Consider the following 144,179-nt stretch of genomic DNA (forward strand, 5'->3'; position numbering starts at 1 on the left):
ATTCGCGGAATCTTTTCTTCTGTAGCAGTTGCTACACTTGCCAAGGTCTAAACGCGTGACGACTGCTGCACATAAATATTTGTGACTTCGCCGAAGATAAAAAATATTTACGTTTTTATACCGTGGAAAATGCAGAAAGGGTAGTGATTACGGCTAAATGTTTGTAGAAGGGCGTGGATGGAAAATGCGTTTCGAAAATATGGTCAAATCTATTAATAAAGTTCTTACGTTTTGCATCCTAAAACCATGATCTCATTATGTGGCACGCCATGCGGGGGGACGTCTGAATAATTTCGACTATCTGAAGTTCATTAACGTGCACTTACTGCATTAAACAAGGACTTTTCTTTTATCCCACTTACCAATTCGCCATATAGTTTTCAGCTGTTAATATATTTATTGACAAATAGATTGTAAAGCTCTGACGTGAGTTCAGGATTTGCTTAAGCGCCACCGAAAGGCATCGCTGGCAGCGACAACCAATCCTATAATGAGTGAAAGCAATGCAAAAAGGCCAACCAACCAAGGACCCAATTGCAGTCATATCATTGTGAAATGTCATGATGGAAGCAGGAACTTCAGATCGACAAGCGATCCAACATGCACGAGATCACGAGCCGAAACACCTAATCCACTAGAACAGTCTTGTCTAGCGTGCCGCGGAGGCAGCGACAAGGCGACCTAAGCGAGTTGACTCGTCAGTTCCAACCGTCGAGCCAGACGCGAGGAGCCGGAATCAGCAAGCTAATGCGCCAAGTAATAGAAAAGCTCTAACCAAACAATTCAGCAAACAATTTCTGGTTAGCCCTTAGACGGCAATTGCTCGGTGTGCGAGTGGTCGTCGTTCAAGAACGAGCTCTGAGCCATGCATCTGCCTCACCAGGCTATACTCTCGTCGTCGTAGCTTACGGGCCACCACCTATCTATGATTCGGCTTTGATCAGTCTGCAGTCGTTTCAAACAACCAAGTGCCTCATCTGCCACAAGCCAAAGACTGAAAGTACCAGCACAAGCCTACTAACCTCCCTCCGCTCACCAACATAAGTAAAGAAGCGATCTTCCGCAATAAAATGCTCGCGCATTTGAAACGACTAATGTACCCTTGAGATCAATACACTGTCGAAGGACCAATCGCAAATGTATGTGTAGCTTTGGTATCAAGGAATACCGTGAGTGATATGTGCGCAGTGCAGCCACACAACCAACACGTTGTCGGTGTGGCAAACAATAATCGTAACTCTGGCCCCTCACGAGTTCTTATCAACCTCAACAACGCATTACTGCCGTGCAGGTCTTGTCCATTGCTTCTCGCCCGCGACTTCAAAACTTCAGCAAAGAACGCTGATTTGCTGAAAGATATTATTCAATCATTGTTGCTGCAACTCGTCACCCACCGCGATGTTTGTAATCTCATCTAGATGAACGTAAAACGCGCAGAGTTCTAAAAGAGCAATTTAACCCGAGATATTTACACGTCACAACTCCTTTTACCGATCTCATGACCTCCATCAATACAAGAACGAGATAAATGCAAACTAAAAACATTTCTACAAAGCAGCATTACAAAGTATTGTTTCGCCTCACACAACAGCTTCCCCTTAAATGATTACGTTACACACTCGTAACCATGCTGAACTTTTTAAAGCTTTGTGATTGCTTTAGTATCATCATCATAAGCATCAGCAGCCTATTTTTATTTCTGATGCAGAATGAAAGCCTCTCCGGGCAATTGAACGTTACAGTTTTTATATTGATATTCAGCCTTACCCTTATACTTACTTGATTTGGGTCCGCAATCATTTCTTGTAATTCATCCCCAGTGTTGCTGAACAGGTCAAGGTCGTCTGCAAACCGAAGCGTTGAGCCTCACTCCTTAGGCTTACTAGCTTGACTTCATCTTCTAAGCATACCGTAAATAGCATTGAAGAAATTTTCTCTCGTTGCCTGTTCCGTATTTGATATGTAATATTTTACTTTATCGTGGGATAAACAAACAAGCTATAGAAACACTGCAGAAATTTCTCAAGAAATTACGTATGCCTTCTATAGTCGTTGATTACTCAATGCCTTCATGTCTGCCAGTGTGCCTAATGAATCAATTGCCTTTTCATAATTGATGAAAGCCATCTAGAGAGGTCGATTGAACTCCTAAGATTTCTCTATTACTTGATCGATGACATTGTAAAATACATTTGCGAAGCCAGCCTCTTGCCTTAGTAGATTGCAGTAAAAGGTGGCCCTCACTTTCTTGAATATTGTCTGGATGAATAGTTTATACGTCACTGAAACCAAGTTGGTTTGGCTTATCATTCTTCAATTCTTTAATGTTTCTGTTCTTATGGCTTATTATTATGCTGGCATTCTTCCGCTCTCTGGTATACTTGACGTCGTGATGTCTTACCTATAAAGGGGAGCAAGCATTTCAATCATATCTTCTCTAAGTTTGAACAAAGTGACTGTTTGACATTCTGCCATTTTTATGCAGGCTATTTCTTCAAAAACCCTTCCAACTACATCCCTAGTTGTCGAAGGAGCTTCTGCCAGTGACGTTTACGGGTGCTGGGTGCTGAACTAGTCACTGTAGAATTCTTCTGTTCGCTTTGTTATAGCATCGAAATTTCTGGTAAAACTACCCTGCTTATCGTTTACAGCACACACCTGAACCAGTTCTATGCCAAGCTATAGCATACAGTGCCGTAAAGGCAAAGTTTTATTGAACTGTAATTTGGGTATTGTCTTCGACAGGAAATGGTCGGGAATGTAGCAGCAGCTTGGCTATTTGTGAAGTGCAATTGCAACCTGCCTTTGCTGTGAATGCAAAGGCGATGAACCATAATTTATGTTTCATATCGTTGTGATCAAGCATTCACAGAGTTTAGGAATAGTGCGTAACATTGGCATTGGAAGACACATAAATGCCCCTTATTTCTTAGCCCACTCCCTTGGTCGTAGTGGTTCCGCCGAATAGTAGCCACCTCCGCTCCATCCCTTGCGTTCTCTATCTTTTTTGAAAGCCTTAGTTATTGAAGGCCCTTGTCCTAGCAAAATTTGTTTCCGCAACGCTGGTTGAAAATAATCGGTGGAAAATCCTTGGAAACGTTGGAAAATCGATGTCAAGAGAAGCTCTTGCTAATGCTTACGCCCATGGCGAAGTAAATGGTACCAACAAATAACGCTGATTCAATAAGCATTGCTTGCATAAAATGAAGTAATGAAGAGCTCCATGCTTATGAAGGCCTCACAACTCCATGTGGAGAAAGAGTGATGACAGACAAATGAGAAGAGAATGTAGTGACGATTTCTGAATGAAGACGATGTGTCTGTGTGACAGCTACAAATTAAACAAAGATGACAGAATGACTTCATCGGAAGGATGGCCATCCAAACAAGACATCGGAATAAGGACAGATGCACGAGAATGCCGGCCTGCCGAAGACTGCGTGACTACGAAAGCGTTGACATATTTTGCCACAAATCTGTCTGGATATGTTTTAAAAGTTTCCCTTGGACATACAGCACCTCTGAATGAAACTTTTTAACGAGTTCATTTAACGTCATTGATTTTGCAGAGAAGATATCTGATGCGCCCATGCAATAATTCTGTATCCATATAAATATAGTTGCGTGCTGTCTGTTTGAAAGATGAAAATTAGTTTAGCTTACAGGACATTTTACAGGGCGCTGTCATTGAGGGTTTTTACTGGTGTCGCGCGCTCTAGGGACAGCGTGCTGCGTCGTTTCTTCTACACTTGTGACGACAATACCCAAGGCGATGGCCTATCGCCACCACTAAGGAGTAGGATCCCGCTCGTGGGCTACGCTCACGAATGTTTTGGAGGTCTCTGACTGAGGTGAGGACTTAGAGCTCGCAGCCCTTGGGGCTTACTGATTATTTTTAAAGGATGAATCAGCACTAGCTGGTTCCACTAAGGGGGCGGGTGGCCCTGTCGCCCATTCACTGTGAGGCGCCTGAACGGCCACCTATGGATAACTGCTATAAGCGTCATCTTTGAAACGTGGCGGTGACTTGCTCCATCATGATTGGTCTACTTATTTATTGCCATTAGGAAGATTAGCACGGTGTAAAATATACACACAGGTTACAGTAGGTTCTGTGCAACATATTGCAAAGTCGAAATTACAAGTTAGAACCAATAAAATAAGAGTGCGCAAACGAAACACACTTCAGTATCGTGTACAGGACGCCAAAGAACATTTATTACTCTAAATGTGTTGTAGCGGGTGGCAGAGTGACGTAGACGATCTAAGAGCACCTACCGCACTGTTTTATTTGAGTGACAGCGCACTATATATATAGGCTGCTTGCCTATGACGTAACATAAAAAGAACGAATCATGTTTGACACGTGTGGCACAGCACTCCATATCAAAATGCGATACAAATAATGATTTTGAGGGTTGTAGAGCTTCAGTGCTAAAAACTCCTGTCACTGACAATTTCCGGAACAAAATATTTGAAACAGTTGCCATGGGTTCAACAAAGCGTTATAGCTCGTGAATTTTTTTTGTGTCTCTTTCCCTCGTGTTTGGCAGGTTTACGCCATTAGCAAACTTTTTGGAATGGTTGATTATACTTCTATTCGTCAACAGATTTTATTTTGTTTACAAATGAATCGCACAGTCACCTGTGTACAACTTTATCTTTATACCTGTGTGCTCCACAATGCCATTTATAAATACAGAAAATAAAAGTGGGCCACGAAGTGAGCCCTCAAGCACGCCAAAAGCAACCTCTGATTCATCAGAGGCATGTTAGTTGAATATTACGCACTGATAACGGTCATTAAGATAGCATGATAACCAGGTTTATAAGCCTTGGGTTTTAAATACCTATTCTAAGTTAGCAATCTTTCACAGAAACCTTGTCGAAGGTCGTGGAAAAATCCCTAAGTATTGCATCGCCTGGGGTCCAATCATGTATTCACGAAATCATGCATGGTCTCAACTAACTGCGTAGACCCGCCGCGGTTGCTTAGTGGCTGTAATGCTGGGTTGCTATGCACGAGGTCACGGGATGGAATCGCAGCCACGGCAGTCGCATTTAAATGGGGGTAAAATGGAAATACACCCGTGTACTAAGATTTAGGCGACCGTTACAGAAACGTAGGTGGTCCAAGTTTCCGGAGTCCCCAACTACGGTGGTGCCTCATAATCCAATCGTGGTTTCCGGAAGTAAAACCCCATTACTTAAGACTAACTGCGTAGAGATATATGAACAGTAACTGAACCCGTCTTGATGTTCCGTCAGTGAATTCTATTTTTCTAGGTCCTCGAGGATATGTTGATTTATTATATGTTCCAGTATTTTACTTACTGTTGATATCAGAGAGACCGCACAGTAATTGTTTGCAAGTTCCTTTTTTTCTACTGTTACAAACGGCTTAACTCTGATGGTTCCCGAATCATCGGGTACTAGAACCTCCTGCGGTGACCGTGAAAATAAAAGATACAAATATTCTTAAGCTCATTCGGAATATATCCCACGTTTGTGGGGTATACGATTTGTTTCTACATTTATATACATATACATTTACGCAAGTTTTTGTATTTTTCTTGTAGTGCGGAATCTGTTATCTGTCTACTATTTTCCTAACTGGCAATAAATGTCCAACATCAAGCTCTCTGAGCAATTCTTCAAATTTTATTATTTGTGGTCTCCGTAAACTTCTGCCACCAACCCTCCAACTCTACTGTTCTCGACTCTTTTTCCAGCAAACGACCGAAAATTATTGTGAGATTGCCCTCTGCCCTGTTCCTTCCGAGAATGAGTCTCTTTGAACGAAATTTTTCGTGGACCCTAACCTGATCACTTCCTTTTAATTTTTGCACGAGGGAAAAAGCAGAGAGTACGCGGGGTGCCCACCGTTGCAGTTCGCGCAACGCGGCGTGTTACCGCAGTGTTAGGCAGGATGTTCGTGCGGAGGACATTTTATAAATGGGAGACGGCCTTGGCAACACAACGAGCCCTGGTCCAATAGTTTCCATTGAGAGCATTGGTGTGAATCAGAAATATATTGTCACGTGATAAACACGATGAAGAAAGCAAATCTGTGAATGGCGAGCGTAGGGTTGGATTCGGCGAACTCATGCCTACAGAAGCAAGTTACACTCAAAGCACCGCAATAGCGGTGAAGACGCTCGGCGGTCATCGAAATCTGATTACCGGGTCAAGCGCGTCCGCTTTTATATATCAGACATCGAAGGTCCCCGAGTAATCGCTGATGCCGGCGTGTCTTCGAGAAAGTTCTACGCCATTCGCGTTGCGCATAAACTTTATCAGATTACTAAAGGTTCGGTGACAACAGACGGTGGATGGAACTAACGATAACATTCCAGAAACTTACGATACATGCAGGCGCATCCTGCGTTGATCGACATGTTAGACGATGAAACGCGGTCACCCAATAAACAAGTACACATGTTCACATGAACGGACGTGTATTTTCATACAAGCAGTTTCAATATATTAAGCTAGTGTGCTAGTGCAAAATGTGGAAATGAGATGTTGATTCGGATTTTCATGTCGTCCTGTCAGATCTTGAATCTATGCGCGTTCATTACATGTTTTTCTTTGTAGTCCTCCAAGGGATCCATTTCAGTAAATTATATTAGGTCCCGTTCTGATCCTATTTCCCGCGTAATGTTTATTGAGAAATGCGGGCTTATCGGAGAGGGTGCTACCAAGAAAAGTAGGTTTTGACAGTTTTTCGCATTGTAGTTTGTCACGGATTTTAAGGAGGTCACCAACGACCACTTTTGTGACGTTATATACGGGACTCAGAGCGTTGGTGGGGTATTTTGCAGCAACAAAAGGGATAGAGCCTTGGCGTAATTTTCAGGGGATCCACAATGAATTACGTTAAATCGTGGAAATATTTTTTTTGGTCTGGATTAAGAAACTGAGAAATTCATCGGTGCGCCTTCGTTTTAAAAGAGTGTGATCAGATAGATCGAGCCATAAGTTTGAGAAATAAAGGCGTATGCAATTTCGTAGGTATGCTAGCCGCTCACCACAGACACCAATTAGGGCAAATGTCAAAATCCTGCAGATATAAAGCCAGCCGACACCAAGTTTATATAGCCACTAGAGCGTTATTTGATATAACCTAGGTTGCCTATCCAACAAAGGTAACACTCGCTGCCTGGAAGATACGAATCGTCAAAGAAGAGCATAGAAGATAAAAAGGAACAAAAGTAAGAGTGAAAGACGAAGATCTTAAAGCAGGACCGCGAAAGTCAATTACTAATTTTTCCCTGACTGGCCAGTCCGATGGTGCCGTCTACGTGAAACTGAGGTCAAAAAGCTGTATTGCCTCCGCCGTTGGGCTTTAGAGGTCCGGACAAACTGCATTGGCTCAGCCTCCGGTATACTCTCCCCCCCCTTTTTTTTTATATGGCTGAGTCAGAAATTGTTCAACGTCAGAGTGTATAGGCGCCATGGGCTCGTACGTGTGTTGTCGCAACAAAAACGTTTCGAAAGAAAAAGAAGAAAACCAAACTTCCTCAATGGGAGAGAAATATGAACATTTCGCTTCGTGTAGTTGCAAATAATATAAAATTGCGAACCTATGGTGCGCTCCGACTTGGCATTTATTTGAAACACTTGAAGAACCAACTGCTTTCCCCAGGTTTTAACAATTGTGGTGGATGTGCTGTTCCATTTAGTCCAGTTTCGACTACGAGGAAAGCGCGTACATATGCAAGTCAATATGAATAAAAGGATTAATATTAAAACGGCAGAACGCATGAGCGCTATAACGTAAAACTATCCCAAACTTTTCTATTCCAATTCTACAATCAGCCCACGAAGATTGGTGAAAAACCTTTTTAACCTGTCTGTCACGCGACGTCCCGAAAACCGTGATAGCTCCCCATCTGATATGGCGTGTACACACTGATTATGCATGACTTGACCGAACAAAAGAAAATAGTTATTTCTGATTCGGTGCCTTTTCGGCATTTGCCCTCGGCTATTGGTCAAAATTTTTCGGGCTGCACCCACTTCCCCTGCCTGTTATGCGACGTCACAAAACCGCAATAACTCACCGCGTGGAAGTGACGTCTACGCCTTAAAGATGCATTAATATGCCGTACAAAACAGAATTTTTTTCTGCCTAGCCGCATGCTGCCCCGTTCCGAAAGGAATCAAAGATGGCTGTCACCGATCGCTCAGGCACTGGAGACTCGCACCTGCCCGAGAGCATGCGTTTATTTGCTTTTATAAGCATAATAAAACTTTTTTTTGCATGGCTGTGTAACGTTTTTGAGCACTGTCGACACGTTCACGACCTCGTTCTGCGAACTCTTCTTTGTTGAAGATCCATTTCAGCGTCATTCTTAAGCTTCCGTTGCATACCGCCGCGATTTTCGACCAGGCATCCCAGGCTAAGTAAGGGAAAGCGGACGAATAACACACGCCGGCGCCACCCTCTTGATACGGTTATCAATTTTCAGTGCAGTGGCTCGGCCCCATCAAATCCCTCTCCACTTGATCGTGCTCCTCGCCTCTTGTCAGCCAATTAGATAACACAAGCCGTTCAGTATAGGCAATGTTATTCGTTTTTCAAGCAAAAAAAAGTGACCTCCTATGAACAAGGAGAGCGTTTCATTGGCCTGATAAGACAAATCTGCTGGTGACCGCACGATGCTTGTGTCGGCGGTTACGCAACTTTGACGTCAGGAGATTGGAATAAAAACATATTGGAATAGTTTTACGTTATAGGGCCCCATGTCAACGAAAGGCAAGTGACACTGAGGATGCTAAAATACTAATAAGCTATACAGATTGAATAATTTGCATATATTAGACAAAGTTTGTTGACTCGCTACAGGTTTAAATGTAAAAAGTCGGGTGAGTACGTAAGCTTTCAGCGGATATTAAATTGGCAGGTTATTGGTGAGGTGCACCAACGAGATCATGAATTCGGTTTCACAATGTGTAATTTTCTTTCGTTTTCTTGCATGACAGGTGTCTTTCGGCTATCCAGTTTCTCCAAAAATATTATCATAACGGAGTTAGCTTAAAGTATTATATCAAGTATTTAAAATGGGCATCATGCAACACATTCTTTCTTTTTTGCAGAAGCAATCGATGATGTTGGCCAATGTCAGTAAATAACCTGAAGAAAGAAATGAACGGGTGAAAGAAAGCGAGAGAATAAACGAACCGATGAACGTTTTCTCTGAGTTCCACTACGCACTATATGAACAGTGCGACACAGCTGCTTACTCTAAAGGAAATGTGGTTGATTGCTAACTTCTTCCCTTTCTATGCTCTTGCACTGGCAATGTTGCCAGACCGCTGGTTTGTAGTACACAATGCTTGGCTGCTACCGGTGCATCTTCGTTTCTTGTTGCATTATCGGGTCGATCCTCGAGGATTGTAGCACATTCTGTTTAGTTGTATGTGGCCATATTTTCAGCATTGGCTAAATTTCATGTCGCTTCGGTTGATGTGACCTCGACACTTGTTTTACTATATATTCGCATCAGGCTTGGAAGCTCCTTTGCAGATTTTGAGGCAGTCTGCTCCCCCTACCAGTAAAAATGTAGTCGTCTGCTCCTTCACAAGATGTGTAGATTGTGTGCTAGGTGCCCTCCTTTCTAGACTTTAGAAGGTAATGACTCATGCTGGAAACGTTGCCCCCGACTGGTACATGGGGGACTTGCCTGCCTCTTGCTACGTCCATTGGATATGCGCTCACTCACGGCAGCTGCTGAACCGGTTTGAGCGGCTGTCCGTTTTCCTCAGGCCCTAGTAATTCTTTCGGAGTTATTTGCCATTCTCTGCTTTGAGAGTGTAGGATCTGGGAGCTACAATACTGCGAACTCGAGCTTTGATATCACTTTTGTTGGCGGTATTGATGCGAATGACTTCTACCGGGTGATGAAGTGGGAGCTGCTGCTACTTGAGCACAAACTCGTTGCATCCCTGAGGCCTCTTTTTCTGCTGGACGTAGCTGTCATAGGCACCAGAGAGCGGCGTTCTGATGCGGTGGCCCTATGAGGTACTGCGAAGCCGAGCCACACTCTAATTCAACCGAGCTAGCCAAAATGCGCTATCGGATAGCCCCACTATTTTAGCGCTGTTTATATGCTTTGCACACGCTTTTTGGCGAGCCTATTGGACTAGGAACATCAGGTGCTAAAATCGGTGTGGTGAAAATTATACTGCACTGGGAAATCTATCACCTCTATCGCAGTAGACTTGGGACCTCAATTTGTGCATAGCTGTATGGCTATGCCGAAGCAAGCAGAGGTGAGCTACATTTTGCTTAGGGCTTTTTTAAGATGGCGTATTTTGCAGCACATTCACGTCGGGAAACTTTGTACAGGTATTTCATACTACACGACAATGTTTCCCAACATGCTCACACAGGTCCACTCCTACTTTCTGTCCTATGACTACTCAGGTGTGTGTCTCATGAGCAAGGGTTCTGTTGGTTTCTTGAATGTATACTTTTGGCAAGGCGCAAATTGTTTACAATTTTTTTTACACTAACGCCAATCCAGGGCCAGTAAATTAACGTTCATTCTCTTGCCTTGCAATCATCTACGCCTAGGTGCCCAAGATAGAGCCTGCCCAGCATTCCTTCATATAAATCGCAACGAATGACAACTTTAGCTCCCTTCAACAACGAGTGACTCCTTTCTTTGTTTTTTTTTTCATTCTCCGTCGATAAGCTTTGGTGCTGCAGATTTGCCGTGTTATCAGAGCATACCTACTTTCAGTTTATGACAGCACTATGAGCGCACAGCCCTTAAGTTGTCGCTTTGTACCATTTTGTGGAAAAAATGCAAAGCACAAAAAATGCATCACTTCACAGTTTCATCAGAACGAATGATTGAAGCTAGCGAGCACTGGGGCTTCCATTAGATTGCCTTTTTTCAGGTGGGACGAGCCAGGCTCATGTGGTTGAAGCTACCAAGTTGCTTAGTACGCCCTTCTAGGTTCGTCAGGCACTTGCCGATGTAATTGACAGCGCAAAGTGTACAATGGACTTCTTTTTTTTAATTTGGTGCTTGTCACTGGGCTTTGTATAGAAGCAATCCGTGTTTAATTTAATACTTTCAGCGCTTAGTTTATTTTCTTCTAAAATAATTCCTGCGATGAAGCAATGCCGAACAATCCCAAAAACCGTTAGCGTTCTAATGGATCACTAAATCTTCAAACGTGCGACGACTTATCGTCTAGCGGCATTTGGTGAGATCCGCTCTAGGAGGCTACTGTGCCAAAAGGCTTCGCCTCTACTAGCTCGCTTTCAATTCCTTTCCTGCGTGTCGTTAAACGTACTCCCGTTTGAAAGCTTGCCACACTTTCTATGAGTTTATTCAAATCCTAAATACGTGAAATTTGCTGCTGCCGTCCAGCGTGCTATAATATTTCGCTTCAGCAAGCTATCTTTCAATTTCTTCGAATACAACTTCGGACACCATGTATAGGAATATCGCCTCAAAATCGGTAGCTCCAAAGAAACTGCTCTTTATTAGCTACCTCCGACCTGCAGACGCCCCTGTACCGTCGCAGATGCGAGACTGCTGGCTTGCAGCGTGTCATGCTTGGCTTCTGCCGGTGTAGCAACCATCGACAACAACAGACCTCCAACGACCGACGAATCCCGAAAACGTTGGAAACAGCCAAAGAAAGGTACCTGAATTAAAGGTAACATTACCTTCCACAGTGATGCCTTGACTTTTTCCATCCTTGCGGAATTATGCCAATACAGTACTCCTAATATTTCTAAGACACAATAAATTCGGTGTGATGGCGCCTTGTTAGTGAGCTTATAAATCTTGCAGGTGAGCAATTCGTCTAATCATACTGCAGCATATAACTGAAAATTGCAGATAGGTATTTGTTATGTTATAATTATCCATGGCACACTTCTTGCATGTTCGTGCATTGGATACAGCGACACATAAACTGCAATTTAACGCAATGGGTGATATTGTGCGGATTAGCTGTCATTAGCTGCGCGGATTAGCTAGGCATCTTTGCCCGTGACTCCACTTGTTCAATTCAAGGGACGTTAGAAATGTGACGTGCTCAAATTATCAGTAGGTATTATATAGGTAACAGTCAAAACAGTTATATTGAGATAGCAGTTAAGCCAACGCTTTGCCATAAAAGCAGCAACATGACAGCACTATGCGGTACGTTCTCACATAGCGATTGCGAAATTTAAAAGAATTTGTTGTAAGGCGTCTCGCGGCAATATTGAGCCACGTTTGCCCTTGTTTAAAGAGAACTCATCCTGACAAAACATTTCTATGACAAGGAAATGGGGACCACCCTATGAAGAATGTGTTTTAATATCTGGACGTTTCTGGTTTAACCCGGGGCGATAAATCAATTAGAGAACTCTCGTATTTATGTACATTTTCATGCATTCTATGGGCGTCCCTGCGTCCTCGATCAACTAAAGAGGCGCCTAGCTTACGTTTGATGACTGTTAAGGGCCAGGTAATGTGTTATATGTGTCAGCGAAATGCAAAGTGCAGGGGTTCATTCATGCATTTCAAATAAATTGCGTATGAAAATGCTGCACAGAGCTATGAGCCTCCTTTACTACCGGCACAGGGTTTGGCTCGTTGCCCTGACATGACTACAAGTGCTAAAAAGATCAAATTTTGCGAACATGAGGGGAAAGGTACGGCAAATGTCTGTGTGAAGGGAAATGCGTTTGTATCAGCTGAAGCTATTTGAAGAAATCGTAATCAAGTGCTGGAAAGTGTAGTGCAGCCACATTCAGCAGTTCCTGTGAATATTTGATTAGTTATTTTATTGATTGATTTATTTACCCTCAAGACCTTTCAGTGTTAGAGAGGGCACTAGGTTATACAAGAAATAGGGTGGAAATATAATACGAGCTTATACACAATATTTGCTCATTGCATAATGTCAGCTGAAAGTTTGATAAATAGAGTAACGATGTCATAATATAAGTAAAAATTAAAAAAAATCTTAGTGCCCTTCCACTCTGTGAAGAAAGATGACCAGCGAAGCTGTGTATGTGGGTCCCTTAATAGCTTACTGCACCTCTGCCGCCGGTCGGCCCGGCATTGCACTATCTTCGGGATCGCCCTTGTGTAGGGATTGCTTAACGCCTGCTTCACCTCCTCCGCGGGTCGGCCCGACAATGTACTATCTTCGGTATCGGCCCACGTATGGGGAGGGCTTAATGCCTGCTTCACCTCCTCCGAGGCTCGGGCCGCTATTGCAATAACTTCGGGAACGACCCACGCATGGGGAGCGCTTAACGCCTGCTGCACCTCCTCCGCGGGTCTGGCCGGGATTGCACTATCTCCAGGATCGCCCACGTATGGGGAGTTTTTTGCTTAAGGCACGAAAATTTCCTTGGACGGTAGAGGTATACAGCTTCGCTGCAAAACAAACAGTATTTCGTACAAATGCTTGCTGTTATACAGTGTTAGCTAGTGCTTTTCGAAACGTTTCATTGTTATTAGTGGAAACAATATCATAGGGAAGTTCCTTCCAGTCTTCTGACGTAAGTGCTAAAAAGGAATGTAAAAGAAATATTTCGTGTTACATGCACCACTTGTAATTTTATGCTGATGGTCAGTACGGTAAGATAAGTAAGATGTTCTCGACATGAATTTACAACAACGAGTAGGGTGGTGACACAGCTTATGAAAAAATGCATGGCGAGAAATCCTTCGACGTGTTGCCAGTGGATGAAGACCCCGAGATAACGCCGCGCCGCACCAAGTGTAGTGGAAATGAGGGTCATCTAAAATGCATAGCGTGCCTGAATTGTTCGTTCAAGACAAAATTGAAACGTGACAAGTAATTACTTAGCCATTCTTGTTTTTATACTATTAATGCGTTATACGAGGTCTTTATAAAGCTTCCCCAGTGTTAACCTTAACCTTAACCTTAAATAACCTTAATCAAATGATGCCCGTCTGACGAAGACTAGTACACTCAGCAAAACCACGGTAAAATTCTTATGAAAAAAGAACGTTGAAAATGCAAGATCATTTGGCAGTTCAAATTCGAGCTACAGCATGCAGCAGGGAGATGTTTAGCGAACACTCACCCCATTTGAGTATTTCCTATAAACGCTACAGAATATACACAATAGTACACCCAGCACAGTACACCCAGACTAACACCACGACTCTCTCGTCGAGGTTGCATGAGGCTCTGCGGAGCTCCGCCCTCGACGACCAAACCTGGGCGACCCAGCACGCCCGCGATGCGGCGGCGAGGCAAGCCCTCGACGTCCCTTCGTGGGAGGCTTAGGCCCGGCCATCATAAAGTGCTGGTTCTAGAATAAAAGTTTATTCCTCCTCCTCCTCCTCCTAAAACTTGACAACATATTTAGATAGCAATTTTAAAACTCAGCAACTGCCCCTTGGTGCATGAAACGCACCTGTAATTATAGCGACGCCAACGACGTCTATAACACCTGCCCAAACTCAGCTATGCCCCTGTGGTGCATCAGGGGACAGCGCCACCTAGGCCCTGCGTGCCTACAGGGTCTACTAGAAGCAGCCCTCGGGTGGATCCTCCCACCCCCTTTGTGGTGGCAGCCAGCGCTGCCCAATCACTTTCAAAGACTCCGGAGATTATGTTCTCGCAGGGCTTTTAGAGGAAGCTATAGCTCATCTCTCCTATCTGCCACTATTGTGGTGCTATCTAAGTACGCATAAAAGGAGAATTCGCTTTGTTCGGGAGACACTTCCCCAAATTTGGAGAGGTTTGTTGCATTTAAAAGAAAAAACAACTTAAACCCTAGTTACTCTTGGTTTCGAATTTTCAATTTAGGTCGTCAATTTTTTTATTAAGAAGGAGCATAATTTAAAAAAATTTAGACAGCGATACAATCAAGTTTACAACTCCAACCAAGCAATGAAAAGCGTTATCATAATTATGTGAATTGCATATAATAGTGAATCTAGAGCGGGCGAAATTGATATATGTTATCGATGAATCTCAAAAACTTAGTAATACAGAAATATAACTTTTGCAGAACGCTTGTACACACGTAGCAAATTCCCATAACACATAAAAAGACATGCCAAATTTGTCCGATTTCAATGACCTAATCGATGCCGTTTACAGAACCGTAATATGAGTTCTTGATGCAGAGCTATTAATTTAAGAAACTTCGTGCTTCTATTTTTTTTTTCAAACGTTCGAATTCTTGAAAATGTTTTTACAAAATTCAGCTCCTAAATCAAAATTCCGCTTCCGACAGTCGCTATAATTTAACTTTCTATCTCAATTGCAACAGTTTCATTAAAATTGGTCCACGGGTTATCTCATAAAAACGTTTTTGCTTTCTAGATCCATTTTAATAGGCCGCGTCGGAGTTGGTGCCGAGCTTAACCTTCGTCTTAAGGCAACGCGAACATCAACGTCTGACGCATATGCATCATCGCCAATCGCTCCGACCTCACACAGCAATGCAGGTCGACACCAAAACACCAGCGTCATTGACACTGAAGGACCAGCGCTCTCTCGAGTACGCAAAGAGGGATAAACTCTCAGTATCCGCTCCAAAAAAGAACAGGTAAACGTCAGGTTACCGTTCTTATCTATAGTTAATTTTTAAACATTTGCCACCAATAATTTGCATTTAAGGATCAAGCTCTGTTTAAATATTCTTCGGTGCCTTTTGTTTACAAGAAACTAATATTGGCCCTAAAAACCAGTATTTTTAAGAGGTTTTCACGTCTTTTGTAAGGACCTAGAAAATAGCAGCCGACTGTCTAGAGGAGCTGCCGTGTTCGTTAAAGGCGGCCCTCCCACCCGAGAAGTTAGACTGAGTACTCCTTTTGAAGCGGTTGCAGGGCCTATTATTGTACACACCATCCAAAGAAATTGTAAATGTGAAAGGACTTGAAAAGCTGATTGAGCAGCCACCAGACCCTTTTATGCTTGTAGGGGATATTAAAGCACATTTTTTTATTTGGGGATGTGAGAAAACTGACCAATCACGACAACTCACAGAAATTTTATTCTAACAACATATGTTTTTTTTTATTCAAGAGCGCCTACTTATTTTTCAGCTACATCACGTAACTTTAGCTCTCTTGATTTAGCTCTATGTTCACCTTCTTTCTTCATTAATTTTAACTGGGAAGCGTTGGACAATCCATACAGCAGTGACCACGTGCCTGCCATAATGAAAGTGGCACCAACTTTACCCATCATCACTTGCAGGCCACGTCGTTGGAAAATCCAACTGGAAGACTGACCGCTCTGGCCGCTAGTCATTGCAGCAGCCAAACTTGAAGAACATTTTTTAGCCCATCTAGTTGTCGATGAGATTAATGAAACAGTTAATAATTGCATAATCAAGGCACCTGAAAGAGCTATACCCCAATCTACTGGAGAACATCGAAAGAAACTTAATCCGTGGTAGACAAAGGAATGTACCGTAGCAAAAAAAGGACAATAGTATAACACCTTGGGCAATCTTTGTAGATACCCAACTTACTGAAACCTTGTTAACTTTAAACAGAAATAAAGCCCACGCAAGTTACCTTCACAGGCAAGCCGAAAGACACTCTTGGCAGAAATCTGTTTTCGCAAATAATATTTTAGTCACCTCCAAATGGATGTGGGCACAGGTAAAGAAATTCCAAGGGAATTACTCATCCTATACGATTGTCTTATTTTCAAGTGCTGGTAGACAAACAACACTTGAAAAACAAGCAAACATTTTGGGGGAACACTTCTACAGAGTATCTAGTTCAGGCAACTACACGAAAACGTTTCTGACATACAAAAACTGTGCTGAAATATAGAGATTACCAACAACAGGCGCATCTGATCAACCCTACAATGATCCCCTCACCCTCCCAAAATTAACTAACATACTCTCTGCTGGAAAGAAAACTGCAGTTCACATGGACGGCATCCACTACATCGTGCTTGCTCACCTGCCAGAATCCTCAATAAAGCATTACTAAAATTTTTTACCAAGATCTGGGAAACTGACGAAATGTCAAAAACATGGGAAAATGCCATAGTTGTACCTTTTCTAAAATCACAAGAACGCCCAACATCTGCCAGCAGCTAACATCCCATTGGTCTCACCCGTTGTTTGGAAACGTCGTTCTATTGTGTTGTGAACAACGGACTAAATATTACCCTCGAAACAGAAAAGTCCTTAAACATGCTTAAATGTGGTTATAAAAGAGTTGTTAATAAAGGGAAAATGAGACATCCATCCAATCGAAAACTCGAAGCAAAGGCACTAGTTTGACGTCAAACTCCTGCCTTTGCTTCGAGTTGCGATAAATTCGACTTCGCCCTGCCATATGCTAGCCGCCTGGTTGGCTCAGATGGTAGAGCGGCTGCCCCGAAATGGCGGTGGTCCCGGATTCAAGTCCCAGACTACGAAGAATTTTTCTTCAACCACGAGACTTTTCTTTCGAGGAACTCATATGGGTTTCCTTTGTAGCAATTGCTAGGATTGGGTGGATGATCTCATTTTGCTTTTATTACTTACTTCCCTCCACCTTGTTGGTTTCCGTAGAACGATTACGTCAAAAAGAGTTGTTATACAACTGATCGCCTCGTCTGATTAGAACATGTAATACGCAGTGCCTATTTGCACAAACAACATTGCCTAGGTATCTTTTTCGACATGGCGAAAGTATATGACACCAAATGGAGATCCGACATTTTGAGGCAGTTGGCAGACTTGGGGATTTGGGGCAAAATGCTAAAGTGCCCTTGTGACTTTATGTCCCATCGAACATGCCAGATACGTCTCGACAGGGTACTGTCACGTGTACTCTCCCAGGAAAACGGTGTGTCTCAGGGGCGTGTTTTAAGTACAACACTGTTTTTAGTTAAATAAACTAAAGAGAATGCTCCTGCCGAGCTTTTAGGGGTCATATTCGACAAAAAAATTTAATTTTCTTACACACTTTATTGACCAAAAGGTTCAAACAAATAAGGCACTGAATGTCCTAAATGTGATGTCGCGGAAACACTGGGGCTCTGACCGTAAATGCCTCCTACGTATTGTTCTTTCGTACGCAGAAAACTGAACTATGGATGCATAGGATAGAGTTCACCCCGACAATCGTACGTTAACCCGTTAGATCCCGCGCATAATAAAGGACTACGCTTAGCAACCGGTGCCTATAGGACTTCGCCCGGTCCCAGTGTGTATTCAGATAGCAACGGGCCGCCTTTAGATCGCAGAAGCGCTCAACTCATATTGACATACGTTGTAAGAGTGCGCTCATCGCCCCACCATATTTTTCATAACGTTATCACGCACAGCGACAAACAAGTACACTACATAGACAATGAGCACGTGCTGGTGGGAGAGTTGCTTATACATGATTACAACGAAGGCGCCAAATAAAACAATGGACGAAGGAAGGAGACACGAGACAACCACGTAGGCGCACTTCACGTAGGTCATGTCTTGGTTTGATGTGTGCCAAGGTAAACGCAGGTCATCGAGAAAATAAACAGATGTGCGCAAAAAACATGGGCAGAAGCATGTCGAATGTGTAAAGAAAGTAGTTTATTCGGTTTCCTTGTCGTGTGGTTCATCATATGTGGGCCAAACGAGCAGATGTCTGAATGTTAGATTGCATGAGCATCGATATAAGATGGAAAACCAGTTCTCCGGTCACATAAGTGCGCATTGTAAGGCTCACAAGTGCATCCGAGATAGTGATAGAACCTGTGTTTTGAACAGAGCTGATGATCAACTGACAAGGGAGATATCGGAAGCGCTTGACATCAAAAAGCGTGGTGATGATTGCATCAGTGAAGCCTCAGTTTCCCTTTCGACAAAGGAACTGGTGTATCTTGGGAGCGGCACTTAGAAGTTATTCCGTATTGTGGTGTGCTTGTGCGATGCAGATGACGGCCCTGTTTCTTTTTCTTGTTCTGATCCTTGAGAGCAGGTATTGATTCCTGTGTCAAGAAATGAAACGCTCAGTTTTTAGTGCGCCTAGTGGTTGTCTCGTGTCTCCTTCCTTCGTCCGTTGTTTTATTTGGCGCTTTCGTTGAAATCATACATAAACAAGCCAAACTCAATAGGGCCACTCATACTTATATTTGAAGAAAAATGTATTGAATGCATAATTCCTTCTGAAAAACATTTTGTCATGCAAAGGCCAGCTAGAATAGCTCCTTGCATCGATTTCACGAAATATTTAGATTTTTCATGGACGCATGTGAAAAAGACCGTATACGCCTCGTGAACATATACTACATCAATTTCGCACAGTGCAATACACGTACGCCATTTATACAGAATTTTATACCGAGGTCACTACCTGTTCTAAGTAGATGTATTCGCTTACCAATTCCAGTGCCTCGCTACCTATCGTAAACTGCTGTACTCTTCCGCCACTGTTACACATTACTTTAGTTTTCTTCATATTAATTTTTACACCCACCCTTCTGCTTTGCCTCTCCAGGTCAGTGAGCTTGCATTGCAATTGGTCCCCTGAGTTACTAAGCAAGGAAATATCATCAGTGAATCGCAAGTTACTAAGGCATTGCCCGTTAACTCTTATTCCCAATTCCTCCTAATCCTGGTCTCTGAATGCCTCCTGTAAACACGCTGTGAGTAGCATTGGAGAGATCGCGTCTCCCTGCCTGACGCCTTTCTTTATTGGCATTTTTTTGCTTTCTTTATGGAGGACAAGGGTGGCTGTGGAGCCGCTATAGATATCTTTCAGTGTCTTCACATAAGGCTCGTCTACACCTTGATTCCGTAATGCCTCCATGACTGCTGAGGCTTACTGAGGTGGTTAGCTTATTGCTGTGAAATTCTGGGCCTTTTATTTGGATAGAAAAAAGAAAGCAAGTACCAGTTAGTTGTGCTATAACATCCGCTACTGAGAACCCTGCTTTAAGCAAAAAAAAAAAAAGACGCAGAAATCAAAATGAAGTAAGCTCGCCCGCGTTAAATCATAAGCTAAATATATAAAGACCGCTCATACTGTATCGCCTTAGGACGAGAGAGCAAATACTGAATGCACCATAATATGTAATCGACCATAGAGCATGTCCTCCCCACAGCTGTGAAAACTTTCGTTCGTACGATTCGTGCTTATAGCCACTTGCAGCGAACCGCCGTACGCGACGTTGTGTTTAATATTACACAACACAATAACTTCATGAAACATGGCGGGAAAGTACATACATTTTCTTATAGTTGTGCGACAGCAATTTGGTGTAGTGCTGTATTCAGGAACAATTATTCGCTACTGGCGCATAGCGCAGTTCCAAACATGAAAAGTGCAAATAGAGTCAAAATTATTGAGCACGACACCAGTGCGCAGCTTACAGGTAACTCACATAAAGATTCATTTCGCGGAAGGAAGAAAACGCCACAATGCTCAATAGCACGTTGCTTGTTGGTTGTTTCTTTCAGAAATCACGCTTACGCATGTGCTTGGAAGGTCTTCTCGCGTCCCTGAATGAGCCACAACATAGAATTAGCGTATAAGGGACAAAAAGTATTTAAATTACTAGCCTAACACCTTTTTGTAACCTAACCTTTCAACCGACCTAACTCAGCTTCTTTGTTCCGACCATGCCACCCCAGCGATGGCGATGGACTTCCCTGCCTCGCTTTGAACCACCAGAAAATGTGTGCTCTTATAAGACAAAGCTGCGCTATAGTGTCCTAATGCAGCACCTTCGTTTTGAGCCCTGATGAACCATGCATATTGCTATTCAATGCGTGTGCTAAGTAGTGGTAAAGGCTATTGAATGGCAACAATACATTTCGTCTCAGTGCCTAGATGTAGTAGGCACCTGTGCGCGCTCCCTTCTTGCGAGATGGCACATACGAGTAGTTAACCACATGGAAATGGTTAAAAGATAACCATACAATACGGATGACAAAAATACGTCTTTTTTCCCTGCTACGCGTTACATTTCGCTATTTGCCGATATAAAAGCGGCGGGCTCAAAAGCAGTATATATAGGGCCTTTCACCTAACTTGAGCCAAACATTAAAAACATGCAAGTGCCACGTAGCTGCACCGAACCAGGGTAATGTTGTTTGCCGCCGCTTGGAGACAATCAGAATATTCTTTTCGTTCTGCCTAATTAGTTATTAGGTCATTAGTAAATAATCAACTGCTCGATTGTTATAATTCAATCAAAAGTGTCAATGAGCAAATTGTAGAACGGCATGAGAAACTTCCGACAGAGCTTTCTGTTGCTCAAAACGTGCTACATAAAAGTGTTTTTCCGAGCATAAATGTACCTCGCGTATACATGCAAAGTGAGCTTACACGCACAGAAATAGTGCTGTCGTAACGGTAGCATTCTGTCGAGACGTCCAGAAGTTGAGAAGTCGCCATAGAAACGTTCAGTCACGACGAGAGTTTTGATGTCGCAACAGAAACGTTCTGTAGCGACAAGACTTCTGAAGTTCCACCAGCTTCTTATCGCGACAGCGATTCGGAAGCCACAACAGGAACGATAACAAGTACTTTCTCTCGTGGCGTTAGAAATCGCAGCGACATAATTTCTTACGTGTCATTAGAAGCGTTTTCCATCACAAAGCTTTAAAATCCCAAGGCCGTTTCAGATCGCGGGTCCACCACGCACTTTTCTCTTACGAGGTATTCAATTGTGCCTTCTCAGAATCCGCCACTGTTGATTTCACGGACGCCGGTAATAAAGTCAACGTAGCCAATTGTTATTTTGCCGTGAGGACGAGGCAACCGCCATCACCCTATCGGTTCCTCAATATCGGCCGCTGATCGAAGTCATCGCCTCTGCGGCAACAACTGCGTATCCAATTTGTTTTGATTTGGAAGATTTGACACACACGCTTGTGCGCTTCCACGTCCTGTCACGCTGACAAATTAATCAATTACATGAGCTTTTGCCTAGCGGAAAATAAGTTTCGTGTTGTTCCATGAAGCTGCGTGAACACATGTCTCGCTTGGGTACAGGAGAGACACAGGCGCTACCTACAGGCTATTTGCTGGCGCTACCTATTCTGGCACAGGCATTACCGTCAGAAACCGGTACGCTGTCTAAATTAGCACTTATCCTCGATTGTTTATGTAGCTATTTTCGACTGAACATAAACATTATACGCCCAATCTAAAGGGCAAAGAGCGAGAGAGTGCTGTCGAAACTAGCTGTAACAAACCTTACCGCGTCCCCGGTCACCGTTGTCGATTTCTTACTTTCTCAACTAATATGGATCTCGTGAAGCAAAATAGATGTTCTAGCACATCACGTGGTACTTGGTGATGATAACACTTTTGCTCTTCTACCGAGGCGCCAGTTGACATGGCGGAGTGAAAGTGCACCTTCGCTCTCAACGTACAAATGTAAACACCAGCGTATACAGATTCTTACTTTAATATAGTTTAATGTTGGGATAGTTGGTATTCTGGCACGAGAACCATCTTGAAGTCGCGCAGTCATTAGTTCGCCTCTTTGTTCGCCTTCCTTTCTGTTGTGCGGTCCTGTTGAGCGCAATATCAAAATGGTACCTGTTTCATATTCATAATGATGACATGTTTAAAATGTACCACAATGTACAACCGCGTTGAGCGAAGGATCGACCGAAAGGCCTAAACGTTTGTACCCACAAAAGTGCATTTCGTCAGATGACTGCGAAACTTAAACATCTTTATGATGGATTAGATATTCAACCGGACTGGTACGCCATTTTGTTGATGTGCCTATCCTTACCACCCTTCTAAAATGGAACAAACTTTTCCACCCAAAGTATGAACGCTGCCTTTTCTGTGTGTTACTGTCATTGTGCGCTTCATTCTGTGGCTCTGCAGAACTAGTGAATGTTTAGTCAAGTTGCATGCTAGTGTAATAAATACCATGCAAGAAAAAAAAGGCGCGGCGCAGTGGCAATATGCTGAGCTCAGAAGCGTTAGGCCATAAGTTCCAACCAGATTTATAGACTTTTTCGTCTGTTACTTCTTACTTTCTTGCGCTAAGAAATTTATATAGACCTAAAGAGCTCTGTTGATTTTTTATATAAACATTGATCAAGAACTACAGAACAACAGACCACAGGATCTGAAGCAATATACGTCGAAGAACAGACGTCAGACAACAAAAAGTCCTAAAATATGACTGAAATTTTTCGTTTTATTCTTCAACTGGGAAGCAAGGTGGCCTGATAAAGCATCTGATATATATTGGCATGGCGACGTCTGTGTTAGCGCGAAATCGGTATCTCTATATTCAGGCAAGTTACGTAATTTTCGAATGTGTGATAACCTGCAGTTACCAGTTGTATAGGATAAACTGGGGTTTTCTGTTTTCTGCGGTTGGTGGGGAGGGAGGAGGGGTTGCCCTTCCCACATTTGTATTTGATATGCAAAAAACACTGGTTGTTAGTCCGCGCTATGTCGGTTTTCTGCACTATACGTTCCGCATTTTGCGTTGTTCGATTCCCGCCAGCGTATCACTACTTGGTGCTGCGCTGGTCAATTCACACTAATAACAGTCTAAAGACATGCAAAAAAAATGAAAGTTAATAGAGGCGACATGCACACCACCTTCGTGTACCACGACTGGCCGCCGGTGACTAAGGGGTACTGTGAATTCGCAGTGATCTCCGACGCTGAGTGCAAACACCAAGGAGATATTTTTCTTCGCACTGTGAGGCGTCTGTCTCAATTACAACGGTTATTCGCAAATTCACTATAAATTATAGTGTAGTATACCAGTTATTATTTCATAAGTACTTTGCATTATTCGGGTAGGTGTCTTCCATACATAATCTATAGGTGACAGAAAGCTGAGGTAGTTGGCAAGGATTCAATGTGCAAAAAGAAATGAGGTGTGCAGACAGGACACAACAGTATAGAAGTGGACAACACGAACGCCAACTATCAACTCAAGAGTAGAGAAGTGAAAAACACGAACGCCGACTATCAACTGCGCAGATGAGTTTTGTGTCTTCTTTCTTTTTTCGCCTCAGTGCTCCCTTCAGTTGATAGTCGGCGTTCGTGTTGTCCACTTCTCTACTCTTGTGTCCTGTCTGAACGCCTCACTTCTTTTTTGCATAATGAATCTATAGGTGCTCTCGCACATCCTTATAGGTGGTGCAACGCAGATCCACACTTTTAAGGGACTAAGCATACTTTTTGCCAACCCCAACTTAAGGTCTATGAAACAGAGGCAGGGGTACTCAAAAAATAAATCATGTTGGGAAATGAATCTCCATTGGTATTTTCTAAGTGGCACTTCATGCACATTCAAGAATGTTGGTATTGTGAGGAAATGAAATCCGCATAAACTTGAGAGCCATCTTACGTCTTGGTACAACACAATATTGACTAGATGTTTTAGTAATCCATGGCAAGTTCGTCAGGTTCCCGATGAACAAAAAGCCGGGCATAATTTAAAAGCTGGCGCAAAGGTAAATATTACACCTAAGAATTACAGATACACTGTTCAGATGAATAAAAGAGTCCCCGCTCTGCATCCCCCATCGCCTAGATATAGGGTACAAAGGCAGACTGCATTTACGCCTTAGTATGACTGATTGTGAATCAGTAATAACTGAAATCAGAAATTCAAGATTCAATTCTGGTAAAAAAAGCACCGTATTGGTCTGCATCTGCCAATCACCGAGCTCTAGTTTAAACACGTTTTGCTGTTCTCTAGATAACATTTTGCATACTGTTTCGAATGGAAATGAAAGCACAGTTACCAGGGGAAAAATATCAATCTTCTGGATGGGAATGCCCTTACAGCAAAGAATACATTAGTATCTGTCATCGATATGGTATCGAGTCAATGTTACAACTTCCGACTCGATACGTCTCTAACTCGAGTATTCTCATCGATCACGCGTTAACAAACTTGTTTTATGCCCTTGAGGCCTTTATCGTACGAAGTAATATAACTGACCACGTTTCAATTGTAATCCGTTTTCCACGTCTTAATGACGCCTTTGAAACTCTGTACAGAAAATTTAAATTTGACAAAGAATATTTCGTAGAGCTAGTTACCAGTTCAGATTGCTCACACGTAACATCAATAAATGGTGCTGAAGCTTCTTACACCGCATTATCTGACATTATTAAAGCTTGTATATCTTCAGTAACATCGGTAGTTAAGCGCCGGGAACATGTTGCCTCCCCTTCAATCCTTCGCTTTAACCAGGATTGTCGAAGAGCATGTGCAAGGAAGCAAACGTGTATCGGAAATGCAAAAATCGATAATTGAACCAAGCTTCAGTACAAAAAAATTTGCACCTTACTGACATACCCATTTCCAAAAGTGAAGAAAACCTTTTTAAGAAAATGTAATAAATCAAACTGGGTACGACTCCCGAAAGCAATGGCAGATGGTAAACGCGTTTCTGAATCAGAATCCTACTAGGAGTAGCATAATAAAAATTCAGGAAAAAGACTGCTTACTTACAAACCCCAAAGATCCACCAATCTCTCAAGCTTCGGTACAAAAAAATTTGCACCTTCCTAACATACCCACTTCAAAAAAGGGAAGAAAACGTTGAACGAAAATGTAATCAATCAAACTGGGAACGACTCCCGAAAGCAATGGCAGATGCTAAATGCGTTTCTGAATAAGAACACTACTAGGAGTAGTATAATGAAAATTCAAGAAGAGGACTGCTTACTTACAAACCCTAAAGATATTGCACGCGCATTCAGCAACTTTTTTGCTACTGTGCCTGGTTTTCCTCGCTGTAATCACACTCGCATGTCGCGCTTGTCACAACAATCGTTTTATCTCTTCCCAACTACACCCAATGAAGTTCGCGTAGCCATTATGAATCTTAAAAATTGCAGTCCTGCATTCGATTCTATATGGTCGTATCATATCAAGGAAATTGTTGACAGCATATGTCAAGCTTTCATTCACGTTGTCAACTTAATCTTTAAAACTTCCGTTTTCTCTAGTGACATGAAAATACGAAAATTATTCCTGTGTATAAAAAAGGATACGTCACCTTATTAGCAAATTACAAGCCAATATTAATGTTGCCGTGTTTTAGTAAAGCAGTAGAAATAATAATAGAGCAGCGCCTCTCTAACTACTTGGACTAGTTCCAACTATTAATACCAGAGAAGTTTCGTTTTCTTCCTGGATATTCGACTAACCTAGCTTTAATCACCCTCACTGACAAGACAAAAGCGGAAATTGATGGGGGCAGCTTCGTAGGATCTCACTTTATCAATTACTCGAAAGCATTCCATTCCCTTAATCACGACATTTTCTTTAATAAGCGCATATGGCATAACAGGTCCATCTTCAGTGCTACTGCGGAGTTATTTGCACGACAGACAGCAACAGGTTTGCATTTCAGGAGTACTGCCTGACCTAAAAGTAATTAACGCTGGTGTTCCACAGGGGTCCCAACTCGCTCACCTCTAGTCTCTTATATTCTTTGCTGATTTCCCGAGTTGTCTGAATTCCATAGAATGTCATCTGTACGCGGACGACACCACTGTTTACACCTCACAAACCAACATGCGTACAATAACTGGGCGTTTAAATAATGAACTACATAATATCAGTACTTGGTGAAAAAAAGATATGTTGCTCATTAACCCTCAGAAAACAAAGTTTGTGTTTTTGTAGTTCACGCACTAAACCTAGACCTAACCTTCCATCACTGTACATAGCGTCTCAACTAATATTACCATGTAATGAGTGCTCATATTTAGGTGTTCCATTAGACTCCGTTTTAAAACTTATTTTGCATGTCAGCTTTGTAAAAAAGAAAACTGCTTATGGTGCATTCTGCAAGAAGGTGGGGCATTCAGACAGGACAGAAGAGAAGAAAAGGGACATCATAAACACCGACTATCAACTGAAGGGAGCACTGAGGCTAAAAGAAGAAAGAAGACGCAAAACTCATCTGCGCATACTCTGGAATGGTATCACCATGTGTCAGTCGAGTACATGTGCCGGTCTACGGGAGAGATAGCTGTTAAGACACTTAATATCTTCCTCATGTAAAGTAATCGAAGGCTGCCTCACGCACACACTTCCACCAATATAGATATGCCATACCTCTACCATAAGACGCATATCTTCATTCTTGTGCCTGTACAACATAGTGCATTCACCTAACTCTGGCGTGCAGTTACAATCTTGGCAATGTAGCGAAAGATTAGAAGGCGATCCACCGGTTAGCGACCTTTTATGTTCTATTGGCCTCTGATTGATACACCGCCCCGTTTGTCCTACGTAGAACTGGCCACAGCTAAAGGAAACTTTATAAACCACACTCATACGACAGTCAGTAAAACTGTTGTTTTCATTGTGCTTCACAGTACAAATCTTCTTTTTGGCCTTTTACCTGCTCTTTCTTCCTATGCACGGCAGCGCATATTTTACCTAGCTTATTGGGAGCAGTCAAAGCAATATTAACATCATATCTACTTGCAACTCTTTTAAGCCTGTACGATACTGAATGAATGTACAGAATAGCCAATACTCTTTTTCGATATTACTGCTTTCTGTAATCACGTCCGTCCCCCTCAAAATCGACTTCTTTAGGCGTTCAGCCACAGCGGCCACTCCTACGCTAGGATAGCCTGCTTCTGATAGACACCGGACCTGTGCATTACAACTCGCGCTCATTTTGTGCCTGCAGGATCTGGTGAGAAAAGACTTAAGGCACGACACGGCAATTACGTTTTTTACTAGTTTGGAATGCTTGGATTGAAAATTTAACAACCCCTTCGAAGATCTTGGGGAGTACTGCCAACAAACGGGAGTTTTGTTCGAAGACAAAGGAAATGTCTAGAAACTGAATTACGCGAAGCTGAGAAAATTCCTTGGTAAACTTTGATGCACCTCCATAACGTTTGTATTGCTCACTTACTGAGGTAGCAGCGGAATCTAATTCTTTCCTATTGCAGAAAATTAGGTAATCATCAACGTAACGAAATATCTTGATAACGCAATAAACTAAGGCTTTCTCTAAGCATCTGTCCACCTTACTCAAATAAATATCGCTAAGAATAGTGGCAACTTTTGAGCCAATACAAATTCATGATTTCTGCAGAAACACAAAATCTCTCCACCCCATCAGCGTCGACATTAAATTCATTAAAAGAATTTCTAGAGAAGCTCTCGCGGAAACATCACCTCTGTCAATGAAAGCCGACTCTCGCACTAGTTCTTTAAGGCACTCATTTACGGAATTTAGCAACTCGTTATGCGGCAAGGAGTAATACAGGTATCTGATAACCATACTAAAACCTGTACAATCACCAGGAATTTCCTCTCAAATACTGAACTCGTTCCTGAGAATTACGCAAGCGAAAAGGGTCTGAAGGAACTAGTGAAGCTAAGCCGTTCTGTTGGTAACTAGCGACACAGACCTGTCACGTCCCTTTCTCTGGAACTATAGCACGAAAAGTAATTTGTTGCTTATGGGTCTTCGCCAAGAAAAACAGTTCTAAGGTAAGGCATTTCGTTTTCTTGACATTAGAGACAACCCTATAAAGATTATGTCTTGACCGCAGGTCAACCACACGGTACTTAACAGCCTAAGGCTTGAGGTTTACTAGCTGTAAATTGTTTTCTATGGCTCAAATCGCTTTTTCAGAAAACATGTCATCTGGCCTAATTACAAAATAACCTTCCTTGTCAGATATTACTGGTCTAAGTTAGTGCTCCGCAAGGAAAGTAACTAATGGTCAGAAATAGTAATACGTCTTAAAATGAGAATTTGATTGTTTATAGCTTGCAATGCAATCTTAAATACAGCGCGAGCGTTCTTCTTCCGGGACGAACCTGGTTATGCAGAGCGGTTTGCATAAACGTCAAATAGTTTCATGATAGGCTTGAAACAGTGCTTAGGACCTAAAGCAAGGGTTTTCTATGAGTATAACTTACGATGGCGTCTCCAAGAAGCAGTACGTTATTTTACGGTGCATTATTAGAAAGCCGTTTTATCTTACTTTGTTGAACATCAGGAAGTTTCGTCCTCCACAGGAAGTCCGCGCGTTGCTCGGCTAACCTGTTTCAATTGGCGAAAAGGCGGTTCCAATGACGACCGTCTCCTAGGGCCTCGCAACGGAACTTTAAACACTCCTGGTAGAACCTAACTTGGCGCCATGATTCAGCGGAAAAAATAGCTCCAATCCGCCTGGCATATCCAGTTGATGGTTGAAGGAAGCGGCACATCATTTGCACTTCCAATGGAACTACACGATTGCGAGTAAACCACGACATGGTTCTAGCACGGAACATACATATGGAAATTAAGGAAGCTAACGAAGCAGGATTAGGCAGATAAATAGGGGAACATGGAATAGGGCTCAGAGTACAAGAAATGAAGCTTAGAATGACAGAAAGCTGAACTACTTAGTAAGGATTCATTAGGCAAAAAGGTGAGGCGTGCAGACAGGACACAAGAGAACGGAAGGGACAACACGAACGCCGACTATCAGCTGAAGAGAGCACTGAGGCTTAAGCTATGTGGTCGATATGCACAAATAATTGCAGTCTCTCACTTCGGGACCTCCTTCTGCATATTAACATCTTGTAATTTTTCTAATCATCCCAATAAAACCGATTCTGATTCTGACACCCAATGCAGCTGAGGCAACCATTGTAGAGTTGACCCAAACACTTTGCTGGCTCCACTTGAAGTATAGTCGTTATAAGGTAACTGGATTGCTAACAGAAATATGTTGCCAAGAAGTGTATACATCATTACTGAGAAAAAACAATATCGAACAATTAAACATCAAAAGACAGAGGAGTATTACCTAATAGGGATTCTATGGCCCACATGTTGCTTTGTAATTGACTACACAGTTAATACTTAAAAAATTAAGGCGAGTGTGCCAAATTGAACATAATCGTCTCCATTCCAGTAGTCCGGGGCTTAGTATAAGTCTTCTTCGCGCATAAATTACACCAGACAGTGGTGCAGAATTGTTTCAATCAAGTTAAACAAATTTAGGGTTAGCGCACAAGGTGTAATGTTATCTGTTGCACGCTTTTCCTATTCCTTTTTCTGGGAAATAGATGTATATGATAAAATTTTTACCCAGATAGAATTTGAGGAAAATTCAATTAGTACTTAAGAAAGCTTCTTAATCAGGAAATGTCCTAAATAAATATGTTAAAATAGCAGATGTTAAACTAACAAAGCCGGATTCTCAGTCCGGTAGTCGTTCCGCATCTCAGCCAAGTCTAACATAGTTATACACTATAAAATCGCAAGGTGTGCTTCGTAGTCTGTAAATTGTCCTTTTCACTTGTTTGATGTTCTCTCAGTACTTGCGATTTAGCTGAGAACCCAAGTCAAAGTATCTTTTATGGTTAACTTAGTGATTAGTTCGCGCAGTTTAACTAACCAACTTTTAAGATATCCCTTCATGGAGAAGTCGATCGAGGAATATTTTAATAGCTGATTTTCGTCATAATAACCGCCCTGGCTTTAAACTTAGTGGGGATCGCAAATAGCGCGCGCATTTTTGAAGAAGTAACATGGCGCTAGGCATTCATGCCGCGACGCTAGTGCCCTCAGGTATGCTTCGAATGAATGATTGTGGCTGCACACAAACGGATTACTAACAGCAGGCCTAAAGCAATATGTCTGGTTTGGAGACGATCGTCTCGACTTCCAGAGGTATTTTTTTCAGTAAAAGCGAACAATGATTTGTAGCAATGGGGGATACGCTAAATAACGCATTGCAAATTGAGAAGCGCTGTGAGCGTTTCTGATACTGACTCACTGAGTAAAGGACAAGCAGATATCGGCGGTCGATGGCGAAGCATCAGAGACGACTAGTGCGGCCATCGCCTATCCTTATTGCTTGTGGCTTATTCATACACTCATTCTTCGTGGCATCGATCACTCGTTGGCAGCACATTTGAGTGTACAAAAGTTGCTGCACTTAAGCACTTAGCCACACAGTAGTTCTCAAAGTCTTGAGCACTTTCCTTGCAACCCAGAAAATTTTAAACCACCAAAACTAGTATACCCTAAATAAGTTATTTAGAAATTCTAACACGTTTTTTTTACATATACATACATATATATATACATTACATATATTTTACATATAACATAACACCTTAAAGTTGGTTACTTAATTATTTTCATTCATATCAACTTTTATTAGATATACTTGTGAGTTGCTGAAAAGGACAGCGAACAACACCAATAGAATTATATCTCCTAGTAAACATGCGGAATTTTTAACACTTGACACAAGTTAGCTGGAACAACCTATATCGCACCTTTCCTGTGCTAGAGCAAATGTCAGCGCCCGACGTTTCAGAATGATTAAGGTCAAATTCCGATGAGCTCAAAGTATATTCGCCTTGCGAGATTTATGACGTTTGTCGGTAAATAACACATGATCGGTCGATCTATGCGTCTGGTAGTACTATTCGACATCCCAGGGGGTTTTAGCACATCTATACATATATATGCGCTACTCCTTGCGCACTGGCACAGTTGGTTTATACGAAGATTTTGAGGCGCACATTAGTGTCACCGTAATGGATATTCTGCTGCCTGCCGTTATAATCCACATCTTAATTGGTAGCCTTTACGGCTACGAGAAGACACAGACTGCGGGTAGAGGAACCTTGGGAGAACTTATCCAAGTAAGATAAATTTTCAATATAAGTGAGCTTTTAGTGACATGTCTAAGAACAGCTACTTTGCCGATATTTCCAAATTATTTACTTGTGCGTTTAACAGTTCGGGTTGTTACAATTTCGGGTGCACTGAAAGGCGAATATTATTGTCGCTATCATCATGATGTAGTCACGGCGAGAAGACGAAGTAGTCCATTAAGAGAAAAATTATCAGTATTGAAATACTGGGCGAACTAGCGCCAAGGAAGGCAAGCAACATTAAATTGACAACAGTAGCGAACAAGGCTCACTGGACATCAATGGTAAATACACGATTACCTGGTCCACTGTAGGTAAAGGTGGATGCATGCCTGACGGTAGTACAGTGATTGCTTCAAAATTGTAAATTACTGTTCGCATTACGTATGCCATGTCATGAAATGCACCCGTATTGTTATTCAATTGGCGACAACGTCTGCGAGGGTATTGAGTAGAGACAGCGCCTTTTCGACGCGAGTGATAGCATGGAAACACCCACAAAACGGTGAAAGTTGTCACCAATAAAGTGTAAGAAATCTCACTTGGTCAGTGCTTTGATAGAGTTAGTAACTGTAATATATATCGGCGGATTTTGGCTGATTATTAAAGGTTGAAGACACTTAGGTAACAGACACCAATTGCATCAACCTCTATTTGTGGGGAAATAAGAGGGAATATGAAGTAATATAAACCACACCTGGGACTTTCATTTTCTGCAGCGCAAGCATGCAGGTGGGGTTATTGGAACAGTTCTCTTTCTTTTTCGCCGTATGCCGAGAATGAGAGGGTGACGCTGTGGGTGCCGCAGTGGCCTGAAGAAACGGCAACCGCTTTATAATGACGAAGAAGAAGAAGAAGTTTATTTACCACATAAATAAACTGATGTATACAAAGCGGTGGGGATGGCAGGATAAAAGCTGCATTGTGGCAGCTTGACTAGTCCCACCTCCCCGAGGACGATGACTATACGGCAGTCGCAGTCGTCGGTGCAGCGGACACAGCAAAACCAAGATTCGAGCTACGAACTCCTGTCGCAGAAAAAAAAGAAATGTGAGAGCTATCGCTTTATTTGTCGAACTCCGCCAGAGGCGGGGCGCCATTTCGGTGTTGGTACGGATTGACCACTAATAGGTGCTGGTATACCTCAGAAACAAAACATGCGTACCTATCGTTTGTGCTTCAATAGACCTCGCAATGCATGTTTACCCCACGGACCCGGTTGTACGTGCTTATTCAGGTAGTTTTCCTACGTGAAACATCATTCAATTCTCTTTATGCGGGCGTTTGCTAAAAGTGCATCGGAGAAATTATTTTGTATTATTATCGGTTGTGTCTTTTCAACCATACTGTCCATGCATTTTAATTTAGTATCGTTTTGGGGAGGAAGAACACTTTTATCATTCATGGGTCGCGTGCACGCAAAACGTCATTGTCACGCTGGGCATGACGACGTCCATTGAATTTAGTCCATGACTTTGCGTTCACTGACACATAGCTCGGCAGTAGGTTCGCCAACCATAGTGGAAGTGGTGGCATCTGTAAGAGCTCACTCAGCCACAGTAGGCGTTTTACATAAAGTAAAACCTTCTCATTAGAAAGCATGATACCAACATGTGCACCATGCTTTACAGAAATTTCACGCTTGCACACCTTATACTCCAGTATACTAATACGTCAGATAATGTTGTACAGCCTCAAACAGCCTCCGCATTTTTTTATCCAAGTCCACTTTTGCGTATTGAGGTCCAAACCCAAACACGCTAGCCGGGCTTGTTGCACCACGTAACATCGTCAAACATTGTGCAATCGGCTGCCGGTCGTGTGCTGGGCGTTGATACGCAGGTGGAGGAGCTGTCGGCCGTTTTTGACACGCTCAATAAAGGATGAGACTCCGAGGTTTTGGACGAGTCATACTTTCAGTAGCATGGAGTGAAGAGTCATTGCTGGGCTACTGCGGTTAACCAGCTTGGATGGCGTCATCGCCATTGTTTCTTGCACTGACGAGCTGTATATAGGCGAAGATTGTGTACGGAAGCCCATCATTCCCATGTCTTGTGCTCAACCTTGACGTACGTTGTCAACTTGTCAATGAGAGTGTTATTTAGGCTTTCGGTAAAACAGTTCGTCTGTGGGGGGTAGACAGTTGAATTCCGGGGACTTATCTCACTGTATCGCATTAGTGCTAGCGTAAGCTCAGCTCTAAAAGCCGTTTCTTTGTCGATAATGAGGACTTCTGGGGCATCATAGCAACGCAAGGTGCTCTCGACGAGGAATCTTGCAGCTTCGGCCGCACTACCTCCGGGTAGTGATTTCGTTTCGGCGTAGCGGATTATGTAGTCGGTACCGGTAACTATCCAATTACTTCGCGACGGTGATGTCGAGTGAGAGCCGCAACAAGTTTTTTCCGTTCTGCTGGAAGTGTTTGGCAAGGATATTGAATGGGCTTTAGCAGTCGTAATAGCTTTGTTGGTGGTCTCTGTCATCGCATGCCTCGACATAATGGGCGACATCGCGTTCAGGCGTAGACAGTAACACTTCTCCTCAATCCTCCAGCTCGCACGGGAGAATCGAAGGCGCCGTGCTCTTGAGTCATATTATGGACAGAATGCCCATCTGGCCGCAGTGCTGACCAGGCTGCTTGTCTCTTGTCCCAGTCCACCTGTCCCCACACTAACCAAGACGGAAGACACCATTATGCGGACAATGAACGCCGACAACTTTGCTCAACAGCAACCAACCGACGCGGAACTCCGTAGCGATGTGGAGTTTTCATACGATGAAGCACGAACATTGACAGCAAATTAATTAATAAAGAACAATGACAGGACAACGAAGTTTGTCTTCATTAGTGTGCTGTCTTTGTTGGCGCTTCATCTTTTGAAACATGTGAACTGATTAGCCCCACAACGTGTTCTACTGCATTGTAGAGTATTTCAAAGGTAAGACTTTATCCTTGGGTGTGGATTTTCGCGTCCCCACTCAAACATCCATACATACACATCCAGACAATCCACACACAAGGATGCTTGGGTATGGAATATGATTGTTCCGTGAGCTCAACCATTTCCTTATGAAGAACTGACCAGTCCACGACAACTGCCTTCGCATTCAGAATGTTTGCTTTCTCAGTTGAAAGTTACGCTGACGGCAAATTTTTGCCATCGGACATGCCAAGATCTCTTGAAAGGTCCCTTAAATTTGCCATCCAAGACAAGGCGTGGTGGCTAAAGTAGCACAGATATAGAAAAGTACTTCATTTATTTCACAGAATAATCTTATTCTGTATTCCATGGCTACCTACTAGCCTATTCTATGACCCTCTTATGTTTATTTTTTTCACGGAGAAGCATGGTCCAAGATCCATGCTAATGGTGTCGGTGTGGATTTCACTATCGGCGTCTTAATCAAAGGCTACGAGTACCCGCGGGGACTGCACGCGTCATTTTGTTTCTTTAAATCTGTTTCTTTAAATTCTTTAAATGTCTGCTATTTTTACAACTTAAGCTCGACGTCTGATTACTTCGGAAGAGCCAGAGGCACCACGATGCGTGACAAGTCCTTCACAAAGCACCTATAGTCGGCATACAGGCCAAGGAACCAGCGCGCAGCGTTTTTCTCAACGGCACGCGAAAACTTTGCGGTGGCAACAGTCTTCGGCGGGTGAGGACAACGTTGTAATATATATACTCTTTAGGCGAAAACACACACGAGGCGCGATGACCAGATAAAGTAGTAATGTGACAGTACCGTATATCCATCTGCGAAACAACGCAACTTGAAGACAGAAAAATTGTATCTACCTTTGCTATAGCAACCAGCGTTTTGCAGGAAATCCGAATTCATTGACAGATGGGCGCTCTTTCTGCTACGTCACCTTTCACATGCATCGCTGCCATTGTCGGAATCGCGTGCTAGGCGCCTTTCTTTCTCTGCCAGCGACCTGGTTTCACCACGTCACTCAAGCACTTAGGATTTCCCGCGAACCACCCGTAATTATACCAACAGGAGATAAAAGATTTCATGTCCTGTAGTGTCGTCGTACCACGGATAGGTAGCCGCTGCCGTCAGTGAAACAACAGCCGCGTGACCTTGTTACTTTATGCGATCGATCCGGCCTCGCAAGCAAGCCTACAAGTGTCCCTACCCAAGGGCTAGATATCTTATACAGTGATTTTTACGGTCTCTTGGCTTGTTCATGACGCTGTCCAGGAACAGGAGCTCTTCGTACGCGAAATGGGAATTTTTATGCTCGAAGGTTGACCGGATGACTTGATTGCCTCTCCAACTCTGGCAATCCGCCTCAGGCAATCGTCAAAATTTGCAGCAAAGATGGCCATGTCATCCAAAATAGAAGCCAGCTCCGCGATTTCAAGCCAGTCGCTGTAATGTCCATTACACAATGAAATGCTGCGGCTGTCGACACAAAAACGATTGGCGTGATCTTGAACTTTTGAACTCATAGAGAACATTTGGCGTGAAAAAGGCGATTTTCTCTCGATCCGTCCCTTAGACTTCAATTCGCTAATAACCCGTTTTGTGGTCAATGCACGAAAAAATCTTTCGCGCTACAGAGCCGGTTCAAGCTGCCGTCTACACGTGAGATGCGCTGCTGGATGATATTGTACAGGCAGCGATAATTAACGCAAAAGCGCAGAGTTTCATCCTTCTTCGTGAAGATTACCGGAGACGCCCACTGACTGCTTGACGGCTGGATAATACATCAGATTATCTGGATAGCATTTCATCGATTTGTTGCTTAATCGCTTCTCCCTCACGCGCGGAAACTCGGTATGGGCTGTAAGGCAGCAATTAAGCCCATTCTTTGGTTAATATGCGATGCTTAGCAACGTGTGTTGGCCGAATCCTTGATGATGACTAAAAGGAGTACTTTTATTGTGAGATTTGAGCTGTTGCTGTTTACGCGTGAAGCACTTGAATTGACGACTAAGATTGATTCGGGAACCATACTTGTCGAAGGAAATGTGGCAGCATCCGAGAGGGCAGTCGTATTTCTGGGTTCAATAATTTATTCATTATATCAAATCGCCGTGCCCTTGTTGAGGAGTTCGAGCTCCAGGAGGAGGTTCATCAACATCACTTTCATTTTCCCTGTTGGAGATGAGTGATTATTCTTGGGACGCAAATTTGACGATCGAACAGTGCATGTTCGTCGGCATGGACGTCGTCCAATAGGTATGTGGTCCTTTCGGTGCCGACATAATTAACTACACTGAAGCTATACTAGAAATTGACGCCAATAAGGCTCCTATCCAATTGTATAGATTGGTTCTCCGACAGCATTATTGGCGTTGATCTTAAGACGTGGAATCGGCGATGGGTAGAGTGAAAACTAAATGCACTATACCAATGGGCGACTTTAATGCCAAGGTACGCAAGAAGCAGGCTGGAAACAAGGCAGTGGGGGGAATATGGCATAGGCACTCGGAATAGCAGGGGAGAGTTATTAGGAGAGTTTGCGGAACAGAATAATATCAGGATAATGAATACATTCTTCCGCAAGCGGGATAGCCGAAAGTGGACGTGGAGGAGCCCGAACGGCGAGACTAGAAATGAAATAGACTTTATACTCTGCGCTAACTCTGGCATCATACAAGATGTGTACGTGCTCGGCAAGGTGCGCTGCAGTGACCACAGGATGGTAAGAACTCGAATTAGTTTAGACCTGAGGAGAGAACGGAAGAAACTGGTACATAAGGAGCCGATCAATGAGTTAGCGGTAAGAGGGAAAACAGAGGAATTCCAGATCAAGCTACAGAACAGGTATTCGGCTTTAACTCCGGAAGAGGACCTTAGTGTTGAAGCAATGAACGACAATCTTGTGGGCATCATTAAGCTGTGTGCAATGGAAGTCGGTGGTAACTCCGTTAGGCAGGATACCAGCAAACTATCGCAGGAGATGAAAGATCTGATCAAGAAACGCCAATGTATGAAAGCATTTACCCTACAGCAATTATAGAACTGGCAGAACTTTCGAAGTTAATCAACAAGCGTAAGACAGCAGACATAAGGAAGTATAATATGGATACAATTGAACATGCTCTCAGGAACGGAGGAAGCCTAAAAACAGTGAAGAAGAAACTGGGAATTGGCAGGAATCAGATGTATGCGTTAAGAGACAAAGCCGGCAATATCACTACTAATATGGGTGAGATAGTTCAAGTGGCTGAGGAGTTCTATAGAGATTTATACAGTACCAGTGGCACCCACGACTATAATGGAAGAGAAAATAGTCTAGTGGAATTCGAAATCTCAAAGGTAACGCCGCAAGAAGTAAAGAAAGCCTTGGGAGATATGCAAAGGCGGAAGGCAGCTGGGGAGGATCAGGTAACAACAGATTTGTTGAAGGATGGTGGACAGATTCTTCTAGAGAAACTGGCCACCCTGTATACGCAATGCCTCATGACCTCGAGCGTACCAGAATCGTGGAAGGACGCTAACATAATCCTAATTCATAAGAAAGGGGACGCCAAAGACTTGAAAAATTATAGGCCGATCAGCTTACTGTCCGTTGCCTACAAACTATTTACTAAGGTAATTGCAAATAGAATCAGGAACACCGTACACTTCTGTCAAGCAAAGGACCAGGCAGGATTCCGTAAAGCCTACTCAACAATAGATCATATTCACACTATCAATCAGGTGATAGAGAAATGTGCGGAACATAAGCAAACCTTATATACAGCTTTCATTGGTTACGAGAAAGCGTTTGATTCTGTCGAAACCTCAACAGTCATGGAGACATTGCGGAATCAGGGTGTAGACGAGCCGTATGTAAAAATGCTGAAAGATATCTATAGCGGCTCCACAGCCACCGTAGTCCTCCATAAAGCAAGCAACAAAATCCCAATAAAGAAAGGCGTCAGGCAGGGAGATACGATATCTCCAATGCTATTCACAGCGTGTTTACAGGAGGTATTCAGAGACCTGGATTGGGAAGAATTGGGGATAAAGTTTAATGGAGAATACCTTAGTAAATTTCGATTCACTGATGATATTGACTTGCTTAGTAACTCAGGGGACCAATTGACCAATTGCAATGCATGCTCACTGACCTGGAGAGGCAAAGCAGAAGAGTGGGTCTAAAAATTAACCTGCAGAAAACTAAAGTAATGCATAACAGTCTCGGAAGAGAACAGCAATTTACAGTGGGCAGCGAGACACCGGAAGTCGTAAGGGAATACATCTACTTAGGGCAGGTAGTGCCGGCGGATCCGGATCAGACGGAAATAATCAGAAGAGTAAGAATGGGCTGGGGTGCATTTGGCAGGCATTCTCAGATTATGAACAGCAGGTTGCCATTATCCCTCAAGAGAAAAGTTTATGATAGCTGTGTCTTACCAGTACTCACTTACGGGGCAGAAACCTGGAGCCTTACGAAAAGGGTTCTACTCAAATTGACGACGACGCAACGAGCTATGAAAAGAAGAATGATAGGTGTAACGTTAAGGGATAAGAAAAGAGCAGATTGGGTGAGGGAACAAACGCGAGTTAATGACATCTTAGCTGAATTAAAAAAAAAGAAATGGACATGGGCAGGACATGTAATGAGGAGGGAAGATAACCGATGGTCATTAAGGGTTACGGACTGGATCCCAAGGGAAGGGAAGCGAAGCTGGGGGCGGCAGAAAGTTAGGTGGGCGGATGAGATAAAGAAGTTTGCAGGCATGGCATGGCCACAATTAGTAAATGACCGGGGTTGTTGGAGAAGTATGGGAGAGGACTTTGCCCTGCAGTGGGCGTAACCAGGATGATGATGATGATGATGATAATGATGATGATACAAATACTGAAAGCTCCACACAACATATTTAAATTTTGAGCGTGAACCCCACGGGTTGATTGTAGCGGGCGTCTAGTAGCGTCTTGACTAAAGAGACCGCGGTTCTTCCAATGTTTTGCAGTGCGCACTACGCGCTGCCCCATTGCGATCAACCATAACATGGTCAAGCCGCTTGCTATTAGCGAGAGGTCAGCAGTCACGTTCGCAACAAATCCGTCCTCAGCAGCCGTCCTCCCGTTCCCCGTCACCGCACCACCCGCCCTCACCATTTAGCCCCGGCTCCTTTACAAAGGAGGATTAGGCGATTCCGCGCCCTCAGGTAACGCTATATTCAAGACATGTTCAAAAATTTCTGTAGTCACTGTGGAGTCGATGATGCAGGCTGGATGTCAAAGTTTATGGCATGACCATCTCCACTCTTGGGCGTTTCAGATAAGTTCTACCCGCCATGTCTTGCAATTATATTTAATTATGTTAAAAAATTGTAATTCGGTGTGCGAAGCCAAGGCAAATGAAATCAATTTTATTTTTGCGAGTAAACAGTGGTCTGCTAGAAAAAAATTTGAGAACCCGCGGTCTCTCAGTAGCACTTTTTGTGACTTTTGCCAAATCTGAATTTCGGTTACCACCCATAAGAAAGCGTTACACCTACGGCTTTAATTTTAGTCACTCATAGAGTGCGGTTTCATAGCATTGATTCTAGCTTATCATCAGCAGTCGCGGCAACGATGCGGAGAAATAAAATCCCGAGAACAAAACTTTGTACAATATTGACCTACGTTCAGATTTCTTTCTCCCTATCTCTCAATAGTGCAGCGTCTCAGGTTCTTGCATGTTCAAATTTGCGGTGAATATGATTCCCATAGTCGGCATTAAATATTCACGGGAAGTGTTCATTCTTGTGCATGATAGTCAATCAGCGGCACTATAAATATATTTAAAAATGATTTATGGTATCTATGGCGTGTGCGAGGTAGTCATCCGCGAGGCATCGGTAGATTTTGTACTGATCTTTTCTGGTGTGTTGAAGAGATAACGGCTATGGCCGTCATTTTCTGTAATTTTCTAAACAGACCGGGAGGCTTTGACCCTCTCAACATTCTTTCACACTTCAGGCTTTTGTTGGTGGCATCCTTTGCGTTGTAGTTCAAGCTGATAACCGGCGGAAGCGTGCGAGTTGGCCAGCCAGCGGGTGTTCTTGTCGAAAATAGCGCCGTTCTTGACCTGTCTGAGTTCGCGCAATCTTCTATATTGCTTCTCAAATAATTTTGATGCCTCAAAAAGTATGGATGTAACACACCAAAATGACTCGACTACAGAAGAAACTGATAGCTATCAATTAGCTTCTTTAAATATTATTGCCAACGCCATGTGGAGAAATAATATGGAACACATTATTTACCCTAAACAGTTACCACCGAGCTGTACAATATCGGCTAGATACAGTGAATATAGGATGCCACGGTTATTAAGACAGGATGTTCAAAAGCTTATATTTTTCATCAGACACCAATTCACAAATACAAGTTAGTCGTAAAATCTCCGATAGGGTCTTCCGTAGTAATCCTTAGGTGTGCCGGCGTAAGTGCACGTCGCGCTCAGAAAACCTCTTAGATATATTTTTATAGAGGCATTCCCAGACTGACGATTCAACATACTCAAAAAACCGGCTTTCTTCTCGGTTGCTAAAGTTAACAAAGACGTTCTTCGAGGTCAAAGCACGACACGTTCTCTAAATAACAGCTGTAGTCTTATTTCATCATGCCTGCATTTCTCCAGGCATGATGAAATAAGGCTACAAATAAGGAGAGCGTCACTATTGTTTCTGAGCGTGGTGCAAATAAATATTTACAAATCTAGTGATAAGTATAGTAGAACAAACAATAATTAATCCCACCTTTTGAGCAATACCATATCAGCTACTAAACTCCTCTCCTCAAAATTCCCAGATGTCATTAGCGGTCACCTGTGACACGAAGGGGAAAGCCTGGCAGAGCCTATTGTAATTAACCTTAATCCACGCTAATCATGCTAATGCCACCTTAGTCTTATCCCCACCTTATCCCCTTAATTCATCATAATCCTCCTAATTCCGCTGTAATCCTCCTTCATACACTTTAATCGAGCTTATCCATTCTAATACTTCTTTATCCACCTTAATATTCCCTACTCTACCTTCATCAACCTTAATTCATCACAATCCACTTTAACCTTACTTCAACCACTATAACTCACCACAATGAACCTTAATATTCCTTCATCCCCCTGAACCTATCTTAATCAAACCTAATTAACCCTTATCGACCTTGAACCTTCTTATTCTACATTAATAGACCTTGATCCATCCTAATCCTCCTTTTTTTACCTTAATTCCTCTGAACCATCTTCATCCACCTCAATCTAATCACTCATCAGTCATAAATAACTTTACCAACTATTAATCATCTCTTACACAAGGCTAGAGGTGCTTTGGTTCGTTTCTTGCCTTCATTGTGCCAAACATAATATTTCTTGCACCTCACAATGCTACCGTGAAACAGAGATTTCAGGCTTTTGCCTTAACTTCACAGCCTCTGATGTGACTACCATGTCTTCGCTACACGCACAACTTTCTGGATGGAGCTTGCGTATCTTTTGTGAGAATGAACGGACGAGGCACCGAATGTGAACGAGACGGAGCTGACTGATAGACGTTGGCGCGCACATTATGCCCGGCATCATTTTTGAATAGCGGTCACCCACGATTCCCTAGGGGAAACTTGAAGGGAGGAGGCCATAACTTCCACGAAGGCTTTTCGTACTTATTCTTCTTTCGCCGAAGAACCAAGCCACAGACGAAAAGAATGTTGGTAGGAGAGTGGGATTCACCGGCAGTGGCGTTGCCTCTTGGTATTTTTCAAGCTGCGCTCTTTACCCCCCAGGCCATTTACTGCTTAAGACGAATTCAACTCGGCGCCAACTACCATTTCGCTATTTAAATAAACGTAAGATGCAAAAACCCATAAACATTTTTAGAAGACAATCGGTACGCCGATTTGAACAATAACTGCGGCATTTGAGAGGAAAAGGGTTCTCGCAACTGAAGAACGAAAACATTAATATGACTCAACATTTTATAAACTAGTAATTACAAGGAATATCACAGGCTAAAAAATGTACCACAGGCTAAAAAATGTACTTACCTTGAAATTTCTAACTTTCGACAAAAAAAGAAAGTGATATCAGAGTTCTTCAAACTCTCTGAGCATCTCGAACGGTCCAATTTGATGCAAATTTCGCAGATTAGACAAAACTATCGAATGCTTACGAGGATTTCGCAATGGCTCACAAGTTACTGGTAAATTTCAGAGCGGTGTACAGTACAGCCATATTTTCGCATTACCAGCCCTATTTGGAATGCTACGAGGTCTATTGCCGACGTGATCAGACAACGGGGCTACGAGGCGCAAGCTAGATGCAACGCAATATGCCGCATCACCAAGACACCAGACGAGCCGCGTCAGCGCAGAGTTGGCTAGGCTGCTATGAGAGTGCGTGTTCACTTTTTTTACACGACAATATCATGGTGCTCGCTCTCGAGTGTAGGTTTTCGAATGAGGGTGCTCGTTTTAATTATACCGTGACAGTAGATGCCCTTCTACTAACGTCAGAGCGTGTGTTGGTATCATAGGTTCCTAGCAAAATTGTGCGGGACGTTTCCTAACTACAATAAAAATACTGAATGAGCGCTGTAGCGCATTACACCCTTCGGCGATGAAAGTAGGCGATTTTTAGCCACAAAGATTAAAGATCGCTACCTGGAGGGTACGGGCAGAGCATTGTATACCGTTATGCGAAGTTTAGCAATTGTTTCATGCTGCCGTGCTCCACGCACCAAAAAGCACCGTACAATTTTCCTGGCGTAGCTCACTTAATATTGCTGGACACGACGGCAGGGCGAATACAGCTCCGCTATGTATACACCATATCACGGTAGCACGCGTGGACGTTATATATGTCGCAAACGGCTTTCACCTATGCATGAGAAATCATTGCGCGTTGTGGGTTGTTGCGTGGTTGGTTGGTCAAACGCAAACATCGTCGGTGTCCGACTATAACACTTCCTAAGGTTGGGATAAGCTTCACATATGTTACAGATGTTCAATTATTTCAAGCTTGATGACCAAGTTCTTGGGTGGCATTTTGCATTATCATTCGGCACTTAGGTCTTAAATATGTTCACTAACCACTTTACCTTACTACGAAATATGCTACCTCAGCAAAGCGCTGTATCCCGGAATATTTCCACTGTCGCCCGATTTCAACGGCTTCTATACTGACAAAAAACAAACATACGCCGTCAGAATAAATGGCAACGCACAACATTTATTTTTTATTTATTTATATAAACATCACGGCTTGTACATGAGGCACTTCACAGGGTTAATAGATACATATAACTATACAAAGAAGAAAAGAAAACGCAATAATCAGATAACAGTGCTGGTCGAAAGAAAACAGCTACTCTACACGTATAAATATATAAAAGCCAAGGTATACTAGATAACGTTAGTAAGTGTCTTGCGGTAATTATCGGTGTTAGTATTAAAGAATATTGGATCCGGTAGGTGATTCCATTCCTGGCATGTTCAGGGTGAAACGAGTTACCACAGGTAGACGTTCTGCGGGATGGGATGTTCACTTTATGACGATGGTCTAAGCGTTCAGAAGTAAAAGAGGCTGGTTCAATATAACATGATTTGAGCGTGGGAATTGATTCCTATGGAACAAATAAAGGCGAGCGATTTTGCTGCGTTTGGTAAGGGGACATATATTAAGGGCACGTTTCATGCTAGTTACGCTTGCTGTGCGCTGGTAATTGTTAAGAATAAAATGATCAAAACGATTCTGTATAGCTTCTAAGATGTTGATTAGGTTAACTGATGAGGCTCGCATATTGATGATGCGTATTCTAGATTAGGTCAAATGTAACACATAGCTGTTGCTTTAGAGAAGAAGGTGCCAGCGGGAAATTGCGCGTCAGGTAGCCCAGCATGCGAATAGCTTTTGACGTAATACGCTTAATATGTTGATTTCCTGACATATAATTTGTAATGTGCGCTCCGAGCCACTTTAACATGATACTGATTCGAGTGAGATGTTAACGTAGTAATTAGGAATACGCAAAAATACGCAAGCTTGCATATTTTTATTGGGTCACGTGAAATTAGACGGCGTTATTAAGTTCAGTGCGCTTTAGGAAGCAAGTATCACAATATATATCTGTGCCGCGTTGGGGTTTAAGAGTGGCAGATTGAACCGATCGCAAATTACATGCCCGAGGTCGCCTTGGAGAAGCGGCCGAAAGTCATATCACAATATATATGCAAGATAACAACGCAAATCTAACGCGCACACGAGTATCGCCACAGCTTAGAAAGTGAGATCTTGCATGACTTTACAAGACCAACCAACGCCAGCCCGATCACGTTAAACGCAGTCACATTGAGTTGTGATGGTGATAACGTCATTTAAGTCAGGGGCACGCCATTGGCGCTTGACCGCGCCTATTCGCCGAACTCTCAGAAAATATGTTTCTGTGTTCGGACCACATCATCAGTCGTTAAAAAGCCAGGGGTTGCAATGTGAGGTCTGCACACGTGTTCGGCTGCTTCGGGTGGGATGAACAACGTACCAAGTAGCACAGGTCGTTTGCAAGAGCTAGGCCTGCTGTAAAAACAATATCTTTGAACAACTGCGCGACATCTTTCACCGCCTTTGACCGTTTGTATATAATTGCTATTGGAATACGAGTAATCAGCGTTTTCAATGTATTTCAATAGAAAGGTCGAAGTCGGCCTCCAGCTAAAGCTTCCTTTTTAGGCTTAGAAATTTCTTTTGATGCTTCATATTGCGGTCCCGAAACGCGTATTGCCTAAATTGAGTTCCAAGGGTGGAGATTGAGCAGGAACGCCGCCTTTTTGCGACGCACAGAGTTCACAAAGAAACTGTATGACGCTGCCAAACTCTCATGCGGTAAATCTGAGCTTATCGATTATCCAACTCCTGAAGGGCTGAATATCTTTATGGTCTCTCTCCTTTTTTCGTGGGCCTTCGGTAATCCACAGTCACCACTAATAAGACAGCGGTTTGACGAAGCTGTTCGCTGACTGCTTTATCTTCAGTGGTTCATGGTTAAGATTTTTCTGCGAAACATTTCGACGAGCATTCTACTTCAGTCTGAGCCCAACATTGTGCCTTTCAATAATTGTGGTTGCACCAGTGGAATATAGCAGGATAGACTTGAAGCACAATAACAATATCCATTTAGTGGTCTGTGTTTCATAAATTAATGTTATGCTTCTGCGTCTGAATTTGCGATCAACTTCGTGGCAATCGCATGAGACTACGTGCCGATCGTGCTAACTCCCTGTATTACCGCTATTATCCTATAAATTCAAAGTTTAATCCTTAAATTTATTTACACCTAACTAAGGAGATATAGTGACTTAACATAACCTCCTTACTTTTCGAAATTTTTTTTCTCCTCATGAGAATTGAACACTGGAGTTTGTATTGATTTGTGAATGAATGAATGAATGAATGAAAAACTTTATTTTCCCAAAGGAGGTATCCAGGCGAAGGTGGAGCCCTCAGTCCAGAGCCCCTGTGGCCTTTGCCATCTTGCTAGCTCTATCGATCAGCTTGAGCTGTTCTTCAGGCTTCGAGCCGGACAGCGCAGCCTCCCACTGCTCTGGTGTTGGTGTTTTGTGTACTGGCGCTACCTTTGCTTTTTGGCAGGCCCATGTAGCGTGGTAAAGTGTTGCGTCTTCCCAGCATAGCAGGCATTTATTGTTATATGTTGCCAGATAAATTTTGCTTAATAGACTCAGATTGGGGTATGTATTAGTCTGCAGTTGTCTCCAGGCAACCGACTGCTCTCTAATAAATCTTTGTGGGGAGGGTGTAGATGGTCTTTAGGGCTCTTTGGTTTTCTAAAATTGCTCCATAGCGTCTGGTGACTGTGACCGGTTACCCATAGTGGTGCACCCCCCGGTTGGCGTATGCTCGGGCATTAGCGTCGGCACGTTGGTTCCTTGTCACAGTTTCATGGCCTGGTGTCGAAGTAATAAAGCATCTCGAAAGGTGATTTTCGAATCTTGAGTATGCAGATAGCCGCAATGGATATGCGTCCACTGCTGTAACTTCTGCACTCTTCGTGCTAGTCCGTAAGTATTGCTGTAGTGGGCTCTTTGCCCTGGTGGGTGATGGCGAGTGCGATTGCCGCTTCCTCAGCCTCGAGGATGTTGCCTTTTATCGAAGTGCAATTGATTCCTCTACGCGTGTGATCAACAACGCTGGCTACCGCCCCGGAGTGGTCTTTGTATGTGGTCGCGTCGACGTTTAACACGTCTTTTCTCCCCGCGAAATATCTATTGTGTGCTTGTGATCTTGCCTTTCTTCTGGCGTTGTGTATATTAGGGTGCATGTTTCTCGGTATCGGGCTGATCTCTATGATCTCTCAAATATCTTTAGGCATGCTTTCCGTGACGGTAATTTTCTCATACCCAGTACTATATCCCTCATATCCCTCATACACAGTATCTTCAGCGTTTTCCTGTCCGTTGGGGTCTGCATGAGTCTCATTTTCTGCGCGAGAAGGTGAGCTTCGATGTGTTCTTGCACTGTTTTGTTTATGCACAATTTAAGAAATTTCTCCGTCGAGTTGTTGACTGGCAGTCCGAGAGCGTATTTGTAAACTTTCCTGAGGATTGCCTCTAATTGTTCTTTTTCCTGCTCGAGCGGTCTTTGGTAGGGGACACCGTATACAATCCTACTGACCACGACGGCCTGTACTAGGCTACATGTGCCCTCTTCCTTCATACCTCGTTGTCTGTATAATTTTCTTGCGATCATCAGCGTGATCTGCGCTGTGGTGTTTGCAAACTGTCTCATTGTGCGATCCACACGACAGTTGGTTTGTATCCACTTGCCAAGGATCTTAACTTGGGATGCCTCCGGAATTTTTCCCCCTATGAAGATGTCTATGGAGTTTTGCAGACAGTATCCTCTTGTGTGCACCCTGCGCAGCTCGGATTTCCCTGGAGAGCATGCAAGTCCGCAGTGTTAAGTGTATGCGTGGACTGTATCTGCTGCACTCTGCAGAAGGTCTTGTTTTTCTCCTAATGATCCCACGGTGACCCAGATTGTGACGTCGTCGGCGTATATGGCATGCCTGAGTCCTTATATTTGTTCGAGCTTCCGTGCTAAGGCTAGGCCGCCTTAAGATCGAGTGCTAACAAGGTATTTTCTCCATATTTCGGGATGATAGTAAGCACCTCCTCCTTAATCTTCAGAAGGAGGTCTTGCATTGAAAAGGATTTTTTGAATCCAAACACTGTGTGGCGTTAGCTCGTTATCGTCCAGGTGGGTCTCCAACCTCTGAAGCATACTTCTCGTATATTTTTCCCAAGTAGGCAGTTAGCGAAATAGGTCGCAGGTTTTTCCAGGCAGGGAGTCTTTCTGGAGTTCGGAATCATTACTATTTCTGCATGTCTCCATTCTTCCTGGACGGCCCCAGGCCCCCAGTGTTTATTTACGAATTCTGTAAATCATTTGATCGAGTTTTCGTCCAGGTTCCTTATCATGGCGTTGGTAATGCCATCCTTACGTGGCGTGGTGTTCTTTGTGGCAGACATCCTAGCGTGTCTGACTTATTCTGTTGTAATGGGTTCATGTAGAGCGGGATTGCTTTCGCTCCTGTATGCTAAGCTGCAGTCGACGTCCGTTCTATTCCCAATGTAGCACTGCTTGATGTTCTCTAGCATTTCCCGGTCTGTGTCTTGGAATCAATGCGCGATCCGTTGGGTCGTTTTACGATTTTCGGACTTGGTCATGGTTGGGTCTATAAAAGCCATTAGCAAGGCATATGTCTTTTCCAAGCCTAGGGTCCCCTGTAGGTCATTGTATTTTTCGCACCAGTTGCGCCCTGAGAGTTCTGTGGCATACTCTTAGGCTTGTCTGCGACCTCGACGATCTTTAGTCGGCAACGCGTGACTTCGACTCCTTTAGCTTTCTGTTGTGCTCTTACAGCTTCCATCTTCCTAGTAGCCCCCGTCGCGTGTTCCATAGGCGCAAAAGATGCTTATCCACCTCGGGTGTGTTGGTGGTGAGGGCGACCTCTCGGGTTAGCCTTTCGCATTCTGCCTTGATTCCTGCTACTCAGCTCGTAATGTATGTGATCACAGTGTCTTCGGACTCGGCCCCAGTTTCTCTATAGGTTACCCAGGTCAGTGAGCCTAGCCTGGCGAAGTCTTTTCCTGGTCGGGAGGGTGTCTATCTTGATGCGCAAATGAAGTGGTCGCTGCCAAGCGTTTGCCCGTCGTTTTCCCGTCGAACATCTCTTAGCCCTCGGACGAATGCCAACTCTGGGCACGAATCTCGGTTGATACTGTTCCCCACTCGCGTGGGTTGGGCGTGGTCTGTGATGAGACTTTGCCTTCTGCGATCGGCTTCTCTGGCTAGATCCCTGCCTTTTTGAGTTTCTTTAACGTAGCCCCAGCTTTTGTGCCAGGCAATAAAATACCACAGGATGACCAGACCCTTCTTGCCTACTTCTTGTTCTGCCTTGCGTAGCAGATAGCTGAAGTTGGCTTTCCTCTGGTTGGGTGGCCCGTAAATGTTGAGGAGAAAGACGCTTTCTTGGCTTCTTTTTGGGTAATAATGTCAATAAAGACGTGGTCTATGTCCGTTGCATCGACGTCGTGTCTGTTTGCGGAGACAGCTTTGGCAACCAGCGTCGCGACCTTACTCTGCCCGAGCCGTTCGTACACTGAGTAGCCCGCAAGAGTGGGTGAACATCCGGTTTCCTGTAGGGCGATTATGTCTGATGGAGCTGTGCAGTTAGTGATGTGTTGTTTAAGAAGACCCTGCTTTCTGTGGATCCCACGGCAGTTCCACTGCCATATATTGAGGGTTTCCAACTTGACCGAGCATTTGTGGTTGCTTGCCATACTCAGCCGATGGGCTGGTATAGGCTTTAGTTCTGGATTTCATGCCCGTAAATTGTATTAGGCATTCTTTGTTCTTGCGTGCCTCATCGTGGATGTTAAAAACGAGGTTACTAAGATTCGCTGGTGCATTGTTCATGGCTACCATGGCAGCTGTGAATTCCTGCCGTCCTGTTGTGGCCGACTGAGTTTCTTCTGTTTGCGGGTTTGAATTTGTCTGCCCTGTTCTCAGTGCCTTAAGGTCGTCCATGAGTTTGTTGGGCTTCTGTCTAAGCTCTGCATTTTCTGAGCTGAGAATTTGAATAGCTTGCCTTAGCTCATTTACTTTATCGTTCGGCGTCTTTGTGTTCTTTGGAACAGTGGGAGAGGCTGAGAAAATATGCGCTACCCAGTTCACCATACTGTCTTCTTCATTCTTGTTTATGGTCTTCTTGTGCTGCTTCTTTTTCGTTTCCGGAGCGTGCCTGGTCTTGGACGCGGATCTCGACTTGGATCTGGACCCGGATGTCGAACTGGAGTCCCTACTGAACCAGCGTTTCCTGGTCAGGCCACGTCCGCCGGCGTCCCTGGCTCCGGCGTCTGGTTCCTCTTTTTTTCTCGCCCATGGGTTCCTTAGTTTCCTGAGGCGTTCCTCGCAGTCCTTTGCCCGTGTGGGGTGCGCTTCCTTGCGCAGTGCACACCTGGGTTCGAAGGTGTGTCCGTCCTCGATGACTGGTTCGGCGGAGTTTGAGCAGGCAACGGCGTCAGGTGTCGGGCATACAGGCAGCCAATGTCTAGGCTTGAAGCATATATAGGAAACATGCCGCGATGACCGATAGAGGTAGCAATGTGTGTCCCCGCCGTAGTAGTAAACGTAGCGGCGGACGATCTTGGCCCCGAAGGTAATGACCGTGCTTTGGGAGTTTCCAAGCATTCTTGCATAAAGTATTTTGACTCATTGGGGGCGAACCCGAAGGTGCCGTAGTGATTCGGTCGGCATTGTATCGGCGTCCAGACCGTGAATCACACCTTTACACGAATTGTCCGGCGCTGCCACGTAAGCCGTCACTGCATAGTCTTTCACCCAAAACGTAGACTTGGAACGCTCTGCACAACATTGGCAGCGTCCGTGCTTGACGTGCTGATTATGGCGATGTTCGATCCGTTGCGCGACCGTATAAGCAACTTGCCTTCGTTGCACATGTCTGGGTTTCGTCATGCTTTGGTTATAGCCCGGGCGATCGGATGCGTGCTCAGTTGACTGATGTTGAGCCCTATAGTCTAATGATTACCTTAAAGTTGGTCTTCGGCAATGGAGGTAGCTTCTTTTGGCGAAGGGATTCCCCTTTAGTTTGGGCTGGCTCGGCACTGATTCGCCCGCCGCTTCGGTCTCGGTATCCGGAATGGCGATCAGCCTTCATTTGTGGCATTTTGCAGTAAACCATCCCCCGTTGTAAAGGGCTTTATTTTGCGAGAGGTCGGGAGCGTTGTCTTCGCGTGGGGGGTTCTTTTCGATCGGCGTCGTGGCTCCGATCGTCGCAGACGCGTCGTCCCAAAGTTGGTCGTCCTAGGCCATCCTGGTGCGTCCCGCACGAGCTGGAGGAGCATTCCGTCGGACGAATTACCCGAAGCCGCCAAGGCTTAGAGCAGCGTTCTTCTACGCGGATCTTCGAACAAGAAAAGAATGAGGAAATATGGACTTACGTTTGAAAACTGGTTATCCACGGGTTTCCCTTGATTAGTAGAGGACGATCGAGTACTGCATTTTCAGCGACTGCGCAGTTTTCCGAGTGAAAAGAGGCGTCGAGGCAGGAGCTCATACGAAGCGTGACCGCTCCGTTTGGCCCCCTCATTCGTGGTTGACACAACACATCGCTTGTGTTATGTGCTCTGTTGTTATTAGCTACAAATTTCTTCATAACTGTTTTTGTACAGTAAGCTTTATTGAATTTCTGGTTTTCCTTGGATTGCACATACGTTGTCTTTTCGATTCTTTCTTAGGCACTCAACACTGAAGAACCAATCTGGTTGATTAAACAAAGCTACTCAAACGGTCGAGAATGCGTCTATTCGAAAAAGCTGGGTTTTGACCAGTCAACTAATATTTATAACTTTACGTATTACTACAAGGAAAATGGAACGTAAGTACAAGCAACCTACACTGCTAATATACATTTTTGTCAAAAGGTTTGGCGACTTGCGAAATCTGCAAACAAAAATTATTTTCTCCTACGTATTCATATATTGGCGATTGAAGGAATGTCTTCTTAGTTTAGAAGGTTGTTGAAGAAGCTTTCCTTGGCTGCCTTAAGAAAAATTTAGATAATATGACTATTACAAAACGGTGTCACGCCAACAAAATTACTCCCGAAAAAAATAAAATATAGTAAGAGGCAATTTGTCATACTGATGCATTTAGTCCTAACGCATTTCTGTGTATGCTTTTCTAGCAGAATGACAGGACTCGGGGCCGAGAAGCTCGAATTTTGACCTGTCGCTAGGAATGCCAATCCTTAGTATAATGTCAAGATGTAGTAATAAACCATACACTCCGGAACACAGAAACAGAATTCTGAAAGAAACCGTGAAAGCAGTTCTCAACTGTGCTAAATATGTTAAAGAAAAATGGGCGTCTCAAAAAATCCTTTGCGGACATCTCGGGCACATAGCGCGCATCTCTTATTCGTTCACTTTATTTTTCTTCACTCTGCTCACTCTGTTTTTCATCATCCAGGTTTGCTCAGCAGCATTGAAAGCGTCTTCTCCGTCTAATGGTCTCATCGTGAGCAAGGGTATCCGCACCGTATGCCACCACCAGCTCAGCAGGAATCTCGCATTAGGCGCCTTCAAAGGCCGACCAGTTCTCATGCTATCGCTTTTGATTTGGTTACCTAGCTGCCTTGCGGGGTACCTTATAAAACACAATGTTTATGATCGCTGAATCTCTATGGACGTGGGCTCATTCTGATGCCCATCTTTTACGCCTTTTTTAAATATATTGCCCCGATTATACGAACTGATTACACGCATATTACTCTGTAAGATGCTTCGCTTGAAAGACAAATATTCTAAATATTCTTACCATCTGGCAAAATAGATTCTGGCATTTTTGAGCTGTCTTAGTATAGTTATAGTTTTATTTATGTTTATTGTTTTAGTTTCTTGCTTGGCTAACGGCTTTATTTCATAGGATCCCCTTGTTCTGCCAATGTCAGACTCTTTCTGAGTGCCTGTCTTCCCGGATTGTTCGCCATCTGTTAAACAGGGCTTTAGAATACCGCTGGGATAATTTCCACAATTATGCAAGTTTTCCACCGAGTGGTATTCTGCAGCATTTGGAAGAGGTACGATAAGTGCACATGCTGGCGAGGCAGTTCTATTCTGTAGGCATATTTTGCAGCTTCTGCAATTTCCGCGTTTTTTAGAAGTCAGTGGAATAATTACCTGTGATTACATCAGCTAGCTCTCATCAACAACTTCGCCATACCACCACAATCGTCACTCTTCACACTCTATCAGTGTCATTCCCTCAAACCTTTTTCCTTGCGTGGAGTAACCGGCATAGGTGCATCAATTAGGAAGACTTCTGCATTTTTGTGCCAATAAAATGGCGGTCTCTTTTTCTAGCCTCCTACAATCGGCTTCAGCGTATATAGAGTAAAAGAAAATATACGAAGTTGTCATTAAACTTTTCTTGTATTTCGGCATCTTTTTATGAAAAGAAATAAATGCCGGCAAGCCTTGAAGGGTGCATTGAGTGGTGGTATTGTAGACGCTCCGATCATGTTGCATGTGCATTATCACAGAAAAGTACAGCGCCTCCTAGCATTAAAAAAGGCATGTCGGACAGCCGAAAGAGTCTGCTATGCCATGTTAATTGCGACATTGTGCATGCAAAACCACAACAAAAAGTATATTGCCGCGACGCCATCTGTGCCCAACCATGCTGACGACGAGGACGACGACCTCGTGTGTGCAAGCGAGCGTGCTAGAAAAGAAGAAGCTAAAACTGAACGCTTGTTCTAATTGTCTAGATAAAATAACGCTCTCCGCTCTTGTCTCAAGTGAGCCGTGACACTGGTGGAGGTGCTGGGTATCGCATCATCGCCTAATGATAGGGACGACTCCTGCGAGTAGCCCTGCGTCCAGCCCTTCAAGACATCATCCACACGTCGAGACACCTGTGCAGCGTGCAAGCCGCCGCCTGCAAGGTCTGTGCCCGGAATTCGGTCTCTTGCAACGAACTTCGTCAGCGACCTCAACGACTCAGGAAATGGCGCTTGCAACTCCAACACAGGTGACTATCCAAAACAATCTAGTCCCCTCAAGCTTCCACGGTGATACGTACGAAGACGCCGAAGACTGGCTGGACCAGTACGAACGCGTAGCTAAGGTCAATCAGTGGCGTCCGGACCAGAAGCTGTCCAATGTGTACTTCGCTCTTGAAGGTAGCGCAAGGACGTGGTTCCAAAACCGCGAGGCACATTTGACAACGTGGGACGAATTTTGCCGTCGGCTACTTGACACCTTTGGAAGCACTGATCGCCGAGAGAATGCACAACGACTTCTCGAGTTGAGCATTCAGAAGCCCAATGAAAGTGTCTCCATGTTTGCCGAGGACATGTCTCGTTTGTTTCGTCGAGCGGATCCCAACATGCCGGATTCGAAGAAGTTGAGCCATCTCATGCGCGGCGTCAAAGAACAGCTATTCGCTGGTCTCGAGCGTAACCCGCCTACAACAGTGGAAGAATTCATTAAGGAAGCCACAGCAATCGAGCGGGTGCTCCAGCAGCGTTGTCGGCAATATGAACGCCTGACTAACTATGCGCCTGCAGGAGCCGCAGTACTAACAGTGACAGACGAGACCTCGCTGCGTCAACTGATAAGAGACATTGTGCGCGAGGAGATTGCGAAGCAAACTGTGACACCGAAGGAGTTTACTGTTGCTTCGGTCGCTGAAGTTGTTCGCCAAGAAATTCGGCAAGCATTAGCACCTCCTGAGCCACTCCCTGAACCGAGTCCCGAGCAGCGCTTCGAGCCACGCGCATATAGCTACGCAGACGCTGTCCGTCGCCCGCTTTCTGCCATGCCGGTACAGCAGTACCACCAGCGGCCACCTATTGCTGCCTGGATACAGAAGGAGCATTTCAGGCGACCCCAGCCTCGCAGGACCGACGTATGGCGCACTGCTGACCGCCGACCATTGTGTTTTCACTGTGGCGAACCAGGGCACATTTATAGTTTTTGCCCTCATCGCCAGGGTGGCATCCAGGACTTGTCACCTGCCACTCGGCGCCAGTTTCCAGAGAGACATCCACGCTTCGACGACAGTGTCAGTCAGGAACAAGGCAGCTCAGCTAATCTGCGGTCGCGTTCACCGTCTCCATTACGTTATTCTTCGCCGAACCGTCGCAGTTTCGCCGACGTGGTACGAGGCCGCTCTCCAAGCCCACGGCGGGGAAACTGAAATCAGCGACCTCCGGGGGGAAGGTTGCAAGTCGTCGAACCGCCGAAAATCCCCCATTATTACTGAGAAACGAGCGGAGCAACCCGAAGAAACGGGACGCCGCCAAATTTATTAGTGCCGACCTACTCTTAACAATTGATGGGCACGTCGTGACAGCTTTAGTTGATACTGGTGCAGACTTTTCGATAATGAGTGAGCAGTTGGCAGACCTACGTAAGACAGTCAGAATGCAATGGACGGTCCCTTATATTCGACATGCCGGGGCCCTGATAATGGTACCTACAGGACAATGTATTGCACGGCTCCAGATAGGAAATACAGCTTTTGTCGCTAATTTTATGATTTTAAAAGAGTGCTGCAGATCACTCATCCTTGGAATGGACTTTTTGCGGAAGTACGGCGCCGTGGTTAACATACGGGACGGCGAGATAACCTTGTCAACTAGTACAGACTCGAGCCAAGACGAAGAGCGCCGACGTACATCGTTACGTGTCGGCGACGACGACGTCTGCATACCACCACTATCATGCAGTCTTGTCTCCGTAAGATGCGGAGAACAGTTTGACAAGGACGGTGTAGCCGAGCAACTAACTGCACTTCTGTTCCATCAAGTTATCGCCATCGATCGGGGTATCGCCAGCCTAATCGGCGGTTGCACAGAGGTACTACTGACAAATTTTACCAATGAACGCCGGCACATCAGTAAAGGCACCGCTGTGGCGTACTTTGACGAAATTGACCACGTTCAACACTGCTTTGCTGTAACAGAGGAATCAACCACCGATACGATGTCATCTACACCCGTCGTCGACGTTGACCCTGGTTTAGCGCCGCAACAGAAACAAGGGCTCAGAGAACTGATTGACCATTTTAAAGACTGCTTCTCTACAACGTCCCGAGTGCGTCAAACACCACTGACGAAACACCGCATCATTACGGAGGAAACAGCAATACCCATTCGACAACATCCGTATCGCGTGGCTGAGAAAGAGCGTGAAGCAATACAGCAGCTAGTCAAGAAAATGCTGGCCGATGATGTTATCCAGCCGTCAAAAAGCCCTTGGGCATCGCCCGTAGTACTCGTTAAGAAGAAGGATGGCAGCCTGAGGTTTTGTATCGACTATCGCAAGCTCAATCGGGTTACGAAAAAAGATGTGTATCCCTTACCACGCATCGGCGATTCCCTCGACAGGCTACGGCATGCACGTTATTTCTCATCGATGGACTTAAAGAGTGGATACTGGCAAATAGAGGACGATGAGCGGGATCGCAAAAAGACTGCGTTTGTGACGCCTGATGGGCTCTATGAATTCACAGTTCTTCCTTTTGGTTTGTGCTCCGCCCCGGCCACGTTTCAAAGGCTAATGGATACTGTTCTCTCAGACCTTAAGTGGAAGACTTGCTTAGTGTACCTAGACGATGTGATTGTTTATTCTGCCACATTTGATGAACATCTCAGTCGGCTACGGTCAGTTCTTCAAGCCATACGGTCCGCTGGGCTTACCTTAAAACCTGAAAAGTGCCACTTTGGCTATGAAGAACTACAGTTTTTGGGCCACATTGTAAGTCACACAGGTGTAAGACCTGATCCTGAGAAAATCGCAGCCGTCGCAAAGTTTTCAAGGCCTACGGACAAGAAGGCAGTCAGACGCTTCCTGGGCCTATGCTCATATTACCGGCGATTTATTGCGGGTTTTGCACGCATCGCCTCACCGCTCACCTGCCTAACCGGAGAAGATGTCACGTTTATATGGGGCGAGGAGCAGGAGGCGGCATTTAACGAGTTGCGGCACCGTCTACAAACTCCGCCTGTTCTTGCCCACTTTGACGTGGATGCGCCGACAATGATCCGCACCGACGGCAGCAATGTGGGTCTAGGTGCCGTCCTTGTTCAGCGGCAAGACGGCGCTGAGCGAGTCATCGCTTGCGCGAGTAGAACACTGTCACGTGCCGAGTCGAACTACTCCACCACAGAGAAGGAATGCTTGGCTGTAGTATGGGCCGTTACCAAGTTCCGCCCGTACATATATGGCCGCCCAGTTCAAGTCATAAGTGACCATCATTCTCTCTGTTGATTGACCAACATGAAAGATCCATCTGCACGTTTGGCACGCTGGAGCCTACGTCTTCCAGAGTACGACATGACAGTGGTCTATAAATCGGGAAGACAGCACTTAGACGCTGACTGTCTTTCCAGATCACCGATCTAGTCGTCAGGCCGAGATGATGACGAACCCGCAGGCTTTTTAGGAGTTGTTGGTGCAGCTACCATCTCTCAACAACAGCAAGATGACCACGAGCTCGCTTGACTAATTGATTTTTTAGAAGGCCGCACCACCAAGAAGCCCAGATTGTTCTCAAGGAACTTGTCATCATTCTGCATACGAAACAGTGTTCTTTTTAAGAGGAACTTCTCTTCAACAGGGAAGAGATATCTACTGGTCATCCCTACAACTCTCCGCAGTGAAATCTTGCCGGCCTGTCACGATGAAGCTACCTCGGGCCACCTAGGCTACACAAGAACATTAGCACGGATCAAAGAGAAATGCTACTGGCCACGGCTCGCAACACAGGTGAAGCACTACGTTCGAACGTGCCTTGACTGTCAGCGACGAAAAGTGCCACCTACGAAACCTGCCGGACTATTACATCCCGTTCAATTGCCGGAAACAACGTTTGCAGAAATTGGGATGGCCCTTTGGGCCCATTCCCAATATCAACTGCAGGAACTAAGTGGATCATAGTTGCGACAGATTACCTTACGCGTTATGCAGAAACCAAAGCACTTCCGAGCAGCACAGCAGCCGAAGCCGCGCAGTTCTTCATCGAAAACGTCGTCCTTAGGCACGGTGCTCCAGCGGCCATCGTAACCGACAGGGGAACCGCGTTCACGGCTGAACTTTTGCGAACTGTACTCACGCTCAGTGGCACAGCACACAGAAGGACGACAGCTTATCACCCGCAAAGCAATGGACTTACGGAGCGCCTCAACAAGACTCCCGCAGACATGTTGTGCATGTACGTCGATGTGGAACACAAGAACTGGGACCAAATATTACCTTACGTAACGTTTGCTTACAATACGGCTCGGCAAGAAACAACAAGAATGACGCCATTCAGTCTCCTCCATGGTCGAGAAGTGACTACAATGCTGGATGCTATGCTTCCTCAGGATTCCAGCGATTCCGAGACTGACGCTGCAGATTTTACAGAGCGCGCCGAAGCAGCAAGACAGCTCGCACGCGTTCGCATAACTAGCCAGCAAGACCGTGATGCGCGACGTTACAATCAACGCCATCGATGCGTCGTCTACCAGCCCGGCCAGAGTCTGGGTTTGGGCTCCAGTACGCCGCCGAGGCCTCGCGGATAAACTTCTGCGCCGATACTTCGGACCGTACAAGGTTCTACGACGCCTTAGCGACGTCAACTATGAAGTCATTCCTGACAGCCAATCCTGCTCGAGGCGCCGTCAGGACCTGCCAGAGACTGTGTACGTGGTGCGCATGAAACCTTATTTTGCTGAATGACATGGACACTTGCTTGTGGGCTGGACACCGGGTGCTACCCGCCAAGCATCGGGACGATGCTCCTTCTGAAGGGGGGCAAATGCCGTGACGCCATGTGTGCCCAACCATGCTGACGACGAAGACGACGACCTCGTGTGTGCAAGCGAGCGTGCTAGAGAAGAAGAAGCTAAAACTGAACGCTTGTTCTAATTGTCTAGATTAAATAACGCTCTCCGCTCTTGTCTCAAGTGAGCCGTGACAATATAGTCTCAAGCAGACTTTAAAATTGCAGTAATTATTGGCTAACTGGTAGACATCAATCGTGACTTATGCGAGCAGTATGAATCAAGCACATCAAAAGAAAAAAAATGGCATTCATCCAACTATAATACGAAGCTACCAATGAAACACATGCGGATTTCTCAAGAACAAAGCTTCGCAGTTGAAAAAAAATGTCCTAGTGCGCGATTCATAACCAGGAAAGACGCCTTACCGTGATGGTCGGTCGGTCATCTGAACTAACCGGGAGGGTTTCATCGGAAAGTGTGGGCGAGTTGATCGATAACTCGAAGCAATGGGACACTGAATATGGCAAAGTACTCTTCCGGCAACCCAGAAAATGGAAGACAGTGATTAACTGGGAAAAATTGTCATCTGCGGGACTATAGCTCGAAGCTAAAATCTTAATATGAATTGTAAAAAGAAATACGAGTGTAATGTAGGAAGTAATCTGCTCTTTATTAAGGTAAAATGAGACACCCAACCAAATGTAGTTAATTGCTACATAGGAAACCCACACGAGTTCCTCGAAAGAAAAGCCTCGCAGTTGAAGAAAAATTTGTCCTGGTCCGAGACTCGAACTCGGGACACCGCCTTCCCGCTGCATCCACTCTACCATATAAGCCAACCAGGCGGCTAGCAAATGGCTCGGCAAAGTCGAATTTATGGACAACTAGAAGCATAGGCAAGAGTTTGACGTAATAGTTCTGTGGAAACCCGCAAGATGGAGAGAAGTAATTACAGTGAACTTCAAGGGACCGAAAAAAATAGTTCATCTAATTGAAAGTTCACTAAACTGAATATTCACTAGACCAACATAGGACATGGCATACACATTCAAAAGTTTGGAGTGCAATTCATGGAGCAAGAGACATGGCATCCATAGTGTTAGAAATGTTACAAATGGAATTTGTACATATAAATGAAAAACACACCAGGTGGGTCATTTGTGCGCACACGCGGAACCGACGAGACTGGAAAGAAAGAGATGACGACCATTCCACGACTATCCGGTCGCAAAAAAACACACACCACGTGGTTTGGGGTGTTACAGGTCGCCGCTTTTTTCTGGCGGCGTTGTAAGCGCCAGCGATGTCACTTTGTTCATGGCCTCCGAGATTACATGCTTGCTAGTTTTTTGCGGGCAATCTCGGAGGCCATGCCTCGTTGCCGTTCGTTTTCCGCGCCGTCGCTTTGCCCGAGGGGCGTTGTAGCGCTGGCGACGCTACGTTGTCGCTGGAGCGGCGGTTTGATGAAGGCGAGCATCGGTTGCGCCTGCAGTGCAGTGCAACCTTGGTCCTCTGAGCGAGTTCGTTAAACTGAAACACTGGCTGTTCCGAAATTCGTTTAAGTAAAACATTCTTGTATAGAATCTATAAGAAAACTGCCGGGGATTTTTTAAAAGTTCGTTATTCTGAAATATTCGATAAACTGACGTTCTGACAACTGAGAGTTTACTGTAATAAGGAAAAATGAAACATCCACTCAAACGTAGCTATTTTTCGTAACCTAGCTAAATTTTTTCGCACCTTAAATGTGCGAAACTTATTTCTTCCACCCACCTTCGTTCGGGCTTATGCGACACTGCAGTAGAGGGCATCGGTCACGAGATGATGGCTTTTGTAACACCGGGCGGCGTATACCAGTTCAAAGTCATGCATTTTGGCTTGTGTAATGCTGAAGCCATGTTCGAACGCACGGAGGAGGTACTTCTACATGTATTTATGTGGTTAAGGTGTCTTCGGTAACAAGATGACGTCATCTTTTTCGCTCCTTCACTTGATACATACCTCGAGCGGATTTCATTAATCTCGGTGCATTTCAAAATGCCAGCCTCCAACCTAGTTTGTCCAAGCGTAACTTCGGTGAGCGTTAAATCACTATCCTGTCTTGCAGCGCGATCGCACTGCATTACAGTGCGATTACTTAATTTTGCGCTGCACTTTGACGTCACATAGGGATTGGGCAAGGAGCCACGTTTTCCCTTGCCGCATGCATAATCAGGTAGACTGACCAAATAATTTCACGCCAGGAAATTTAGTTTGCGTAGCCATTTTGAAAAATATAAGCACTTCACTAGAATTTCTTGATAATTTTGTTGAACTTTCCCACGTAATCACAAGCTACGGAGCTCCCCCCGAAAATGTTTATAATGCAATTAGTCTACCTGTGAGTCGAGTGCTTTGGTTTTTTACATATGATGTCCACCTGTGCAGGTAATTATGCTGTAGTGATGTGATTCTCTGAAGTTTTTTTAAATGTTCGAAGAAAAAAACACTATACAGCACGCCGAAGCAACACTGCAAGAAAAGCTGCAGCGAATCACGGGAAATATCTTGGCACCTCTATTTCCAACCATTTCACCGTCAGAATGACGGCAGGCCATCAGTTTGTAAGGCATAACTCACGACGTACTGCATACGCCAGGCAATCAGAGTGCGTTATAATTATCAATTACTTATTTTGTTTTTTACCGTGGTATTCGTAACTCCTTTCTGCTTGTTCGCGGCATTAGAAGCGTTTTGTCGGAATGACGCCGATGACTTGTCAAAAATGATAAAAACATGAGTTTTAATGCGACGGCTATCTTACAGTGCAGAATGTTGATAATCGTTCTCCTTAACCGGCACAGTGGAAGAATCGTCGTGAGTGACTAATGCAGTGCACTCCCCGACATGGGGACATACAAAGCCCAACCACGAATGTACCGCGCTTTACAAAGGAACCTCCAACATCGCCAACCGTTACACCAGAAAAGCATTTGCAATGGTATTCACTAGAGATGCGTGTGCCAACCTTATGCTCGCGCGTTGCATTCGGCATTATGAGTGCACAAGTATCACTAACACCCTCAGGAGTAACTACTGTTACTTAATCAAAACCGTCCATATACAGACCTCGCTCACCATCATTTGCGCTGTGCCAGAAAAGCCGATATGTAAGGCTGCGAGAAATTATAACCAATACCCAGGCCTAAAGCGTCACCGAGCTCCAATTGGGCATCCAATTTGGGAAGGACATCCGATTGTACACGGTCGACAAGAAAGAACTGCCGTCGCTTGACCACCCAGTCATAGATCCGCAGCTCCTAAATATATGGGAGACTCTGCGCAGTCTTGTCACGAATACCTGGATACAACAACGTAATCTTTGTCTTCCACATAGCCTCGCAACAGTGTCAGAATCCAGGGAGAAATGTGCTCAGCAGCTAGCGAAACAAAACTGGCGCCGTGTGTTCGAGAAGCTTCATGGAGAGCTCGGCATGGCGAAAACGTACCGCGCGCCATATCGTAAAAGCAATCTGCGACCCGCGTGAACTTTAAAAACGCAACTTCACTTGCATTTTGGTCCCGCGCTCCTAGCGTTGGAGGTTGGGCAATTTGAAGGGCAATTTGAAGGGGAATTTCACGCACGCGTTGAAGCCAGAGGCACTCAGAAGTGATCGCACCCCTACGCCGACATTATTTATCACGTCAGCGTTTCGATCGCGAGTGTTTCCGGTCATCAGGTGAAATCAGTTCATTTCTGCCCAGTGTGCAAGGAACACCTTGTCTGTTCATTTATTTATTTAGCGAATGCTTGCTGCAGTAAGTATGTCCGATGTAACCACGAACCTTACTTCGTGTAGTTGTTTAATACGGTCCTATATGCTATCAATAATTCACTTTCACCCACCGTGATGGCGCACTGTAGCTTTGGCGCTATATTCCTAAACCCAAGGGCGCGGGATCAAATAGCGGCAGCTACTGCCGCATTTTAATGGGAGCGAAGTGCAAAAGCACCCGTGTACAGCGCATTCGGTGCAGGTTAAAGAACCAAAGATGGTCAAAAGTGATCCGGAGTTGCCCACTGCGGCATGCCTCATAATCGTATCGCGGTTTTGCCACGGCAAACAGAATTTTAAAAAAATATATTTATTTTTGAATGAAACTGACTTTCCTTTTTCAAAGAAGTAATTGCCCAGTGGATACCTTCGCACGTGGGTATTGCCGGAAATGAAGAGGCTGATCGCCTCGCTTCAACTTGAGCTCACAACGGAAGTGACTGCCCAGAAACTTCTTGTATATTGACAACGCCCGTGTGTTAATCCGCCGATATCTCCTAAAGCAGCACCCAAACCACCGTGTTGCAAACGTCTCGCTCCCTCCCTGTGTTCGTGGTGGTCGCTTGTCTTGTAGTGCTAGAGCACTGTTAGTAAAATTAGGAGTTGGCGCTGTGTTGGTGCGTGAATGCGTTTACCGTCAACGACGTGTTAGCAGTCCGTCGTGTTCGACCTGTGGCTCCTGTGAGGCACTTGGACACCCGAAATTGCAGTGTGCTGCATTGGTCACACAACGTGCACTGCTAATTAAGGAATATGGACTGACTGTACTCAAACGTACGACCCTCGACGATTGCCTGTTTCCGAGAGGGAGTGCTGCTCAACGCGACTAGGCCCATAGAGCCTTGCTAACTTTCCTGCAGACAACTCATTTGGCCTCCCGTTTATAGACATTTTTTCCGTGTTCTTACTTTCCTTTGTCCATATCTCGGTCATTTGTTTATTTCCTATATTCTCTGCTATTTTTTGTTTCCGATCTTCATCTCCTTTTGTCTTTTCATTCCCTCCTCCCAACAGATTAGGCACGCGTTGTGCCCTTCTCGGTGGCAGTTGTCAGCTTGCTCCCTCCCTGTTACCTTTGTATACTTGTATGCTTCCGCATCTAATAATACTAATTATAATTTTCAAAGAAGAATGGACTGATTGTACACCTTCCCTTTCAATGATATTAGTAAGGTTCCAGTCAGGCGCTGGTAATGTCAGCCGTGTGCGATCCAACCCATTTTTATTCTTCTCTGAATTTCCTTCTCATCTCTTAGTAAATATTATGTGCTGTTGCATCAGTCGCTGTTTCATCGACTGAAGGCGACAAAGTGAAAACAAAGTGCGTGTTTCGCAAGACAAGCATCAGTGGCACCCATTGTTCTTTCTCGAGCTTTACCCTTCACAAAGTTACGGCCGCTTTCAACGGTAGTGCAAATCTTACATGCAATCGTCATTCAGGCCTTTTTACGGCTGTCTGAACAACGGAAAACTTACAACGCAATGCTTTTTTAAATGCATAAGCATTTCTATGCCTACTCAACGAGTAGGCCTAGGTCCGTCATGTTAGACGATCGCTTTGAAGACAGGGCCCACAGCGGAGAGCGAATTGACTTTTGTGCTGCCGCTTGTTTCAAAGCGAACTAAGAAGCGAGAACACAACGCACACGAAGCTATCTGCCCTCGGCAAACTCTGTCCCCATTGTAGATCGCTTTCAATATATGACCCGCGAAGCCGCGAAATATGCAGCCGCCGCCGGATTATGGTTGAACATGGTTGATAACCGATGGTCATTAAGGGTTACGGACTGGATCCCAAGGGAAGGGAAGCGTAGCAGGGGGCGGCAGAAAGTTAGGTGGGCGGATGAGATTAAGAAGTTTGCAGGGACGACATGGCCACAATTAGTACATGACCGGGGTTGTTGGAGAAGTATGGGAGAGGCCTTTGCCCTGCAGTGGGCGTAACCAGGCTGATGATGATGATGATGATGATGATGATGATTATGATGATGATGATGATGATGATGATGATTGATAATGGTTCGCATCGAGAGGAGGAAGCGCCATCGACCACGTCTATATACGAGGTCGATCAGACGTGACACGGTTCAGTTGCACCATGTACTACAGCACCCAACGACCAGTGCTTACGTTCCACGAAGCAGGGGCACAATCCAAACGCCTCGTCACATAACATGAATGAACATTGCTGCAACTGGCCTTTTCGTCGTCTTATGGTGGTCTCACTTTAGATTTTGGTGTTGAAGCCGCACTTCACACTTTCACGATTCTTCCACAGTACATATTTCTTGTCATTATACCAAACACTGCATGATACGACGACGAAACTACAGGTTATTAGTAGCAAATGCTTACGCATGATTTAGATAACTACCACACACGGTTCTGCATGTAAATTTTTCATATATTGTTCGAAGTTTACTTATAAAGATTCTACGGAACCCGTCTCAACATATTCAGTTCGTTATAATAAATTATTATGGAACAATTCCAAAACTGTGTTTTAAACAATGAACAAACGTTCAATAATTGCCTTCTCAAATGATTACTTTACGGCACATACTGCAATTTACTAATTGCAGCCGGCGATCTTGAAGACCGATCCATTTGAAGTTAATTTCCAGGATGACAGCATTTTCAAGATAATACCGAAAGTGTGGAGCGATATGAGTGGGCGTTCCAGTTACTTTTGTGATTCACTGCATAAAGGACGTTTTTTTTTAAGATTAAGTGATAAAGAGTCATTTTTAGGGCAAGTCTGATCACGCATATCTCAAAACTGGCGTCATTCTGAGAATTCTTTACAAGTTTATACGCCTTGCAAAGCAACGGATACAATTGGTAAATTAAAATATGTGTCGTAATTTTTTTATTCAAAAGTTAATTAGTGGGTTTCTGTTAATTTCCCAATGAGTGTTTCAATTCCTCACGTAAGTAATGTGCGCCTCTCTGAATAAGCCAGCTCAAGGACTAAAGTTACGTTGTCTGCCACAGGCTATTTGTTTAAATTATATTAAACTTAAAACGTAATCAGCCTTAAAGGCGGTACGATAAAAGCGCTGAAGGCACGCCACGCGTACGTTAGTGGATGCAGGTATTCTTCGACTGTTGCGGTACTTCGACACAACGCCTTGTGAGAACGTCGGAAAAGTCAATATTTGGGCTAGTATGAAAGAGATGAAAGGAACGACGTTCCATCGCAAAAGTTAAGAGACTCGTAATCGAACTATTAAAAACTTCCAGCAGCCCCAACCGTGCAGATACATTTTAAATACAAATGCTCAGTTCAATAGAGAAACAATGAATAAGCTAATGAAATACTAATCGCTTCACATTTCGTTTATGTAATATGAATTCCGGCAGAACTAATCTCACGATGAATGTTGACGTTAATGTGATTAGCGCTGAAGCGGTGTAGCGGTGATACGTGTATGCATTGGATGTCCTAGTTCATGGTGCCCACTGCACGCGCTTCGCCATCTAACGGCGGTGCTCCGAAGTATGCTTCGATTGCAGAAAGCACAGGATGAATTTCCATGATTCTTTTTGTAAGTCAGGTAGGCCCATAGCCATTGGCATATGTAGAGCAAGCAAACATCGTATCAAACGGATTTATTGAAGAGCGGCACTAACCTAATGGAAGATACCCAGTGATGCAAGTTTGCTCCAGGTTCATAGACGTATGGTACACGCCAAGGGGTGACCTGGGGGGAATCCTGGTGACCCTTGCACCATCAGACCATGACCATTAGACCACGGGCTACCTACTATCTGTGACACAAGGTAGCGGGAAAATGGTGAGAGACAAATATATAGTGATATAGAAATCCGGAAGAACTCATCTGGCAATAAATGACGACGATAATGTCAGTAGCATTTAAGCAATATATCGACACACCATATTGTGACCACCGAATAACGTTATACATGAGGCGTGTATGCAGCCGGATTGCCTGATGCGTTTCCCCATCTAGTGCCGCCGTAGCGAAATCCCCATGTGGCGCATGTAGTAATAGTACGCTCGGGCAAATATCAATTTTCTTGTTCGAAGCAAAGTCACAGCGAAGATTTATTAGTGTGAAATAGTTTCGAAGCAGATAGCCCCAATAAAGGTGGGACTTCCATAAGATCTGGACCAGATGCTGACAAATTAAAAGAAGTTCTGCATATCCTACACACTGGGGGAATCGATGTTATGCGAAGTATTTTGTGTGTACCCGGCTATACAGGGCTCTTTGAGGTTTCACATACCATAGCCAGGTGAAACAACGTGTTTGTGTAAATCGAGCAGTTTTATGTGTGTGTCGTGAGCATACGTGTATATGACCATAGCAATGACTACGACTGCGTCATAGACAATCAGACGGGAGTAAAGGCATGATACCTACGCTGGGCGTTCGATGCGAGCTTACGACATGACGACTGTTGGGCTCTACACGGGTAGTGTGTGAGCGTATGTTAAAGAAAGTAGGATTAGATTACATTCTGGGGTTTTACGTGCAAAAACCACGACCTGATTATGATGCATGATGTAGTGGGGGATTTCCAATTAATTTTTACCACTTCCAGTTCTTTAACGTGCACCCAGAGCACGGTACATGGGCGGTTCTTTTTTTCCATTTCGCCCCCATCGAAACGCGGCCATGGCGACCTCGTGCTTAGCAACGTAACGCTAAAACCACTAAGCAACCAAGGCGCGTAGAAACGAGGATTATGACCTTGTCAACAATAACTATATACAATTGTGCATACCTTTAGCTACGTTACGTGGTGTATGTTAAAACCTCGATGGCAGTAGTATTTCAGCGAAGAAACGTTAAAACATTGTTAACTTGGGCGATCATGAAGTTGGCCGAATGCGCACGTATTTTACGTAGCGTAAACAGCTGCGAGGAATCTTCTCGGTAAACTGGAGACCCGGAAGTTAGTGCAGTCTGGAACGGCCCGTCAAACCGCTAGCTGTCACGAGGAAAGATGAGCAAGTGGTATATGGCACACGCTCCAAGAGTTTGAAAAATATGAGTACATGTGAAACGAGATAGGTATGAGCGTGATCGTTGCCTACTGAGAATATGAAAATCTCACAGAGCGTGCGCCGTATAGACAAGTGTATAGGCCGCTGCCTCAACCACCTGACTAGATTACAGTGATTGATGACTTGGTTGTATCGAATAAATTTTAATCCAGTTGGGTTAGCAAGGATAGGCTCACTCATTTCAATTGCGATCTGTTTTCTGTTTTAAAAAGCGGCGATAAAGAAATTGATCATAGCCTAGTGGTTTGACCACCGGGTTGCTGTGTTATACGACAGAGGCTTGGATCTACCATCAGTCGCTCGTTATCTTTTTTTGTTAAACCGAGCCGATACAGCATCGCACGTACCTGCCGTAAAGTGCCAAGGTTGAGTCAAAGGTTGGTTAGCATTAAAAATTTTCTTCTTTATTTGCGAGAAGGGAAACAGGCTCTTCGACAGTATGAGTGTAATTCCAAAGTGCCTTAATAAAACATTTTAATGCGAAAATGCATGTTAAACACTTCTTTCAACTCTTGCAGTGAAGAAAATTTTACACTGGCCCCGGTATGGGCTAAGCGAGTCCTGCGGGACCAGAATAAAGTTTTCCAGTCCAGTCTTTATTACTGTTGCGCTTCACATTTTACATATGGTTTTCAGATGGTTGAGGTAGTGGGCGCACAAGTGCGTTAGAGTATTAGACTCAACGTCACCCCCCGTTACACTGGCGCATGCCAAAAGGAAGACGGCGAAGCTGCCATCTGACGTTCTTATATTCTATTGCGAAAGCATCATATGTCGTACTGAGCAAAAATTGCTCATAGTCAGCGTGACCGAAAGGTGGTACCAAGCTTGCTGGTGGTGCAAAGAGCTAAAACATGTCAAAAATGCTCGTATTGACGTTATCTTTCTCAGGGAGGTTCCTGTGAACAGATTAAATTATTGGGATGGAAAGAAAAATTTGGTACATCTCGTTCTGGATGGCAATCAAACCAGGGCTTCGGGGGTGCTAGACAAGCACGCTTCCCCGAGGACACGGCGGCTCTACGGTTCTGGCAGTATAAGGGTGTGCCTACTAGCACTTGTGTCGTTGCACAAGTCACGTCGCAGTCACCACGCTGACTAAACGAACGTGTGACCTAGTGCGTGAGTCAGTGGGCACGTCACCGCGCAGCCAATGGAGAGGAGTTGACGCCACGTCATGAGTGTATAAAATGGGTGCGTTCATGGCGTTCCGAAGTCTACAAACGGTACAATGCTTTCGCATTCCCACACGTGGGCGGTGTTAAGTGTCTCTGCCCAATCTGGTTTTTCTGTATAAAGGTTCTTCATTTCTACTTAAGAATGAGCCCAGCTGCGAACGTAATACAATTATAACTTTTAAAAAATTAGTTGCCATGTTGTCGCAGCCATAAAAGTCATCTTAGTCATCCTACTGTCATCACACACATGTTAAAAAATTAAATTATGGGGTTTTACGTGCCAAAACTATTTTCTGATTATGAGGCACGCCGTAGTGGAAGACTCCGGAAATGTCAATCACCTAGGGTTCTTTAACGTGCACCTAAACCTAAGCACACGGGTTGTTTTGCATTTCGCCCCTATCGAAATGCGGCCGCCGTGGCCGGGATTCGATCCCGCGACCTCGTGCTCAGATTACACACATGTTGGCGTCGATCACACGGTTGCTCAGATTACACAGGCACATAGGTCCATCTGGTAACCATTTGCATAACAAAAATAACTATGCTGGGTGGCCAGCTAGCTAAAGAGCGCATAACATCGATTCCCACAACGCGTATGGCATGCACATTTTTTTCGACGTGCATGTTCTGGCGTATTAGCTCGTGAGAGCCTTTTCATTCCAGGATATTTAGAGGGCATTCCAGTAGAAGCATTTTTTGGAATCGTGTAGCTGGGCTGTTGCTCTCTTTTTCTTCCAAATAACAGTTGGGCTAATTTGTAGAAAGCTGCGATAAACGCAGTCAACATCTTGGCTTCCTCTTTAGCTCGTTGAGTTCTCTGAACGCCCTTTCTATAAATCTATCCTCGAAAATTGCACCATCCCGTATCGCCAATGATTTCACAAATTATAGTGTCTCATTTTCTGCTTGCTTTATATACGATATAAAATTCCTACTGTAGTATTAGCCTACTTATTCATCTACAATACCAAAATTTTGCACGCAGTAAATGTCAGTTTTCTTACTGCGCATGATTTGCCATCTCTGGAAAGCAAAATAGGACAAATGTAGGTTTTATTTTTTCCTTTCAATATATTGTAACAACCCCTAAGGGGATTCTTGCAAAATGTCCATTTGGGGTCACGTGATCTGGTTAATTTTTTCAGGATGAAGCAAGAAAATTTACAGGCAACTCTTTCTATGGCAAATGACGCCACTTCTCAAGGTGCTACGATGACAGTTCGCAAACTAGAAGGTAAGCTTTACCAGTAGGGTAGTTGTAGCTTACTACAGGCACACGAAAGCACTTCGCGCATTAAAACATTTCCTTACGTTTTATTATGTAAGCAATGCAATGACCAGTACACATAATAAATATTCACTGCATATTTTGTATTAGCACATTTTTTTAGGGACATGCCGATCGCTGAGTAGCGAGACGAGCTAGTTTGTTTCGGATTGTCATACGCTGACATCCTTGCAAGCACTTTTTCCTATCGGCATTTCATGTAAATCACTCTGAAAATATTTCACCTATATTTTGCTTGTTCTGGATTGCTTCAAAAGTTCTGTTGTTAGCGGAGGAGCAATCTGCATGCATACAGGTGTATGACAATCCTATAACTATAATGTGAAACCAAATCCACGACTAATGCAGTTATGGTAGGGATTGTTCGAAAACTCAACACGCATCAATGCACCATATCTCTGCACTCAAAAAAAATTGTAGTTACATAGATCAGACTGCAAGCAATCATTAAAACTAAGCTTGTAAGGGAACAACACCTGTTGTGTTAGTGTATGGCACTTAGTTATACGAAAGACCAAAAAAAAAGAACGTCGCAACTCTTCTGATTCAAGATGGATGCATATAGCATGCTATAACTGTGAACCAACATTAGTACGTTGTAAAGTGATCCTCTGAATTTCAAACAAAACAGTTCCTTGAATAGAACGTTCTCGCACATTTTATCAAAAGTTTTTGCATGTTCAGGAAAATTGCACAGGCAAGGAAGATCGATTCAAATGCAGGGTATGCTTATCTGCGAATGAAGTTTTTTTCATCAAAAGATATACTTTAGTATCTGGGAAGGTAACAAAAAAATCGAGATTGGCCTGTAATTTTCAACATTATCTTTCCTGTCTGCTGTTTAATGTAACCTAACGATAGCCGCCTTACCTGTTTGCTTTTTAATGTAACCAAACGATAGCCGTCTTAAATGTATCCATGAATACCGGCAGTTTCCAAAGAAAGTGGTAGCGGGAAAACTAACATAAGTGGAATTTGACCAAATATTTTTCGCAGAGCTCTACCTGGTATGCCACCTATTCGTGGGGGCGTAGTTCGGCACAAGCTAAATTGCAATCCGTTTTACGTCAGGCCTGTTGATAACCTATGCAACAATGCCACTACCTACGCAAGTTCCCTCAATGTGTTATGGTATTCCTATTCTGACAGACTGTTTCGAGAAGTGCGGAAAAAGACTGTTGAATGCTTTATCAGCCAGCACTTCGTCAACTGCTAAAGAGTAAATAGGATTAAGTGTACGTCCCTTTCTTTCTGTGATTAGGCTATAAAGACTTTGTCATAGCGGGATTTTTGTCTGATCGGAAGAATCTATGCAAAAAATACCATTGTTTACCTGCTAGCAAGAGCCCGACGGCCCTGTTTCTTTTCATCTTATGTTGCTTTTGTTCCCTCATATTTTGTCGCATGTATACTACGCTTCGACAGTCAGTCTCTAAGCAGTATGTCAAGCATAACATATATCGCCATTGGGCCAGCTAACATATTTCTGCACATTTTTGTTGTGGTACGTGTTCTTTAAGAGCCTGAAGTATCCTTTTGATTGCGTAACTTTTCATGTACCACATCGAGTTCATGACCATGAAACAGGAAAGAACCGTCTAAATTAGCGATGCGTCAGTCGAATTATTCTGCGGTACCAATATGAATTTCTATTTTGTTTCTTTGTTCGTAATCGATTGGCGTCGTTCAGCTAGCAAAAAAGGCTTCGAAAGGTGACCATCGAGGTATCAACTTACAAAATAGTGGTCGCCTAACCTTTCACATAAACGTAAGCTGCTGGAGAATAATCAGACGCGCGCACCGCAATGTGCTCTACGCACGGTGCCACCATTGGGTTATTCGTGGTCTCTTCTCCAGTAGGGTGATATATGCTCGTTTCTAAACAACAAGATGGAAACACGGCCAAGTAATTCGACACATTAATTCATGTGGCATGCGAGATATTTATGTTGTTCAAATTTCTAGCCAAGCATAAACGCACAGCGGAATCCAATTTTCTCAAAACTTGCGTTACAGTGTACATAGGGGACGATATAACTCAAGAAGGAGTAAATGTGCATTTACAAGATTTATTAAAAATAAAACTACGGGGTTTGACGTGCCAAAACCACTTGCTGATTATGAGGCACGCCGTAATGGATGACTCCGCAAATATTGACCCCCGGGGGTTCTTTACGCTGCACCTAAATCTAAGTACGCGGGTGTTTTAGCATTTCGCCCCCATTGAAATCCGGCTGTCGTGGCCGGGATTCGATCCCGCAACTTCGTGCTGTACGATCCCGCAACTGTACTAACACAGCCGGAAGATTTATTTTAATGTCTAGACATTCAGCATAATATAATGTAGTATACCGTGTGTACTAGACACCGTGGGCCTAGCTGCCTAAACAAACGGTTTCGAATCATGACGCATAATACCAAGATTGTTTTGTTAGCAGTTACCGTGCGCACACTGGTAAGTTTTTATATTATCACTGATTATCTCACTAGTTCAATTATTAGCCAATAATTTTTATTTACTTGCATAACTACGTAAACTCAACTGCCAAATCATCGCGTTCGCAGATCATCGCAAAGCATCACCTTCAAAAAGTTTCACCAGTTTCCTACTCCCAATATTTTCGCCAGATAACTGTACAGCATTTTCAACTTGTGATTCCCAACACGAAAGAAATATGAGAAATGAAGGCAGGCCCGCGAATTTCGCAACGCGCTACAGCAGTGCTCTCAAGAGGGGTTGAAAAGGTTCAACACTACTCAATGGCTGACTTGGTCACCTTTAAAATGTGACAAGGCTACTCCATAGCTGTTTGTGGCTGCTACAAGTAAACACCGGCGCTACACTCTATGCTAAAGCGTTGCGTACTAAATTAGGGCGGCGATAAAAAATGCCATGGGAGCGAAGAGAAAAAATTTCTAATAAAGCTGCGGCTGCTTGCTAGTAGCAGCTACCAGCAGCTACAGTGTCGCCTTTCAATTTTGTTGGTGCCAAGTGAGCCATTGAGCAGCGGTGATTTTATTAAAAGCCCTTCTTAGAGCTGTGCTGTCACACTCGCAAAATGCGTGCGCCCTGCTTCACTTCAATTTTTTTGTTAACGCGAAAAATATCTGGCGACGATGTAGCCAATTGTAAACTCTTAAATATGAATTTCGGAGTTTTATATGCCGAAACCACGAGTTGATTATGATGCACGCCGTAGTGGAGCGCTCCGGATTAATTTTGACTACCAGGGGATCTTTAACGTGCCCCCAATGCACGGGAAGCTGGTGGTTTTGCATCTCACAATTCACCCCCATCAAAATGCGGCCCCGGCGGCCAGAATTTCATCTCGCGATCTCATAAGCACCGCAACATCACAGCCTCTAAGCCACTGCGACGGATAACTTTCGAATATGACGCTGTCAAACTTGATGCACGATTTGGAATTCGAGCTTACACAATTATGCAAGTAATTATAAAACTAGGCAATCAATTATTGTAAACAACTCCGCGGATGCTAATAAAGTCACTACTCCATTTTATTAAAGTTCTTAGCTTCTTTTCCTGGCGTACTCATGCCACCTCGTCCTCATCTTCACACCACTCTACAATCTCTGGGGCCTCTGACTTTATCCCTCCTGGGATGGTACGGGATGAAGTTGCCAACAAAGCTAGCTTCGATTGTCTTCGCAGGAGTCTCGTAATACATCGACTTGAGGATTCCTTGCTAGCTTCAGTTTTCGTTACCATCTATGGGCCATTAAACTGGCACTTGTGGTCGCGCAATCCTTTTTGACCAGTATGAAACTTCCAGGTTCAACGACAGGCAACTGGCTACAGTTCCTGTTGTCGAAGTTACTCTTAATTTCAAATTTATATTTCATTTGCTGTTCAGCAGCCTGAAGGGTCGGTAGAAGAGTAATGCGGTGGGCGATTCTTAGCTGGTATCTGCAGAGAGAGAGCGTAACCTTTTATTTCAAATCAACAAGATTTGAGTCCGGCGTCTTTTTAGTGGGTCTGGGCACCCGCCGCGGACGCGGTTCCGAGACCTTGTCTCGAACCGGCTTCTTTGGCTCGCTGGACGGCCCAGAGTTGTGCTCTCAGGTCAGAGCTGAGCAGTGCGGTCATCCAGCGTGACCGGAGGCTGGCGGTGGAAGAGACGGAGGGTTCGGCACTGCCCGATTTGTTTGTTAGGTCGCGGCACTCTCATAACATGTGATTTAGTGTGGCAACCTCGCCACAGGATGTGCATCTGTTTGTAGTGTACATGTCTGGATAGATGGCGTGCATGAGTCTGGGGTTTCTGTAGGAGTCTGTTTGTAATTGTCTGAAGTGTACTGCTTGCGTCCTGTCTAACCTAGCGTGAGGGAATGGGTATATGCGTCTTTTGTAATTGGTAGTGCGCCGTGATGTCGTGAAAACTGGTCATACGATCCTCCCATGCCCAGATGTTTGCAGTACCCTGCGGGGGCTCTTACTCCGATGCTGCTCGGTGAGTCAGGCCTCGAGCAACGCCGTGATCCGCTTCGTTGGGGGTGCTCATTCCAGTGTGTGCCGGAATCTGTAGCAAATGCCTTCGGTTATCAACGTCGGCCTCGCACTCGATATCCCACCGCAGTTGGTCGGTCCATTGTTCTATATCTTTGATGTCTTCCATCTGTTGCTCATCACGATGTTTGCGTAGCCGATTCCAGTTGGTGATCTTCATTTGACGACCGGCATTGTGTTCCTGCGGACCGCCTTCTGCCTCTATGGAAATATAGTAGTGATCGCTCCCCAAGTCTTGCATGGTGTTTCTCCAAGTGACTTTGCGTGTGTTCCACGTGAAAGTATGGTCCGGCGTGGTGTCAGTGCTTACGCTGTTGCCCCACCTTGTTGGTGCTGCGGGGTCGGTGACCAGCTCGAATCCGGCGTATTGCGCCGTTGCCCATAGATGGGTGCCTTTGGGGTGATCATGCTTGTAACCCCACGCCGTGTGCGCCGCGTTAAAGTCCCCTCCCCCCCCCCCCCAATGAACAGCTGTTGCCCTTTGGCGATGTCGATTGCCCGTTTGAAGAGGACATGGAAGCGGTGCTGGCGGCATCTGGGACTGCTGTAGACGTTGAGTACGAAGACGCTGTTGCGGGTCTTGCGTGGTGGAATTAATTCTACGAGAACGTTTTCGATGTCTCTGATTTTGGTGTCGTGTTCGATAGCTGTGTGCGCTCGCTTGACCAGTGTGGCGACGTTTGGTTTCTCCGCCTTGCCTGTTATAGACTGGTACCCCGCGAGTTTGGCGGGACCATTCGTTTCCTGCAGTATGATGACGTCTGGGCGTTCGGGGATCGTTTTCAGGTATTGTTGTAAGTGCGCTGGTTTGTTTTGGTAACTTCTGCAGTTCTACTGCCATATCGTATGTTTTTGTTTCGATGAGTGTCGGGCCATATTTATATCTTGTTACATGTGTTGCGCCGCTTCCCTATGCGACGGTACGATCGTGCTGTTTGCGGCTTCTAATCTCGACAGTCTGAGGTGAACACTCTCCAGGCTCCGCTGGATGGCACGCGTGATGAACGCGATGATAGCTTCCTCGAGATTGCTTAGGCGAGCCTCGAGCGCATCTATTCGCGCGTCGCGTATCGATGCGCGCGTGCGCTTGGGTCGTGTTGCCTCTATAAGGGTGGGAGTGGGTCTTCGTTTGGTATCGGGGAACTCGACCTCGTCGTCCTCTATGGGTTCCTCTTCTGTTCCCTGCGTGGCCTGAGTGGTCTGTGAGGGAGTGGGTCTGCGTTTAGTGTCGGGGTATACGACTTCGTCGTCCTCTATGGGTTGTTCTTGAGTTTCATGCATGCATCGGTACCGCTCTTCACGGCATGCTGGAGTTGTTGTATGAGGTCGTCTTTTGCGCGAATCTGTGTCTGCATGTGTTCTATTTGCTTCTGCAGCGCTTGTATCGCCTGTGTTAATTTAGTTACCTCCGTCTCTGTTTTAGCGGGTGCTTTGTCGCCAGCCTTCGGGGTTGGTGCTCGTTTTCCCGTGACCGCATCTGCGCAGCTCACCTTCTCGGTGGTTTCGGTGTCTCTTGTTGAGGTCCTTCTGGGGGTGCGGCTGCGAGACCGGCGTTGCTGCTGCTGCCGTGGGTTTGGGGTGCGGCTCTGGGACCGGGAGCGACCTCGGCTGCGGGTCCTGGATCTCGAGCGCGGCTTGCCGGTAGGGGCTGGTGGCTTTGGCGACCGCCTCCGCTTCCTCGGCGGCCCTGTGTCGTTCCAACTGCCTCTTTGTCACGACGTAAGGGGTCTTGTACCTTGCGCGGCAGTTGCGATCCGCCGTCATGTGTGTTCCCCCGCACAGCTTGCAACGTGGGGATCACCGGTGGTCAAGGCCTGGGTTGAGGACGTCACAACCACGGCACACTTTGTCCTGAGGATTGGGGCACACGTCCATGTGGTGACCGAGTCTCCCGCAGCCGTGACACATGTCGATTTCGTTGCGATACTGGGCGCAGCGAAGGAGGGCGCCGCCGTACCTGACGTAGTAGGGCACTCGCGGTCCTTGAAAGGCCACTATCACCGTCTTCGTATTACTGAGCCGTTTGGCTGCCAGGGCGTGGGGGTTGCGGGCGTGAACGATGTTGGTGTGAATGCATTTGGCGTCCTCTTCCAACAGGATTCCCCTGATGATTCCCTTCACCGTGTAGTCGGGGGCCGTCTCATAGGCACTGACCTCGTGGCGGCGATCACCGATGGTGATGGCTTCTAATTGTCTGTACTTAGCAGCGTGAGTAGCGTGAGGTGTACTCACGACTATGATGTTTTGGCGGTTGTTGGTGCACACCGTGTCCTCCCCTGCTTCTTGCCCCGGTACGTTGGCCGCCCGGTAAACGGCCGGTGCGAGGAGCACGGTTCCGGTGGCGGCAACGTCGAGGCCTCCTCTCGGTCGTATCACGACCTTGAAATCATTTCGTGGGAGTAGTGGCATTTTACTCTTCCTGATGACTTGCTGCTTGACGTTACGCTGTCTTTGACGCGAACGCTGTCGGTCGCCGTTCGCTCCCTCGCCGGCGCGGGAGTGGGTTCCGTTCTGGGTGTTGCTTTGCGCGGCCTCGCGGTTGAATTGGGTCTTGTATCGAATGGTGCACCAACCGTTGCCTTGGAGAAACTCTTCAGGGGAGATGTCCTCCCCGTTCACTTGAACTTCCATCACTGCTCCGGCGAAGCGAGCTCCGGTGAGGGTTAGCGTGGAGCTGGTCAAAAGCCTCTGTGATTGGGAAGGAAGTCGTTTCCGACCTTGAATATGGTGTCAGTAGAATCTTGGGGACTTCTTGCATACGCTGGTGTTGCATTCATGAGGTGAATGAGTGATAATCACAGCGAAATTCTTGGAAAACGGAGCCGACGTGAAGTGCGTTCGCTCCCTTCGGCGACTTCTTCTTTTCCTATCTGCAGAAAGTCAAGGACTTTTTCCAATGACAGACAAGTACGGACTGCAGCCCAACCTTTCCGTCTAAGTGGTAATGTGGTGAGTCACTGCAGCTTCTAAGCCACATTTACACCCACCAGGGAAGGTAGGATACAAATCGAAGTACTCCTTGAGGTCGTGAATTAAGGTTACTTCAAGTTCGCTGCCTTCCAGGTGATACCGGGTCAAAACTCTTACAGTGATATATCTCTTTTCTGCCAATTTTCTGAGTTTTTCGCTACGGAAAGCCGGTTAGTTATCAGGGACGAGTGCTTTAGTTGCCTTGAAAATGACTGTTTTTATTAGGGCAATTACAGAGTTCGCATCCTCTATACCACATTTAGCTACTGCCATTCTTGTACATTCGCCTTGTGGCGGCAATGCAAGTTTTCATCTTACGTACTTCTTCCCTCTTCTTTTTGACTTCACCGAAGTCGAGGTGAACAGCTTTAAAGGGTACGCTCGAATACGTGGTAAAAGCTATTTCAGCTCGTGTAGGTTTGTATTTGGCTTTCGCCATTTGACAAAGGGGGCGAGTGCGGACATATTCGTGTAGATCGTGTTTTATACTTTCCTATGTAAAGCGCTGGTTTATCTTCATGAAGGTCTTTGGGAATTCGTCCTGCCCACCCGATTCGGCGCTGTCGTGGTAAAGTCCCAAGATTCTTGATCAGCATATATCTGGCACCTAAAACTTCTCGCGCTGTGGTCGAACTTCCTCATGCTCTCCCAGAGGTCGGTGCCGCACATTCTTTCTGTATTTGCTGCTGATAGAATATGCACTTCGCAATTACACCTTTGGGTGGCGAGAAAAGAAGAAGATAGGTAAGTGCTTTGTTGTCCGTAAACAGCTTGAACTGTCGACCTTTAAGGTATCTTTAGAAATAGCTTAAAGCCATTACCACTGCAACGGGCTTCTTTTACCGTAGTAGCGTAATTTCCGTGCGCTTTCGCAAATGTGTATAAGTAATAATCCACAGCTTTGAGTTGGTGCGCTGGTTGCTTTGAGTTATTCTTTTGGTAAAGAACAACCCCAGGTCCGTAAAGTACTGCGTTTCTGCAGAGCTCACAAGACTTCTCGAAGTTCGAGAGTATCAAGGCTAGATCTGAAGATATCATTTTGACAATTTCTTGATATGTTTGTTCGGATTGTTCAGTTGAAACCAACGGTACACCTTCTTTTGTTAGAGATGTCAAGCACTTCGTCATGGTAGCGTACAGTGTAGTGAAGGTTAGAAAATGTCCAGACGGACCGAGAAAAACTCGTAATGAAGGCAAATCGTGTGGTCTAGAAAATATCTTTATCCACTCGACCGACTCCGCTTTGGTACTTTTCGTGTGGCCGTCAAACACTTTGCCCAGGAAAGCACAGATCGCATGAAAAATTCGCGTTTTCTGACATTTATCTTCAACTTTGGTTTACCCAGTGCTTTCATAGCTTTCGTAGTCATATATGATTTGCGTGCTGGTGCTCTGTTTTAGAGGACACAACAATATACTCCACGTATACGTTGCCCACGTGGCCAGTTAGACCAGACAGAACATTGTTCACCATCTTTTCAAATCATGCGCCCGAGTTCTACCAGCCGAATATGAGCACGTTGTATTCATACACATTAAAAGGTGAAACGAAAGCTGTAAAGTTCTTGTATTCTTCTTGGAAAGGAAAGTGCCAGTAATCTTTGCAGAGATCAGTTGGCGAAAATCACTCACATACTAGAGTTTTATTCACGATGCCATTGATCAGAGCCATAGGAAATAGAAACATGTCTGTCTTTCGGGTTATCAGTTTGAAGACTGTGCACAGCCTGAAAGTACCGTCCTCCTTAGGTACAGTTGCATTAGGTGATTCAAAGGGGGGGGGGTGCTAAAAGCCTCATAATTTTATGTACCAGTTGTTGCCGTTCGTTTTTGAGCCATAACTTCTCTTGAGATAGTGAATAGAGCCTCCTGCGGACTACATTTTGTCTCCAGGGAAGATGTCGAAGGAGGGTAGGCTCCAACACAGATGAGTTCCAAGAAACGTTGTCATTATCTCTCCTGCGTTTGTCCCTACCCTGATTTGCGTTTCTTGTACCAAACTGCGTTACGGTGACGGTGAGTCGACAGTTAATTCATCTTTAAAGATATGTTTAAAGAGGCGTGCAGCGGTGGTGTAGAGGTAGAACACCCGCCTCGCGTGCATGGGGTCCGTGGTTCGAATCCCGGTGCCGCACAATTTTCCAACGGATGAAAAAGAAATTCGCGTGTTGATAAAATTGCATAAACAGGCCTGGAGTGTGGCCTGATCCCGGTGACCAGAACCGGTAACGCACTCCCTCACCAGAGCAGCATTGGCCACCCTGGTGCAGTACTTGGCCACGACCTCCTATATGAACACAACAATCAAACCCCGGCCCTCAGTCCCCAGCAGCTGCGAAGCAACTGACCATGGTGGCGGTCAGACCTGCGACGCAGCAGAGGATGCTAAGAATCCCTGGCTCCGGACAGGCCGCAATTGGAATATGAACCTGGCAACGTTCAACGCTAGAACGTTATCTAGCAGTGCTATTGCAGGAAATACAGGGCAGTAAATGGTATATAATAAGGCTCAGTGCAGTTAGGAGGCCAAAAGAAGCATATATAGTGCTGAAAAGCGGGCACGTCCTGTGCAACCGGGGCTTAGCGGCGAGACGAGAACTAGGAGTCGGATTCCTGATTAATAAGAATTTAGCTGGTAACATACAGGAATTCTATAGCATTAACGAGAGGGTGGCAGGCCTTGTGAAACATAAGAGGAGGTGCAAAATGAAGGTTGTAATGGTCTACGCCCCTATATCCAGTCATGATGACCAGGAAGTCGAAAGCTTCTATGAAGACGTGGAATCGGCGATGGGTAAAGTCAAAACAATGTACACTATACTGATGGGTGACTTGAATGCCAAGGTAGGCAAGGTGCAGGCTGGCGACAAGGCAGTGGGGGAATATGGCATAGGCACTAAGAATAGCAGGAGAGAGTTATTAGTAGAGTTTGCGGAACAGAATAATATTCGGATAATGAATACCTTCTTCCGCAAGCGGGATAGCCGAAAGTGGACGTGGAGGAGCCCGAACGGCGAGACTAGAAATGAAATAGACCTCATACTCTGCGCTAACCCTGGCATCCTACAAGTCGTGGACGTGCTCAGCAAGGTGCGCTGCAGTGACCATATAGATGGTAAGAACTCGAATTAGCCTAGACCTGAGGCGACACCGGAAGAAACTGGTACATAAGAAGCCGATCAATGAGTTAGCGCTAAGAGGGAAAATAGAGGAATTCCAGACCAAGCTACAGAACAGGTATTCGCCTTTAACTCATGAAGCGGAACTTAGTGTTGAAGCAACGAACGACAATCTTGTGGGCATGATTAAGGAGTGCGCAATAGAAGTCGGCGGTACCTCCGTTAGACAGGATACTAGTAAGCTATCGCAGGAGCCGAAAGATCTGATCAAGAAACGCCAATGAATGAAAGCCACTAACCTTACAGCTAGAATAGAACTGGCAGAACTTTCGAAGTTAATCAACAAGCGTACGACAGCTGATATAAGGAAGTATAATATGGATAGAATTGAACATGCTCTCAGGAACGGAGGAAGCCTAAAAGCAGTGAAGAAACTAGGAATTAGCAAGAATCAGATGTAAGCGTTAAGAGACAAAGCCGGCAATATCATTACTAATATGGATGAGATAGTTCAAGTGGCATAGGAGTTCTATAGAGATTTATACAGCACCAGTGGCACCCACGATGTTAATGGAAGTGAGTGTAGAGTAGAGGAATTCAAAATCCCACAGGTAACGCCGGAGGAAGTAAACAAAGCCTTGGGAGCTGTGCAAAAGTGGAAGGCAGCTGGGGAGGATCAGGTAACAGCAGATTTGTTGAAGGATGTTGGGCATATTGTTCTAGAGGAACTGGCCACCCTGTATACGCAATGCCTCACGACTTCGAGCGTACCAGAATCTTGGAAGAACGCTAATATAATCCTAATCCATAAGAAAGGGACTCCAAAGATTTGAAAAACTATAGCCCGATCAGCTTACTGTCCGTTGCCTACAAAGTATTTACTAGGGTAAGTGTAAATAGAATCAGGAACTCCTTAGACTTCCGTCAACCAAAGGACCAGTTAGGATTCCGTAAAGGCTACTCAACAATAGACCATATTGACACTATCAATCAGGAGATAGAGAAATGTGTGGGATATAACCAACCCTTATATATAGCTTTCATTGATTACGAGAAAGCGTTTGATTCTGTCGAAACCTCAGCAGTCATGGACGCATTGCGGAGTCAGGGTGTAGATGATCTGTATGTAAAAATACTGACAGATATTTATAGCGGCTCCACAGCCACCGTAGTCCTCCATAAAGAAAGCAACAAAATCCCAATAAAGAAAGGCATGAGGCAGGGAGATACGATCTCTCCAATGCTATTCACAGCGTGTTTACAGGAGGTATTCAGAAACCTGGATTGGGGAGAATTGTGGATAAGAGTTAATGGAGAATACCTTAGTAACTTGCGATTCGCTGATAATATTGCCTAGCTTAGTAACTCAGGGGACCAACTGCAATGCATGCTCACTGACTTGGAGAGGCAAAGCCGAAGGGTGGGTCTAAAAATTAATCTGCAGAAAACTAAAGTAATGTTTAACAGTCTCGGAAGAGAACAGCAGTTTACGATAGGTAGTGAGGCACTTGAAGTGGTAAGGGAATACATCTACTTAGGACAGTTAATGACTGCGGATCCTGATGATGAGACTGAAATAATCAGAAGAATAAGAATGGGCTGAGGTGCGTTTGGCAGGCATTCTCAGATCATGAACAGCAAGTTGCCATTATCCCTCAAGAGAAAAGTTTATAACAGCTCTGTCTTACCAGTACTCACGTACCGGGCAGAAACCTGGAGGCTTACGAAAAGGGTTCTACTTAAATTGAGGACGACGCAACGAGCTATGGAAAGAAGAATGATAAGTGTAACGCTAAGGGATAAGAAAAGAGCAGATTGGGTGAGGGAACAAACGCGAGTTAATGATATCTTAGTTGAAATCAAGAAAAAGAAATGGGGCATGGGCAGGACACTTAATGAGGAGGGAAGATAACCGATGGTCATTAAGAATTACAGAATGGATTCCAAGGGAAGGGAAGTGTAGCAGAGGGCGGCAGAAAGTTAGGTGAGCGGATAAGATTAAGAAGTTTGCAGGGACAACATGGCCACAATTAGTACATGACCGGGGTAGTTGGAGAAGTATGGGAGAGGCCTTTGCCCTGTAGTGGATGAAGCAGGCTGATGATGATGATGATGAAAGATATGTTTACCTTCAGCCACCTCATATCTGGCCTTGAGATTATGAAAGAGAAATCACATAATTCATTACAAGTGCTTAACCTCGAATACACGATTCCTTTTTATGTTGCGATCACTGTTCTCCAGTAATGCAGATTTATTCTGCTACCATCGTAACTTTGCCCCACCGCTGCTTTATCTTGTCGTATTTTCTTTTCATGTACGAAAACCTCACTGATGATACTCGCAGATACTCCTGTGTTCACAAGCACATGCTTGCCTATGCCTTTAATTTTCATTTGATCGTGAAGAATGTTAGTTTTCAATAAATATACAGCGGCTTTGTCGTCGTAGGACACACATGCATTGTCTTTCTCATTTGCCTGGCTTTAAGTACCTTCGCTGCCAAGTAATCGCTCTTTCACTTATGCATTCTTCTACTCTGGGGTGACTGTGCTGTAGGCGTCCACTTGACCGGTATTGCCAGCTTTTTTTTTCGCGCACTTAGATGTTGGTCGGCATGTGCAAAAGAGTGTACAATAACATCGTTCAGAGCGTGCAAGAGGTACTTGACGGCCTTAGGAAATTTAGCCAGCAGCTGTTTCTGACAGTTTTTGTTCATGCCTAGCATCATCAGCGGCACAACTGAAGTATAAGGAATGCTTCCGACTTTGAGTCTTAACAAAATGGCCTTGTTCTGCCGTGCTAACGAGTTCATTTTAAACGATTTCAGGGAGCTCTGTTTCCATTCACTCTAATCACTCGAGTTACTAAAGTGGTCTAAAATTCTCCTGTCGAACCCATTCTTCGCGATTCCCTTCAAAATGGCTTAAGGTTTCTTATCGTGACGTCATCCAAATCCCATAGATATTGTGGGAAGGCGTATTCAAGAATACCAACGCCGGTAGCGGCAGTCGGTTACATACCATCAAAAAAGTCCGGCGTTGCGGCATCACTTTTTGGAACAGCTTTGTTCACAGCCGCATGGATCAAGATGTTCAAGAGCGCGGACTGTTGCTCAACTTGCGTCGAATGCATCTGCAGTAAGAGTCTCATAATAGATATAGTATTGTGTCCATTAGACGACTCATTTTAACATGCCTGGCAATAGGTCTTGTCATCGTGCATCAAAGTTCGTAATTCAACCGTAGCTCTCTCTGTCAAAAGACACTCGGGGGTTCTTGCTTTGCCAGGGGCGCCGATGACCGGCTCTGTCATTGTAGAAGGCCCGCTCGAGTCAGCATTGCTCTTGACACGGGGACGGTAGATACTTGGACTGCCCATCTTCCTCTTTGGCGATTCTTCTCAGCCGCACTAGCGTTAAACCTCTGGGTCCGCGCCAAAAATTAAAAAAACTCAAAGGAGACTCATAAGCTCGTTCCTCCATTTTATTTAAGTTCTTCCTTCTTTTCTTCTACTCCAGGGCTCACGCCACTTCGTCCTCTTCTTGAGAGCACTCCACAATTATATAACTATTTAGATTACCGGTGATAACAGGAAAACAGAACGCCCTGCAGAAGGCTACTTCTAACAAAAAGTCGCAATTTCTCCCGAAAGGCGAAGCAACGATTGTGGTAGCATATTAGTGCACAGCTATACGATGTAAGGATAGTACGTATAAACTCGTAAACACAAGCATCCTAACTCAATTAACAAGCGTGGTGTCACGCGCGCAAAGGCAAATATCAATACAACTCTCTCGATGACCCCCGAAACTCGCTGTCAAAACGCTGCAGTGAGGAAATGCGGCAGGAGCAGTGATCGAATTGACCTTCGTGCAGCCGGTCGCACCAACGTGAATTAGGCCGCAAGAACATAGTGTAGCGCGGACTCTGTGCCCGTGGCAAGTGGTTTTCAAGATACATCGGCCCATTCATGCGTACGCAGCCACCCGGGCCACCCGGAATTGAACGTGCCCTCCTCCCTACCCTCCTCGCGAAGCCTTGCGCGCGGCGGAAGGCAGCGCGCTTCCTCTCCACATTTCGCCTTTGCGTGTGTCAGATTGAGGCGCGATTGCCAGCTCACCCCGGCATACTTTCACTTGAACATACAGCATACGGGGCGCCGCCACTATCCTACTGCTCTTGGACTTTATACGGAATCTCACAGCGACACCGACAGTAGAAATGCGCCTAGAGTGTCCATATCAATTCCATCGTAATGAAACACCATTCGTTCTATCGTCGTATCTGACAGCCCCCTTTTTAAAACAATTTGACCACTTTCAGGTGTGGCGCACAGTATACTTTTCATGTAATATGCATGTCATCAACAAAATTTATGGCGATTATATCTCCTTTCTTTCCCAAGTTAGACCCCTAATGTCAATGATAGCCTGTCAGCGTAAACGTATTGGCACCGGCGTGTGGTGTAGTTACATTAGTGAAAAAAAGCAGTGATGTAATTGCTATCCGCTGCGATCTTTCAATTTCGTTGCAACAGTTTTGGAGGTTGCTTATGTTTATGCCGACAAAAACACAATGGTGCGACTTCACGCTATACTTTCTCAAATATCTCAAACAAAGAATCGCAGAAAAACTATAGGCCACGCTACTTACATGATACAAGCAATATCTGCTGAGTGGGATACCCGGATTAACGATGCACTGTCGTCCTCATTGGCAAAACCTTCACCGTCTGTCCACTAGGCAAGCTTCAAAACAGTTTGGTGTAGTCGTCACAGTTTTCGGTCAACCAATCTGCCATAGATGATATAGATTGGAAGCGTAGCAGAACTGTTGGAATCCATTTCTGTTTACTTGGTAGGCGGTAGCCTTCTTCTATATCAGTGCTTGGAAAGGTTTACTCCTCTAGCTTGATGTTTACAAATGAGTCATTTCGGCAGAAGTCATCTCAAGATGACCGTCGATGGTGATATGAATAGCATCGAAACAATGCAGTGGTACACCTTATCGCCAGAACCAAATCACGTCATTTATGAGATGCAGTAGGACTCCTCTCTCGCGCTTACCTCTGGATACGCCGTGGCATCGGCTGACGCCGCGCGTAGCGCATCGGTGAATAAATGATTAGACCAGTTTGTATGAAAATGTGTGATGCGCAGAGGATTCCACTAAGCAACTTATCATGTTTAAACAATTTCATTGCAATTACCATTGCTTGGGGCTCTCACCCTGTTAGTGCTATGTCTGTATTTTCTCCTGCGCCAACACCTTTCACGCCTACTTAAGCTTCTCGGTAGTTCATAGTCTTAGAGTTTCACCACACGTAAACCTCGCCAGCACACGCAGGACGTGCCTAGGCACCTTGCTCCTGCCATGCTTCGAGAGGAATGTAGTTACATCTAAAAGAAACGTGTGCCAGCACGCGCTAACTCGCTTCCCTCATAAACGCGATCGCCGAAATGGCTTCGTGCTTTCGTATTTAGAGTGCTTAAAGTGCTTAAATAATTAAGAAGTTCATTGTTTTATTTTACAGTTGTTAAACTAGCGCGAAAATGCAGCAGATTCAACTGGTAGCAATCTATATACAGCGAAGCTTTGTGCGGGTGCATAAGGAGTGGAAGCACGAGTTTGTATTTATTGAATGTCTGCAAAAGTGACACGGAAAGCTTCATTCAAGCTCTTACGTCTCAACACGGCAAACGGAAATCCTTAGATGTTGCCTCCGAGGCAGCCCCCGCCCACCCCTTCCCTCTTTCCATCAGCGTCCATCCAGACATCGACGCAGCCCTGAAGCCTGATTGTGCAGACGCGATAACAACAGTGAAGGGTCGCTGCAACCTCACCGCGTCTGAGATCCCCCTAATTGATGAATGGGGTCAAAGTCGAGGACTACCGTGGAAACTGCGCCCACTTGAGCTTCCTGGATTGTGTCGTGGTACCTCGTATGCGGGTGCGATTGTGCAACATAGGAGGCGAAGTCCGGCGGAGCGGTGCGACAACAAGAGAGAAACTTTGCGAGTGCTTCGAGTCCCTAGTCTAACCCCTTGGGGAAGACCGCTGTGTTAAAAGCGGAGACCTTTCGTGCAGCAGGTGCTGCTGACTTGTCCTGATGTGAGCTCAGATTCCAATGTCCTCCTACATGGAGTGGGCTTCCGTATCTGGAGACATGCAACTAATTTAAAACAAGCCTTTTTCCTTCGCTCCTGCGCCCGGACGTATTCGTAAATGTGGCTGGATGAACGGGGCGCTGGGTTGCGCCACCAAGCTCTTGTTTATACTGCCAAATGTCCTAGCTAGGTTAAAAAAGAAAAGAAAAAACACCCACGATGAATTCCCGAGACCAATTTTTCTGACCCACTACTGTGAACTTTGTTTTTGTTCGTCTCCGTTTTTTGTAGAGTCCATACTTCCACTAATCTTCCAATCGCCTCTTACTAATCTCTATTGTCCACATTTATACTTTCCCCCTGCTCTCGTTGAACGCTAGCGCTTCAAGGAATCCAGTGGTGCCTAAATCGCTTGCTTGGCGGATATCTTCACATTCTAATAAAACATGCCCCAACGTTACCCTACCTTTACCGCAGCAAGCACATGCTTCTTGATCATTCTTATATCTCGCATTATAGATGCGTGTTCTAAGGCATCCTTATCTCACTTCGAAAAGTAATGAGCTTCCCTTTGAGAGCAGCTATCGTAAATTGTTGCTTTCTTTATTTCATATTTTTCTCTTAAGTAGTTACTCAAGGTAAGTTTCTTTTCTATTGCCGCCACCCACGAGATCGCTTCAGGCTCTCTGTCTTCCCGCTTGACGTCCTATGTTGCTGTGTTCCTCACCCTAGATGCCACATACTTGCTAGTAAGCTTACTGGTTATTTACCTCCACTGTGAATCAATGTTTTACCTGTACAAATACCTCAACACTCTCCCGGCCCATTTACTTTCTTCCATATTCCTCAGTCGTTCTTCATAATCAGTTTTACTGCGAGCTTCCCTCGCTTGAAGAGTTGTCCAGCCAATATCACCCAGCACAACTTCACATTTAGTCTTTCTGTGAGCGCCCATAGTGAGGCGTCCCACTGACCTTTCGCGGCCATCCAGTCCTGACTGTACCCCTCCTTTCAAGCAAACGACCGCTTTTCCAAAAGTAAGTTTTGGAATGATTACAACTTCCAACAAAGCCCTGAACACCTCGTACCTATCGCATTCTCATAGCGCTCTGGGCTTCATTATGGCTGCATTTCGCTTCGCCTTTAATGTTATTGTTTTTTCATGTGTTTCTTTCCGTTACCAATATACCAAATATTTATATTCTATTACCCCAGATATTTCCTGGCCCTGTATTACCCCGGTCTGTTCACTGTTTTCATTGAATACCAAAACATCTTATTTTCCTACGCTAAATTTCAAACTTAAATTGTCGCCTTCCAGTCCACAGATATTAGCCAGACATTGCAAATCACCCTGCTTGTTAGCTAGCAACACAGTGACGTCTGCATAAAATAAACCTGGAAGGTGCTGCTCTAGTACTCTACGCACCTGTTCGCATGGGAGACTAAACCCGATATTACTTCCTTCTAGCGCCCTCTCCATCATCACCATGCACATGATAAACAGCAGTGGGGATAAATGGCACCACTGTCTGAGTCCCTTGTTGATATCAACTTTCTCCTCACTCCTTATCACTTCCGATTCAATCTAAATGATATTTTCTAGGTAAATCTTTCTCAAAAGCTGTAGGCAATCGTCGCATAGGCCTTCCCCTTCCAGATATCCCCCAAAGTGTTGTGACCTACGTTGTCATACGCTCCTGGGACGTCTAAAAATGCCGCATTTAATGGTCTGCTTTCTACTCTTGATATTTCAATACCCTGCGTTGGAACAAATATGTTATCATCCAAACCCCTGCACATTCGGAAGCCATTCTAAAGTTGACCCAAAATGTCATTATTCTCTGCCCATGCTTGCAGCTTTAATTTGATTGCCTGCATTGCTAAACTGTGTATTACCGATATAATGGTCGACGGTCAATACGAGCGAATTTTATCTTTCTCCTCCTTACCTTGAAAGGTTAAATTATACTTTATCGCCTGCTTTCTGGTGTTCTTCTACCTTGTCCGCTGTTTTCATCAAAACTTTCTTACTTCTTGGTGCTAGCTCATTCATCAACCTAACGGGAACCTCATCTAGCCCTGTGGTTGTGCACATTGGAATTTTCTCTTCAGCTTTCTTCCAGTTTAAATTTGTCAGCACCAGCTCCTTTTCCATTCGGTTCTCTTTCATGCTCTTTTTTTTAAATAAAAACTTTGTCATTGCCTTCAAAGATTCGGCTGTTATTTTTTGGGTGTAACATATTGCCACTTCCCCTTCCAGGTTGTTTCCGTCTTCGTGTAGGACATGTATTGTTGACTTCCTGCCCAATAACTTGAAGTGGTTCATCAATATTCTAGGTGCGGCCTTCTCTTTCTCCTGTATTTCAGTCAACCAACATTCACTTTCACGTTTTGTCATTGCTTTTACCAGTATTTGAACCATAGACTTTTTCTCCTTGTATATTTTCCATTTATTGGCAACTTCATTCTTCGGCAACTGCGCCTTCTTTGCCTGCCTGTGCTCTCGGGATGCTTTCTATCCTTCGGCGATCGTTTCTCGTATCTCCCTGTTCCACCAGCGTTTCGGTGTCTCTTTTCCTTTCTAACGAACATTCTGTTTCTCTTTCTGTATTTCTGTCGCCATTATATTTAGGAGGTCACTATATGTACACTGTTTACCTGGCCATTTGCCAAGTTCTTCCTCTACTCTAGTGACTATATTTGTTATTTGTTCAGCATTCAAATTTCGACTGGCTATTTTGCACTCCTTGCTCTCTTTCCCAACAACTTATCCTGTTTTCAATATGATGCGTTTATGGTCACTCCCTATGCTGCTATACCCTTCATCGTCAATAACGATTTCTCTCAAATTATCATAAATTTCTTCTGTCATCAGACAATAATCAATCGTCGATGGCGGTTTTCCGGTTCCCACGTGATCCGCGCTTCACACTTAGGCCTTGTATTCACGATAACGAGGTTGTGTGGGTCAGTAGCATTGACTGCCAGTTGTGGTCAGTATACTCATCTAGATCCTGTATGTGGGCATTCATGTCACCTTATAGGATAATTTTGCTATCATTCCCTATGCCTTTAATATCAGCACTTAGGCATTCCACTAACTCTTGATTCTTCTCTGTGCAATTGGTTTCGCTCTACAAATGCATTACGCCCAGACAAGTATTTTTCCGCTCGTTCTACCTAATAACCAAAGATTCTCTTCACATTTGAATTTACTCTTTTCCATTTGGCTCCCTGACAGGTGAGCATTCCGACTGCCTCTCTCTTTTTTCCAACTTAGTTCCGTTGCATCCTTCCCAAACATTATTCTCAATCCCTGGCGGCTATTCAAAGTCTCTAAGATGCGTTTCTTTAACCACATGTACCGCTATTTGTTCTCTATTTATCTGCTCCTCAATCTCTGCCCACTTTTACTTTCTTCTGCCGGCCAGCCAGTTCATGTAGCCTATTGCATGGTCAGCTTTCTTTCTTGTTTTCCTCCTTTTTCTCTTTTTGACGGCAATGCTATTCTTAGGTTCCTATAGGGGACCTTCTTCATTACTACCTAACCTGGCCTCCTGAGCGCCCGTGTGCTCGCTAAAAAAGGAGCATCGCGATCAGCAAACCACCAGCCCACTTATCGTCCAAGCCTGTAATTGAAGTGTATCGCGTCTCGTTCGAAACCATCACACGTTTACACTTCCCTGTTCACTTCGCCATCCTCGAAACCTTTCTCTCGGCTCATTTTCCATATTTTCTCGTTACCAGCCACTACGGCTGTTTGTACGTGACTGTCATGTACAGGCACCTCCGGCACCGTGCACGCCACAATCTGCACGTGAAGGGATAGCTCGCGCAAGTCATCTACCCCCTTCACCAAGCGCTGGGCTAGTCCCGTCCTTTTTCCTGTTTACGACGTAATTTACCCCACTTGCTACTGTGACAAATTCCGCACGTGGGCATTTTCTGCGAGCTTTCCTTTTGCTCGCTCCATGACAGAACCCAGTGTCCGGCCTGGAAATAGCTCTACCGCCACTCTTTTATCGAATTTCTACTGCCTCCGTAATTGCTTGTGAGCACCTAGCCAGGTTTGAGTCGCCAGGAATAATCACCATTTCACTCTCTCCTTCCTCTCTCTGCTTCCCTTCGTCCTTTTCCACGTGATTCAGACTCGACAAGCAGCATTGGCCCCTGCGCTCCTGCTTTTTTCTCGTGGCCGCCTCAAGGTAAATGCCGCTCTTTCCAGCTACCCCCTCACCACGTTGTACGCATTCTATGTACTTTGCTGACACTCCCTCTCCTGTCCCGTCGGGGGACTGCGTTCTATTGTTACGACCATTCTCGTTCACAATGGCGACCCTGTTCAGCTTTTCCTCGGCTGCTTGAAGGCTTTTTCCCCACGGCCTTCCATGGATCACGCTCCATATTTAGCTGATTTTGGAGCTATTTGATCTGTTTGACAAGCTCACCCTGGAAAGCCTCCATTTTCTTCAGCCTAGCATCGATATCACAGTATCAGCCGATTTAATCGATTCCCTCCCCATTCTCATCCGTTCCCTCGACTGCCTTGAGTTATCCAGCGCACACAGCACGCTTATCGGCTTTCTTGCCATGTATTGTATGTATGTATTTCTGATGGAAATATTATAATACTATATTAACGGAGAGCACGCGTTTTCTAGCAAAAACCGATACGCACAGTATCTAAATCATTAAAATGACGCAAAGTAATTCTCACCAATGTCTTAAAAGCAATCAATGCTACACAGACTTACAGTATGCCACGTTTTCGCACGTGTTCAACCACGCGGCTTTCATTTCCTACCAAAGCAATATTTCCGATGCCAGAGCCCCCATAGGAACACCAGTAATTGATATCAGTCTTGTCACTTCCAAGATACTATTTAAAGACTATAAAAGCGTCCCGCCTGGTTGCACTTGTTGAAGCACATGGCGCGAAATTTCGCTCTGACTATACTGCACAACCAAATATACACGAAACCCAACCGCGCACACGAAAAAATAAGCAGAAAAGAAACGGAAACTACCCAATTATTATTTAAAGGCTAAAAAATCTGCGAATCAAAAACTGAAGCTAGCTCAAAACTCCCCCAAAAAAAGTGATTTTGTCGCTGCCATGGAGCCCTGGAAGAACACGTCCATCCGCCACAAAATCTCAAGCTATTCTCGATGTCCTGTGCGGATTCGCGGAGAACAGCGCCATCTGGTGGTGTTGCACGGAATAGAGCAGCGCGCGCGGCGTTTGTCTTTCGCTCAGATTGGTTCGCCTATTAGGTTAGAAAACACCCAGGCTGCAACGCCCAAGGTCACGAAACCCGGTGAAGCTCGCAAAGAAGGGTTTTATTTTAAACGAAAACCGCCATTTTTCGAATGTAATAAATAAGCTTCAGTGAGAATGGGTTGTAGCACGCCGCACCTGTCACGCGCGCTGGCACACAGAGCCTCTTTATAGCATATGCTCGATTCTTGTGCGAATGCATGATTTACAGGAGCAAAATATGCGCAGTTGGCGGCTGCGCCGATAGGTGACAAAGCGTGTCCAGAGAAAGCGCGACAATGGAAAGTGGCTGTCGTATAGGATTACACATCGCGGGTTTCCGTGGTGGCACTACGGTGCATGGCTACATTGATTGACTGCTAATTGCATTAACATCGACAGTCATCCTGAGATGGTTTATGCAGGAATATTTTTGCCATTTACGAGCGGCGCATACACCATAGAAGATATCGTTAAGGACACGGCTTGGTATATGCAGTGAAAGATAAGCCAGGTGATGTCTTCAGCAACTTCAATGTAATGTAAATGCAGCCCAATAGTTCTGTACTGGTCTTTACTGTACCCACAGCGGTCACGCAAACGTTATTGGAAGCAGTGATGAACAGGATACAGAGGCTCTTTCTTTAACTAGTGATGAAGTGAGAAGGGCCAAGAAAGACATGTTCCGGGCAAGCGCGGTAGGAGCAAATGGAATAGCAGTCAAAATATTCAAAGATGGAAGAGTTATTTGGCTTGGAAACTTTGCAGGCCTTAATACGCAATGCCTCACGGCTTCAAGTATGCTACATAGCTGTAAGAATGCCAATATTATATTGAGCCATAAGAAGGAAGACGTTAAATAATTGAAATATCATAGGCACATTAGTTTAGTTTCAGTATTGCAAGAACCGGGGCAACCCTTCCGCCTAATCAACCAAGAAAACAGGCTGGTATGAAGAAGGGATATCCTGCTGCAGATTTTGTCGATATCGTCAATCAGGAATTGAGAAATCTGGGGAGTGCAAGCAACCTCTCTATGTAGCTTTCATAAATTATGAAAAAATGATTTATTCCGTTTCATAAATTCTGAAAAAATGATTTATTCCGTAGAGAAACCAGCAGCCACGGAGGCATTGCCTAATCATGGAGTACAAGAGGTATCGTAAATATATTCAGCAATATCTACGAAGATTCCACAACTATCTTGTTTCTCCACTAGAAAAGTAGAAAATTATCTATCAAGACACAGGTCACGCTCCGAGACACAATCTCTCTATGCATATATGTATTATAATGATAGCATTTAGGAAGGTGTATCTACGGCTAAGATATTAGCAATCTTCGCTTTGCAGATGACTTTGTCATGTTCAGCAGCACTTCAAATGAATTGCAACAGATGATTCATGCCGTTGACCAAGGAGGTGTATGAGTAGAGTTTACGATATAAAGGCCGAAGGCAAATGCAATGTTCAATATCCTAGCAAGAAAACAATAATTCATAATCGCCAGTCAGCTTCTGCAGTCTACACAAGAGTACGTTTTTCTAGGCTAACTACTCACAGGAAACTCTGACCATAAAAAGGAAATTTACGAAAGAATAAAAATTTGTTGGTGTACATATGGTAGTCATTAGGAAATCTTAACGGGGAACTTAACCTTGTCTATCAAAAGAAAAGCGCATTAGCAATGCATTATACTGTTGCTAACATATGGGGCAGCAACTTGGAGTTTGACAAAGCTCGAGAACAAGTGAAGAGCTGCCCAAAGGGAGGTGGAATGAAAAATGTTAGGCGTAGCGCTAACCGACAGGAAGAGAGCGGTCTAGATCAGAGAGTAAACGAGCATAGCTGACATTGTAGTTGACGCTGGGGAAACAAGATTTAGCTGAACAGACGATGTAATGCGTTCGGTAGATAACCGTTGGACCATTAGTGCTATAAAGTGGGTGCCGCCAAGAACGGTAGAGACTCGGGGGGGGGCGGAGATGACATAAAAAAATGTGCGGGCACAAGTTGAAATCACCTAGCGCATGACAGAGATAATGAGGGATGTCTGTGAGAAAGTTCTGTATTGCATTTTACCTAAAGAATAAGCGGAGGATGATGATAATATTGATGATGATGATGATGAAATGTTGTCACTGGATAAGGATAAAAAGTACACGTGTCAATGCCTCCCTTTGCTAGAAACATAACACGCAAGCGTAAAACAAAAGCACGCGTAGTAAACAAAACTACAAAGAAGAAAATCGACAAAGAAGAAAATCACAAAGTTCGTTAGCGCTGGTAAAACGCGTGCAAAATAGTTTATTTCAAGTACTGAGCAGTGGCAGTATGACTGCGTAATGCCATTTGGTACAACCTAATATTTCAGTGCCCCAAAACGTCGAGGACTATCGTTTCGGTTTATCGTGTGGAATAGTCGGTCGCCAGAGGAACCTACTTGTTCCAGGATGTTGACGTCAGACAGCCCTTCAATAAGCCCATCCCAATTTCTTATAACGGTCGGCAAGGCGGCTGTATTGGCTGTAGCAATCCCCTGGCCTAATTGATGGCGTTTGACGTTGCTGACAGTTTCGGATGTTTTGACGTAATGTGCAAAGTCGTCGGTTGAGGTGGGCCAATACTATTTCCTTTGTATCGGTGCGAGCGTAGGGGAACATTCTAGGTGCCCGGATGTCTGATCTTGATGCAGGGAGGGCAGGACTCGTGGCCGCAGTGCTGATGTTACAAGTAGAAAGCGTTTGGCGCTCACTGGGGAAAACGTCTTTACGAGGGCGTGGTCCATTTGCGAAAATGATGACGATGCATGCCTCAACGCCCTGAGGAGAAAGCCGACCTTTCCATCCAAGTACTCGACAAGGCTTCTTAGTTACAAGACAACTCGTTGGTGCTTGTCCAAATCGTACGTATTGCTGCGGTGGGTCGATCGGGTGAGAGACAGGTAGTTAGCATAGGAGTATTTACGTCTGGACTGACAAATTACGGTGATGTGAAATTTTCTCGCTCTGAGACTGCATGTTAGCGCTCCCTTAATGATCCGTGAAGTTTGCCAGCCAGCACTATGCGTGGTAGTCACTTCAGAATCTGAAGGGCACCCTGTATAGGTATGGGCGAAATTTTGTCGTGGCTAGAGTACAGGCAAGGGCTGTATTCTCGCTACGTATGGTACCATCCTATATATGGTATCGGTTGACGCGCTCGCCGCATGCCATCCGCGAACCGACAACGGCGCGGTCCTCTGGCACCATCTCATAGCAGTCGTAGCCGCAGAGCCCGGCTTGCGCGGCACTAGGCCTTTACTTTCACACTTTCGCCATACCCCCCTTCTATGTTTTCCACCTCATGGTTCCACTGCACTCTCATCCACTTTCCTCCTCGTGCTCTCTTCGCTATCACCGTCTTTCATCCCCCGCTGCGCTCGGCGTTCGCTATTTCAACCTACAGTGTGCTCGTTCGCTCGGTTACACCGACGCCGAAGCACAACGCTGGAATGGGTGCCTAAAAGCTGGGCTCTAAAATCAAGACGAAGAACAAAAGTGTTTTGACGACCTTGGGTTCTGTGACATGTGTGTGTTGAATATCGCAGGAATTATTGTGGAAAGACCATGAGCCTTGGTTGTGCAACAGGTAGTTCGAAACAATATGCATCTAATTAGTTTGACGGAATTGAGGATACTATGAATGTGATTGAACAGAAACAAAACAGCATAGTTGTGTCGGCAACAAAGTGATAGCAAAAACAACAATTCGGCCATGTTAGAGCAACTCTTAGTGCACGTTTTAGAGACGAAACGTTCATATTTTTATAGAGACATTCTTTTTGAACGTTTCTATGGTGTCACTTTTAGATTTAAAATTGTCATTCCACAACATTGGCGTATATTCAGGTGGGGGAAGATAAATTGTTCTGTACAACTTAGGAATGGTACTGGAGAAGTGAATTTTAAATTATGTGGAAACAAAGCCGAGAGAATGTATTGCATAACGTATAGTGTGGGCAGAAAAATGTAAAGTTGCACTACAAGAGTAGGCCTATGTCATTGTTTGGAATAACCTATATTGGAAGGGAACCCACAGAACGCAGATCGTAATACTTGCTGTTTTACGAGCGAAAGTGACATGTTTTGTGGTGGCAGCATTGAAGGCAAGGTTATTTTGTTTGCACTATTCAGAAAGAGAAAACAGGCCACCCTGCAGGATGCGAGAGTCATAAACAGTGTGAATTTTCTTCACAATCTTGGAACTATGGCACGTAGAAGGAAAGAAATGCCAAATAGGAGAAGAAATTTAATTGAAAAAACTACAAAATAAGCGGTTCATGCTCACTCTTGAAGGACATCTCTATCGGCATAGAACGAATATGTTTGGCCATTGAGAATTATTTACATCATCTGGCGAAAAGATAGCCGTGCAGGACATTCAGCGCTGAAAACTGACAACGAAGTGCATAAGGCAAATGGACAGTTGGGCGAGTTGGTACGGTAACGTATTGGTTATAGCACGAAGCGACATAGACGAAGACTAGAAGGAGACAGGACGAGCACTAACTCTCAACTAAATCTTTATTGAAACAATAACCATATATATAAGTGGTTGCAAGAACCGTAGCAAACAAACATGACAAGGTCTAAAGGCAATCAATTAAGCATATGAGAAGATAGGGAAGCCATAAAAGCCAAGCAAGAAAAGGCACTCCTTGAGATTGGCACATGTGCTGAAAGGATACTAAAATTCGCTTTCTAACAGCGATATTATTGCTTGGCTAGCACAAGTCAATGCTAATATTTTAAGGCGAAAAGTCTCAATTATCAATGATTTAGTTGAGACTGAGCGCTCTGCCTATATTCTTCTAGTCTTCGTCTATGTCACTTCGCGCTGCAAACCAAGAAAGAGTGCATAAGCTTCGTTGCCAAAATTTGATCAAGTCGCAGAAAAGGTGTCAACTCGCCCCCTGTAGTTACCGCGGCTTCATGAAACTGTGATATTACGACAGCTAAGCAACTAAAGAGATTTTGCACGAATAAAAGAAATCAGGCAATAATTAAATAGATCGGCTTTATAGCGAGACTTTAATACACGACCAACAAAAGCAGTTTCCAATATGCGAGTGAAAACGAAAGTATTCAAACACTTTTTACGTAGATGTCGAAAGAGGGCAAATATACTGTCGTGATGTTTGAGATTCTTAAAGGCGAAGGGGATGTCATCTGGAGCGCAAGATGCTGATGGCTTTACACTATTAGGAAATTCGTTAATGAGCTTTTCATCCCTGTATACCGCTCTATATGTATCAGCAGTCGTGTACAACGAAGTTATACTTCGTTGAAGCCTTTATCTAAGGACCAATAATGGTCAGAAAAACAGTCCGCGACTGGTTATGCTTCCACTCCGCTAAAGTCGAGCGGGCGAAAGCCTATTCCGCGTTTTGTAGAGCGCTGGCTCTTTTCAAGGAACTCAATATATGAGTCATAGTGTCGTCTATTGAGACATCTGAAGGGAGCAAGAAAAACCGGAATTCCTCATTCCACTCAGTAGGTAGAGGACTTCAAGCTTTTCGATGCACACAACCTTTAAGCTTCAAAAAAGCTACAAGTTCAAATGAGAATCCATTCGGATATTTAAGATGATTTAGCCTCTACTGGGTGATGTACTTGAGCGTACTCCTCAAAACAGGCTCCGATAATTTATCTATTTGGCCATGAGCAATGGCTCTGTCGGTAATCAGTGACTATTCGATGGTGCCAAAAAAATCACATAAGGGAACTTATTCATAAGGCTTGAAAGCTAAGCGAGGAGATTCATTGAGGGCACTAGACTAACTCTGTCCTAGGGTTGGCATAGAGGTGGTTTTATTTACCGACTAATGAGACTTATCAGTACGCACAAGCGAAATGTGAGAAGAAGAGAAATCTCAAGTTTAACCATTACATAGGCATAAATCTGGTATGTTCCCCAGCAATTCGCAATAAAGTTATTCTGCTCAAGGGAATGAATGGCCAGAAATTTGAGCAGGAATGAATTGTTCTCTTTATCATAATTATAGTGAGAAGAGTAAACGTGTTCTAATCAGTTGCAGGTGCCACAATATTTCTCAGCACAATTAGCTTATGGGTAGATGTTGCCTTTTCTGTAGAACAGATGATCTCACGAAGTAATACAGGGTAAATATAATGCGCTGCGTAAATTGCTTCAAATAAAAACTTTAGATACCATACTAGGCCTATTTCCATCTAAATTGATTGCTGTATATGTTCAATGTGCTTGCAGTGAGAACCTTCTCATACTAAACTATCAACAGCAATTAATACTCCGCCACGTTTTTGCTTAGATCGGCTGAAGTCGTGAGCACGGTGGTAGATGCAGTACGCGGGAAAAAAGCTTGTACAGGTAATTGCTCTGCACAGTCAAGTTTCCTAAATCTCAATAATGTGGAAAGAAGACGAAACAGCATTGGCACAAACTATAGTCGCGGGTCGGTGGTTTAGAACGGCACTTCTAAATTTCAACATACAAAATATAATACATCCACACAATGTTTCTACGCCTAAATCATCACCGTTTTTCTTACACCGGCACCAGGTCTTTTTCTAACATTGTCGGAATATGGTGACGACAATCACTTCATCGCGGACGTAGTTGTGACTTTCAATTATTTTTTTTTAAACTCGTTCACCCTATACGTGCCCGCCTCATACTTCTTCGATGCATTGCGTCTCAATTTGCACACTAAATGGCCAGGGAGTATAAAACCTTGTTTTCGTTCCTGCTTGGTTTAGCCAGCACTAAAATATCTGCAGAATACAATCTTTAAAACCCCAAATTTATTGATGTTGGTCCTTCTTATAAGGTATTGTCACATATTTTGGATATTTGCATTGTTGAACCATAGTTAGTTTCTCACATTTAAAAATCCTTTCCTCTTCCGTTTTCTATAGATCTTACGTAGAATTTTATTGTAGCTAAGCTGTACTCTTCATAATTATGTTGTACAGTAATCGTTTTTATGGTCTGTTATTTTGCCCAGATCTCCAATTTTACATATATTTTATTTCTTGTTTTTTGTGTTTAGTTTGTGCAGCATACGTGCGCCAACACTTCGACAGAGCTTTTCCCGGGCATGTTCGAATTTGTTTTATTATTAATACCTATATTTGCGTCAAGAAAAGCGCAATAGTATGTCCTTGGCAAGCAGCCGTGCATTGACATGCGTGGTACAATGTTTCCAGAGAATGAAAATATTGGAACACAGTATCAAGCCATCGCAGTCGCACCTCCACCGCAAAATCATTAGATATGCTTATATTCTGCCAGTGGAGAACTTTTGTTATATTGCACCTTTTCAATGCGCCTCACCCAATATAATATGGAAATTCCAGTCCTTTCTAACAATGTCGCTGTGTGGAATTTTTTACCATCTTTACCGCTAAGTTTACTACATACATTTTTATTGTGTTTCCATCTTGATGTCAGGCTCCACTTCTGGCATAAAATACACACTGCTTACCTGGGAGAAAGAACACCATTGTGGTATTTTACACTTTCAGGACTCCACAAGTAAGTTACCTTTTGTCTTGTGATGCCCTCGCGGGAACACTACTTGACAACTAAATGTTTGCCATTCTATAATTTTTATTCATAGCCGCTTCCCGTACCAGCTGTGCAATTTCAGTTGAAATCAGCGAGAATTGCATCGCAAAGAATCGGCTGCAATGTGCAAACGGTACCATCTGGCGGGCAGAGCACCGCAAGCACTTAATTGCACCTAGATGTAATGTTAAGTGATTTTGTACCAGGCACAAAAGTAACGGGGATCCAAGATGAGGAGACTGTGCCAGCAATATATTAGGGCCACGGTGTACGTCGCGACAACAGTGAAAGTACCAACAAAGCTACCGTAAGATGAGATGACGTCGCACCTCACATTTACGCATAATACATATCTCATGGCAGCGCACAAATATCGTTCAACAACGGGATGAAATTAGGTATTTCCGCCGATTACAAAATGTACAAGCTCTCCACACGCAAGCCGCAATGTAGCATGAAGAAAAGGCGAAGGAAAGGTTCAGCCTCGTGCGACCTCACAAAATCTCAACTCAATTTTCTGTAAAAAAATTGCTTTCTGATAGTTCTGTTAGTAATGTGCTGAAGGCCTGCAATCAACCAACATTTAAAAGGATGTGCTCAACAAACCCTGTAGCCTGGTCATAAAATATCCTGGCATGAGCTATGGGAGTGCAACTCAGTATTGTTTAAGGTCCTTTTCTTAAACATTCACAAGCTAATATCACAGCTGCTATCTTTATAGAATAAATTAAATTGAGCAGTTCTGGACGTGAACCACAACTCATATATCCCTGATTTCCCATTGAAATCGAGACGTAGAAATGTAGGTTTGTCTTTCGCACAGGCTTAGAGTGGAAAAGATTTCGAAATGTTGAAGAGAACATTGAAGAAGACAGGATTTATTGCGCTACAGCAGCAGTTATCTGACTTGTTCAGGCTTATCACAAGTTAGCTAGAATACCCTATTAAATATTTGCCCACCTAAGACCCATAACAGCGCTTCTTTTAGCTGCAAATGTAAATAAGATACCCAATTTCGCAGCTTGCAAAGGACCATATGGTGCATAAGCGCTCCTCTAAATAATTTATTGGAGGCGTAATTACACACATTGAACACATTAACAACCCAGTCACACAGGGCACGTTATATCGCAATCAATCGCGGAAGAGGATGTATTGTGACTGGGGTGAACGCTTTGTTTCTGCATTACGCCTGACATGGCCTGCAATTTTCTGCAAATTTATATTCGATAACACATTTATTCTCCAAGAAAAACTTGAGCTCTATCGAGAGTTTTTCATGTTGCTCCACAATTTTCTCATTGACATTTTTCATCGAATTAAAATATTCGAGAAGTTGATTAACTAATTCATACACATTATCTAATTAGGCGGAATGAAAAAGAAATAGTTTGAGTATCTCCAAGCGACAGCAAATAAAATTACGTTTGTTCTGTCCAGCTATCTGGCATTTGTGTATTTTTGAACTCTGGCTAATGTTGGCTCGGACAATCTGCACATTGTTGTGGGAAAGGTGTCAAGCGTTTTCATTACACACACGATTTTGATACCGAAATTTCTGGACTACTTCCCAAAGAATTTGCTGCAATAAAGACAAGCCCCTCTGTTTCCTTTCGTTTTGATCAAGAATTGTATGAGCCACTTCGTAGGTATTTTCATATACCTTTTTTGTAAAAGTGAACAAATACGATGTATCCGCCATGATAGCGAAAGACCAAACGCTCACTCAAATTAATAAAGCGGGCCTGAAAAGCTTCGCTTTAAAGCAGATTTCGTGATTCTGTAAACTGCATTCGTTGGGGCGTCTAAAGCGGGTAAATCTGATGTGCGATTTTACATCGCACATGAAATTTTTAAATGTTTACTTGGGTTCTGTAAAAGTCGTAGTCACAAATTAGTAGCACACTTCAGAGTGGTATATAAAGCAACTTTGTTTGCTTTAGGTTTGCCGCCAAATGCAGTTTACAAAATTATGATGTAGTCTTTTGTTCCTAAGTTGTAAACATCATTGGAAGCTTTTTCAAGCTTGGATATAACTTTAACGACCACTGACAGCCGAATAAAAAAGCTGTTTACTTTTTTTTAAAGTGTCACAAACCTAATAATAATAAGTACAGGATATGCTGAGGGCGACAATTTCTTCGTTCTTGTGCCTTTAGAAAGGAGCTTCCAACCTAAAGTATGTTTTTGAAGCCATGTGATTTTTCTTGATCGTGAAAGAAGTGCGGTCAAGATACAAATCAAACTTTTTACACGAATATCGTTGCACGATACTCTCTTTTTGCAACAAAGTATTTCAACTCTGAAGAAATAACTTCAAATTATAGAAGCCACACGACGAATTCAAATTTACCTTTGAATTTGTATACCTGAACTCCACCTTGACCGTAGCCTATTGCGTACGTGTGCAGAAACAATGACCTATTCAAGTTTGGAAGTGGTAAAGTTGCTATGTTGAGAACACTAGAAAATCTTTCCGTTCGGTGTCTGCCGAGTGTCACCGTACGCCCTTATGTACCAACTGGCTGAGGGAACGCGTAAGCCCGCGCAGCAGGTGATAAAGCCACAATAAATGCTACTAAGCAGGAACCTCCTTAATAGATGTTTGCTGAAATAAAGCCATTATATAAAACTGCTACAATAAAGCCACGCTTTAAAGCTATGAGGCAGGAAATGGTGTAGGTTCATGACGTCCCGCTGTCATGGCCATTCAGCGATAGGTTCCAGCTTTTTGGTGTTGGAACGGAGGTGCTCATCATCACCTACAAATGCTTGGAAGTTAAGCTTAGTTGTGGTAAGTGGTACATTATTAGCGCTGAACCTTACACCCACCCCATGCATTTTGTTTTAAACTGTGCTCAAGTACATGGGGTGGTCCTCGAACGTACGCGAAAAGACGACGGTGTCGACTATATATGCAGTGGCTTATCTGTACTGGGCATTGTCTATTACGACATCCGTTATTCGCTGAAAGGAACAGGGTAGCTGTGAAGCAAAAACAATTCACACAGTTTTGTTTAGGCCTTTATAACACGTAAACAAATAATATGTTTCTTCTCACACACATGTAGCTTCGTGCTACTTTTGGGTAGAGTTTTGTTTAGGCCTTTATAACACGTAAACAAATAATATGTTCCTTCTCACACACATGTAGCTTCGTGCTACTTTTGGGTAGAGTACCATTTTTACTGTCAATACACTTTCTGTAGCTTGCGGTAGTCCGCAGAACTGATTTGCCATTATCACCTCTCTTTGTTTCGAGTTGTAAGTTATTTCGCCCTCGCACTGCGATTCTGGTTAGCTCAGACGGTAGAGCGACCGTCCCTTAAAATCGTAGATCTCGGGTTAAAATCACAAACCAGGACGCATTGTTCCTAAACTGCGAATATTGCTCTCTTGGAAACCCATATGATTTTTTTGTAGTTTTGTGCTACATTCGGGTGAATGTCATTTTTTTCCTTTCGTGCCTGGAACTGAATAGCTAAGAAACATTGACAGTTTGTGCAATGTGCATTTGGGGTGAAACAAAAACAAATGCAATATACCCAATAGCGCAGCTGCACGTTAGAATTCCTTTTTTCAAACTAGTGCAGAACCCTCAAGAAGTTGCACAAATTTTGACAGCTTCTTCAATTGAGATTGACAAAACTGGTATAAGTCAATAATTAGCCTACATCTTGTTACTTAAACATGCCTCGTTATCTTTGACTGTCACCCAAAAAGAGGTAAATGCAAAGGCCTATATTGTAAACATATTCTATTAAACGTTCGCACAAAGTTATTTATTTGTGTGTGATTTATTTCTTTAAAAAGTAATAGCACATAAGTCGTAAAAATAAATTATAATAGTAAATAATATTTCTGGCTAGTAAAGCAGCTGTCTGTTATCCATAATCAACCAAGCCGTGTACTCCCACTGACAGAAATGACTTATCATTTCAGATACGCAGAAATGCGAGTTGCATGCCTGGAATTCAGAAGCGCCCAACGCATCACAACACTGCAATGATTCTTACAATACATATTGTGGCCCTTATGAAAGCAATCAGACTCCGCAGACTGTGTACTCCAGTAATTGCACAGCAGAACCAGGCTGTTAGGAGCTCCTTGTTAACAGAGCACAGTCCACCCTGAGACGATGCTCACAATAAAATATTCGTTCTTAATTTTTCATGTTTAAACGGTCTCTCTTACTTCTGACTGTCGGTTAAACACAGAAGAATTGTAGTGGCCCTTACTTTCCAATATTTTACCACACGTTTGTGCAATGTGTAGAAACTTGTATATATAAATGTAATCGCATGCCTACTGCTGCGGCAAGAAGATGCTATACGCTCAATAACGCCATCTTTTTTTGTTAAATAATATTGCATAAAATATTCTTATGCCCAGAGAAACCATTACATGACGAGAAATTTCTGGCAATCAGCCTTCCTAATCACAATATTTTTATGCACAGTCCTCGGTGGCAAACAATGCCACAGAATAATTGTTTTCTTTCATCAAACAATCTCCAGGTTGCATTATTTGTGTACGAGCTGAATTTCTAGCAAGCTATGCTCCAGTGGTCACGCCACCCTCATCTCCAATTTTCTTTACGATACATCATAATCGCTGATCATCACTCGCGCGAGAAGAAGAGAAAGATGTCATGGTACAGACAAAATTGGCATGCGTAGACGCTGCTTTACGTTCTGTTCGTTTGCTGAGTTACATCCCAAAAAAAAGTTGACAGTCACTTTACCATATGGTAAAGAGGGCGGAGGCAAAAGCCTGCGCCCCCCCCCCCCGAGGCGTTCTTACATTACTTTACAATTTCATTCGAATGCTTTGTTACTTCCTATTACTCGTTTTCCCCCATCAAAGCTGGTGGGTTTCAGTGCCTTGATAAACGCTATCCTATTTTGTGCCCTAAGTAGGTTCGCCTTAATTAACGCCAAAGGTACTGGGAATACAACCTATACTTATGGCTGATTCACTCCTATCTGCATGTTGGGTGGTGGGCTTAAGTGAAACAATAAACTCTCTTATTTAACTGTGCCTTAATAGCATTGCCTTAATTACCAGAAGTCGTGCTGACTCTTCGCATCGGCTTGACACTTTCTTATAAATGATGCTCTAATTCACCCTTATTAACATCAATGGTTGTGGGTTCGACTCTCACCAAAGGTCGTGGTCTAGTGCCTTACTTAGCATTGCCTTAATTAACACCAAAAGCCGTGGAATCGGCTCCCACCAAAAATCGGTGGTTCTACTACCACCAATTTTGGTGCCGTAGAATTTTGGTGACATAAACCAAGACCGTCGGTTCTTCTATAACGCCCGACAATGGGTTTTTCGCCCCATGAGCAACCTAAGGCTCTTGCCTTAAGAGGAAGCTTTAGCTCGGGTGCTCCTATCTAAATACATTTAAAAGGAGAATTCGTTTTTCTCGGCAACCACTGCACCAAATCTGAATGTTGCATTTAAAAGGAAAACGTAAAATCTAGTGACTGTTGGTTTCGAATTTTCAATTCCGGTCGTCAATTTTTTATTAAAAATTGACAAAAATTACTAATTTTCAGAAAACGAAACTATCAAGTTTACAACTCCGTAACTCAGCAAGAAAAGCTGATATTGAAATTCTGTGAATTGTACCTAATAGCACATCTAAAGCGGACAAATATGACATCTTACACATGAATCTCACAAAAACTATCAATATGTAATTACAACTTTTGCAGAACCCTCGTAAACAACGTAACAAGCTCACGTAAAATGTAAAATGACATATGAAATTTATCCGCTTTCAATGATCTGATGGATGCCTTTTACAGAACCGCGATATCTGCTCTTGATGCAGAGATATTAGTTTGTGAACTCCGTGCTTCTATTTTTTTCAAACTTCCGAATTTTTGAAAAATTTTTTAACAATATTCAAGCCCTAAATCGAAATTCCGCTTGCAACCGTCACTAGAAATTAACTTTCTCTCTCAAATGCAACAATTTCATTAAGATCGGTCCAGGGGTTATCTCAGAAAAACGTTCTTTCGTTCTTAGATGTATTTGAATAGCCCGCGTCGGAGTTGGGCCCGAGCTAAAGCTTCCTCTTAAACAGTTACAGCCACTTTATCATAGGCTTTAGGCTATGAAAGCAAAAGCCGGCGCGCTCACGAGACATAAAAATCAAATGTTTTATTTCCAACAAAACTTGTTGGGGCTCCTCCAGGCAAAAAGCTGCGACATACAGCTTGAATGTGCCTGAAGGTCCTCACAAGGCAGCAATAAGTCAACATATCAAAAACTGATCTATTAGGATATACAATTTCAATAGGTAACATTTACATTAATTACAAAGATCACATTTTAAAAATACGTTTACAAAGATATGCTCTAATTTGTTTTCAAGTCAAGGTACTTATGACAACATTTTCTTTCCCAAATTTATCTAACACTGCATGTAGCGTGTGTCTTAGCGTCTGCATGAGGTAATTTGTACGCCTGTATGGCACATACCAGGTGTCTTCACTGCAGGTACGCGCATCACTTCTTTCACATTCAAGCCGTGACATATGTTTTAAGAATGTGTTAGAATTTTTGGAGCCGAAAGAAAAATACTGTAGCCGGTATTCTTAAAGGTTAGTTACTCGTATTATGCTATACTTTCCAAAAAAGTGGCGCTGTAGAATGGGAATAAGGTGCATTCTCGACATATTGAAGTGCTCGTTTTTGAAGTTTAGGAAGTGCATGAACATTACGTTTTGTGGCAGTAGTCCATACAAGCATACAATAATTCAGATGTGATTAAAACATGGTATATTATATCTGCAACTTTACTTTCCCGGGGCAAAAATCAAGGCAACAATATAATGTGACTGCGGCAAATGACAAGGATTTATTAAATAGTTCAATGTGATCTGTCCAGTTCATATCTTCTGAAAGCGTAACACCCCCTAATACTTTGTATTTGACGAAAGTGTCAATGGGCGCATCATCCAAGAATAATTCTTGATTTATATAAGACTGCCTACCTCATTCCTTGAATAACATGGCCTTAAATTAGGAGTTATTAATTGTTAGAACGCTATCACGACACCAACTGGAAAAATTTCAAAGCATACTGTGAGATCTCTGTAACAAGTCATCAAGACCACTGTCAGAGACAAACAGACTCGAATCGTTTGCGTATAGTAGAATGGATGCGTCACTTACTATTTCAGCACTACCTTTTACCTAGGCATTAAATAAAATAGGACCGAAAACACTACCCTGGGGCACTCCTGATCTAATTTCCCTAAAGGAAGAGCAGTATTTTTCGATAGCAACGCACTGCGTCCGCCCAGAAAGATAAGATTGAAACAAATGATTTGCCATGCCACGGATACCATATCCGTCTAGTTTACTTATTAAAATTCGATTACGTAATCGACCAAATGCCTCGCTATAATCAATAAAAATGCCCAGCCTTAGTTTTTTCGCATCGATGTAATTATTTATTAGCTGTATTTTGCATAACAAATCTGTTTCGGTTGACCTGCCACGGAGCAATCCATGTTGACAATCACAGAGAATGTCATTCTTCGCAAACAAATTGTTAACGCGAGCAGAAATCAGTTTTTCTAAACGCTTAGAATATGCTCATGAAATGGAAATAGGCCAAGAATTCACCTAGGACATCTCGCTTCCCAACTTTGAAAATGACATACAACCTTGCTTTCTTTATTGCTGTTGTAAAATGGCCAGACTCCAGAAGAATACTAAATACAAATGCGAGATGGACTGCGATGACATCGATTACGCATTTAATAGCTCTGATTTGAATGCCGTCTGCATAAACAGCATTGCTGTCTTTTCAGCTAAAAATGTACGACAAATTTAGGCATCGTCAGTCGGCTCGAGAAAAATTCGGTGCATAGATCTCTTAACAGTAGTACCACTGACCGCAATGTTTGATGAATCCATCATGTTCGCAAAGTGTTTATTGAAACACTCAGTTAAGAGGACGCCCGACACTTTTGCTTCGTTGACTGTTGTTTCGCGCAAACTGCGTTTCACATTTCCTTGTCTGATTGCATCATCGATAATTGTCCAAGTCTTTTCTGGATTTTTTCTCTGCATGGCCGCAAGAGAGCTCTCGTAATAGAGTGCTTTAGCTTTTTGCATTTGTTTGTTTACTATATTTCTTGACGTCCTAAATGCAACAAGATCACTTTGCTGACGCGTACGCAGAAATTTATGGTACAGCCTATATTTTTTTAATCATTTTAACATGCTGAGGCAGGACCCATGGCTTTCTAAAGCGTTTTTTTTTACGTTTCCTGTTTTAAGCGGCAAAGACAAGCTGTATAGACACCTGGATATTGACAGAAAATCGTCGTTCTCTTCACTAGCATATTTATTGTTATAAATAGAAGACCAATCTGTGCGCAATATAGTGCGCGAAAGCGTTCCATATTTTCGCCTGACAGACATCTGTAGTTTAATGTGGTATCAGGTAAACTCATTTCATGAACATCAATTTATTATGAATATTGCACATTGATAGCTGATTTCATAGCTGATAGTCCCAGCTGTGTAAGTCTCTGCACCAGCGTTAGCAATGAAATTGTCGACACCAGATTGCCAAGGTGGCGTCACGCGAGTAAGCGTTGCAATAACGCGGCAGAAACCGGAAGACTTGATTACATTAGTTTTGCACGAGCTGAAGCGCTGTCATCAAGCACTTTAATGTTGAAGCCGCCACGAAGAAGCACTTTCTAATTGTGAAAAGCAGCAAGCTCTAAGAGCTTTTCAATAAACTCTCAGAAATTAGATATATAACCAGTAGGTGGTCGATAGATCACAATTACAGGCTATTGTCAGATTTAACGCTTAGCACTTCGTAACTTCGTAATGTGATCTGACGCAGGTGAATTCCTCAAGCACATCACACTGTACACTCTAATAACAGTTTACACCCTTTGGCGTGCCCCTTCTGCCACACAACAATAATCATTATCTGCCTTGATTCGTTTCCTTTCTTGAAAACGCCGCGCCCCCTACTTTCTTGTCGGGAATGCTGCCACATTGATAACGCGCATGCCGTTCGTTACTGAAAAGTACCGGGCTCGCAGCGATAAAGAAAGGAAACGCATCAAGGCAGATGACGATTATGGTTGTGTGGCAGAAGGGGCGCTCCAAAGGGTGTAAACTCTTCTCAGAGTGTATGCGCACTTGATTGATGGATGCATGTTATGAGCGTTCGCATGGAACGGGGCGCTGGGTCGCGCCCCCAAGCTCTTGCCATTATACTGCTTGACCGTCTACCTAGGTCAAAAAAAAGACGCACAATGGATCCCATAACCAAATTTTCAGGCCCCCTATTGTGAACTTTGTTTTTGGACGCCTCCCTTCTTTGTCGTTTCCCTACTTTTCTTTCACTAATAATCCAAACGGCTCTTACTAATCTGTTTTGCGGACATGTTTAGCTTCCCCCCGCTCTCGCTGAACCCAACAGCTTCAAGAAGTCCAGTGGTGCCTAAATCAACCGTCGGGCAGATATCTTCTCATTGAAATAAAACATGCTCCACCGTTTCCCTAGCTTTACCGCCGCAAGCACATGCTTCTTCTTCGTTCTTATATCTCGCTTTATAGGCGCGTGTTCTAAGGCATACTGATCTCGCTTAGAAAAGTACTGAGTTTCTATTTGACTTTTCATAAATTGTTTCTTTCCTGATTTCATTTTTCCCGCTTAAGTAGTTCCTCATGGCAAGTTTCTTTTCCATTGTCGCCACCTATCAGATTATTTCAACCTCTCTGACATTCCGCTTCACTTTCATTTTCTCTATTGCTCACCACACAGGCCGAATACTTGCTGGTAAGCTTTATAGTTCTTCTTCTCCACTGTGAATCAGTCTTTTTCCCTGCAAATACATCAACACTCTCCCAGCGCATTTACTTTCTTCATTATTTTTCACTCGGCCGTCATAATCAACTTCACTGTGAGCTTCCGTCACTTCAACGCACGTCCAGCCCATGTCACGCAGAACAGCTTCATTTGTAGTCTTCCCGTGAACTCCCCATTCGAGGCGTCCCAGTGACCTTTGGTTCACATAGAGTCCTGCTTTTAACCCTAATTTCAAGCAAACAACCACATTTCCGAAAGTAAGTCCTGGAACTATTACACCTTTACACATACCCCGAAGCACCTCGTACCTGTTTGTATCCCCATAGCGCTCTGTGCTTCGTTAGGCTACAGTTCGCTTCCCGTTTACTCTTATTGCTTTTTCCTGTGTTTCCATATATCTATTGCCTTTTTTATCAATATACCAATAGATTTATGTTATTTTACGCCAGGTATTTCATGGCCCTGTATTGCCAATGTCTGTTCACTATTTTCAATGAATACCATAACACCTGATTTTCTAACGTTAAATTTCAAACCTAAATACCCGCCTTTCTGTCCACAGATATTAGTCAGACGTTGCAAATCACTTTGCTTGTTAGCTGGCAACACAATGTCCTCCGCATAAAATAAACCTTGAAACTGCTGCTCTATTACTGTACCCGCCTGCTTCTATGAGAGATTAAACCAGATATTACTTCCTGCTAGCGTCCCCTCCATGTTCGCCATGTACATCATAAACAACGCTGGAAATAAAGGGCACCCCTGTTTCAGTCCCTTGTTCATATCAACATTCTCCTTGCTCGCCACCCCTTCCTATTCAATGTAAATGGTATTTTCTAGGTAAATATCTCTCTAAAGCAGTAGAAAATCGTTGCCTAAGCCTCCTTCTTCCAGAATATCCTACAGAATGTTGTGGTCTACGTTGTCATACGCTCCTGAAATGACTAAAAAGGCCCCATATAACGGTCGCCTTTCTACCCTTGATATTCCAATACACTGAGTAAGGACAAATAAGTTATCATCGAAATACCTACCAATTCTGAAACCATTCTGAAGTTCTCCAAAAATGTCATTCTCTGCTTATGCTTTCAGTTTTAATTTTATTGCCTGCTTTGCTAGCCATTATGTTACCGTTGTAATGGTCAACGGTCTGTACGAGTCAATTCTAACTTTCTCCCCGCCCCAACTTTATCAACTAAATTCATTGTACTTTGTCGGGAACCGCCTGGTAGTCTTCTATTTTTTTAAGTTTTTTCCACCGCATTCACCAGAGTTTACATACTCTTTGGTCCTAGTTCATTATACAGCCTAACGAGAACCTCGCCTAGCCATTTTCTCTTCGGCTTTCTTGCAGTTGAAATTTCTCAGCACCACCTCCTTTTCCATCTGATCCCTTTCATGCACCTTGTCTCCTCAACTGAAACTCTTTATTGGCTTCGAAAGGTTCGGCGGTTATTTTTCGGATGCAATTTAACACCGCGTCCCCTTCTAGTTTGTTTCCATCTTTGTCCAGGATATGTTGTATTGTTGTTGACTTCCTGCATAATAAGTTTACGTTGTTCCAAAATATTCTAGCCGCAGCTTTCTTTTCTCACGTATTTTTCACAACCAACGTTCTCTTTCACTTTTTACTTTTGCTTGGTACAGTATTTGAAGCATAGTTTTTTTTCAGTATATTTCACATTTACTGGCCGCTTCATCCTGCGGCGAATGCGTCTTCATTGCCTGCCTGTATTTTCCGGATGATTTCCGTCGTTCGGCGTTGGTTTCTTTTATCTCCCTGCTCCAGCAGCTTTTCGGTTTGATTTTTTTCCTTTCCAGCGAACATGTTGTTTCTCTTTCCGTATTCCTGTCCTTATTACACTTAGAACCTCACTATATTCTCACTCTTGGCTACTTGCCAAGTTCTGCCTCGACTGTTGTGAATATATTTGTTGTTTGTTCAGCGCTCAAATTTGGACTGGACATGTTACACTCCTTGCTCTTTCCCAGCTACATATCCCATTTTCAAAATGATGCGTTTATGGTAACTCCCTATGCTACTATATCCTTTATCGTCAATGACGATTTCTCTCAAATTATCATCAATTCCTTCTGTCATCAGGCAGTAATCAAAGGTGGATTTCTGGTTTCCTACTTCCCTCATGAACTGCCGTTTAGACTTAGGCCCTGTATTCGCGATAACGAGGTTATGCTGCTCTCAAAGATCTAGCATTGACTTCCCGTTGTTGTCGGTATAGTCATCCAGATGCTGTATGTGGGCATTGATGTCAGTTAACAGGATAATTTCGGCATCATTCCCGAAACTCTTAATATCTGCACTTATGCATTCCATGAACTATTGATTCTTCCATGCAATTATTTATTGCGCACAATACGTTATGCTCAGCCAAGTTCTTTTTTCTACTCATTGTACACGATAGCTAGAGATGCTCTTGACACTTTGAATTTACCCTTTGCCATTTGGCTCCCTGATGGATGAGCATTCCGACGCCCCCTCCCTTTTTTCCGACTTAGTTTTGTTGCACCTTTCCCAAACGTTATTCTCAATCCCTAGCGGCTCTTCGAAGCTTCTATGGTGCGTTTGTGTAACCGCATACACCCGTATTTTTTCTCTATTTAACTGCTCCTCATTATCTGCCTACTTTTACTTTCTTCTGCCGCCCTGCATATTGATGTAGTCTATTGCATGGCGAGCTCTCTTTCTTCTTTTCCTCCTTTTTCTGTTATTGACGGCGATGCTATTTTGAGGTTCCTCTAGGGGACGTTTTTCATTAGTGCCTACTCTGGTCTCCCGAGCGCCCGTGGGCCCCTTTAAAGACCAACACCACCACCAGCAAGACGCCAGCCCACTTCCAATCCAAGCCTGCAAATGAAGTGGATCCCGTCTCGTTCCAAACCACCACACCTTCTCACTTTCCTGTTTACTTCGACAACCTCGAAACCTTTCTCACAGCTTATTTTCCATATCGCCTCATTAGCTGCCACTACGGCTCTTTGTACGTGGCTCTCACTTACAGGCACCTCCGGCACCGTGCACACCACGATCTCCTCCTGAGGAGATAGCTTGAGCAAGTTGTCTACCCCCTTCGCCAACCACTGGGCTAGTGCTGTCCCGTTCCTGCTTAGGAAGTTAGTTAGCCCACCTGCTACTATGACAAGCTTGTGCACGCGGGCATTTTCCGCAAAGCTTTGCTTTTGCTCCCTTCCTGACAGAACCGAGTGTCCGCCTTGGATATATCCCTTCCGCCACAGTTTGGTCGCCTTTCACCCTCTCCATAATTGCTTCTGAGGACCTAGCCTGTTTTCAATCACTGGAAATAATCACCATTTCACTCTCTCCTTCTTCGCCCTGCTTCCTTTTGACCTTTTCCGTTTGATTCGGACTTCACAAGGAGCACTGACCCCTGCGCTCCGGTTTTCTTTGCGTGGCAGCCTCAAGATATGTGCCCCTCTTTCCAGCTACCCCCTCACCAAGTTGCACACATTCCACATGCTTTGCTGGTACTCCGTCTCCTATCATGCCCGTAGACTGCGTTCCATTGTTACGACAACTACGGCGGAAGTGAAGCAGCCGTTAAGCACTCCCCATACTTAGGCCGATCCCGAAGATAGTGCAATGCCGGGCCAATTCGCGGAGGAGGTGAAGCAGGCGTTAAGTACTCCCCATACGTGGGCCGATCCCGAAGATCGTGCAATACCGGGCCGACCCGAGGCGGAGGTGCAGTTCGCCATTAAGGGACCCACATACACAGTTTCGCTGGCCATCCTCCCCAGAGTAGAAGGGCATTGAGTTTTTTTTTTTCAGATTGCGTGCTTCGTAAGCTTTTGACCCTGAGTATCAGTTCGGAAGGCGGGCTGCCCTCTGGCTTACGCGTGTTGAGAGGCACCGAGCTCCTGTTGATGGAATAGGGAGGGTAGAATGGTAGAACATACGCAAGGACAGGCGACTTCACGACACAAGTCTAACCATAGAAGCTCAGCCTGCTTTTTGTTTAGTGACACTGATGATGAATCAATAGTCAGAGTAAATCAATCTTACCGTCCGATACTGTACAGACTCGCGCGTACAGCATAGGTTCTATATCACTGAAGACTCCATACTAATTAGGTACGGCGCATTCCTATTCGAATTTTGGCATGTGTTACGCCTACTTGTCTTGCCTAACCACATAGGCCGTTGCTTCTTGCGATGTAGTCAAGGCTATGGTAGTTGGGATTAGTAATATTGTATGTGTGAATATGCTGACCGGGATCATAACATCATGCATGTCAATGTACCTAAGTCACGGCCGAAAATCAGAGCCCCTTATAATGTCATCTGAGAGTGCCTCCGACAAAAAGGTTTAAGTTTAATAATATTTTACTTACTAGCCTTCTGCTAGCCTATTTTCAGAAGCAATGCATGCCAAGTTCTGTTGTGTGTTTACTTCCAACGTAATCGCCCCTTCCAAAAGAACACGACTGTATAAGTTCACCTTTCTCGGGCATACTTCATTTCGCCTGAGTGTCACCATCTGACTCTTGATCTTAGTATTTTTAAATCTGCCCCGACGAGTGTAAGTCATGCCGCGCAACAAAAATAAGTACCGTTTCTCTAGAACGAACCTTCACATATTCACAACAAAGCCCGGTGCATTGGCGCGAGTCATTTATGATAACGATAAGAGCGGCAGCGCGTCGTTCAAAAATGGCTTGTCACTCCCCGGTTTCTTTCCTCAAGGACGCGACTAGCTCGCAGAATGGTAATTCCAACCTTTACATGAGGCCTGCGACCTATCAAGTGCCGTACGAGCACGTTCATCGTGTATATTTCTGGCTTGTTCCATGGAAAGGCTTAAGCCTTTACACAGTGAAAGTTTCTCACACTCACTTTGGTGGCTGCACAGAAAGCTCGCACAGTCAGTGTGCTTTTAACACACACGTTTTGAACCCAGACACATATTTACGAGAAAGGAGCTTCTACACTACGCATGGCGTGACATTGATCGACAAATTGCGCCTGATTGCCCCGACGTACTCATGAGATGAACTCTGCTGCCTGTTTTCGCTATTATGACAAAAATGTAGTTTGTACAGTGTCAGTAGCCTGTACGCAAAACAGGAAGTTGAAGTCAGAGTCACATCAACTATCATATAATATAAATTACAAGAACGAAAACTAAAAGTGTACTTCATAATAATTGCAAAGCAAAGTTCAACGCAAGTGACTCATTTCAATTTCTTATCTGTTCGAGGGTAAAAGTGTTCTGCTCAGATGTTAAACACAGTAAATATTGCAGGAATTCATAAGAATATTGTTCTTCAACGTGTGTTCCAATTGGTAATGCACATATTTCTCTATCATGCTTATGGTGGAAACATAACTAAGTGGAATTGTGAATCAGTTCAAAGTTAAGCGGGCTTCTCTACCTGCAAGAAAAATGCCGTAGGTGCTTGAGAATGTCATAATACACAATCGTTTGTTCGCCCAAACTTCCTGATTATAGGTATGAAATGAAAATCTCAAATATATTTCACGACTGTCTTTTCGCCGCACATTTCATGCACGGCATTTATAAAATATTGCAGTTTTTATTTTAGCGCGCGTGTGCGGATATACATAATCAGTTTGTTTACGGGGATAATTCGCAATTGCGATAAAGATTTCAACAACTCGTTGCTTAGGTTGTCATTTCAGTAATGAAGACGGGAATCTGTCATGCACAGACAAAATAGGGGTGTCAGAGCGACAGCTGATTAGTTAGCTGTTGCTGCTGCTGTTGATGATGATGATACATCACCCGGGAGACCACTCTCATACAAAAAATGTATGCTGCAATTTAATCACTTATTTATTTGTGCCATCTGCGCTCGAGGCATTACAGAAAGATATATAGGTTGGGATGCATAAAGAAATAATGCAATGAATAAAACATACCTTTCTAATCATAAAATCTTACTGTTGCTGAATTAAAAAAAAACATCATTGTGCTACAGGTAGGCAGCTTTACAGTTATACAATATTACCTGACATTCTAAAGAATGTAAAAGTAAGGTAATCAGTAAATAAAAAGCTGAGATTACACAATGTACGTTAGTTCATGTTGCATGAAACTTTCGTTTATTAGTGCTCTTTAGAATATTTGGCAGGGAGGCGATTCTATTCAAGGACAAAAAGAGCTTAAGAATGTTAATGTGACTAGATCCGATATCTGCTTTATACAGCTAATCAATAGGATTGGGTAGATGTTGCGATAGAGGTATTAGTCAAGATTTGGAAATTCGAGGTTAGGTATGCTTGTCGTTAGAGTAGGTATTGGATCATAAGTTGGACATAAAACGAGTGGAGGAATATTGAGAAGTTCATAGCTAATAAAGTTAATGAAATGAGATGCATACCCTACTTTTGTTCGTATTAGTGTTTTCTATAGTACTAACTTGAGAGAGAAAGGTGGCATTATAAACGTGGCAGAGCATATAACCCGAAGTTCGATTTTTTGTATTGTTACTGAAGTCGATATAGGTTGACAAAGTGAGACCACGAGCATTATGAAAGCGTAAATACTCTCATGAATATCCATGCTCTAATGCAGTGTTGCAAAGTACGTCGAAGAGCTATTTTGAATGCAAATTGTTCAGATAATGCTGCTGCTACGTGTGATGTGCCGCAGGGGCCCGTGTTGAGGCCGATTGTCTTTTTTGTTTTTATTTATGATATTTGTGATGTTATCAAAACCGAGATACAATTCTTGCGGAAGGTTGTGCCGTGTGAGCGAGGACACACAATGAGACTGTTTTCCACGGGCGGCCGAGCTGAAGCGCGCAGAAAAATCGTGTGTCACTAATAGGATGTCGTTGAACATGAATGAATGTGCGCACATTAGCTTTACTAGGGAAATATAACAACATCAGATATAGGTATTGGTAAGTAGCCAAAATATAATTAAAAATAATTAATCCGTCAAACATTTAGGCGTTATACTGTCAGAGGAAGGGCCTGGGCCATAACATGTTAATACCGTAGGTAGAATCACAGGGCAAGACTTCGGGCTTCTTGCAACATTTAAAGCATGTAAGCATTACCGTGAAACAAGCAGCGCATAAACAACTTTTACAAATTTTAGACTAGGCGCGTCGTCTTTTGGATCCGTTTTCTGAGGCGGGAAATAATACACAGGAAAAATCCAATCCGTCATGGCAAGGTTCGTTCTGTGAGCATGCAAGAGCAAGGAAGAAAAAACTTAGTGCCCTTCCACTCTGTGGAGAAGAATAATCAGCGAAGCTCTATTGGAATGACAATATTGACAACTATACAGATTTATATTCAACGAACACCGAGGCTTCCAGCTCTACATATTTTGTGGATTTTTTAGACTTTGACAGTGAACTGCTATCTCCTCCTTAACTGCGATGGAGATGGAGTCTCACGCGCGTCCGTCGGAGTCGGCAGTGCCCGCGGCGGCTGCCTCCAGGAAGCGCAACGGCACCGAGAGCGACACTGGCCGCGACGACACCATGCAGTACTATGTCAGCGGTGAAGATTCTTGTGACGAAGCATTCGAGCTGGTGCAGAGTCGTAAAGCCAAACGAAGGTTTCTCAGGTCATCCTCGAATTCGAGTGAGTCCACCGTGAGATCTTCGCGGCATACCGAGGAGCTCACCATCCTGTTCGCGCCAGTTCTCGCTACTGACAACCTGAGACGCCTCAACAGGCAAGCCGTGTCTTCACATCTAGAGGCACTGGTTGCGAATGAAATCAAAGACATCAGAGTGAATACCCGTAAGAACGTCCTAGCGATCGACGTAGAACACGCAGCCGCGTTGGATTCCTTGCGCAATGTCACGGAACTTGACGGGATGAAAGTCCGCCCTCATATTCCGCTGGGCAAACAAACCAGTAGTGGCGTAATTTACGATGTTGATGAGACCATTGTCGACTCCGATCGGTCGATCTTACTCAAGCCAGCTACAGAAAGCACCATCATTACAAACGCGTTTCGTCTCGGCACGTCACGGTGTGTCAGAATCATATTTAAAGGCGAATCGCTACCATCGCATGTAAAAGTGGGCCACTTCCGACACGCAGTTCTCCCCTTCATACCAAAACCGCTCCAGTGTTGGAAGTGCATGAAGTTTGGGCATGTGAGTAGTGTGTGCAAGAACACTACCGTCTGTTCTCGCTGCACTGGGCCCCACACCACTAACAAGTGCGAAGCCAGTGTGCTGAAGTGCAGAAACTGCAGCGGCCCTCACGATGCCTCCTCGAAGGAATGCCCTTTAATTCGCAAGGAAATGGCAATATTGAGAAAAATGGTTAGAGATCACATGTCTCACCGATGTCTCACCGATATCTATTTGGCGGCGACGATCGCGTCGCCGACGGCGATCACGAACCTCAAAAGCCTCTGCAGAGCGCCAGCCACGTACACTGCCGCCCACTCTTCCGCCCAGGCCAAACGCAGTCAGATCAAAGGAAGAAGATGCAACGAACAGCCCTGCTCCTAACGCGTGGCCTGCACTCCCGAGGCTACACGCTCCTACTGAGCGAAATCAGACTTCTACAGCAAGGGGCACTTCGACTGTTCCTGATAAACTGACGGACCAAGATCAACGAATTGTTGTCATGATCAGCTCTCTGGTGAGTGCTATTCGTGTTCTTCTGGACAAGATACAGACACCAACAGCTCGAAGTGCGTTGCAAGTGCTGGATGCCATCAATCCGGTTCTAGCCAGCCTTCAGAAGTCCAGTGCTTGAGAACTTCTACAGCAGAACCATGGCTCATCGACAGCAACAGCGATCGTTCCGGGATGATGTCAGAAGTGCCTCCATATTCCAATGGAATGCGAGAGGCCTAAGGTCACGTATTTCGGACTTTCGACAGTTCGTGTTTGACTACCACTTTCCTATACTTGTGATCTGTGAACCGAAATTATCAGCCTCCATAAGACTATCAGGATATGAACCTTTTGTTTCAACAACGTGTGTCCGTAGTAGTAAGGTTCTGGTTTACATTCGCAAGGACCTAACGTATTTTTCGCAACCCGTACCGCCACACGACGGTAACCAATACGTCTGTGTTAGTGCGAAAAAGAAGAGGCTGTCTTTTACTATTATTGGAGTCTGCCTATCTCCAACAAGTCAGTTTGACAGCAAAAGACTAGAAGATATTATGGCTACTACTCCCGGTCCTTGGATAATAACTGGGGACTTCAACGCTCACCACCATATATGGGGAAGCTCCATCATAAATTCGAGGGGCAGGTCACTCGTATCCTTTGCATCAGGCCACAACCTGTGTCTTCTAAATGACGGAAGTCCGACATTTCTGCGAGGAACGACGTACAGTAGCTGCCTTGACTTGACTTTGGTGTCACGTTGCCTGACTTCGAGCGTGCAGTGGTTCACTGATATTGAAACCCATGGAAGTGATCATATTCCGACCTATGTGAGAATCAATGGTCTAGACGGCGCATTACCGGATGTATCTCGCCAAATTGATTGGTCAGTCTTTCGAGATCGAGTAGAAGACACCTGCAAGAAACATACCGCACGCAGATTAGAAGACATCATTGCTGACGCAATGCAAGATTGCACGCGTTGCTTCACACATTCGAAAAAGCGTACAGAGAATGACATTGAATTGGAAAGGCTTCGTACAATACGTCGCCGTGCTGAAAGGAGGTACAGGCGCACAAAGTCAATTCTTGACCTCAGAGAAGCTCGGCGCATGCAAAAGAAGATAAGACGCCGAATGGATAAGCTTGCGGTCCGAAGATGGAAATGCTTTTGCGAGTCACTGGACCCCCGCAAGCCATTGTCCTGTGTGTGGCGTACCTTAAGGGGTCTTTGCTCAAGACCCCAACAACGACACCCTTTTAACGCCCTTGCTCTCTATCAAACCCGCCGTGAGATAGATGTTGCAGAGGAATTTTGCGCGCTAATCGCCGGCGGCACAGTTTTAGTCCCTGACATGGCTTTAAGCGACGTCCCCGGTCCACGAGATACCAGTATGGAGGCTCCATTCTCCATGGAAGAGTTAGAAGCTGCTATGGCGCTCTGTAGGTGTTCGTCTTCACCAGGGCCCGATGGCATAACATATACTGCTTTGCGCCACCTAGGCCGAGAAACACGAAGATAGCTCCTCAGTCTTTTTAATAGTTCGTGGCAAGATGGTGTCGTCCCACAGGAGTGGAAACGCAGCCGCCTGGTACCGCTACTAAAAGCAGGAAAGTCGCCGCTCGAACTGGCATCGTATCGGCCTATAGCACTTGCCAGCTGCGTCGGGAAACTCAGGGAACGCATGATCCTCATGCGTCTCGAATGGTACCTTGAACACCACAAGATTTACCCTGATTCTATGGCGGGATTTCGACGAGGCCGTTCATCGATTGACAGTGTCATCGACTTAGTGTCATCTGTAGAACATCAAAAATCTTGGAAACAATTATCAGTAGCGCTCTTTCTGGACGTGAAAGGCGCTTACGACAACGTTTCCCATCAACCCATTCTAGACGCACTTTTGACACTTGAACTAGGAGGGCGAGTATATCGATGGATCAGAAACTACTTGACACAAAGGTGCTCGTTCGTACGTACGGAAGATGGTCCGACTACCGACCACTACATATGCCGAGGAGTTCCCCAAGGTGGGGTTCTAAGCCTTATTCTTTTCAACCTCGCGCTTCTTGGGCTGGCCGAATCCTTACCGGAAACAGTGAGTGTCTCAATCTACGCCGACGATATCTGCATCTGGTCGTCAGCGGTCACTCGTCTGCAGGTTCGCGCAAGGCTGCAGGAAGCAGCAACACAGGCATCTCACTATCTTTACACACAAGGCCTTACCATCTCAACAGAAAAATGTGCGTTAGTCGCTTTTACACGAAAACCAATGTCTCGTTATCCAGTATGCATTAATGGCCAGCCTATCTCCTACAAGAGAAATCATCGGTTTTTGGGTGTCATTGTGGACCGGGACCTCTCTTGGAGCCCTCATGTTGCCCACTTGAAGAAGAAGCTCACATATATTGTTCATGTCTTCAGGTTTATCGCCGGGAAAACATGGGGATCGTCAGTGGGCTCCATGCTGCAGTTATATCGAGCACTTTTTATCGGATTGCTATGTTATAGTTCTCTCGTGCTTGCTAAAACATGCAAGTCAAATCTTCGAGAACTACGGAGCGTGCAAGCACAGGCACTACGTGTTTGCCTAGGACTTCCGCGGAGCGCCTCAACAGCAGGAACCATTATAATGGCTCGAGACCATCCGATCACGACTTACATTAGCGTCGACACGCTTAGGGCCCATGTTCGTCATGTTTCACGCATGCAGTCAAGCTCTCTTGCCTGCCTGCCAGAACGACGACCACAGGCGTCCTTCTCCAACGAGGTCAGCATCCATCGTGCCTGTCTACCATCGGGCTTCACACCCTCAGCACCTTCAACCTCAGCTTTGTGGTGTTTAGAACAAGCTCGAGTGCGTCTCACGGTTCCAGGTATAAGAAAGAAGACCGACCTGCCTACCTTTGCCCTGAAGCAAGCAGCTCTGGATTGTTTGAACACTTTCTACTTTGACCGAGTCCACATATATACGGACGGCTCTTCCACTCAGACCAGCTCCACCGGCGCAGTGGTTATACCATCACGATCAATTAGCGTCCAATACAAGATTTCTCACATGACAACATCGACCGGATCGGAGCTTGTTGCCCTCCGAGGTGCCGTTGATTACATTAACAACCCACCCGCTAATCGGTGGGCACTATTCTGGACTCGAAGGCGGCCTTACAATGTCTCCTGTCATCTCTTCGTCGCGGGTCGTGTGAACAACTAGTGTCAGATACGAGAAGTGCACCATCATATGATAGCGAAAGGACACGACGTCGTGTTTCAGTGGCTGCCTAGCCATTGCGGTATCTCCGGCAACGACCTCGCTGACGAAGCTGCCAGGAAAGCGCACGAAGGAGCAACCCTTGTTTCTGTACCTTTATCGCGGACCGACGCAGCACAACACCTAAGCAAGGTAGCGCACCGTATGACATTACAGAAGTGGCACACACCTGAATTCACCCAAGAACGATTGCATTACCTCGACCCCTCTATGCAACTGCGGCTGTTACCAGGACTTCTGCGAAATGAAGAAACAATGCTGTGCCTCTTACGCTTGGGCGTCGCATTCACCAATGCATATACGTTTTTGATTGGAATGACTGATAGCGCCAACTGCAATGCCTGCGGTGCCGAGGAAACTATAAAACATCTACTGTGCTACTGCCCATCTTTTCAAAACGAAAGACATGACCTCTGCACAGCTCTCAATCAGCTCGATAGAACACCGTTCACCTTGAAGATCTTGGGACCATGGTGTGGCATAAAAGGCCACAAAAGCTCTGCTGCGTTATTTGAAGGCTACTGGATTGAGTCAGCGACTATGATCCGGACTGAGTGACTGAACGATATCCCCGGTGGACTTTCTCTTCTTCTTTTAATCTTTCCGTCCCCTTTTCCCTTTCCCCAGTGTAGGGTAGCCAACCGGGCTCAGTCCTAGTTAACCTCCCTACCTTTCCTTATCATTTGCTCTCTCTCTATATATATATATATATTCAGTGACACAGGATTGCTATATTGGTTTATTAAATACACATACACTTAAGTTCATCGTCTTCATTTTGTCTCATTAGTTACTATAGTGATCATAGCTTTGTGGGCGCGGCGGTGCACCGCCATCGGTTGTACTGCTATGCTAGACACGTTCTTGCCAAAGATTCAATCTATACACGACCGGTGACGTGTTGTCGGCGATTGACGTCCGTGTAGCACTAAATTCCAAACCATACCCACAGAAAGGATACATTCCACTTATCGTCGGCGCGTGCTAGGTCGATGTTAAAGTCAAAGATTTGTGGGCACACTATTGCATTTTATTATGCTTTTCGACCCTCCAGTGGGAGTGAAGGAGCGCCACCATCCCAAGTTTTCTATATGGCCTTGAAGTCCATGCATCATAACATGGTCGGCAAGATGATAACGTTCGGAGCGACCCCCGCGACTGATAACACTATGTGGAAATGGTAAAGCACTTTATATGCAGACGGAAGATCATAACGTTCAGAACGACCGCCGCGACGTTTTTTTTTCACCCATGTGCTTGGAGTGGCACCGGAGGGGTTTTCGGCTTAACAGGGACGGACGGACGAATCAGTTAGCCATATATATCTTCGCTGTATCTGTACGCTGTAAGCTTTTTATACTCAATCTTCCATAATCGTATGAGAATCTGCTCATCAGACTATCCAAAGTAGAGCACTGCACGAGCCGGTTGTTCAGCCCCGGGCGCGGCCCGAGCCCAAAAGTACCATGTGTTGGCCCGCCCTAGCTCAGCCCACTGTCTATAAATCTGGCCCGTTCTAGATCCGGGCCCGAACGACTGCGGCCCGGCTAGACCCTGCCTAGCTCGGTTCGGTTCGCCATTAGCCTTTGAGGCTTTACGAAGCTGGGACGAATTCTCGGTTACTGGGAAGATAATCTCATGTGATCAACAGGTGCCGGGCCGTCTTCAAGCGGCATCACAGCAGCTTTTTGCCCTGTGTCCCGTTTTGCTGGCTACTTCAGCTATGCGTGAAGAAAAAAAAACGTTACATTTCCTTATTAGCTGAACACGGATGGATTACTATGTTAATGTTTGGTAATAAAACTCACATATACAAAGGATAGTTAGGAAATAAGGTGGGGTCAAGCAAGCAACAGCCACCTGGAGTGACACACTGCCTGCTTACATATTGGGAGAAACATATAGAAACGCACATTCATTGATCACCATGCTCGTGCTTTAAAGTGTGATAAGAAAGGCCGCACAACAATTGTTAGTAATTCTGTGGCAATTTTCTAGAGCGAAGGCATAAGTGAACAATCCTGTACACGCAACCAGCCATTTCAACTCACTTTCTTTAAATCACACATAATTATTGGTATGTACAGTGATTGAACTCCAGGCAATAAATTTGGCGCGAATGTAAGTTTAATTACGTTGCTTCATTTAATTTAACTCTAGATTTATATACGCTGCCCATAATACAAGGTGATTAGAAGCTTTTTTTTATTGAGCAGAAAGTAGTGATCTGCAAGAATAACAGTCATGTAATCATATTTTCATGCAAAACTTGCCATTTTTACTCAATTATTCCGCTTCATTATAAGTGTGTCAGTTTCTCAGTAAACAATTTAGCATCCTTCTTCAGAAATATATGCGAATTTGTGCTCTGTCTACTTTTGTTTTAGTACAGTACAAATACAAACTAGGAAAGGTATGTTTTTTCTTCCCCGTCAGATTGGAATATGATCTGCTTGTTCGTTTTTGTAAATTGGCAGGGAACCGACCCCGTGTTGGAGAAACATATAAATGCTGCAGACACGAGAGTTGAGTCACACAACGGGCGAAAATAGCATTCAAACGAAAAAAAAAAATCAATGAGGCAATAAATGTTTTGCATTATGATTTTTCTTTGACATCCTCTCGCCAATGTGAAATTCTGCACATCCGGGTAGGCTTAAAGTATTTATCTAAGAAGAGGGGACACTTTAAAGTATAAATAAAATAATGGGACTTATTGCGCAATAAAATACCAGAGAATATTCAACTCACTTGAAACATTATCCAGAAAAATAATGAAAATCAATAGGGTGTTGCTCTATGGCTAAGGCACAAAAGAAGTTGTAAATGGTGTTTCCAGAATTGATTTACTTCCACTCCACTTAAGCACTGCAAGAATTTCCTGAAAGTTTATTTTTGTTTTCCCATTAAAGCAATCACGCACAGGCAGTGCAGAGCGGAACATCAGTGACCGCTGCACATCTGGCGGCCGTGAGTAACAAACGCGTCGTCCGGTCCCATGGTACAAAAACTATTATATAAGCAATGGGTCACACTCCCCTAAGCAAGCTAAAAATAGCATGGTTCAATCCTCTCGTAATACCGACGCTACGACCACTCATGAAATTGAACCTTCAAGTGCATGCATTTATTGTAACCGCGCTTACGACGCACGAAAATGCCACGTCCATAATAGTGGTAAAAAACATGACCTTCTGAATGACTCACATCTCTGTAAGCAACCAAAAGTGCAATGGTACATCCCCCTAAGGTTGCGACTACATGCGCTCAGCAAATTGAAGCGAACTATACACACATTCATTGAAATCACCTATACAATACATAGTGCAGGATACGTTTCAATCACCTGCTGAGAGGATGCAACGCAATGTCAAAAAGAAACGTTGGTGGCGCGAGTCTCACCCCGTATTACGAGCGCACGGAGCCGCAGACTGCGAAATCAGCTACGCGATGATGCAAGACGGCACATTACCAAGTTGCAGCAGGCTTCCACCTTCAATTGTTACAGTAACATAACACACTGACGATTATTTTTTCTGCAATAACGAAGTATTGCAGACCATTCTGTCCCTAGACACGTCTTGCGCTTTTGAAAAATGTAGCCAACTGTACCGAAACTCCTTTCATTGATTTCTCTTGTGATTGCCATATGAAGGACAACTTGGGTATACCTGAAGACAGTGTAGTGAATTTTCTTGCTGCGAGTCTGACACCAATCAGTTCGTTTCTAGTCTCTTCAGCGCTATTGCGTTACAAACATCTTTCTAACTACTCGTCATATTAATTCGGCTCGGTGATGTCTAGCTAGCAACTCTAGAAGTTTGCCTTTCGCCGCCACTCCCAAGCACCCGTTAGAGCTTCGCGTTGTTGGTAGGTGGGGCCGCTGCCAAACTACCAGCGCTAAGTCCATCGAACGTCGGGTCGTCCGTCTCAGGCTTGAGCATGATCACCTCTAGGATTTCAAGTTCCTAATAACCTGGGAACCACGTTGACTAGAGCTTTTTACTGTCGCGAAGGCCAAATTATTGAGGCAGAACTCACCTTAAGATTACTGTCAAAGTTCATGCGACCAGCATTCACGCAATATAGCCACGCCGCAGCGACTCAGCGTATTGACTAAGATCCCTTTATTGAGACTCTGTATTGATCCTCCTGAGATTTCAAGTGATTGGGTTATTTGCGACAAACACTGTATTCATGATTAGCCCACACTGTTATGACCATCGCTAGCCAAGGTTATCTAACGATGGTAGGACGAGGACCGCACGCCGATGCCGCTTGCAGTCATGACGAAATAATTACGAAGAAATAACGACGTCGATATAACGATGAAAACGTCATGAGGACGATGGTATGACGACGACGGGACTATTATGAAGTGAAGATGACAAATAACCATGACGAAATTACACTGCTGTGACGACGGCAGCATGCTCGTGCTTGATTGACGAATGCAAAATTGTAACGGAAATAAGGAGAAATGTTGATGAAAAAAATGAAGGCAATATGACGACGACGACGGCATGACAACAACTGCATGACATTTCTCTAATGATGTCGAGGGTGTGACAACAGCGTGATGGCGTTGGCCTGGCAACCATAGAATGGCAATTGTAGAATGCTGGCAGTGTGAAGGCGACTGTATGATGCAAATTGCTGGACGCCAACAGTGTGACAAGAATCGGAAGACGAAGCTAGATTGATGACGATGGAACTACCACAACTGTGTCTCGACTATGGTATTGCAATAAATGCATGACAATTGCCGTATCGGCATTGCAGTGACGACGATGGCATGACAACTGCGACGTAATCATGACTGAATGACGGCAGCATAATTACGAGGGACCGACGTCGGTGGAACTACGAAGTTGGCATGACGACGAGCGCATGACGACAATTTGATGATAGTTCTGAAATGATAACGAGGGTACAACATCGTTACGAGAACTACATAACTAAAACGGAATCATCATGTCTGTATGACGACGATGGAACTATTCTGACCCCGAGGACGAGCGTAGTGTATCAAGTTAGCAGAAAACAACTGAGTCACATACCGTAAGATAGATAGATAGATAGATAGATAGATAGATAGATAGATAGATAGATAGATAGATAGATAGATAGATAGATAGATAGATAGATAGATAGATAGATAGATAGATAGATAGATAGATAGATAGATAGATAGATAGATAGATAGATAGATAGATAGATAGATAGATAGATAGATAGATAGATAGATAGATAGATAGATAGATAGATAGATAGATAGATAGATAGATAGATAGATAGATAGATAGATAGATAGATAGATAGATAGATAGATAGATAGATAGATAGATAGATAGATAGATAGATAGATAGATAGATAGATAGATAGATAGATAGATAGATAGATAGATAGATAGATAGATAGATAGATAGATAGATAGATAGATAGATAGATAGATAGATAGATAGATAGATAGATAGATAGATAGATAGATAGATAGATAGATAGATAGATAGATAGATAGATAGATAGATAGATAGATAGATAGATAGATAGATAGATAGATAGATAAAGTGCCTCAAGTAGGCAAAAAATGACGATCGCAATAAAAAGCGGAATGACAGTGGGCGCTTGATCGCTGCATAAAACCGTTTCCTCCCTGACCGAAGAGCGCCGCATATGTGCACTAATCTATGTCAGTAATTCCGCCTTTTCCTTCTTGGTAACCAATACTCGTCAGACACGCAATATTCATGATTTTTATTTATTTACTTGCCTTCTTTACCGCGTCATTTCGGAAGCTATTGTTCAGCAAAATAAAACGTCCTTAAATTTTTAAATATGGTATGGCTGTTTCCATACTATCTACGAAAGCAATCAATTCTACGAAAACCTAAACTGTAAAAACATTTGCTCGGTTTACGGCGAATCTGCAGGTAATGTGTGACCGAATGTTTTTCCGTAAATAAAGAACTGTCACTTCCGTAGAACGGACAGCCGTAAAAGAGACACCGTAATACAAAATACGAGTTCTTTCATATCTAGAAAATGGAAGATTCCGTATAATGAATCTGTACAATAAACGTTCAAGTACAGATGCTTCTCGTATTCAGAAAACGGAACACTGGTGTGCTGAATCGGTACAATAACCGTTAAAATGCAGGTGCTTCCCGTATTCAGAAAATGAAATACTCTGTATGCTGAATCTGTACAATATCAGCTAAAGTACAGGTGCTTCCCGTATTTATTCTTACAGAGCATATCCATTATTTGCAGAATAAACCATTGCTGACAAAACTGCCTGGGACGCGCGAGACCGAATTTTATTGGTCGGCTATCTGCTAGGATCAGCCGCATTAATATCAGCGTTCGTAATGTGCATACGTGACCCACTGTTTCCAGCGGCCTCGAACGCAGAGATGCAATTTGGGCGAAGCTCGTACTTCCAGGGTACTCTTGTCCATGATAGTACATATTCTTTATTGCGAATATCATGAAGGCAGCTCTTAGCCATGCAGCAGGTCACCAATGAGAAAATTGTCTTACCAACACACTGACACAGCTGAAAAAATAAAATACTTGACAATTTGTGATATGAATGCATTGCATAGCATGTATACAAAGAGGTGCAAAATTTCAGTCCTCAAGTTCTTTACATCACAGACGCAACCTCATTTTCTTCAATCACACGTCTTGCACTTTTTGCTGGTGCAAGTTGTTCTTGGCCCCAAATGCCTTACAAGGATAAACTTGCTGCTGTCGGGGGTAACAAATAGTACTTGTGAATTTTCATGCTAAAAAAGCGGCAAAAAAGATAATCACAAAACACAACAAAGCAGTAAGTTCCCTTAGAAAAACATGCACGTAGACCAACATTGCTGTAACAAGGGTTGCTGCCGTAGCCGACATTTTAACAAAGGTGCTGGTTATCAGGGCAGCAAATGTTTTTCTTGGCAGCGTTTTTTGTGTGTGCATAGCTCACTAGCCCCTATGCTCATTGGGAGAGGAGAATCTGGTGCATATAATAGGACAAGAGAAGCCAAAGGGGCAAAATAAAGGCAGAAAGGGTGTGCTTAGCAGTGGTTATCGTGATGGCGTGGGTAGGGGCACTGGTGTCAGTTCTTGCGAACAGTAGAGATCACCAAAACAGAAAACGATGTACACATGTAAGCAGTCATTAATCCAGTTGACATAGTATTCGCAGAAGTCAAAATAGGAATGAAGATAACCTTCTTGAACATTTAGAAAAAAAACAAAGAAGAATTAAGGAAAATAAATTTTGTATCAAGATGCATCTGGTTACAATCAGTATAAATGGTAAATGAAGGCACATTATGAATACACATTTTGTTGAAAGCCGATGAAGAAAAGGTATATTGAACAAAAATTAAAAAAGAAGGCCCTAGAAATTTAACTGCGTATGACCATAAAACAGTAAGGAACAGCTTGTGAAAAAAATGGGATGGGATGTATGATGACCTGGTGTAAGAGTGCGAAATGTTGAGCACTCTTTATATTCATGCCACTGTTGATGGCTTCAAGTTCCTGTCTTCCTGTGGAAGCTTTGCCTTACTTGAACAAGGAAATGGGACAATTTTAAACAAGTCTAAGTTCAAATGCTCTTGAAAGCTTTAGCATAATTATAATGGGAGAAAATGCTATGGACTCTTCTGTGTGGGCATTTATTCAGCAGTAATAGTCACAAGTGTAAACTCAAAATTTATTGGTTTATATGTACCTTAGCTCCTGGCAAACAATTAGCTGGTCTTTTTTTCATCACAGATGCCAACACAGATAAACACATTATATATGTTGGCAGGAGCACTAGTGAACTACATTATACTTGTTGTCACAGCAAAAGGGAAGTTTCATAACAATGAGTGAAATAAAGAAACAGCATTGCACAATACCGATTCAAGGCCATCTGTAAAAGTTGCTAAAATTATTGTAACCCCTCTACCCGACTACCATACACACAATTATATATCACACTGACTCTCACGGTGTCCATCATGCTATTATAACACTAGGCATCATGTGAGAATTATGGGATCAGAGGGCACAATTCTTTTTGTTAGAACATCAAATGTGCTTTGCATTAATGCTACATTCCAACAAAGGAGCAGCCGGTTTGTGAGAAGGTGACCGTTGCATACGAAAGCTCAGGGCATTCTGTGCAGCAGAACGTTGCTGATGAGGTGTTACGTGCACATGTGCACTGTTTCACGCAAAATGACATCCTGCAGTTAAAACCTCTGCAGACGTGCCAACCTTAGAGTTTGAGAAACATCACAGTAGAAGGCTTAGAGTGCTAAATTTGCTGATAATAACTAGGAATTGTTCGATTATGCATTATGTTTAGTGATCGTTAAATATTCAAAGACTGTACTCCACAGGTGCTGTAAACAGACACCCTGCTTTTATAGTCATAGCAACGATTATCTGTGGTGTAGACAATGAAATATGCTTTCGAAGTTAATGAAGGAGTATGCTCTACAAATTACACCCCACTTCATATTCCAATCTGGTAAAGGAGGAGGATAAACTTTGGTGTTCTGGTGGAGTATGCGTACTCCATAGAATAAGAAACTAGTGTATCCTAATCATTGCTGTTGCCAATGCCTATGCGCTAGCAGTTACACTTAATATGGCAGTTACAATTGTTTTTGCACACGCTGTAGTTACTGCAAGCTGCTCCCAGTTTACCGGTATACAGCTGTAATACATTTAGGGCATGTTAAAACTCTTTCTTCAAGTTATCCTATATGACACAATTCGAATGCAATATTCTGCAAATAAGTGAAGTGCTATGTGCCCTCCAATACAATGAAACACCTTTGAAAAACCTGAATCGTCACCTGGGCCGAGACGAGGGTAAGAGTGCGTTCTTTGTGAACTAGTGGGCAGCTGTATATCCTAAAGCTATGGAGAGTGCATTTAATATGAGTTGTTAGGGTTTCTTATATAAACTGCACAGAGTAAAAATTTCCATGCAGTTTTGCAAAATGCAAAACCCGAATTTGTGGTTTAAAGGTAATGACACGTAAGGCCATAAGATGTACGCTATGATCTTCATTCCCAAAGAATCAAAGCGAATAGCACTGTTATGTGCCTTCTCTCCGACATTTGCTTTCAAGAACTGGTACTGTAGGATGCTGATGTCGGCAGATAAACTGATTTCTAGAGCAATTTAAGATACTATGTACTATGATAGGAGTATTTTACTGCTGCTTACGCATCGTCGGGTCTTATACTAAAGAATGAGGAATAAATATAATATATATATTTCACGTCGCAACCCTCATAATTTATTTAGTAGTCTGAATTATAGAGCATTCCAAATTTAGATCGGAAGACACATTTTATTCCACCAAAAGAATGACGTCATGCCAATAATTCTTGCGTTTGGTTCTATATTTACTTTTATTTATTTCAGTTGCAATGCGTATGCTTTATCAGCGATATCGCATGACATGTTTCAGATTGACTGTTTTCCCAATTCAGGCAAATTCGTATTCGCAAATAACCTTGTGGATGATACCAAGGACTTGCTTGACGGGAGTATTTCTAACACTTGCAAGATACGATGCTCTTGATGCCTGGGGTGCATGCCGCTCTCTAATCTCATAAGCAAGTTTCCAAAAAGCGTCTACAGGGTTTCTTATGATAAATGTAAATTTGCTTGTACGGTGAAAACAGGGAATTTAAACAGGTGAATTATGCAGCGTAAGAGTCATGTCAGCAAGAACCAAGCATCAAGAAGCGCTGTATGAGAAAGGGCTTTCGCTCAACACACGTCGACTATCAAACAAGAAACATTGGGATGATTTAAAATTCTGCCACTGGAATCAAATATTCCGTCTAATCTACATTCTAATTCATTATTCAGTCTACTACCAATACCTTTACTAGAATAATAAATAATCATTATCCAATCTGCTCCAAATCATCCTGGCCGATATTCAAGCCTTCATAAGCTGCTTTTTTCACTGCTAATTCGCTGTGGCGAATAGGTGTCCATGCGAAGACCAGACCATCTACTTATTTCCCATATTTTTATAAATTATTAGGGAAGAAATTCACACCTAAACTGCATTAAGCTTGACAGGGTTCTATGTTTGAAGGTATTTATTCCCTTTCCATTTGCCATCTTTGACCCTACCTGGTTAGCCAAGTAGGTAGGAAAGCTGCAGGAAAAAGCTGGGAGCGCGGAATCAGGCTTGTGCCCCAGGAGAGTCTTTCATTGCCACTGGAGAAACTGCTAGTGGTCTGGGCTTCTGGAGTCAACTGCTGTGGCCTCGTTATTTTGCTTAAGCACCATGGCCATGTCTAAGAAACCTTGTCTCCACAGGCTGCATAAAAAGGATAATTATTTGAGCTAAACCTTTTATTAAAGGAACCCATTGAAGTTGTATTCGTTGCTTTGCGACACAAAATTGCCGTGTGACTGGCCACTCAAGGCACTTTACACGTATTCGTGGACTTCTTTCTTGGAAAAACACTTTGATGTAGCACACAATGAGCAACATATAGATGTATCAAGATCCTTTTATGTTACTCTACAATTTTCTCATTGACACTTCTCATCTAATTATTTGAAACGTCTTATTAACTAATTAAGAGTAAATATGTAATTAGGCAGAATGCACAAAAGTGATCTGAGTATGTCGAAGCGACAGCAAACAATTTTGCCTTGGTTCGGTCTAGTTGCATGGGATTTACATATTATAAATCTTGGTGCGTGGTAGTTGGGACAACCTGTAGATAAAGAACAATATTACAATTTTCATAATCATGCCGTGCGTGTTATTCGTCACTATCGCTGCTTCAAAATGAGTCTTTCAGTAAGGTGCAAGCAGTTTTGAAGTTAAAGTGTTTTGTAGCAACGGCATGCAATCCAGAAAATCAAGCAAAAGGTCAAGTTGTGTTCCCCTATTCAGCTGTTTAAGAAGCAGAAAAAGAAAACAGGACACAACACCTAATAAACAATGCAAAATTTGTCAATCTCAACTGAACAACAAGCCAGTTTCTGAAAATGCAGCAGAAAACCACCAGTTTATGTGGAGTACACTCTTGCTATGTACTCCAAGTTAAGTTGTTACCGCAACGCTTGGGCACCATACGAACGCAACAACATTCAGCAGAATATTAACACCAATAAATGAATTGGGCTTTGAACATTCTCAATCTGAAATCCTCAACAACTTGTTCTGGCATTTATTCTGTTGAGCACATTTTGTATTCTCAAAAGCCGGCTCTCAGAAAGCAAGCTCGTCGTCACAATTTCTCTAAAGGCAACATCAGCTTAATTTTCAATATAGGGTTGACCTGCAAGTAAATTAGATAAGGCATGGCAAACGTCATGAAAACTCTTCTATGTTAACTGGTGGGTCACTCAAGCAGCCATGAAATTACGTGATGCAGACACATGATATTTTTACGGCGAGTATTCCCTAAACAGTAAACGGCTAGCACTTGGCCCGTCAAGACTGCACAGGGCACACAAGTTTGAGCAGCTCCTTTAGTCCAATAGGAGAGAATCTGGCTCAGCTCAATTACAACGTTTGTCTTCGCCACTGTTCGTGACTTTACCTCTAGCCGGTGAAGCACCATCCCGGTGCTGGTTGTGTTCAAAATAAATTGTCACAGTTTTAATGCATGAGGCGGGAAACATGTACGATGTCACTTCGTGGTGTAGCGTCGGTGAATTGGATGCCATGGGAGTTATCTCATTGGTGGCAAGGGTCACCTGGCCTAGCAGCCGGTAGGGCAAGACGTACCGCAACATTTACTTTTCACAGAGGCCGACACGACGAGTGCGAGCCAGAGAAAGACAAGAGGGTACGGTGGAAAAGCACTATCCCGGTGTCGTCGATCGTAGATGTACTTTTGTGCGGTCTGCGATGACGAAAGCCGAGTGCGGGCTACTGTGCGCGCAATGAGCGCACGAGTGATGACATCTTGCGCATAGGATGCTGTGGACGTGGACGCCGGATGAAAAGGTAGCAAGGTGTCGACGGGTAATAAGGGATGGTGGCCAAACAGTAGATAGAAGGGTGAGTAGCCAGCAGTGTCACGACGCAATCAGTTTTATGCAAGTGGGACGAACGGAAGGGAACGTTCCAGTCGTGGTGATCATCAGAAACGAACATGGAAAGCATGTCGGTCAGTCTACGGTTGAGGCGTTCGGTGAGTCCATTGGTTTGAGGGTGATATGAGGTGGTGAAGTTGTGATGAGTAGCACATGACCGAAGTAGATCGTCAACCATACGAGACAGGAAGTACCGACCACGATCTGTGGGCAGGTTAAGTGGATCACGATGTTGTAGGATCATGTCATATAGTAGGAAGTCGGTTAGGTTAGAGGTGCAGCAGGTCGGCCACGCTCTGGCAAATGCATATCACGCGGTATAATCTACAGCGACTGCAGTCCATTTGTTGTCTTTCATGGTAATTTGAAAGGGGCCGAGCAAGTCCAGTCCCACTGGATAGAACGGCTGGGTTGGAACGTCAATTGGCTGAAGAAGACCAGCAGATTGAGTCGCAGATTTCTCGCGGCGCTGACACAGGTTACAGGATGTCAAGTAGCGGCGAACGTAACGACAAAGGCCGTTCCAAAACAGACGTCGTCGTATGCGGTCATAAGTTCTGGAGACGCCCAAGTGCTCGGACGTTCGGGCGGTTGAAATTGGACAAGGACCTATCTGCGTAGATGACATGGAAGAACTAGCAGGAGTTCTGCGCCGTCAGGGTGCATGTTGCGCTGGTTAAGAACGTTAACCTGAAGCAAGAGAATGTTGAGAGAAGAGTGGAGGGTGCCAGATTGCAGACAGTCAGTAAGAGAGAGCCAAAATGGATCTCTACGTTTTTCCTCGGCCACATGGGTGAAGTCTATGATTGCTAAGACGTATATGTCGGGGTCTATTTCGGTGGAGTCGGATGGTTCAACGGGGCGACGTGATAGGCAGTCGGCATCTGTGTTTAACTTGCCAGATTTTTACGCAACCGAGAAGGTGCACTCCTGTAATCGAAATGCCCAACGGCCAAGCCTCTCTGTGGGGGCTTTAAGTGTTGAGAGCCAGCAGAGCGCATGATGGTCTGGTCTGACGAGGACCGGGCGTTCATATATGTACGGACAGAATTCCGCGACAACCCAGACGAGAGCTAGGCACTCTCGCTCAGTAATAGCGTAACTTTCCAACAGTCACAGTAGGCGACTAGCGTACGCAATCCAACGGTAAGCTTCATTATGTGTTTGGGAAAGGATAGCACCTCTGTCATCACCGCGTGCGTCGGTACGAAGCTTTGTTCTAGCAATTAGCCAAATTGAGCCAACACAGGTGGTGATGTCAGGGCAGCAATCAGCCATACAAAGGAAATCGCTTGGTCCTCACCCCGAGGAAAGGACGCATCCTTTTTGATGAGGTCCTTGAGGGGTTGAGCAATCTCCGCGACGTTGAGAAAAAAGCGGCGAAAGTAAGAGCAGAGCCCAAGAAAGCTCTGTACTTCATGCGTGGACCACGCAACCGCGAACTCACGGACGGCACGGACTTTGTCAGGGTCTGGTTGGACATCCTAGCATCAACTAGGTGTCCATGTAATTTGATCTGGTGGCGCCCAAAGGTGCAAAGGTGCAATTGAGCTGAGGCCAACTCGGCGAAATATGTCGAGAATAGCCTACATATTAGGGGGATGGCTTTCAATACTGGCCGTGAAAATGATGACGTCGTCCAGATAACAAAGACAGGTCGGCCACTTAATACAGCGAAGAAGAGTGTCCATCATGCGTTCGAAAGTTGCGAGTACGTTAGACAACTCAAAAGGAATGACCTTAAATTGGTAGAGGCCGTCAGGTTTGAAGAAAGCGGTCTTCTCGGGGTCACGGTTTTCGAAGGAAATTTGTCAGCATCCCGAGCGGAGATCTAGCGATGAGAAATATTTTACACCGTGGAGGCAATTGACCGCATCATCAATTCGAGGGAGAGGATACAGATTCTTTGTCACCCGATTGAGATGGCAATAATCGACGCAAAGGCACCAGCTGTTATCCTTCTTTTAAACAAGCGCCACAGGGGATGTCCAAGGGCTAGAGGAAAGCTCTATCACATCTTTGTCAAGCATTATCTCTACCTCCTTTTGGATGTCCTGGTGCTCAGAGTGAACCACGCGGTAAAGGTGCTTGGAGAAGGGGGCTGGCGTCTCCAGTGTCGATGCGGTGAGCCACAACATGTGTACGGCCTACTGGACTGTTCTCAATATGAAAAAAATGTCAAGGTTTGAAAATAGGACAGCATGGAATGGTTCAATAAGGAAAAGTAAGGGTCGGGGATATCATTTTATTCAGAAGAATCTCGGTTGCACCGGTATGACAGGATAGGGCATGGTCTTATCGCCATCAGTGAATACGGAAACTGTACATTCTTCCAGCAGTGACAGTGCGGCTACTGAAATTCGTTTTCGAGGAATAAGGATGGAAGTAGAAAAGTTTAGGACTGGAAGCATCGTCCTGTTGTTTGAAACAACCACAAAAGTGTGAGGAAGTGCGGTGTCGGGCGAGACGATCAGATCTGTGAGGGGAGCGACCACATATCACCATTAGGTACCAGGGGAAACGGTGACAGAGGGACGTATGTAGCAGCCTGAGCAGGTAGTCGTAGGAATTCCAAAAAACATAGGGGAGTGTTACGTTATGCGACGTCATCAGGATAAAATGGCAGTTCAAGCCAAAAAATGCCAGTAGAACAATAGATGAGGCCGAGTGCGCGGTCAAGAATTCAATACGAAAAATGACATGATGTGGGCAGGCGTCGAGAACAGCGAATAGAACCAAAGTGTAATGGCTGGCAAGAGTAACGCCGGCAGTGCACATAACAAGAACTGGTGTTCGGGTGCCGTCAGCTACTCGCACAGTAGGAGAGCTACTCGCATAGTAGGCACTTTTCGTAGGCGGCGTCGGGGCATTTAATTCATAACAGATATGTGGGCGCCAGTATCAATGAGAGCAGTAACGGTCACGCGGTAGACGAGAACACAGAGTCAATTGCGCCTAGGAGGGGTGTCAATAGAGTTTTCTGGTTCCCTGTCGTCAATGCAGCTTCACCTCCCGGAGCTGAACTCGCTAGTTTCCCAGGTGGTGGCCAGAGTAAGCGGGGGAGGGAGAGCGACGGCGCTGAGGGGAGCTCGACTGGCGACTCTGAGGTGAAGGCAATCGGCTAGGCCAGTGCCCTGGAGTGGCATTATGGGCGTACGTTGGTGCAGAGCGCGAAGATAGACGGTTAGGTCAGGGGGCACAAGGTGGTTGTCGAGATGTGCTAGAAGACGGGCCCCGATCCTGGCGGCGGTCACCGGGAAAGCTTGGTCGGTAATACCGACGACTGCGGCAGTGCTGTGAAATGGGGCCGATGCGAGAGCAAGAACAGATTGGTCGATCGTCTGGCATCCTCCACTCAGATGTGTTCTGTAGCGGGGTGTGAAGCGCGGAGCGGAAGCAGCAGCAGCAACAAGTGGGGTGGTGTAGTAATAAGTTTGAGGACCTGAAGCTCGCATAGGCTGAGGTGCGTGACAGGTGGTTTGCGGAATGCCCATATTCGCAAACTCTTGACAGACGACGGCTTGAATTAGGGATATCATCGCCAAATGGCCCTGAGCAGGTGCCTCATAAGCGGCTGGAGCCATGGCTTCGAGCTCCTGGCGAACTATCCTGGTTAGGCTGGCAGGCGTCGAGAACAGAGTGGTTGTTCATGAGATCTTCGAATAAAGATGCGCAGCCGTATTCGAGCAGGACTCTGGTAAAGCCGCGAGCAATGTGCCTGCTTTTCACCTGTTGACCAGACCGAACCTGGTGAGGGGTCCTTTTGGACTCAAATCGCTACAGGCACATCCGAAAAAGCTCTGAATGCCTGCCAGTACACTTATTAGGCATATAGGTGCTCCTACTGTGACAGGAGATGGTGGGTGCACGCGTGTATAATTAAGGAATACATACTGTGTACCGTGACAATTGCCCCTTTTTACACTTGTTATGCTTCACCGCAGTACTTTAGTTTATGCTTCACCGCGTAGCAGTATAGCATTAAGGCAAAGCTGACTTTAAAAAATCGGCATTATGCAAGGCGTTGTGCTTTCCCAGCTTGGAAGCCAATCGGAGGGTCCCAAAGGCGGAGTCAGTGACATTGCTGAAAGCGGAGAATTGTTTTTATGCAAAATACGGCGTCGAAGAGCAAGAAACTTGGTAGCGAACATCGAAGTAGCTAGGCTTAGGGTTGCCGCGGTGGTGGCTACTGCTGGCAGCGGATCTGCGTGCGGAAGCGCGGCTTCGAGGTGGCGAGGTAATCAATATGGCTGCGGTGGTGGCTTTGATTAATGCGATTTCGGACCTCTGGTCATGGCAACAAGTACGAAAAATTGGACGGCGAAGGGTTCTTGGGTCCTGAATTTCAGATATTCTTATACACTGGCGATATGGCGTAGGTGATGGTGCTGCGAAGCTGTCCAAATTATAGGGCATCCGAAAAGTCAGTCGTAGATGTACACTGGCAACTCCTCTAGCCGACGAAACGGCGGTAAATTAGATTATTTACGATTCGTCTCTGTTACTTGAGCCAGCAATACCACGACTTTCGTTATTCTTTTAAAAAAAGCTGCGCCCAATTTTCGCTTATAGAAGCAGAAATTCCCTTTGCTTTCCCTGATTTTTTCCAGACTATTCAAAATCCCTGAGGATTCCCGGCTTTCCAGGCTGTTAGACACGCTGAGGTGCACGTATTCAGCAACAGACTTCTGTATCGGGAGATTCTCATGTTGCCCTGCGATTTTCTCATTGAGAAATTTAAGCTAATTATAGAAATTGAAAAGTTGTTAACTTAAATAATTGAGACTAAATATCTAATTAGGTGGAATGGGAACGAACAGCCTGAGTACATAGAAGCGATGGCAAACATTACTTTGGTTCTAGCCATCTCCTAGCATTTGGATATTCTTTAACTTTGGCTCAAATTACGTAAAAAACTCCTCCTATCCACCCAATTTTCTGGCCATCAGGTTGCCTTCTTTACCATCAAGAACTTGGAGAGGGGTGTTTCTTGACGACAAGGTATGTGTAGAAAATAAAGAGTGTGTTCTAACTGTACGTACATACACGACTCTCTCAAATTTTTTGTCTTGTACATCGCGAACAAAAAACATGTATACAGCTGCTCTCAAATTTCGCATCACGGAGCACAGTAATCGTTGGTGACATTTTATTGCAATAGCAATTGTACGCACAATCCAGGCGCATTTTTGCCTACGCAGTGGTGTTCCGTTTAAAGACCAAGGGAGGTAACACGTGGCCGCGCGCCGTGTACTGCATGAGCGAGTGAACGCCCGCGAGAGGAGCCGACGATCGTGGCTCAATATGGCGCGCGCGACAGATGAAGCCTGAGAGCCAACGCGCCGTCCTCCGTCGCGCGTAAAGTCGTGGGGAGATGGGCAGGAAGGAGGTGTCGCGCTGGGCTCGGGCACCAACTGCGCATTTCGCGGCCGGGCGTAGGGGAACTCACATTCGCGTCTCAATCGCTGAATCACAACCTCAATCGCGTCTCAATCGCTCAATATGGAGGAAAGTGGGCAGGCAGGGCGAAACCTAGGGAAGGGGGCTTCTACTCCGCCTTCAACTGCGTACTTTGCGCGGCGGTGCGTGGTCGCGCGCGCCGTATCTTGAAATCGATCTGCGGATGGTTCATACCGTTGTCCGTGCTCTTTACTCACCGCTGCTTGCGCTGCAGTGATACACATCGCAAGGTCAATTAGCTTGCTGTTGCTGCCGCGCTTGCTCACGCCAGTGTCCACGGTGATAGAGCGTGTTGTGTTCATGTTTGTGTGCGCGCGCTGACACTATACTTGTTAATTTTGCTAGTAAGCTAATGTTTTCAGATTTATACGCCCGATAAAACTACCTTCCTTACTTTGTATAACTGCCCAATAATTTGTTACCGCAATCCATGCTTCACCATTAAACTGCGACATTTATTGCGATAGCAATTAAATGGACACTCCAGGTGCATTTATGCCGTCGGTCGCCGTCCCGTGAGTGAAAGCACGTGAGTGAAGCACGTGACCGCATGAGTGAAAGTACGTGAGGGTGAGCCAGCGAACGTGCGTCAGCAGACAGCTTTAGTACTGCGTACATTGCGTACGAAACGCCGTTGCGTACGTAAGGTCGCTACGTTCTGCAAACTATGCATGTCCAGAACGCAACACGAACGGTACGTGATGCGTACGAAGCCGCTGCGCACGCACGCATTCGATTATTGCGTGCGTACGTGGGGAGCTTTGCGTGCTGCTCTCGTGGGGCTCGCTTGTTCGGGAGAGCGCTAGACAAAAAAGTGCTCCAAAATGGCGGCGTCAAAGGCGACAGTGGAAGGCTGTACTTTTCAATGGCCTACGATCTGGCTTTGCTGCGAGAAGTGAATGCGCAGAAGCCATTCCTGGATTGTTCACGGTGGAAACGCATAGCAAAATATAGGAACTTTGTTTTTGAGAAAGTGTTCGGTGTGCGCTGTTTGCGCGACAAGCTCGGCATGCTGTTGGCGTTGTTCTTCGCAAATAACCGTGGCAGCCTGGGAAGCAAGTTCTCGGTTTTTATTTTTAACTATATGATTGGTCTATTGCAGCCGTATTAAACGTAGAGTCTTTTAAAGGGCTAAATATAGTTCAACGTAGCGCTGTAACGTGTAGCGCGAACGCGCACACACGTTACATTACGTTGGCGAGATTAACAGCGTCTATAGTTCAACCGATGGTTCGACGCACTGGCGGATGCGGCCAACGCGCCCTGCATCTAACAACGCTTGCCCGCTTACGTACGTAGGCAGGAATGAAATGTCTTTCCTTTCTTTAGATCACTATAAACAATATCACGCTACTAAAAGCCCTAACGTGACATGCGGCCCTACGTTCCGCAAAACAATTGCGTGCTGCGTACGTATCGTCACCAGGCAGTGCTAAAACTATCTAATGTCGCGTGCGCGAGCGAGGAATGCGGCCCAGATGCGTATAAGGAAAATATATCCCGTGGGCTCCGGGGGATCAGAGCTGCGCACCTATTGGCTCTCCCCACAGACCATTTACACTAGCACGTTGGCCCCCAGGGCCGCGGCTTCCGACGTTGCCTCCGCGGTTTAAGTTTGATTACGCTGCGACGATGTGCTACCACCGCTGTGAACGCGATGCAGTAGTGGGCACTGACGCCCATTTGGTGACAGGAGCACGTATAACTTTCATTGTGGTGTATGCGAGGCAGGTGAAGCAACTTGAAATGCTTCAGGAAATGCATGTGCAACGTTGTGCAAGTGTTGTGTGCAGGCGTTTGACAACGCTACGCCTCTCTGCCGCAAGCCGCGTGGCTCCATTTTGAACGGCGCTTAAAAAGCATTGACGCGGATCTTAGACACGCGCCACAAAGAAAAAAGTAAGAAGCCCGTGGCGACATGATCATGGGGCCACGACGCGAGCTTCTTTAACAGGTCCGGTGATATATGTGCTGCTGGCAACTGCGCAGATCACTGGAGCCAGATATAGGCAGTTTTCTTTGACCGAAGACAAAAATCTCAGTGTCCTTTCACTCTGTGAAGAAGGATGACCAGCGAAGCCGGGCCACTTCATGGCGAATTGCACCTCTAGCTAGCATCCGCCCGGCATTGAACTATCTTCAGGAATGGCCCACGTATGGGAAATGCTTAACGCCTGCCTCACCTGCGCCGCGGGTCCGCCCGGGATTGCCATGTATGGGGAGTTTTTTTATTCCCACGCCAACGGCACGAAAATCTCCTAGGACGGTAGAGGTATACAGCACCGCTGTAAAAAAGCCTGTCATTAGCAAAACCTACAGTTTTATGCTTTTAATGTATTCATGGAACCGACAATTCCTAACCGGCAATTCGAAGTATCATTTCGAAGACTGCGTTGCCGTATTGCAACACTGAATTTTTTACTTGAACAGAAGTGGTCTGGCGGTATCCCTTTATGGTGCCCCTCCAATGAGTGGGAATCCATCGATAATTTTTTATTATCATGTCGGCGGTTTTCTACTCATCGAAAACGATGTCTAGATATTCCGCTTCGAAACCTAGGAGTGCCATTAAGCAGTACTGTTATACTCTCCCTTGCAGCAACGGTGTAAGGATACAGCCACAGGAAAGTTTGCCTAGCCATTTTTAATTGCCTATGTGACACGAAAAGACTGCCTTACTGATATGTCGTAGCTTCCATATTTGATTTACTTCTACTTCATTTAGAAAAAACAAAGTAAATATACAACATCAACGTTACTGTATTATTAATATTATTAGTCGAAATTTCACACGCTCATGTTTAAGTATATCATTTCGGCATTTCAGCAATAAGTTCTTGTTACTACTCGTATCAAGGCAAGGCTGGCTATCGTATTAAACATTACTTCATCTAAGTTATTATTAGTTTACTTATCATTTTAGATGATTCATGTAATTACTTCTTTATCCTTATTTGTTTATTAATTTATTCGTTTATTTTTAAATCTTATGACCACATGATTAGTGGCCTATCCTGCATTGTGTCTTTGTGCCATATATTGTGACTTCATCATCATTATCATCATCAGAAGCATCATCATCATCAAGTGTTGAGGCCAAAACAATAACGACGACACGACAAGTTTTTCTTGCAGTTCGGAGTGCATATTTACGAGAACGTTAGTGCGATCAGGTAAGACTTAACACCGCATACGTTACGCGCAGCGCACAATTCTCCAAAATATTTCGGGGCCACACAGAGTAACCGAGTGCATACCACGTGGAATGACAAGCGCGTATATATTAGCAGATGTGCGTCCATAGCATAGCATGCTGAAAGCATGCTTCAAACGATAAGCACTTTCCTGCTACCGCACATACGGCTTAGATCTGACCCCTCATTCTTCGTGGGATTCGATTTCCTTATACCGACTATGCGTGAAGGAAAAGCGCGTGGCCAACACGTAATTGTCTCGTCTCTTATTGGAATAAAGCGTAGATCAAGGGGAAACTCAACTAAATACTGAGCTTGCTACGATTCTTCAGTTATAAAAAAACGAAACGGCAATTTCCAATACCTTCAACGCACGGCAATACTGTAACGCGGCGAAGCGTGCAAGTCTTGCAGTGAATCGAGTGAGAATTTTCGCGCATACCAGTGTAAGCAACGCGTTATTATAAAAACAGTAAGCCTCACTCGGTCACGCTTCTTGCCTTCATTATCTCAGGCGCTCACCTGAGGCCTCTGCGCTGAAGCCTACAATGTGTTGCAGTGAAGCGAAGAAAGAATTTGCGCACGCACCAAGTGCAAGCAACATGTTATAGAAACTGTAAACCGCACTTCGCCACAATTGTAGTAATTATTCTTATCTCAGTTGCGCACCTGAGGTCACCGCCTGTTGGTATTATTTTTCTTTTCGCTTGCTATACAATTTCATCGCAGTACACACAAGTGTTGTATGAGAACCTTTTTAAAGCAGTTTCATCATCATGAAATGCGCATAACCCCCCCCCCTCCTTCCCTTGCCCCAGAAAATTATCGAGAAATATATCTACCATATCACAGATGACGCAAGAAGGCGTCCATAAATGCAAGCAGAAACAGGAGCGTAGATTTCAGAAAGCATTCACCTTGTAAAAATACGAACATCTTTCGATTTCATTGGCATTCTTTAGACAGCGTTTATTTATGTATTTATTTATTTATTTACACATACTGCAGCCCCTGCTAGGGCTATAGCAGGAGTGGATAATACAATACAAGAAAGAAATGCAATAGGCAACAAAGAAAGTTTAGGCGCAGTGTTGAGGGAGTACAGAGAAGAATTCATTTAATGGGAGAGAACGGTTGGTTCCTGGTAGCTAATTCCATGTTTCAATTGTTTAAGGGAAGAACCTATACTTGAAAGTATTAGTGCGTGCGAAAAATGGTGTAATGTTAAGCGCGTGATGTCTACTACTAGAAGAGATTTTTGCAAAGGTGATATATTCATTACTGGAGAGGCGACAAGATGAGTGAATAATGCCATGAAAAAATTTTAAAGAATTAACGTGTCGCTGTTCCGCGAGAGATGTCAGGTTGAGTGAGGACATGACTGACGATGGTGAGAACTGGTGGTCATAACGTCGGTAGACAAATCTAATGGGTTTCCTTTGAATGGCCTCAACTCTGTCTATTTCGTATGACTTGTAGGGATTCCAAACGATACTATCATACTCAAGTATAGGGCGAACAATAGTTTTAAGTAATAGTAATTTAGTGTCGCGCGGAGAATTAGACAGAGTACGACGTAAATAACCGAGTTTTTGTAGAGCTCTAGTCGTAATGGAATCAATGTGCTTTGACCAGGACAGGTTAGTTGTGAACGTGAGACCAAGATATCTATATTTAGAAACGCGTTGAATTAAATTATCATTAAATCCGTAGGTGAAAAGGAACGGGTTAGCTTTATTAGAGAAGGACATAACGACAGTCTTACGGAAGTTAATACTCATTTGCCATGTTTCACACCATTTAGAGAATCTGACGAATGACTCACTAAGGCGAACATGCTCAGAGGGAGATGAAATGATGTCATACAATACGCAGTCATCTGCATACATTCGAATTTTGGATATCTCGCGTGGCAAATCATTATTATATAGTAAGAAAAGTAGAGGTCCGAGGACCGAGCCTTGTGGGACGCCTGATGACACATCCACCACCGAAGAATTGATAGAGTTAAAGCTTACGAATTGAGTGCGGTGAGACAAAAAACTTTCTATCCAGTTCACTAATTGAGGGTTGTTAAGAATGGCATTTAGTTTGGACAGTAGTTTTGAGTGAAGTATGGTATCGAAAGCTTTGGAAAAATCTATGAATATAGCGTCAATTTGAAATCCCTTATCCAGGTTAGAAGCTATGTCATGCGTGAGCTCGAGAAGTTGTGTTATGGTGCTAAAACCGCGTCTGAATCCATGTTGTACATTAGAGAGAATGTTATTTGATTCAAGGAATTCCATACTGTGTTTGTATATTACATACTCTAGTATTCTGCATGAATATGGTGTTAAAGATATTGGCGGGTAGTTAGAAAGATGCTGCCTATTACCTGACTTATGCA

The 144,179-nt window shown here is 44.3% G+C and overlaps 1 protein-coding gene across 1 annotated transcript; it reads left to right on the forward strand.

The window, feature by feature from the left end:
• Window positions 1–31,388: 31,388 nt before the first annotated feature.
• On the forward strand, window positions 31,389–103,483 carry LOC142584279 (uncharacterized). Its single transcript, XM_075694418.1, has 5 exons — window positions 31,389–31,596; window positions 51,379–51,518; window positions 69,595–69,683; window positions 99,196–99,279; window positions 103,255–103,483. The coding sequence occupies exons 1-5, from the start codon at window positions 31,417–31,419 to the stop codon at window positions 103,410–103,412; spliced, it is 651 nt and encodes a 216-aa protein (XP_075550533.1). The 5' UTR covers window positions 31,389–31,416; the 3' UTR covers window positions 103,413–103,483.
• Window positions 103,484–144,179: the final 40,696 nt, after the last annotated feature.

Source organism: Dermacentor variabilis, chromosome 6, assembly GCF_050947875.1.
Source record: "Dermacentor variabilis isolate Ectoservices chromosome 6, ASM5094787v1, whole genome shotgun sequence".
Classification (NCBI taxonomy): Eukaryota; Metazoa; Arthropoda; class Arachnida; order Ixodida; family Ixodidae; genus Dermacentor; species Dermacentor variabilis.

Bases quoted from the DNA above. Each gene is read 5' to 3' on its own strand.
- LOC142584279 (XM_075694418.1), top strand. From the start codon at position 31,417: ATGCGCTACTCCTTGCGCACTGGCACAGTTGGTTTATACGAAGATTTT. The intron at 31,597-51,378 runs GTAAGATAAATT...ATTCTTTCTTAG, and splicing joins CCTTGGGAGAACTTATCCAA to GCACTCAACACTGAAGAACC. The intron at 99,280-103,254 runs GTAAGTTACCTT...TTATCATTTCAG, and splicing joins ACACTTTCAGGACTCCACAA to ATACGCAGAAATGCGAGTTG.